At 41.1% G+C, this 144179-nt stretch overlaps 1 protein-coding gene across 1 annotated transcript; it reads left to right on the forward strand.

The window, feature by feature from the left end:
• The first annotated feature begins 1075 nt into the window (after positions 1 to 1075).
• LOC114667129 (astrocytic phosphoprotein PEA-15) lies at positions 1076 to 119415 on the forward strand. Its single transcript, XM_028822282.2, has 5 exons — positions 1076 to 1344; positions 61954 to 62019; positions 104639 to 104814; positions 108611 to 108766; positions 114013 to 119415. The coding sequence occupies exons 3-5, from the start codon at positions 104643 to 104645 to the stop codon at positions 114075 to 114077; spliced, it is 393 nt and encodes a 130-aa protein (XP_028678115.1). The 5' UTR covers positions 1076 to 1344; positions 61954 to 62019; positions 104639 to 104642; the 3' UTR covers positions 114078 to 119415.
• The last annotated feature ends 24764 nt before the right edge of the window (positions 119416 to 144179 follow it).

Here is a 144179-nt window from a genome sequence, read left to right on the forward strand (position 1 = left end):
ATCAGGGGAGACTGCCATAGGCGGGCTCGCGCACTGGAGGGAGCAACGCACACAGGCACTGCGCGGAGATTCACGCGAAGAGAGGCAGAGTCGAGGCGCGGCCGCGTGAAATACAACATAAACACACGCACTCTGAAATGTGTAGTGAAGCCAGCGCGCCACTAAAATACAAAACACCTGCCCACCTGAGTTTAAATACAATGCAATCTAATCGACGTATCTGCGAGTGCAGTGCAGCATACGTTAATCATTACAGCGTACACTCACAGCTCCAGCCCATGCATTTTACTGAGCTATCCATTTACTGAATCTGTTTAATCCAAAGAAGGGCACATCCCCATAGAAACCAGAGTTTGATGAGGAGACGGTTCTTCGCAATGCACAACCACATAATCAGTGCATTTATTACATTCTGCCAGCAAGTGGTGTATTCTGACTGTCGCGTACATATATTAATTTGCATATATTTAAATATGTACAGTTTAATGCCAACGGCCGGACACGCTTTTCTGCATTCTACAAATAAACTTGTATTCGTCGTGCTTATATTTCAGTTAAGGTTGTTCACGTCGTTATCGAGCGTCTACACGAGCGCTTGCCCGCGCAGGCTAAATGCCGATTTCTGTGATTATTTTTATTTATGTGTGGAGTTTGCACGTTTTCCCCGTGCTCGCATGCTTTCCTCCCAAGTCCTGTGTTTTTCTTCGTACATCCCAATGACCTTCGTGTACAGTGCATTGGTCAGATTTAAGTACAGTACGTGCGCCTAGTCCAGAGATAGTTGCACTGCAAATGCTGCCTCCCTATCAGTTTGAACTGGAATAACCTGGTATAAAAATGGATGGATGGATGGAGGAATAGGCGCATATTTTCGTTATAAGAATGTACCTCTCGCCGTGTATTACGTTTTGGGCTGATGGGTACTATTATTTTGTGTTTTTATTTTGTCGTGATGTGTGCGCATTGCTCTGAATGAAACTGAATGGAGACTCGGTGCGAATAGTAAAGACGATCATCAGACAGCGCGGGCACGCGGGATAGCGCCGAGAGTTGTACAGCTCCAACGTGAGCGCGTGCGCGCGACACAGTGAAAGCACGAGCGGAGAGAGCGAGAGACAGACGGAGACAAAAAGGCGTTTCCTCCGAAACTGAACACTCCAGTCCTGTCCTGCGGATTAAACACTTCCAAGAGACCCGAAAACGGTAGAAAAGAAAGCTGAAAACAGACCGGACAGCGCAATTCTCCGGTAGAGTAAGAATCGGCAGTCCCCCATCTTTTCATATTGACGATCAGGTGGAGGGAGATAGCATCTGGACAATTCGGGGACCCAAGAAGAAGCAGGGGTGAGTGCAGTGGTGAAATGCTTTTGGGTATACCGCGTTTTTATTCATTTGGTGAAATTATTCCTATCTCCCATAAGAAATGAGAAGCCCAAGTCGAAGTCGCCAGGCGGGTAAACCGGGGGCATCGGGGGTTTTTCAGTAAGTCTAGTGTTTAATACTTTGAGGTCGGGTCAAAAATCCTGTTAACCCGCACCACTACCCCGAAAGTGTCTACATTTGAAATCGTGCCCGTTAGGTTTAACCATGGAAGGAGAGTCGTGCCAAGGCGCTCTCAGCCGCTGCCCAGCCGACCGGCCTCATGCCTCTGAGTCACAGTTCCCGCAGAATGAGTGAATGAGAGAAGCATGTCCCCTTAAAGATCCATACGCCTGTACTGATCGCTGTGCCTGCTGCCTTGACTTTACTTATCTAGCAAATAACAACTACGCAAGACCTTCTGGTTAAGTGGAGTTGCAGATTCCAGCATATACTACTATGATGAAGGTGTGCCCAGAACCAGAGAACAACACAAGGCTGTAGGAAATTTAGATTTGGTAGATTTTCAAAGTATTTCTATGTTTTGCTATTTTGGAAAATAGTACATTTCTCATTTTTGCCAAACAGTTGATTTGTTCCACAATCAAAGTATTCATAATTGACGTTCAGTGCTTTGCTGTTCTTCTTAAGGGCGCTTCTGCATCACATGAACAAATACACATGTGTATGCATAGGTTTGCAATAACCCAGCCCACCTTTCCTCAGTCATTTAGGTATATGAGGAAGGTAAAATAGTTCATTTTTGCTCCACAGAGCGGGAAGTGCATTTGAACATTTTCTAGTTTATTTCTGAAAGCTACATGCCAACTTTCTTTCAGCACATGATGATAGATCAATCAGTTTACGCCTTGTACAATTTCAGAAAGTGCTATACTAACATGGAAGTGCTACACTAGTTTAACATGATATGGATATGGATGCAGTAAATAGTTTGTTCATTTAAAATTGTTAAAGTTTAAAAGTGAGAAACTGACAGTTATTTTTGAACAGTCTCTATGAAATTAACAAAAACATTCAGTAGTCTTGTAATTGCTGTCTGGTGTGTCAAAAATATTGCTCACATGGCTTAGTATACAATTTTTGATTGTTTATAAGATGTGCAAAAATGTATGCCCAGTTTAACACTCCCAGATGAATGTGATTCTTGAGCATCTGTACTCATATTGGAATCCTAATGAGCACAATTTTTTGAAGATCAAATAATAATTGAAGCTTTTGGTTTCATTTAACACATTTATTTCACATTTATTTCCAAACCAGGTGAATTAATTTCGGTGTATAATCAATTGCAAATATAATATTTGTATATGCTATTCTGAATCATAGCAAATGTACTCAAGCAATCATTAAAAATTTAAAAAAGGTGAAATGTATAGATGCGGAGTATATAGCAATTTAAAGTAAAATTTTCTTTTTCAGACTTGGCATTAGTGAATTACTGCAATCTGTTAAGTGTATTTGTGTGAACTTTATAACACAGTAAGCAAATGCTTGGGAATCTACGCTCCTCTTAGCACACAGCAGTAAATCAACATGTTTATTATTAAGCCACTATGCCTTTATTGGCATTAGTCCAGATTAAGTGTGCTGGGTCCAGGAAAACCGGATGCCAGTAAAATGTGTTGCAAATTTTTTTTACTGTACTGTTTAGGGCTGGGTTGTTGTGATATTTACAGCAGCTATGTACATTGTGCTACTTGAAAACCACTTTCCTTAATGGTAAGTTTGAATCTTAAACTCACGTTGCAGAGACAGCAGAGACAGCTTGCCATAGCTGCTTCCCATCTCCCTCAGATCCCACCCCAGTTAGCGTCTGTATGGCGTTTCAACTTTATACCCCTGTTTATGCAGTCATTTTCTGGGTTTTAAAGTTTTCCTATTAAAAATGTGTGTTAGGTTATTTAATGACTCCAAGTTAAAATAATATGACTAGGTGTGGGTGCATGCATATGTATGCCCTTCAGCAGCTTGGTGCCCCATGCAAGGCACTTGAGTCCCATCCTGCCTTGAGGCTGAAGCTACCTGGACAGATTTGTAGCCCTGAAATGCTCTATAGTTGAATTAAGTGGTTTTTAAAAACTGATGCATGGTATTCTGTTTAAGGTCAGCTTATAATCAGTTCAAATAAAATGAATTTAAAAGAAGCTAATTTTTTTATATTATTTCTTTTCTACATTAGCAGCTTTTGTACATACATCCCTACACCATCGAAAAGACAACACAAATAAAGCACCTGAGGCTTACACTAGCAATTTTAGTACTTACATATACAGTTAGGTCCATAAATATTTGGACAGAGACAACTTTTTTCTAATTTTGGTTCTGTACATTACCACAATGAATTTTAAATGAAACAACTCAGATGCAGTTGAAGTGCAGACTTTCAGCTTTAATTCAGTGGGGTGAACAAAACGATTGCATAAAAATGTGAGGCAACTAAAGCATTTTTTTAACACAATCCCTTCATTTCAGAGCTCAAAAGTAATTGGACAATTGACTCAAAGGCTATTTCATGGGCAGGTGTGGGCAAGTCCGTCGTTATGTCATTATCAATTAAGCAGATAAAAGGCCTGGAGTTGATTTGAGGTGTGGTGCTTGCATGTGGAAGATTTTGCTGTGAACAAACAACATGCGGTCAAAGGAGCTCTCCATGCAGGTGAAAGAAGCCATCCTTAAGCTGCGAAAACAGAAAAAACCCATCCGAGAAATTGCTACAATATTACGAGTGGCAAAATCTACCGTTTGGTACATCCTGAGAAAGAAAGCAAGCACTGGTGAACTCAGCAACGCAAAAAGACCTGGATGTCCACGGAGGACAACAGTGGTGGATGATCGCAGAATCATTTCCATGGTGAAGAGAAACCCATTCACAACAGCCAACCAAGTGAACAACACTCTCCAGGGGGTAGGCGTATCGATATCCAAGTGTACCATAAAGAGAAGACTGCATGAAAGTAAATACAGAGGGTGCACTGCAAGGTGCAAGCCACTCATAAGCCTCAAGAATAGAAAGGCTAGATTGGACTTTGCTAAAGAACATCTAAAAAAGCCAGCACAGTTCTGGAAAAACATTCTTTGGACAGATGAAACCAAGATCAACCTCTACCAGAATGATGGCAAGAAAAAAGTATGGAGAAGGCGTGGAACAGCTCATTATCCAAAGCATACCACATCATCTGTAAGACACGGTGGAGGCAGTGTGATGGCTTGGGCGTGCATGGCTGCCAGTGGCACTGGGACACTAGTGTTTATTGATGATGTGACACAGGACAGAAGCAGCCGAATGAATTCTGAGGTGTTCAGAGACATACTGTCTGCTCAAATCCAGCTAAATGCAGTCAAATTGATTGGGCGGCATTTCATGATACAGATGGACAATGACCCAAAACATACAGCCAAAGCAACCCAGGAGTTTATTAAAGCAAAGAAGTGGAAAATTCTTGAATGGTCAAGTCAGTCACCTGATCTTAACCCAATTGAGCATACATTTCACTTGTTGAAGACTAAACCTCGGACAGAAAGGCCCACAAACAAACAGCAACTGAAAGCCGCTGCAGTAAAGGTATTAAAAAGTAAAAAGAGCATTAAAAAGGAGGAAACCCAGCATCTGGTGATGTCCGTGAGTTCAAGACTTCAGGCTGTCATTGCCAGCAAAGGGTTTTCAAGCAAGTATTAGAAATGAACATTTTATTTCCAGTTATTTAATTTGTCCAATTACTTTTGAGCTCCTGAAATGAAGGGATTGTGTTTAAAAAAATGCTTTAGTTGCCTCACATTTTTATGCAATCGTTTTGTTCACTCCACTGAGTTAAAGCTGAAAGTCTGCACTTCAACTGCATTTGAGTTGTTTCATTTAAAGTTCATTGTGGTAATGTACAGAAGCAAAATTAGAAAAAAAAGTTGTCTCTGTCCAACTATTTATGGACCTAACTGTATATTATTTTTGAACACTTGAAGCAGGTTAAGAATGTTATGTTATTTTTTAGACGAATCCTACAACAAGCACCAGTAAGAAGATGTCTCAAAATGTTGTTCACTAACTGAACCTCAATAAGACCCACAGCAGAGTGGAATATGTCAGGACTAGACAGTTTATACAAGGCCCTTCACCTGCACTTGCTCCAGGGGCGCTGTACAATGGCTGACCCTGTGCTTGGACCCCCAGGGGTATGCGAAAAAAAAACAAATTCCTAAAGCAAGAAATTTTAGGAGGCAAAATAAAGAACAAAGATTGAAGGCAAAGATTAAAAGGACCAGGCTTGATGATTTGCAAAGTTTTGCATATACTCACAAACACATATGCTGTGAAAGAAATTTATAGGTGAATATAGCTGACACCTTGTTTGCCCAGTGTGCATGCTGGATGATGAAGAGAAAGAAATGAACACACAAACACACACAGCACAATGGATTTGTAAAGGGGGACGTGCGTAGAGGTGTTAAGACACACTTGTACCAATCTGTCTGTCTATGCAGCTTGTTTGCTTCAATGTGTTTAGTTTCAGATTAAACATTACTTAAGTTTTTCACTTTACATTTATGTACATAATGAATATTATAGAAATTAATGTACTTGATTATATATTATTGTACAGTACAATTGGTTTTATTGTATTGTAAAATCTTCCGTTGAGTGATATCTTGCAGTGTAACTAAAGTGCAGTTTACATGTGCAGTGGGTTCGCCGTGATCTGCTGTTTTGCAGTGTACCTGTGATGCAATGCTGATATGCTGCCCAGCATTAAAAAGAAGAATGGTTTCATTTTACTAAAAGTCAATTCAACTTTCAGCCAGCGTATTGCAGTGCCTACCGTACTTGCTCACACAGTGCCAGTTTATACTTGGTGTTTAACCTAAACAGCATGTCTTTGGGATGTTAATAACAAGTTTTTCTCTTTTTTAAAATGTTGCTGTTGTTGCTTAAAACACAGCTGAATTAAAAAATAAATATTATATAAAAAAACCCTGGGAAGAGACGAGACTTTTTTCAAGAGACTTTTCAAGTCCCGCGAGACGAGACTTTGGCCGTGAGATTTTTTCAAGTCACTCCCACCTCTCAACCATTTTTTATTCCATTTACACGGTCCTCTCACCTCTCATTCGTGTGAATGCTTTTGTCAGACACAGCTTCTGCTCTCTCAGCTCTTATAAATTTTAACGTTTTCCTCAGTTTAAGTTCCCAATTAAAGAAAGCGTATTATGTCCAAATCTTATGGAAGAATTTCATCATGAAGGGTTATCAACAGAAGAAATGAGTACACGGGCAATCCTACCACGAGAAACGATGAAGTCAAACGAATGAACGGTTACACGGCAAATTGGTTAAATGCGTATCAATAGATTGTGCTGAAATGGTTGGTGGTGATCGTACAGAAGTTGAAAACATCAACTTACAATATCTCGAAGAATATCTACAACCGTTAACACTGTCCGGTCTTCCACCGCACAAATTACTGTAGAAAGAAGGATGTATCCAAGAAAGTTAATGTAGTACATCTTCAGGGGATAACATTAGACAGACATTGATATAGCATTCGTATTAAAACGTTTACAGTTTCCCATTTGAATAGCTTTTGCAAAGACAATTAACAAATCTCAGAGCCAAACATTCGATAAAGTCGTTTTATTTAATTGAGAGAAAGAAATGAAATTCAATCATGGGCATTTATATGTTGCGTTTTCACGATGAAAAGTCCAAACACAGAATCAAAATTTAATGCAATATTGACAAAAATTTAATTCATAAAATTGTTTTTACAGTAAAAATGTAAGTTTAAAAAGTATTTGCATGTTAATTTCAAATCCAAACAGCAAAATTCTATTATGCAATGAATACCTCTAACGTAACATGAAACATAATTTACTTTCAATTTATTACATTTTACTATTTTTTAGTATGGTTAATTACTCACTGTAATGTAAAATAGTTAGTTCTATTAAGCATATGTAACAGTTCCCCTGAAAATAACACTCTGTTTTAATTGTACATTCGCATCCCCATAAGCGAGTGGCAGAACCGCAAAGAGGCTAGCACATAGCACCCGCACGGGGGTTGGCGAGTGGGTATCTGATGTGAGGCATCATAAACTTTTCAGTAATATCAGCTCGTTTTAAAGCAGAGTTTCTTAAACTAGGGGTCGGGTAACGGGTTGCCAGCATCTGTTGTTTTTAATGGTAATGAGTCATTATGTCCTCGCCTACCCCCCAGCTGACTATCATTCACTCTTCTCCGAGGGGAACCACAACCCCTCTCGTGCTCTGATGATTGGCCATGATTAACCAAGGGGATTCCAAACTCTGACCATTGGCCACGATTGTCCATGAACAATCGTCCAGGCATTCAACAAGGACTGCGTCTCGAAGACACTAAAAAAGGTCAGGATTAAGTTGCGATTAACAAAGTTTTGAGAAACCGTGTTTTAAAGAAGAGCAGGAATATCATTCATTCATCTGTCAATTTTTAGTTCAAGATCCCAGGGAGCCAGAACTATCAGAGGAAAGACAGTCCTGGAGTTTGCCTTCACAGGTACTCTCTCTCGCACACACCCACGCTAAACAAATCTGAGACCATTTTAATTTATTTTTTTGCATTTGAGTATGTGAAAACTCTCTTCAGGTTTTTGAGCATTCCTGTCAATGTGCTAATTCAAAAGCTGTATTCAGTTAATTGGTGGCATTTATGTTATGTGCTTTGCCACAAATGTTAAACAGGACAAGACAAAAATCCCATCAGGATGAAATCGTTGTTGTAAATAACCCTCAAAGCCGCAAAAAAAAAAAAATTGTGGCGTTAGACAACCAGTGTTCTCCTCCCTGAACCCGCACGTTGTATGTGGTGGACGTCACAGTTCAACCATCTTGAAAATGAAGGTCGAGAAGTGCCAAAGCCACAGCCACATACCAACCTTTTTAAATTATCTGCAATTTTGCTTAATAAAACACTGTAATACATTTAGAGTGGCATTATATTTGGAAAACCTGCCTCTTCTTGGTGACATTATGCTTAAGTAAAAACAATGTTAGTACTGGCACATGATACTGATCCACAATTGCTGTGTATTGGGAAGGCCATGGTATGGACGACCTGCATTTCTTAAAGAATGACTCCTCAGCGTAGAGCAATGGAAAAATGGTCATTTTCTTGCTTCTTGTTGGAGGTGGAGTGGTGACTCTGAGGCTAGGGATCTGCACTGGCAATCGGAAGGTTGCCAGTTCGAATCCTGTAAATGCCAATAGGGACTCTGCTCTGTTGGGCCCTTGAGCAAGGCCCTTAACCTGCAATTGCTGAGCGCTTTGAGTAGTGAGAAAAGCGCTATATAAATGCAAAGAATTATTATTATTACTTATATAAAGCCCATTGAACAAAATCTTGCAGATATGTCAAAACCTCAGACAGGAATTATTTTTTCTTGTTCCTCTTCATCTAAGCAGTGATTTATTATCCAAATTAAATCCTCATGCTGGCATTAAAGTACACTCATTGTTCCATTAAATAAAAATGTCTTAGCATAACTGTCCTGATTGTGCTCAAGTGGCCACTTCTCTAAGTAGCGAGCAATATTAAAAGGGGAGCCGCAGTGAAGCCAGCTTGTATTCATTTAAGTAACTTATGATTCTTTGTATCATTTTGTCAAGAATATTTCATCAATATTGATTATATCTCTTCAAATTAATTTAAAAGTAAGTCTGTAGTGCTACTTTTCAAGAATACCAGTCTTGTGGGCAGCAAGCAATCAGTGAAGTTGGACATTAAGTACGTTATAGTAATGCAAAACAAAAGATGAGAATGAGCTTACTGTATTTATGCAATTAGTTGTGGGTGAATGTTCTTCTGAGATTCACTTTTGCCATTTTTCTCTTGCTTGCGCTATAATTGACCTGAATGCGAGGCACTCAATTAATAATTCAGTACCGGTTCATGACTTGGTTTACAGATGTGGAGCAGTCAGGAAGGTTTTCTTATTTGCACACTATCCTTGAATTGTTTGTACATGTTGTGCATTTAACTTGTAATGGTGCTTACAAAAACCTTTTCAATAACTATTTTATTATTTTTTTTATTTTGCTCACAGTCTTCAGATAGAAACATTGCTGTTTTACTGAAAAGAGCTGCAATACAAGATCGCAAGGTACAGCTTCAGTTTCTTTGAAGACATTATCTATCACTAAATACAAAGTGCATAGGAGGGTGCAGTCCAACTCATTTTGTGACCCACAACTTGATAAACCAGCAGTCATCAAAACAATAATAAATAATAACTGCTTATGGGCAAATAAGAAAGAACAAGCCCAAAATTGGCAGCAGTGAACTTTTATCTTGCGTTCAAGAAAATAGGTCTGGGCTCTGTTTATAATGCTGCTTTTTAAAGACTGCAATTATGGGAATAAAAATAGGTGTAGCTGTAATGTATAAGGACAGCAGTCAGGCTATCCATTCATATTTATTTTTTGTACAATTAAAGATTTTGTGGGGTGGAGCACAGTCTGCTTGCACCTTGCTTATATTGGTAGTCTCCGATATTTATGAATAAATTAATATTGTACTTTTATGAAGTTACTGGAAACTGAAGCAGCTAAGTTTAGTAATGTGTGCACTCAACTTTCTTTCTTATTTTTGTAGCAACCACATAAAACTTGCTATGTAGTATGTAATCACATTACTATAAAATTATTAAGAGGATCCTCTGTGCTTAATTTTTCCCTTCATAGTGTAGATGTTCTTACACCTTAATTATATTGGTGTTTTTGTAGATCTTCTTGTATACTGCTCTCCTCAGCTCCTGCACATGCAGAACTATGTGTATTTAAAAAATATTTGCACTATTCTATTTATGGACAATCCTATAAGAGGTCATTAGAACAGAGAAGAAGATCCGAAAAATTCACATTTCTACAGAACAGGGCATTTAATGTCTATTTACCCATTAAACCTATCATGTTCTCAAATTTTAAAACTGTGGCCCACATTTACAGATTTACAGATGGATTCTAGAGCCTATTATATATTGCTCAAAAAAATTAAACAAACCCTTTTGAATCCGAGTATAGCATCAAGTCAATGAAACGTCTGAGTTATTGATCTGCTCAGTTAAGTAGCAGAGGGGGTTGTTAATCAGTTTCAACTGCTTTGGTGCACTAGAGGGGTAACAGTGAGACGACCCCCAAAACAGGAGTGAATGGTTTAACAGGTGGAGGCCACTGACATTTTTCCCACCTCATTTGTTTTGTCACTTGTTTTGCATTTGGGCTACAGTCAGTGTCACTACTGGTAGCATGAGGTGATACCTGGACCCTACAGAGGTTGCACAGGTAGTCCAACTTCTCCAGGATGGCAGGCACATCAATACGTGCCATTGCCAGAAGGTTTGCTGTGTCTCCCAGCACAGTCTTAAGGGCATGGAGGAGATTCCAGGAGATAGGCAGCTACTCTAGGAGAGGTGGACAGGGCCCGTCGTAGAAGGTCCTTAACCCATCAGCATTACCCACCGATATTTGCTCCTTTGGGCAAGAAGGAACAGGATGAACACTGTCAGAGCCCTGCAAAATGACCTCCAGCAGGCCACTGGTGTGAATGTCTCTGACCAAACAAATCAGAACCAGACTTCATGAGGGTGACCTGAGGGCCCAACGTCCTCTAGTGGTCCCTGTGCTCACTGACTGGCACCGTGGAGCTTGATTGGCATTTGCCACAGAATACCAGAAATGGCAGGTTCACCACTGGTGCCCTGTGTTTTTCACAGATGAGAGCAGGTACACTCTGAGCACGTGACAAACGTGAAAGGGTCTGGAGAAGCCGTGGAGAATGTTATGCTGCCTGTAACATCGTTCAGCATGACTGGTTTGGTACTGAGTCAGCGATGGTCTGGGTAGGCATATACTTGGACCTCTACAAGCTAGGCAACGGCACCTTGACTGCCATTCGGTATGCTGGTACAGGGGGTCCTGGGTTCCTCCTGGTGCACAACAATGCCCAGCCTCCTCATGTGGCGAGAGTATGCAGACAGTTCCTGGAGGATGAAGGAATTGATACCATTGACTGGCCTCCACACTCACTTGCCTGACCACAATCTAATAGAACACCTCTGGGTGTGACATTATGTTTCATTCCATCCGACACCTCAGACTGTCCAGGAGTTCAGTGATGCCCTGGTCTGGATCTAGGAGGAGATCCCGTAGGACAGGGGTCCCCAACCCCCGGTCCGCAGCTGTCTGACAGCCGGGCCGCGAGAGAACTGCCGGCAACGGCGACTCACTCAGACTTTTCAGAACGCTTGGCGGGCGGGGCTTTGCAGCGGTGCAGAGAGAGGAGAGAGACCGAGGTGAGAGACTATTACAACAAAGTATTTTTATGGTCCCGACAGTTTCCCCATATGACACGAGTCTATAGAAATCACGTTACTACGAAGTACATTCAACAGATGCTTTCATTACAACGAAGTGACCTTGAAATGCTTGAACGAATCATCCACAGAGCAGTTAGATCTGTGGTCGCAGCTCAGTTGTGACGTTTGCACAACGATCCCCAAACAGAAACATTGTAAAAAAATCTCTTTCTTCGAACTTTCCTTGTACTGTTTTTTTTTTTTTTTTTGCTGTTTTTGTTGTCTGTGGTTTTCAGTGATACCTTTTGCTTATTGCTTGTCAACATTTGAAAAACATCCATTGGAATTTAACTCATTGTCACCCTCCTATAGAAACGGCAGACACGAAAAAAAGATTGCAGCGTTAATGTTTGTGATGTGCAATCTGTTGGATTGGCAAATGTAAAGCATATGTCTTTGTTATATGCAAAAAAAGAAGAAAAATCTCAGATTGCAAACGTATGCGAACTGCTTAATAACTTAATAATAATAGAAATGTTATGTAAATTGTGTATAAAACTGCCCCACCCGACCGGTCCGTGGAAAAATTTGCATCTAATAAAGTGGTCCTTGCTGTCAAAAAGGTTGGGGGCCACTGCCCTAGGACACCATCCGTCGTCTCATTAGGATGTTGTCAGGCATGCATACAAGCACTTTGGGGTATACAAACTACTGAGTAGGATTTTGGAGTTGCTGCAATGACATTTCGTCAAAATGGACTAGCTTGCCTGCCGCATCATTTTTTCACTTAGATTTTCGTGGGTGTCTTTGAATTCAGCTCTCTGTAGGTTGACGATTTACATTTCCATCAAATGATGTGGCATCCTTTCGTTCCTAACACATTACCCAGTCCATATCAGTAGAGATAGAAAGCAGGATTTTTTTTCTATTGAGATCTGATGTGTTTTCAAAGTGTTCCTTTAATTATTTTGAGCAGTTTACATTTCAGTCAACAACATATTACAAGCCTGAAGTAAATGATGAAAAGTCTTCATTAGTATTATCTTCCCACATTTTGTGACACAAGCGCATCATTTCTAAGGCTGTTAATCCCTGGGACATACATTGTGACTTGGAAAGTAATCACAAGTAGATTTTCCTGTGAGTGAATCTGCCTGTGGGGGTTTGTGAACCCCCTTCATCAGTGCTATCTAATAAATGAGTGACTGTTGGCTAGAATGGCTGCCAGCTGGAAAGCAGACTTGGAAGTTGGTGGTTGTATCATTTGAGTGGTTTCCATTTAAATTAGACATTTTTTCCAACAAAAATGTTAATAATCAGTAACACTGTTTAATTGGTTACCTTTGCTGGTGTCATGTATGGTTATTGCTACATTATCAGTTACGATTGGTTTATTTTTTATTAATGGTGTTTCAAAGCAAAACTGGCAATTACATGAATTAAAAAAATACAAAAATAATTTTAGAATTTACTGACCATAATTATTTACATGTAGAATATTTTCCAAATTTGGAAGAGTAAAGATGAGGAATATTGCGATATTAACAAGCAGCTGAAATTCAGCAACAGGTTTTCTTTAGATTGTTCTTACTGTCGAAAAGGCACTCATTTTGGAAATCAAATCCCAAGTTGTGCTGTTGTCATTGAATACGTCTGTATTGAAAGATATGTGTCATGTGAGATTTACGTACTAAACTTGAATGTCACCTAGTCTTTGAATAAATACTCAATTATCTTGTCCAAGTAAATATCAGAGTTTGTCAATACCTTTCTGTTCTACAAAGAATTAGGAACAAATTTTCCTTATAAATGGAAATACTGAATAGTTCATTGTTTTAATATACCGGTAGTCCCCAGGTTACGGACAACCGACCTACGACATACGAACGGGGCCGCAGCTGAGACGCATGTGCCTCAGTAACTGCCGCTCCGTCATCTTCGGCCCGGGGACGCTGCAAGCGGTGGCTGGAGGGAGTCGATTTCGCTGCTCGCGCAGTGTAGTGTCCGTCGGGCGGCTCCCGGCGGCAAGCGGTTTCACTGCCCGCCCAACACACACGGCTGCCCCGTTCATTCTAGGTGGGCGGCTGGTAATGCTGCAAGTGGTGACCTTGTTGTGGCTGAACGGAGGCCATTGAGGGTGAATGGGAAGGTGGGGGGTAGCATTGTATTGTGCCTTGGATGGCTGCGTGTTGAATGGGGGCAGTGGTGCGGCGGACGCTGCAGGCAGCATACTGTAGTGGAGGTGACTGTGATGTGGGCTGGTGATGAACCGCCCCTTGCTGCCCCCATTCATTCTCAATAGCAAGCCTGCTTGTACTGTTACGCACATAGCAGGAAGTTGTCTCTTGTCAGTACAGGGTGGTCCAGATCTAATTCTGCAGATCCAGATTGTCTGGATAACTTTGATTTATGCTGGGACGATTCCAGTTCAGCGCGAACACGATTCTTCATGTCGTCAGTTCGCACACATCTCGATGGTCCGGGATTTTTTGGGTGATTTTCTATGTAATAAACTGAATAAGTTATAGCATGATGAAAATTGCATAATTAGATCTGGACCACCCTATACATCAGACGTGTTGACGACTGGTGCCTAATCTGCTGTGATAGTGTGTATAGTGCTATACAGAAGAGCTCACCTTAACCTTCTGTCTTCACCCTTCAAGAATGTCTCTGAAACACAAATCTGATGCAAGTGCTGGTGCTACAGTAAAGAAGAGAAAAACCATCACCATTGAAAATAAAGTAGAAATAATGAAAAGGTCAGAAAGAGGTGAAACTCCATCATTCATTGGCAGAGCACTTGGTTACAGTCGGTCAACAATAACATTTATTAAGGTAATGTACCTGTTCCGACTTACATACAAATTCAACTTAAGTACAAACCTACAGTCCCTATCTCGTACGTAACCCAGGGACTGCCTGTACTCTTTATAAAAGGATCAAGTCAATTAAAGGGTCAAGTTGTAGTTCCCGTTGAGTTCTTCTTTACCATGAATTAATGAATTTCCACTTAAATTTCTCTTTAATCTGTAATCAGTTTCCTATCTCATAGTTGTCAAATTGTTAGATGGGGCACTCACGTGTTTGCTATGTTAATGGGCTACAAGTAAAAAAATTTGGACGTAAACCTTAGTAGGCTTTGTTCTCTAGGAACCAAGTCACGCAAACTATTCTTAAACATTTCAGTAATTATTTACCTCTCTGATGCTGATCTTTCTGATCATAAAATAGGTCATTACGATAGCAATTGATGAGAAAAATTCATACAGTAATTGCAAAATTGTGGTATTTGAGAGTTCATCTAGAGTGCTTCTTTCTCTTGAATTATTTGGCTCATTAGCACTTCGACATCTCAAAACGGGCTTAAGCTTCGAGCTTGGCATTTTTCCGTCCAGCCATTTTAGCCCTAGACCATACTCAAGAAACTGTGTCACATAGACACGCACACAGACAGACACACACCCATCATCTAGATATCGGTATCCGGGGACCCTAAAATGTTGAGATCCATCAAAAACCAGAGATTGAAATTTTTGATGAATCTAAGGCTTTCGCTCCTCCCCCATAGATGATTGGTTATGGTGAGGGAGGGCACTAAGCAACCATATGTAAATTTTCTGCATTCAGATGTGAATTGGATTTTAGTAATACATACTGCTCAACTCATTCAGGAATATATTGATATCAGCCAAGTGCAGTGATACAAGTGTGTGTGTATACCTCCTTAGCCCACTCCTACTGGTTTCCACAGCGTGAGGAGACATCTGTTGACAGGCACAGTCACCCCGTAAAATTTCAGGCTCATGATCCTCACAGCCATACCTTGGCATACCGGGGTGCTGTAACCTCACCCTGTCTCCCATCCACCTTCACCTCCTAAAGATGGGAGCCCATTCGGAGCACTTGGTCGCTCCTGCTCCTTGGAGTGCTTAGCAGGAGTAACATCTGTCCCTCAAGATGCGACCATGTGCTGCTTTTGTGACCACACTCCCAACTGTCTGCCTCCACTCCACAACAAGGTGGCTGTCACAATCCTGCCCGCTGTTTCTTCATTACTGTCATTTTAATTTCCATCCATCTCTTTTGGCTCTCTGCTTGTGCTCCTTATCTACCTCATGGGCGCAGGTACTCCACCTAATGACTCAAAAAATATCAATAGGGAACAGCTGAGCTGATCACGCTCACACGTAACAAGCAATCAGCTTGCTTGCCCCCCTGAACACCATGCAGTGGAGCTCCATGCACCCACCCGCCCGAACCTAGCTGTACGTTTTTTATTTATAAATAACGTGCACTGACATGGACCTTTTGTTTCATCATGACAACATTAAATCACAGTAGATTTAATTTGGCCTTTTGAAACTGATCAACAGAAAAAGACTACCGTAGATACTTGCGTATTAGTCGATCTCACAGATAAGTCGAGTGAATTGTTTAAGCCGAAAATTACGAAATTTGTTATGACCCGCGTATAAGTCGAGGGTAAAACTTGACAGCTATCAGAGATAGAGGGCGACAATCAGCTGTTAATGGCGACAAAACTCACTGTCACGTCACAGGCATTCCCTCTGTGCTTGGAGAAATGCTAGACTCGTTGACTTGGCAAGTAATCCTTGCATGTGCGTGAGTTGCGAAATGTAAACAAATGTAAACAGGCAAGATGGCGTCGATATGTCACAAGGGAGCGAAGCGAGTGCAGAAAAGAAAACACTCGGCAGACGATGTTTTGTACATTATCACTGAGTCGGACTCTGATTTTTCAGAATCGGATTTTATTGACAGTGATCAGGAATCGAGCAAGAGAGTGAGAAGCCGGCATCAGCTGAGCGGACACCAGCCGATGCCGCTCCTGCTGATCGGCTGCCAGCTGAACGCATTCGTGCAGCCGATGCACCCACGGCAAGGTTCGCGTGGGAGGAATACCCAGACATTGATCCGTGGGAGCCGAACTGGCTACCGGACTTCACAAGACAGCATGGCTTGCTGTTGGACACGACAGATCACCCGCTGCTGGACTACTTCAGGCTGCTCCGACGAGACAAACAGATAGGCAAAGAAATTTTTTGAATCGCGGGCTGCGCTTGCATCGCATTGATAGCGTGCGTTGCCTTGGTTCTTTTCATTCCAAATCTGGTTGCACGTGGCAGCTAATGGTATGTTCAAATGCTCAAATTCAAGTATTTCACAGTTCAAAGAATTATTTAATGAAATTAGAAAAAAACTAGCTAATTAGCAATAGTATTGCTGGCTTATAATTATTTCAAAGACCATGGGAAACGGCAGATGACCGGTGACTTAACACCATGAAGCGTTGAGTGTACAATGTCATTACCCAAATTCTATGGACAATTGTGCTGCTCCGCGGATAAGTCGACCTTGTTTTTTTGAATGAATTTTAAGGCATAAATTTTTCGACTTATACGCGAGTATCTACAGTAATACGAAAGTGAAAACGGATCTCTGTAAAGTGACTTAAATTAATTACAAATATAAAACACAAAATAATTAATCACATAAGTATCCCCCCCTCCCCCCCAATAGGACACCCCTGAATCGTCACAGGTGCAGCCCATTAGTTTTAGAAGTTACAGAATTAACTCAATGGAGATCACCTGTTTGAGGTATTAGTTGAATGTATCTGGAGTGTCCAGCTTGGTGGCCTAACCTACGCAGTGAAGACAGAAGAACACGACAAGCAACTTTCTCATTGATCTAGACAGTCTAGTGCTTTATGTCAAAATATTTAGAAAATGTTTTTTTATTAACATATATAGACAGTAAAAAAAACTTAAATGTACTATTGATAAATCTGCTACCACAAGAAGTAACCCAGTTATTGATGTGCAGAAAACAAATGGATGAGCTGCTTTAAATAATATTTAGTGATTCATTCCCACTGTTTGTGTCATGACCTACAAAAGCTACAAAAGGATCACGAAAGAACAAACGGGTCAGCTCTCTGATTATAAAGAAGCACAAGCCTACAGATGCAAGGATAAAAACCCATTCCACTGCTTTGAGCATCTCTTTAAGCTCAGAACAGTCTGTTGTACACAACTGAAAGAATACTAACTGAAACTTTAGAAAGAACAACAGAGAAACTGTGATGTGACACGGCAGTTCAGCCCAAAAAGCTTGTCCATCCTATTCGCCTTGATTGTCCAAAATTGAATCCAGTACAGATTTGAAGGTCCCTAAAATCTTACTCTCCACCACGCTACTTGATCAAAATAAATCTCTCTATTATAAAAGGAAATTCTGGGACAAGACTTTCTTGGAGATAATTTCAACTCACGTGAGAGATAATTTCAGGTCCTGCGAGACGAGACTTTTTGCCAAGAGATTTTGACAAGTCCCGCCCACCACTCAAACGCTTACAACCATGGCCACGGACCAATCACTTCTCTGAATGCTATTGACAGACACAGCGCTTTCAGCTCCAAATGGGGTCGGAAATAAAAGCCAAAGAGTGGAAGGCAAAGTAGAATGTTGTAAAGAGGTTCAAAAACGTTGGCGCGATACACATGCAGAGCAGGTTAGAGATTATGAAAGTACTAAAATTTGAAAGTCTCAAAAAACTGATAGTAAAGATTACATTAGCGCTAACAAATGCAAATTATAACTAATAACGGAACAGCGAAAAGAGATCAAATATATGGACATAGGTGATATGACAGAAGTATGTAGATATTGTTTGGCTTTAAACCTTAAGTCATCATCTGATGAAGGGGCCTTATCTGCCTCGAAAGCTTGCATTTGTAATCTATTTAGTTCGCCAGTAAAAGGTGTCATTTCACCCTACTTTCTCCTGTATCAATCTGTGGCTAACACGGTACAACACTCTACTGCTATGGATATACCAGACACCACAATGTACCGGATTAACATGGAACTGAAAACCCGATGGAAGAAACTAGCCCACTTGGACAGCAATATGTTCTTCATGACCATAGTGTACAGTATTAATGGAGACTGAAATGAAAAGAATACTGAAAAAGGTTAATTAAAAATAGAGGAGATAATAGATACTGAAAAAATGACCACTTTTTAATTTAATTAATATTACTTTTTTGTTTTTATTGAAGATTGTCTGACTAACAGGTACAATTTGTTCATGTAGTGTATCAGGCTTCCAGGCTATGAGACTGTTTATTGTGAAAAAAGGAGCGAAAGTTAAATATTGTACAAAATTCTGACTGGGCCAATATCCTTAACATTAGGAAACGCATAACAGTGCCTGCACAACTCACCCGGGATTAAGCTGGTTTGAGAATATACAATCCATTCATACTGTTTGTACAGTAATGCTGCTTTCTTTTTTTCTTTATTTGCATTATAACATATAATGGTTCCCTTTTCCTTATATGCATTTCCTTCAGCTTTGATGTTTTAAAATACCTTACTTTCTTTTCTTTACATTACTTTCTTTTGTGTTCTTCCTAGAAAAGTGTGCTTCCATCGATAGGGTACACTGAGAAACCCCAAAGTAAGTTTTTACTATTCCCAGGTCCTGGTTCACTGGCTATTTCTAAGTGTGAAATGTGTACATTGGTGCTAGATTGTACTGTATATTTTAGACATGCTAAGACTCTGTTGAGTGTCATTTTACTACATATTACCTGTCAATTAAAACATTGAATGATTTTATAAGAGAAACAAGGGGAGTCAAAGACACGAGGAGACATCCTCAGTCGTTGCCAGGCAACAATGTGCAAGAGAGGCTGGCTGCACTGAGGGGATTCTGGGAGGTCTCTGGTATTTAAAACGGCATTACCGAAAAGAGGGATTGAACTGCTGCTCTACTCAACAACGCAGTGAAGGATTAATCTATAAAAGTGGCACAGCCCAAATGTTTTGCACAGTGGCTTGGCTTTTCGTTTCGCCCCTCCTCACCATTTCTCACATTTTGAATCATGAGAACTGTAATCCCCACTCCAAATTGTTGATGGTGCTATACTGATAGTCCCCCGTCTTCTAATCCTGCAATGATTGACATTTTGCTATCTTGTCCTAACATTATCAGTAATCAAAATGCAGCAGGGGGAGGGAGGTGAGTGGGCTTTTATCTTCTTTTCAGTCACCTGGCATTGATTGTGTTGACACAGTGCCAAACTCCGCCTCCCCAGATGGAATGCACTATTGTTTGTAGTTGAATTGCTACTTTTTTTTTTTTTCTTTAAGTCAGTTATCACAATGCTGTGCTCTGCTGCAAAACTTTATATTTATGAATCAGCAAAGATATAAATGGTAACTGAAAATCAAATACAAAAAAGCAAAAAGACTAGTCTTGAGCAAAGGATTATTGCTAGTGGTCCGCTGCAAATAATTTATATCAAATGACCTTTATTTTCTAAAATGATTCTCTGTGGCTAATAGCATTCAAAGGTTCTTTACAAGCACAACTATGAATATTTGACCACTATTTGAATGCATTTATTTTACAATTTGAGCACAGATAGACTAACCTGTTTGGTCAGGTTCACACAGTGGGGCGGAGGCAGGAATTGAACAATCAGTCGTCTGCTTTGGAGTCTAGTTTCTTAGCCACTGTATGTACAGTGGAATCTGTATTACAGTCTCTACCTCACTGAGGCTGTCAAGTGGACTGGGGAGATTAAAAATAATAATCATGTATATCCATCCATCCATTTTCCAACCTGCTGAATCCGAACACAGGGTCATGGGGGTCTGCTGGAGCCAATTCCAGCCAACACAGGGCACAAGGCAGGAACCAGTCCCAGGCAGGGTGCCAACCCACCGCAGAATCATGTACAGTGTTTTGAAAAAATTGTAAAATTTGACATACACAAAGATACTTACTCTTTAAATGTAGGGTTCCTCTTCAAATTAGCCTGGAGTAAGAAAGTGTACCTTCATGTCCAGGGTTTGTCTCCAGATTTAAACTTGATGCTGTCAGAATAGTAATTTCCATGATTGACAAATCAGGTCAAGAAAAAGATAAAGGGATAAACAGATGCAGTTTGTGTGCTATTTCATATTTGTCTGTTGATCTGTCACTAGTAAATCACTTACCATAAAGGAATACAATTCTTGCTTCTTGGCGGCAGACCTCAACAGGCTGACCTCTGTTGACTACTCTGTTTATTATTCCTTGCTCCAGTATTCTATATTTTGGATTATTTTTGTAAATTAAAGAGACAAATCTGTTTTGCTTCCATCCATCCATCCATTATCCAACCCGCTGAATCCGAACACAGCGTCACGGAGGTCTGCTGGAGCCAATCCCAGCCAACACAGGGCACAAGGCAGGAACCAATCCCGGGCAGGGTGCCAACCCACCGCAGTCTGTTTTGCTTGTAAAGAATAAATAAAATAATTCTTTTTCATAAGGGCTGTCAGAAATCATAAGGTGCTTAGAAGGCTGTTTCAGCATGATTGATTCTGTAATGGTACTTTAATGTTAATAAGGATAACATTATGCTTGGTCATTGAGGTCAGGGGACAAGCAGTAGTGATAGTTGTAGAGAAGTGAAATTCTTATCAGAAAGCAAAATTGTTTTGTTATTTTTTATAATTTTTTTTTTTTAATGTGAAATCCAGGATTAGCGTGTTGAAGGGTGGTTGTGACAGCGCACTTGTGTGATCTGTTCAGTAGTGTAATGATGGTAGTTCATAAAAGTACCAGGACTGGAAATTAGGGCATTTGGGCAATGCCTGGTGGGGCTTGGACTCTGGTCTGGTCATGGGTCGGCCGTTTCATGAAATAAATTTTATGTACTAGTTACTGTTCTGTTTGACATTAAAGTTAATTTTATAAACTACTAAACATCTGTCTGGTACTGCGATTTATATAGTCCTATATAATATACCGTTTTACGTCATCAAGTTGTTTTAGTTGTCAGTACACAACGTTGCAGCGAAAAATTTGGTCAAAACTGCCTTTTGCCAATTTCTGTTTCTATACCGCTACATTTCGGTTAGCATATACATTATTGCAATTTATTTTATCTCATATCTAGTATTCAATTCTTTGGTACTAATAATTAGTTTAGATTATGTATGATGCATTTTATTGTTCTCTAGTCGTCGGCATGAGCAATAATTAGTGGTTTTCAGCTGCAATTATAAGTATGATGAAATAAAGTTATAAAGCACAGGACAGGAATTTTTCATATTAGGACGGTACATTTATAGTTTATCGTTAAGTTAATTGAACTTTTCAATCATGTGAGGTTTTCATTATAACCTCAGTTATAATTTATTCCATTGTAAATGAGCAGCTACTAGCCTACTAGGGTACTGGGCACTTGGACATGACATTGACATTTGACATGTACTCTCATAACATGTAATTTTTATTTTTCATTTAAATTTTATTTGTAAGCATGTCGTCAAATTTTAAGTTGTGTCTAAACAACAGTGTACAGATTAAGTTTGGCAACAGTTTAGATAGAATTCATATCAAAGGCTTATAGCAAGTAGTGAGCTGCATACTCATCACAAATTTTAAGAAAATTACAAAGAATAATGGGCTGAGTGGGTCGACCTCGTCACCTCACTCGTTGAAGGATGCCCGGGCCGGTTTTGAGACCCAGTCAGCTCCTGCGCAGGAGCTATTTTCCTATAACTTAACTAGAATGAGGAACTGTACCATCTGCTATGTAATTCTTTTTTGTTTTTCCTTGTTAGATTCCAAATTCAGTTTCAAACAGGTGTAGAGTATAAAGTTGTACCTCCTAAAGAAATGTATGGACATCGTTAAGTTTTTTTCCTGAGGAATTAAAATGTGTGACAAACGAACAGGGAAGGACGCCCCTATGACTTAAGGTCTGGGGAAGAGGACTTATTGGGAACAATACCACCCCTGGAACACGAGAGAGCGACCCCCGCTGGAGAATGCCTGGATGCTTGTGGAGCCCTGGATGACAACACTTCCGCCACACTTGGAAATGCTGCCACAAGAAGGGGAGGAGGCACCTGGAGTATAAAAGAGGCCGCCTCACTCCATTCAGAGAACCGGAGTCGGGAGGTGGAGGATCGAGCTTGCAAGGAGAGAAGTGGAGGCGGCGTAAGAATAGAGAAAGAGAGAGGAAAGAAGAAAGGACTGAGCAGTGAATGCTGGGGATTGTGCACTGCGTGCTATAAAAACCTGTGTGCTTGCACTTGTGTGGTCTGCCTGTCTGTGTTGGGGTTAACTTCCACAAATGCTTATGACATTTGGTTAAAAAAATCAAATCCTTTCTTGAAAGTCTTTGCAGTGATTTACGGTATGATGCAAAAACAGCGAAGAGGGCCTGATTATAACCACAGTGATCAACAAATGGCACACTAACTTACTGTATTACAGGCTGGTATTGCAACTGCTGGGCACTGCAGAGGGTGTTAAAACGACTAGGCATTATTGTTACATGTTTATGGATGAGTGTAAAGAGCAGTAAATACTTTTCATCATTGTATAGTAAGGTATAATCACTAGGGATGCTACAATCAGGTTTTTTAGGGCAAATACTGATCACTGATTTCCACTAGGATTTTCAGATTTATTTTCTTTATCTGTTTTACATTTTTTATTTTTTTACCTGCGTTCGCTTCCCGGGTCCTCCCTGCGTGGAGTTTGCATGTTCTCCCTGTGTCTGCGTGGGTTTCCTCCGGGTGCTCCGGTTTCCTCCCACAGTCCAAAGATTGTCCCTAATGTGTGCTTGGTGTGTGAGTGTGTTTGTGTGTGTCCTGCAGTGGGTTGGCACCCTGCCCGGGATTGGTTCCTGCCTTGTGCCCTTTGTTGGCCGGGATTGGCTCCAGCGGACCCCCGTGACCCTGTGTTCGGATTCAGCGGGTTGGAAAATGGATGAATGGATGGATGGATGGATGGATTTTTTTACTAAGTTCCTGCATAACCAGCCATTTAGAAACCTTATGTTCTAAACTAAATTGGTATTTTTATAATTAAACTGAAGACCACAGATTTTACTTTTTTATTTTTATTACCAAAGGACATTCTGTAGGCGTATTGTTCAGTAGCCATAAAATAAAGAAAATCCCCGCAAAACATACTTTTTTAAACTTATAAAACATGTACAAAAGTATTTATGCATAAAACATGTCTCTTGAAAGAAAATGCAATTCTTGTCATAATTATAAGCCATGATTCTAATTTACTGACCTCTGTAGTGACATTCATGTCTCTGGTGACTTTCCCTATGAAGTCAGTAGACGGATTAGGAGAGTATGGGGGGGGTCATGAAGTGTGTGGGTGTGTGGCACTCCCAATATCTCTGCAAAAGGATGAAGGTCCAAGTCTTTAGAGTCCTGGTGCTTCCTGTCTTGCTATATGTTTGCAAGACATGAACGTTATCCAGTGACCTGAGATGAAGATTGGACTACTTTGGCACTGTCTCTCTTTGGAGAATCCTTGGGTACCGTTGGTTTGACTTTGTGTTGCTCATGGAGTCCCGAATGTGGCACATTACCTGCATTGTGGGAGAGTGTCAATTACGGCACTACGGCCATGTGGCGCGATTCCCCGAGGGTGATCTGGCTCACAGGATCATCCTTGTTGAGGACCCGAGTGGCTGGACCAGGCCAAGGTGACGCCCACATAACACCTGGCTGTGGCAGATAGAGGGTCATTTCTGGAGGGTGGGACTTGACTGTGTGTCTTCCTGGGGGTGCTGCCAACCAGGATCCTGAGCGGTTTCTTCATGTGGTGAGTGCGGTAACACACTGTAGCTTGACCTTACCTGAACTGATTCTAATAAAATGTTTGTTTATCAAAAAGATACAAAGGTAACATGATTTACACGTCTACATGTAAAACACAGACATTTGGAATTTGAGCTGAAAGCCTATTGTTTACAAATCAGCGAGGTCAAATTCTTCTTTATCTTTTTCTAATTTAAAAATGTAAGCCGATGCACTAAACACAAGATTGCTCATTGTCCACACCTGGACAAGAAATAAAAAATAAAAAAGATTAGCTGCTGTTTGATTAAAACTTTTAATTGCAAATTATAACACAATTAAAAATTGTCTTTGAAATTAACTGCGTATCTTTTGCAATTTATTATATTTTCTTCAAGCATATTAAAATTTTCTATAAAGCAGAAAAAACTCGGTGATTATTTTCTAATACAAAAGTTTTAATAATCACTTCTCTGTTTATATTATTCCAGTTAGTTTATTAAACAGTTTTGTGTAACAGAAATAACACCCAAAGACCACTAAAATCCCCCAACCCCATGGAAGTTGTTATAAGATTTCAGAAAACTGATATGTATAGTGTGAACTGCCATACCAAAAGCACTTTGATGATCAAATAATAAAAAAACAGAAACATCAGATCCTGGTTCAGCTTTTGTTCACAATCAGCACTGTTAGAGCTCAGGTTGTGCTTGAAAGTGTGATACACGAGTCGACTCCGCAGCTGTTACAAGGAGAGTAGAAATCATTAATTAGATTGCAAAGCAAAGGACATACTGACAGAAACATCTAACTATGTGTCTGATCGCGTTATTTATTTAGATGTTTTAAATTGCACATTGGCATAGAATATATAATTTACTAGCCATGTGCACCCAACTACGTTGCGCGTGTTAAAGTTGTCTGTGAAGGGCTCCCTGTTTAAACATGGCTGCCAGTCGTGAACTGGGCCCTTCGTCGCACAGCATTATGATTTTTTATAAGGGAAACAAAATTACAAAACAAAACCCTTGGACATTGATTCGATAGGAACGGCCTACTCGGAATCACTGTCCGTATAGTAATTATGTGGTGGTGGAGGAGCATTTCTGCTTCTCTCCGTTCACAGTCAGATGGAAAATCACAGAAGTGTGCCCGACTTATATACTCTGACTGCCGACTCCAAGAAGTGGGTGAACATTCGATTTGAACGAAGTGCTGCCAACGACGGTCGATAGAAACACAAAAAACCACAGTATCGACAATGAAGCAGGTGTCAACGCCAGATCTAAACACAAAGCACGGTGTCGACGCCAGATCTAAACACAAAGAGTGCTATCGACAGTGTTTGTAAACAGAAGTAACAACCAAGGTGTTGTGTATTCAGCCAGTACAAACAGCACGTAGTCTCCTTTAGTTCAATCCTCTTTAATCACCACACTCCAACCTCATCCAATGATCCTCCCCCTCATTTCCTGTCCTCCTCCATCACTACTTCCCTCTACTGAACACAGCAGGAACACCACACAAGGCAGTGAATTCGCGGACAAACAAAGATCAAGATCCAAATGAAGATTATATATAAAGATAGATTATAAAATAAGTCTACCTAACTTAACTTTCAGCCCAAATGGATGGAAGTGTTAGCATGATGAATTTGCACTGATTATTGCCTAGTTTTATTGGCTACAGTATAATATTGGCTAATGTAGGCCAAGAGCAATGTTAAGGGGTGGCAAGTGGAGCGACCGCCCCGTGACTAAGGGGGCGCCGCTTTCGAGGTCTGTGTGTCCCTTTCGAGCGGATTTATCAAGTTATATTCTCCAGTATATATATTTGAGATGCTTCTAAGAGGAACTGTTTTAAAATCCCTCTTCAAGGTCAAATTCCATACATGTACAGTACGTCTTTGAAAACATTCCATAGTCCACCTTTGTCGCCCGAAAAGGGTCACCAATATAATCCCTTCCTAAAATAGGTACAGCCCATTAGTCGCTGGGTTGGCTTCTGTTTTGACTTGGGAACAACTGATGGCTTGTTGCTTATGACTCATTCGTGTCTGGAGAGCCCACCATCGTTTCGTAGTCGAGTCTTTGGTTCAGTTTGCTACAATAGGCCTAGTTGAAACAGTGCAGGAAGTGTTTGGTAGTGGAACGCGCAGCAACGTTTTATTACTGGTTAGCTGTATCGCCGTCAACGCCATGAGTGGAAGAGATCATGGCTCACTTTTTTAATAGATTATATCGTTATATTTTGGTAAAGTCTGCATGTTATCTTGCAAAAATTTAGCTGAATACTGTAATGAGAAAATCCGATGTATGTTAACATTATTTTTATTAAATTCGTTTGCAAGTTTATACAGTCCACACATACTGGTAACAGCATTTGACGTAACCGGCCATGTGTGGGGTTGGTCAGCCCTAGGCCCCACACACCCCTAAGGCTTCCTCTGATGTAGGCTATAATGTCTGGTACAGCAGGTAACATATAATTAATTAATCAATAACAATATACTATCTATATATTCCACTGAGGGTCATCTGCTCTTTAGCTGCTCTGGCATGCGTAACACCTGCAATGTGCTGTTTCAGGTCAGATATCCCTCCATGGGTGACCAAAAAAGCTCAGAGGCAAGCATGTTCGTTGACAAGGACATTCTGTCTCCCACTCAGACTATATCTTGACATCGTCTTTTACAGGTGGACTTGGATTACTAGACTTCACCATAGTAATGTTTGCTGTGCATGTGCCATCTTGTTCTGGACAATCTGCTATACTATATGCTCTGACTGTTTTTATTCTTTGTTATCTGTCAATGTATGAAGGATGATGTTGATGAGCAGTATCACTTAGAATGCAATTTTTGTCCATCTTTAATATTAGTGTGACATGAAAATGAAACTCATTCATTCTACTAGTAGAATCTGTTTGATTTTAATAGTTCTCATATTATTCTCTGCATTTTGAAGAGCTAGTATATATGAAATGGTGTTTACGATAATAGAGGACAAATCGCATGTCTTTATTGATCCAATATGGAATGCAGCATTTTATGTTCCAATGTGGGACAATCCTGTATTATAAAGTATGGGTGGCAAGACAACTTGTGTGCGTGGGTGAAGATCATTATCAAGAAACAGCACGGGAAACGATCAAGTGCCTTTGACCCACTACTACTTTCAATAGGCTTGGATTCATTTGGTGCTACTTCATGATAAACTTGTGAAGCATGGTCAAATTAACAGATTAATTAAAGGCATTTAGGGGTTGCCTTAAATTTAATCACAGTAATTTTTAACATGCTAATTACACGTGTTAATGGTGATTAATCAGCAGCTCAAGAAACGATCTGAACTCATCCTTCTTTAATTTTTGCCCAACATGTGCCTCTTGTTTCTTAACATTTCTTTTTCCTCTCAGTGCACAGCATGACTCCTCCTTACTCTCTTCTCTCTGTTTAGTACTCCACTTTCTTTAATGTAAATGCCAATATTTACATTTACAATATTTACTAGCTGTCAATCATACCTGCAAATAGCATAATTACTGCATTTGACCATCAGTCTCTCCAAAAGTGTGACTTTTGGCTCTCTGTTTACAAGAAGTTTGGCAACAGAATGGCATGTGCAATTCCTTAACTACCATAATACCTTGCTTAAAGGAGCACTACAAGTAAATCACTGTAAAGTTTAGAAAGCAAGTTCTGAAAATAAATAATTTTTTTTTAGATTTGCAATCGAGTCATTTGAGGTAAAAAAATCAGTTGATCTCGATTATCACTATCACTAATATCAATCATTTGAACTACAAATTGAAAACCAAATGTCATCTACCAGTGCCTAAACATCTGAAGCAATTTTCAGTAGGTTAACATCCATCCATCCATCCATTTTCCAACCCGCTGAATCCGAACACGGTCACGGGGATCTGCTGGAGCCAATCCCAGCCAACACAGGAACTAATCCCGGGCAGGGTGCCAACTCACCGCAGGACGCACACAAACACACCAAGCACACACTAGGGCCAATTTAGAATTGCCAATCCACCTAACCTGCATGTCTTTGGACTGTGGGAGGAAACCAGAGCGCCCGGAGGAAACCCACGCAGACAACATGCAAACTCCATGCAGGGAGGACCCGGGAAGTGAACCCGGGTCTCCTAACTGCGAGGCAGAAGCGCTACCATTGCGCCACCGTGCCACCCATAGGTTAACATTCCCAGTGAAATTTTAGCAGACCAAAGATACTGAAGCTGACAGTGAGCTGAGATATAATTGTTTTTTTTTTTTTTCCCAGAGCACAATTTTGAAACATGATGCGAAGAAAGACATAAAAGATTTGATTGTCTTTGTCTGATTTGATATTAATCTATGTAACCTCTTCCCAATACTGAAAACAATAGTTAATGTTTACAGTTTTTGATGTAATAATTTATATAATGTGCATATTAAACAAACATTTTCATGAAGATTGCAGATCTAATGCTACCAAATCACAAAATCTACCTGTGCACCATAATATGATCTACACACACAATGTTCGGTGAAACAGAGTCAACCTGAGCTCTCATTTTGTAATGGCCGTATTTTGAATCACTTTCACTTAAAAGTACACTATTAATCATTCCTGCCCAGTACCCTATCCCTTACGGGATTACTTCATGTTAAAAAGTTTGTCATGAATTTGGGTGATGCTTAAACCCAAATAATAAATTTTTAACTGTTTTGAGACCCTCCCCCAACGGGATGACACACCGAAACACGATTGATGCATCTGTTGAGGGCTGCTTGTTTGTCACCGATCAACCACAGGAACGAAACGCAATGCATTTGTCTCCCAATGGGTAATGCGGGGAACAGTTTAACTTGGCCAGTGATTGGGTCCTGGCCCTACCCGTTTGCCATGCCTGTGTATGGTAGAGTGGCAATAAATAACCTTGCTGTTCCTGTTTCAACTGGAATAAAGCTGATTTTTCTGAAATCCTTAGACTCAGCCTTGTCTTTTGGGTGCAAGGCAGTGACTCACGCGTCACAAAAGAAATAGTTTAAATAGACAAAACAAAAATGATAAGGTTACAGAAGTCACAATGTTCTTGGGACCCAAAAATCCCAAGAGCAATGTCAGACACATTCTACTTGGGCTAGTTATGCTGTTACATTGACCATGTCTAATTTAAGGCAAGCTTGCTGTATTGCCTGCTGTCTGGATCAGATGCATACTAGTACTGCTTTGTTCCTGTTAGGTGTTGTCACAAGAATAACAAGAAGACATCAAAAAGGTTTGGGGCAGCCACTCGTATATTGTGCCCTGGCTGCAAAATGGGTTTGGTTGATGAGTTGTGTTCAGGTTCAAGTCCAAAACAGAACTGATTTTAAGGCTGTAAAGGTGGTGGCTTTAAAGGTTGAGACAGGAAGTGATGTAATCGGAACCGAAAGTTATGTCATCTAGACCGGAAGTGATGTCATCAATGGCACCCCCAGGGAAAAACCGAATGTCGTCAGTACTGGAACTGACGTAATCAATGGGGGGCGGAAGCGGGAGTGATGTCATCAATGGCGGCGGAACCATGCAGGATTTCCATGGATGGTCTGCAGAGGACTGAGAGATAAAGTCAGTGCACCTCGCCACCCCTGGTCCGGAGTGGAACTACTATTATTCAGGCCCTTTAGCTGCCTCCCAGTCGCACGTGTGTTACAGTGTTAAATCCTTAACAAGGTCTCTACAATTATTTGAACAGCTAGCAGTCAAATCATACCTGCATATGACACAATTTGCTTAATCAAGATTATTGGATTCACCTGCTTTGTTCATTTTTAATGAATAAAGTACAGTAATTGTAAGTTCATTTTATGCTTTTTTGATTAATAGAGAGGCAAATGGTTTACCATATCTTATGGATTTTTTTTAACTGTAGTGGTCTCTTCATCAACTACTGTATGTGACTTGTTAGTTTGTTTCAGATTAACATGACCCTTTGTATGTAGAACTACTTCCTGCTTTTAATCTTGAGTATGCGCCCTTCCATTTACAGACATTTAAAGCACATGAAGCTGAATGAAAGCGACTCTCTCACCAAAGTGACATGGCAGACGAAAGACAAACTCGCTTAGCTGCTAATACACAAGCAAAGCGAGCACATTGGTAAAACGAAACCTCCGAGGAGAGAGAAACTTGCTTAGCCACTGGTAGACAAGGGGGCTGAGCACGTCTACAAAACGAAACTGCCTACTATGCATTTCAATTTTTTTTCTGACGATTTCAAGTTTTTAGGAGCCTGGGCTTTTAACAGCACTGGCTTACACAGCTAGTTATAATATAATAAGCTTAACAACAGACAGAGGTTGCCAGCATGAGCAAATTCAATTAATTTAATGAAAATACTAATGCAGTATTTTTCTCTTATATCATCAGTAGTGAAACACATACCTTGAGAATACACCTCTTCAACAAGGCATTTTTATACTGATTTATTTATCTTATTACTCTCTGCCTGGATTTATATTTGTGCTGATTAGGGGGCAGAATTTTTTAAGTCCCTTTAAAACAGTGTTTCTTAAATTATTGGGTTGCAGACATATTTGGGATGGGTCGCCACATGACTGTGTAGTAATATTAGCTAAGTTTTGTCCTAGTGTAAATTTTGTGGTGAGTAATGTACCACCCTATATTGGGCATGCTTTTTATTGTGGTTGTATACAATTTGAGCCTTGGCCTATAATCAACTTTTGTTTGTAGAGTACAAAAATATAACAAATATCCCCCAACAACACCCGTAGCCCTCTCACAACCTCTGTGTTATGAACTAGAGAGTCCAAAAGCATAAAGTCCTGAACAATGACTTTAAAATGCCCACTAGAGGGGGAAACCATCACCCACGCATCGCTATTTACACAAAAAAGGGCAACAAAGAATCTTTATAAACTAAAGATTTACTTTCAAAAAAAGTGACCATTAAACAGTGCAGCTCCAAAGAGCACAAAAAGGCACACCGGGGAATGTCTGAAAATGGAAAAGGCAATCCAAGGCAAACAATTCCCAGGCACAAATCCAGAATAGAAAGTCAAAAATAGAGCATAAGGTCAAAAATGCAGTAATTCTCAAATAATCAAAATCAATAAACACAGAGGTACTCACTACCACTATGAGCACATTCAGTGAACCGCAAGAGACTGTGGGCTTTCCTCGGCCTTTATAGAGCTGAATTCATTCACTTGATGTTGATGGACAGGTGGCCCTTCCTGTTGGGGAATCACCCACAGAATACATGATACATAGCAAAACATCCTTTGACATATGAAAATTAAATAATTTACTGTAACATAAAAAGTGAACAAAATTGACAAAAATGAGATATTTGAACCCCAGTTGTTTGGTCCCTCTGGCTGAAACATATTCTGGAAAATACAAGCTGATATGACTGACAGCAAAGATATGTATATGAAAGAGGAAGAGGGGAGGGAATGGAAAAACAGCACTAGACTGAAATGTTGAAATTAATAACAGGTGCAGCACAAGGATATCACAATATTCTGGGTGTTGTTGGGGGGTAAAGGAATCGAGTGGGGATTTATATAGAGCTGCAGCAGAGTTGTATGCTAAATGCAGTCTTAGTGGCTATTGAAAACTATTGCATACAGTATACAATAAAGTAACAGAAACTGCCAATTAATTGAACCTCAGAATACAGCCCAAATGAACGATTTACGGAGTTTTAAGTTTAAGCAAACATACAGTATGTCAAAATCAGCCATTAACAGGAGGCTGTATAAGTTAAACCTTCATGGTAGAGTTGTTTCAAAGAAATTACCACTTTAGCTGATCAAAAAAAAGAAGAGACATACTTGGGCCACAAAACACAGACAGTGGGTATTACATTGGTAGAAATGTATTATTTGGTCTGATGACTACAAATTTAAAATTTCTGGTTCCAACTGTTGTGTCTGAGAAAATCCAAACAAACAATATGTCTGTGTGTAGTTACCCCCATGAAGCTTGTGTGAGGAAGTGTAATGATATGGGGTGCTTTGTTGATGACACAATCTCTTTATTTAGAACTGAAGGTACACTTAAGCAACATGGCTACCACAGTATTCTGTAGTGGAATGCCATCACATCTGCTTTACGCTTTGTTTATTAAAAGGCTAAAGACTGAAAACACACCTGCAGGCTGTATAAGAACCATTTGGCAGAGAAAGAGAATGGATAGACTGTGATCACCACACTCTTCCAACCTAACATAATTCAGATGCTTTTAGAAAAGTTGGAGCGGAGAGTGAAAAGAAAAGCAATGCCACGTGCTGAGCATATGTGGAAACTTCTTTAACATTGTTAACACAGCATCTCAGAAGGCTACTTCATTAAGTCAGTTGAGAGAATGCCAAAAGTGTGCAAAGCTGTCATTAAGGGAAAGGGTGGCTATTTTAAGTAATCTTTTTTGGTCACTACATAAATCCATATGTGATATTTCATAATTTTGATGTTTTCACATGTAAAAACTTGTAAGATTGTGAAAATATAGGAAAAGTCTTTTATGAGTAGATGTGTCTAACCTTTTGAAGGCACTGTGTAATACATATACTGGATATATTTACTATATACAGTATACAATATACACACATATATTTATAAACTGCTCAAAAAAATGAAAGAAACACTTTGAAAACACATCAGATCTCAATGGGAAAAAAATCCTGCTGGCTATGCCTACTGGTATGGACTGGGTAATTTGTTAGGAACGAAAGGATGCCACATCGTTTGATGGAAATGAAAACTGTCAACCTACAGAGGGCTGAATTCAGACACCCCGAAAATCAAAGGGAAAAAATGATGCGGCAGGCAGGGTAGTCTATTTTGCTGACATTTCATTGCAGCAACTCCAAAATCGTACTCCGTGGTTTGTATGCCAACCCCACGTGCTTGTATGCTTGCCTGACAATGTTCTAATGAGACAATGGATGGTGTCCTGGGTGGTCTCCTCCCAGATCTGGACCAGTGCATCACTGAGCTCCTGGACAGTCTGAGGTGCAACCTGGCGGAGTCGAATGGAGAGAAACATAATGTTACATCCAGAGGTGTTCTATTGGATTTAGGTCAGGTGAGCGTTGAGGCCAGTCAGTGGTATCAATTAATTCATCCTCTCGCCACATTAGGCCTGGCATTGTCGTGCACCAGGAGGAGCCCAGGACCCACCCAGGATACCTAATGGCATTCAAGGTGCTGTTGCCTAGCCTGTAGAGGTCTATGTGTCCCTCCATGGATATGCCTCTCCAGACCGTCACTGACCCACCACCAAACTGGTCATGCTGAACGATGCTACAGGCAGCATAATGTTCTCCACGGCTTCTCCAGACCCTTTCACGTCTGTCACATGTGCTCAGGGTGAACCTGCTCTCATCTGTGAACAGCTCAGGGTGCCAGTGGTGGACCTGGCAATGGTGGTATTCTATGGCAAATGCCAATCGAGCTCAACAGTGCCCACTTGAGGATGTCAGGCCCTCAGGCCATCCTCATGAAGTCTGTTTCTGATTGTTTTGGTCAGAGACATTCACACCAGTGGCCTGCCTGCTGGAGGTCATTTTGAAGGGTTCTGGCAGTGCTCATCCTGTTCCTCCTTGCCCAAAGAAGCAGATACCGGTCCTGCTGCTGGGTTAAGGACCTTCTACGAGGGGCCCTGTCCAGCTCTCCTAGAGTAACTGCCTGATTCCTAGAATCTCCTCCATGCCCTTGAGACTGTGCTGGGAGACACAGCTAACCTTCTGGCAATGACACTTATTGATGTGCCTGCCATCTTGGAGAAGTTGGACTACCTGTGCAATCAATCTTGTAGTGTCCAGGTATCGCCTGATGCTACCAGTAGTGACACTGAGCGTAGCCAAATGCAAAATGAGTGACAATACAGTTGAGAGAAAAATGTCAGTGGCTTCCACCTGTTAAACCATTCCTGTTTTGCGGGTCGTCTCATTGTTGCCCCTGTAGTACAACTGTTTTTAATTTCATTAACACCAAAGTAGCTGAATCTGATTAACAACCCCATCTGCTACTTAACTGACCAGATCAATAACCCAGAAATTTCACTTATGTCATGCTATACTCTGATTAATATATATATATATATATATATATATATATATATATATATATATATATATATATATATGGTTGAAATAGTTTACTGTCAAATAAATGCAAAGAGTACGCGACACGTGTTTCGCCCTCATTCTGGGCTCATCAGGCGTACAAACTCCACTGCACTCCCTCTCGGGAATCGAACCTCGGACATCAGCGCCAGAGGTGATGCCCCTAACGTTGCGCCACGGCATGTGGTTCGTTTATTTGACAGCATGTAGATCGGGGTAATTACATTCACGGCATTCGAAGTCTGTGTCACAATCTGATTGTATGGGTGGTTACCTACCAGGTAACGCTTGTATATATATTTAGTCTATATGTATATAGACTATATATATATAGTCCTGCGGTGGGTTGGCTCTCTGCCCAGGATTGGTTCCTGCCTTGTGCCCTGTGTTGGCTGGGATTGGCTCCAGCAGACCCCCGTGACCCTGTGTTCGGATTCAGCGGGTTGGAAAATGGATGGATGGATACATATATAATGAATTGTGTGTGTGTGTATATATATATATATATATATATATATATATATACTACACACACACTAGCTGTGTAAGCCCATGCTGTATAAAGCCTGGGCTCCTAGAAATTATTGAAATCGTCAGAAAAAAAATTTTGTTTTGCCGATGTGCTTACCTTGCTTGTGTATTAGCGGCTAAGTGAGTTTGTCTTTCCTCGGCAGTTTCGCTTTCTTTCAGCTTTATGCTGTAGCTTCATATTCATTCTTCTTCCGACTCGTTAACTTGGGGTGGCCTTGCCGGCTCTTTGAGCTTCATGCTGTAGCTTCTCACTTCCAGGCCGGATAGACAGATACCCACACTTCGACATTTATATATAAGATGATAGAGTACCTGCCAAATAATACACAGAGTACACAACACATGTTTAACCCTAATTGGGGCTCGTCGGGTGTATACAACTTTGTTTCCCCTTATTGGGATTGAACCCCAGACATCAGCGCCTGAGGCAAAGCCTCTGACATTGTGCTGTGGCTGCTGGTATGGTTACTTGACAGGGTATATATAGTGGAAACCATGGGAGCTCAAGCCGCCCCAACCCCTAACACTGACAGTCAGAGACACAAGTTCCAGCAGAGCACATGTTTGTTTACAAGTGGAGAAGCGCTTTTCCCTCACTCCCCACAGCAGCACAGTACAATGCACCAATACACAGTTGCTTTTCTTCTCCTTTCCTCCTCCATGGTCAAGCTTCATCCCTCTTCCTCCTGACTCTGGCTCCCTGAATGGAATGAGGCGGCTCCTGTTATGTTACACTTGGGAGTGCTCCAGATGGCTCATCAGGGTTAACTGGAATCACTCCCAGGTGTAATGGAAACCCAAAGTAGTGTTTTACAGCCTCCCCGAAGTGGCCCCCACAGAACCCTGCAGGGCTGTCTCAAACTCCAACTCCCAGCATACCCTGTGGGAATCCATGGTGCCACAGCCGCCCAGGAGGGCTGCCATCTATCTTCCTGGGGAAGTTAATGCCTAGTGGATGCTCTCTCCTCCGGTCCTTCCATCCAACATCCATATATATATTGTGGGGTTTCTGAATTGTTTTGGGACCCCCGCAACAGGACAACACACTGAAGCGTGATTGCTGCATCTGTGGAGGGCTGCTTGTCTGTCGCTGAGGCAACCGCAGGTTCGCATCGCAGCAGCATAGCACCACAGAAACAAATACTAGTTGATCACAGTTGTACTATAAGTGTATGTCGCCAATGGGTGATGCAAGGAACATAATAAATGCAGGGAACAGTATAACTTGGCCACTAACCTGGCCACGACCTTAACCGTTTTCTGTGTCTGTGTATAAGAGAGTGGTAGACCCCGCTACAATAAATAACCATGCTGTTCCTGTTCCAAACAGAACAAAGCTGTTTTTGCTAAAATACTGAGACTCAGCCTTGTGTTTTAGGGTGCAAGACAGTGTATGTATATATGTATATATATATATATATATATATATATATATATATATATATATATATATATATATGTATATATATATATATATATATATGTATATATATATATATATATATATATATATATATATATATATATATATGTGTATATATATATATATATATATATGTATATATATATATATATATATATGTATATATATATATATATATATATATATGTATATATATATATATATATATATATATGTATATATATATATATATATATATATGTATATATATATGTATATATATATATATATATATATATATATATATATAATATGTGTATGTATGTATGTAATGCTGGTACATCAAAAAATTTTTTCAGATGTTACAAATTAATATGTAAAATTATCTGATCATGAAGCTAATAAGGATCCATACATGTAGCACACAAATATTTAACCTATATTTCAGTATACTACAACTGTTGCATATTTGTACTATGAACATTCAAATCTGAATTATTAGGTACTTTAACATCCATGGCCCTACAAAACCTGTGAGACTGAGAGAATACTAAGACATTCTGTGAAATTGTTCTCTTCAGCCATTATGGGAAATAAAATCAAAAGTTAAAGTATTTAATTAATGTCTGTAAAATTTAGCAAGCACTGATACTTGTACTCCTATAAGCCTTTCTGTTGGATGCTAGCAGCCTAACTTCAGGTGTTGCAACATGAAGTACTCTGCTTGCACTGTAAGTCTTGTAAAACTATATGATAATGTAAATAAAAAGGATCCTCAATTCAATTTGTAATATTTAAAATGTACACATTCATTCTTGTGAGTCAGGTTTCACATTTGTAATATTCTCTTTTGTTTACATGGCAAAAAAAAATGAAGAATATGCTGTAGGTGGTGTGTTTATCAGCAATTGTACATCATGTCAGGGGAAAAAAAAATCAAAGAGAGATTTCGATTGGCAGGGCAGTGAGGCATATAGGGAAAAGGCCAAAAGATTAATGGCATCCCAGAGGGAAGGCACACTAGTGACAGCATGGAACAGTATGCTGCTGTTTCCATATTTTCTGATCAACAGATACACGTTTCATATTAGAAAAAAATTTCACTGTTACATGTAACAATGTTTTTCAGACTGCGCAAACCTAACATTTTATAACCCATGACACAAATCTGTAGTGCCTATTGTAAATTAGACCAAATTACAGAGTGAAAATATTGTAGTTACTGGTGCAACGCCACAGATGAATTCCTATTAATAAGTTTGGGAAACAAGGAAGAGGAAGAAATGTTTGAAAATATTGAGTTGGGCAACACTGATGTGCCTTCCTCAGTGGTCATCCGTGACTGACTGTCAGTTCAGGAAGCTACAGAGAATGTAAAGAGCCGGGAGGCAAAGAGTTGGGGTCGGAGACAGAGAATTCTGTGTTTCCTTCCAAGGTCTTTTGGTCTTGGGGCAGAAGAGGGTAAGTGGTGGTGTTAACACTCAAATCCTCCCATGGTGCCCCCTTTAACTCAGTTCCTATAAGGTGTGCACTGTAAGGGTTGGTGCGTATGACAACCACCTTAAAGCATTTTTGATTAAAAATATAAAAAAAAATGGCAAAGTTTGATCTGAGTCTTCTATATCTGTAAAACATCTTATTTACTGTACATATGCATGCATTTTTAATCCTGTCCGATTTTTGTACCACACATTTGCAGAAATTCATTTTAAGCCCGTCAGACAGAGAAACAGGGTCAGATGCATGGAAATTGATGCCCAGGGCACTGCTTTTTTCGCCAATTAATACAGTTTATAGTGCCGTTGTTGGTGATCACTATTTCAGATATGGTTTTGCAGCTAAGATTAAAAATCCAATACAAAACTATAAATGGCTATAAAATGATATAGAAACAATGTGTTTAGTTAATATTGTTGTTTATACATCACCAAACAGAGTAGAGACTTGATTCTTCTTAACACTGTTTTTGCTCCATGTAACCAATAAATCAGGTACATTTTTGTTAATTCTTGAAGGCGGTCCCGTCACGTATTGAGGTAACACAAGCAGATGCATATACAGTAAGTAGCATTTAGTTTTGATTTTCTGGGGGTTGCATGTAAAGTAAAGCTGACCACATACTGTAGCTGTCAGTACACAGAGTAGCAGGAAGCAAAAATGCATCTAATTAAAAATGGATTTATTATATATGCATAGTACTTAAAGGATCAGTTTGGTATTTCTCAAGTCAAAATTATATCTTCACAATTATGGTATATATTAGTTTGCCAAATGAAATTGTGTTTAAAAGTGAAGCATCTTTTATAAATTTTTGAAAATAACTAGCTTGCTCTTGCATTTTATATTGGAGCTTATGGATAAAGGGGTCTCATTATAAAAGAAAAAGCCTTAAAACTTACTGAATACAATTTTTCAAGTTAAAAATGGTATTAAGTATTGATCTGCCTCTTGAGATTATACACATATTGCAAAACCGTGTATCAGTGTTGTTTTAAGAAGGGCAAAGGGCAAAAAGCGAACAGTTGTTCTAAGATTCAGCCATTTTAAAAGGAGTCTGGCTGTGCGCCTCACTTTGCTAAGTTCATCTTCCTCCGTGGCACCTTTCAGATCCAAGGATGTGGATTCACCTCGGAAAGTCATCACCAAACATCATCATTGACCGACCAGATGTGAATTGCCGTCTCAGTTCCGAAGACAACTAGACAATAATAACTAAAAGGAGTCACGGGATTGCTTATATACTTTCAGTTTACAGAAGCTACTGCCTGCTGTCACCGGACTGTTACAGCATGTGTGTACTTCACTGAAAGAGGATTTTGAGCAGGCATTTAACATCAGTAAATAGGTTATTCATTTCTGTGCATTGTGGCATTTGATATGCTGGTAAAATAACTAATGAATATGGAGGATTCATGGGCCATTTATTGAAATATGCAATAATAAGAGATATATGTCTCACTAAAGGACACCTCTGACCATTTCATAGTGACATTATTTTAGTAGGCCGCATTGCACAGATGAATAAGCCCTTTATTGATGCTTTGTAAGTGTCATTAAAACCAAAAGAGGCCTTTGTTAAGGTCTTGTTACATAACAGTAAATGAGTAATTGATGCTTTTTTGCAGTACATAAACTAAAGTTTTACCAATAATTATATTCTTATTATTATTATCATTATTGTTGTCCTTAATATCTTAACATCCATTAATCTTGTCGTATATTTTTCTCTGAATTAGGCAAAATGATAGTAATAGTAATGATCCATCCATCTTCCTAACCTGCTTTTCCAGGGCAGGGTCGTGGGATAGCGGACACCTATGCCAGCAAGCATCGCATACAAAGCAGGAATAACACCCAGATAGGGCTCCAGTTCATTTCTGGATGAACAAACACGCACACACAGGCCAGTTTAACAATGTCAGCTCAACTCAGTTTAATCAGGTTGAAGTTGAGTTAGCTCAATGCAGATGTTTTAACATAAGTAGAGTGGTAGCACAGAGCTGTCATTCCTGTCTCATATTGGCAGGTTCTACGTGGAGTTCTTCCTGTGGATTTACAAATTTACTGGTATCAGTGTCAGTGAATTTACTCACTCAAAAGCATGGTGCTCAGTTCTTTTATTACCATGTCATCAGCAAGAACTCCTCGTGCATAATTGGTCTTTGAAGCTTCACTTTTTTATGTCACACACTCTGCTTTTTTCATTTTTTGAGTTTTTTTTTTTTTTTGATTGTGCCAGAGCAAAAGACACGCCACAGAATAGGTGGCCTGGATCTTTAAAAAATGTTAAGGATTTTATTAAAAATAAAATGCAGTGTAATCAGTTTAGTTCAAAACTTATTGCAATGGTGTGCAGAGTACAATGAACCTCATATGTGCTCTTTTCACTACCCTCTCATTTGGTGTACATCTTGCTTGGTAGGCTATGAAAAATAACAGCACGGTAGAAGGACAGGACAAGACTACCTCCTGGGGCCATGTTCCCTCAAAACAGCATCCCTCTGGATAACTCCTGTTTGGAGACCCGCAGAGCTCCATGGGAGCTATAGTTCTGGAGGGCAGTTATGTTAGGGTCCATGGGAGCTGCTTGAGGCAGGTGGTGGTTCTGTCTGACCCAGAAAAGTGCTTTCTGACTGCATCACTGACATGTCAGAAGTTCTCCCAGGTCCAAATTTAAAGAAGCTCCTACTGCTCAGCCAGGTGAGTCAGAGTGGGAGTCAAGTTGGACGAAGCTTATCTGGAGTGAAGAGAAAGAAAGAGAGGAAAAAGAAGAAAAGGCCAAAATATTAATTATATAATTGAATGTATAAATTGAACTCAGCTCTCTGTAATGTCTGTTTGTTGGTGTTGTATCATTGTTAGTATTCTGAGGCAACATGCAAATAAGAATTTCATTGTACAATGGACGAATACTTTGGAATCTGAACTGTTTTGGCTAGATGGTGAATGGTTTGCATATTTCCCTTTAGGCTATTGTCTTCTCTGTTGCTTCTTTGATTGAGTGTTGTCGGTGCATTTTTTCCACTGAAGCGACAAACAGGCCTGTGCAACATATCACAGAGGTATGAGGGCTGTTAGTGTGTTGTGCGTGAAGTAATTGCATCATGTTCAAAACACTTTTAATGTAATGTTCTCTGGCAGAAACTACAAACATAAATTTCAACAAAATGACCAAATTCTATCAATGAAGGGAAACATATAAATATTAAGAACAAAGGCAGTTTTTTTTAAGAAAATCAAGAAAAAGTCATTTATTCCCTTAAATGTACCTCATTCTGTTAATTAAAAAGCTGTATTGTCGCAGTACAGTCTTCTACCTGGCCAGTATGCCCCAGATACCCACTGCCCTTTGTCAGGAAGTCCTTTTCGTGTTAACAGTAAGTACTGAAGCCATTTACACTCATAATTTTTAGCTTCAACTAAAATGCCTACTTAATTTGAAAATCAGCTAAATAATAAAACTGAAGTTACTATTGAACTTGTGTTACAAAGTACTGGCATTTGGTGGGATTAGTTGTGTCTCAGGAACTAAGATGTATGATCTTAATTGGTAAGCTCAGCTATGTCTAAATATAGCACAATTCTAATTGTAAAGTGGAAATTGTTGCCATTGCACTAATAGAGAATTGTCAGATCACTTTGGCATGAGTTCAGCCTGGCAAAATAATAAAGGGTGGCACAGGGAAATGGGAAATTTTCAATTGATGTTCAATGCACAAATAAACACATTACAGAATACATTTAATGATGAAATGTATTGTACAGGATATGCAATTAATGATGGTAATCAATATTCATTCAATATTCATTTTATGTTTTGAAGAAAACATCATGAAGGTGTTGTCCATTTCTCCATACACATTCTAACAGCCTGTTGTGGAAATTCTGCATTGCTTGACGTAAAATGTCAAGAGGAATGCCAGCAGTTTCCTCTTCAATCCTACATTTTAGTTCAGCAATGGTTGCACGACGTGTGCGGTACACTTGGTTTTTAAGATGTCCCCATAGAAAAAAAAATCACAAACCGTGAGATGTGGGGATCTCGGAGGCCATGGAATGTCACCATTGCGTGAAATGATGTGCCTCCCAAACAATCATCGAATAGCTGCCATCGATTGTTGGGCAGTACACAAAGTGGCTCCACCTGGGGACTTTTTTTTAAGACTGAACCCGTTCGTTCGAAATTATGCACAATGTTGTAGTTGCATGAGCAGACATGATCATGACATCCTAACTGGTAATGACACCGAAATATCCTTTGCGCAGCAGTCACACGGTCACCATTCTTATCAAAGGTTTTCACAGCGCACCACTCCACTGCTCCAGTATAACTAATGGCAAGGGGCACTAAATGAGGTTGTGTTGGTCCTAAACAACTGCCGACGCAACTTTCTAGCAGTTGTGCTGTTTTACCAGCAAATGAGCTTTCAAGGGGGTACAATTCTAACTTTAACCTAACTAACAACTTTAAACCTGTTTAATCCAATTCGGAGTCATGGGGAAAACTATTCTAAGGCTAAATGTCAACTTTTTTATAGACTATATTAAGTCAAATAACTTTTAATTACTTTTATTATATGAGGTTTTACACTGGAACTAGATATTTTAACATCCAACAGACCTTAGGATATAAAGTCTGACATTACATTTACATTTTATGTACCTTTTACAGTGAGTACCTTTCCAAGAGTATTTTTTTTGTTTTGCAAAGCAAATGTGAACCTTCTCCTTCACTGTTCAGATATCAGTCAAAAATAAAAATCTGTGTCTGACCCCACATTGAGGTAAGGAGACACTTCAAATTAGTTTTACCGCTTTGTGTAAACCTTATATAGTTATTATGCACCTAGTACTCCCTTGAAAGAGAGCCTTTTCTTTCAAATAGACATCACTTAGAAAAAATCAAGTGAACATAAATGAACGTGGCCTTGTGACATTTAGCACAGCACATGCACAGTGATAATACTGTCATACGCATCTCAGAATATTATGACAAACAAAGTGAAGGTGCAGTGTAGCACATCTGGCACTGTCTTTATGTTTTTACATAGCATTTGTCCAATACAAAATGATTTGCTAGTCCTCAAAAGAAAAATCTGAAAACACATTGGTATTGTACGTCTGTCATTAGTTGACAACAGATTTTCAAATATAAGCTTCCATTTTCTGGGTATACGTCACAATTAACTTGAACTTGATCAAGAAAGAAATCATTTTCAAGGACCGGGAATGAAAGTGTGTTCAGCTTTGTGGTATTCACTGTTCTATTTGTTTCATGCTGTTCACAAAACAAATCTGTAAATTAATGTCAAAAATCAATACAGGCTTTAAAACCTAATGCGTAATGAAATTGGCTATGTACACGACAGGAGAGACTTGAGAGGTTCACAGTGGTATAGTAAACGGTTTGCAATAAACAGTGTGAAAGTCTATAGAAATGTTATTTCAGACAAATTAGCAGATACACTTTTTCTTCCTATTTTGTATATTTGTCCATTTGGTATATTAAGCTGTTTGATTCGCACACAGCGGCACGGTGGCGCAGTGGTAGCGCTGCTGCCTCGCAGTTAAGAGACCTGGGTTCGCTTCCCGGGTCCTCCCTGCATGGAGCTTGCATGTTCTCCCCGTGTCTGTGTGGGTTTCCTCTGGGCGCTCCGGTTTCCTCCCACAGTTTAAAGACATGCAGGTTAGGTGGATTGGCGATTCTAAATTGGTCCTAATGTGTGCTTGGTGTTTGTGTGTGTCCTTCAGTGGGTTGGCACCCTGCCTGGGATTGGTTCCTGCGTGTTGGCGGGGTTTGGCTACAGCAGACCCCCGTGACCCTGTGTTTGGATTCAGCGGGTTGGAAAATGGATGGATGGATGGATTCGCACATATTATTAACAGTACAGAACGAAAAGCTACATGGGCTGCTACCCCATCTGGTTCTGGTTCCTGTCTTGCACCTGATACTGGAATACGCTCCAGCAACAAAATGGATGAATAGGTAGTATATAATATATAATAATATATTAATATATATAATAATATAATACAAATATTCAGCCAAATGTTTACAGATCTGCCTATGATATGGTACTGATAGAAACTGACATTTTGGTCCCATTACTCTGCCTTTTAAAGGTGCTGCGATGAATTGCTTTATACCCAGTATTTAATTTATTTCCCAAACTCACTTATTTCAGCTTTGCAAGCCTCATTTAGTTTGCGTTAGCTTGATGCTTTCTTGTTATGCAGGTTTCTCACAAATGTATTCGTCTTCATCCTTCATTTCCGCTGGAGGTGTAAGTCCCTCCGACCTAAAATAATCATTAATTTTTCTGTGCTGTTAAGCTGACAGATTGTGAAGCATCAGTGCCAGCTGGGAATGCGGGTGACTCAGCAATGTTACTGCTCAATGCCTTTGTCAGCATGTGATGTGCAGAGTGATCGAACTGCTGATGGCAGACATATCAGCAGCTCTTTATAATAAAAGACAGAGTGGAATTGTTTTAGGCCCTCTCAAAATGAAATACAGAGCAAATCCAAAGACATGCAAGTTAGGTGAATTGGCAATGCAAAATTAACCCTAGTGAACGTGTTTGTGTGTGTGGTCACTCTGCAGTGGACTGGCACCCAGCCCAGGAATTGTTCCTGCCTTGTGTCTCTCCAGCTGCCCATTCAACCCTGCCCTCCATCATAATTGTGTGTTTGGAGCATGCGCTGATACTGCATTGACGCATTCATCACACAATGAACCTCCTGGATTGGGACCCGAGTGCAGTGGGGGACACCTCAGAACCACACTGGAACAATGGGAGGTTTTTTACAGTGGCTGGAGTGCCACTCCTGCTCTGGATAAGCAGGTTAGAAAAATAGATGGCTGGATGATGCTGTCGTTTTTAATTGCACCGCCACTCTTAAGCTTTCTAAGGTTAAAAGAAGAGACTTCTGTAGTACTTTGCTGAACTGAAAAAGGCCCAATGTTATGAACAGCAAATTATTTTATACCTGAATCAATCAGCTGCCAAATTAATGTAACTGTTTTGTTTATTGTTGAGCCAGTTCAATGGGAATCCTATATATAGACGTCTGTGTGTGGAAGTGTGTGTATCTGTCTGTCTGTCCGGCCTGGAAGTGCGAGGCTGCTGCATGACACTCAAAGAAATCGATTCTGTCGCCAAAGTGAAACCACTGAGAAAAGAGAAACTCGCTTAGCCACTCATAGACAACAGAGGCAAGCACATCGGCAAAATGAAACCTCAGAGGAGAGAGAAACTCGCTTAGCCGCTAATGCACAACTGATGCGATTGATTGATTGATTGAAGTGTCAGAATCCATGGTTTCTAGGAGCCTGGGCTTTTTACAGCACTGGCTTACACAGCTATATATTATAATTGTGAAAAAATTGGTCAAGAATAATTTCAGCTGTAATTTAAATATGATTGGGGTATCAGTACTGTCCATCCATCCATCCATCCATTATCCAACCCGCTGAATCCGAACACAGGGTCACGGGGGTCTGCTGGAGCCAATCCCAGCCAACACAGGGCACAAGGCAGAAACCAATCCCGGGCAGGGTGCCAACCCACCGCAGACTGTCCAATATGGAATCATAAATTCATTAATATCGTGGCATATATACATATAACATCACACAGGGCAATGCTTTGGTGATTTAGGATTCCACTTTTCCTGAGAGACATTATCATAAAGTACTGCTCAAAAAAAAAAAGTACAAGTTTGACTGCAAGAAATCAAGTCCAAACTCAGCGCAGCCATCTACCAGGAAACTTTAGAGCACTTCAAGCTTCCCTCTGCTGACGAGCTTTATGGAGATGCTGATTTCATTTTCCAGCAGGACTTGGCACCTGCTCACACTGCCAAAGGTACCAATACCTGGTTTAAAGACCATGGTATCACTGTGCTTGATTGGCCTGCAAACTTCCCTGACCTAAACCCAATAGAGAATCTATTAAGAGGAAGATGAGACACCAGAGCCACAACACAGATGAGCTGAACAACAACAATATTTATTTATATAGCACATTTTCATACAAAAAGTAGTTCAAAGTGCTTTACATAATGAAGAAAAGAAAAATAAAAGACAAAATAAGAAATTAAAATAAGACAACATTAGTTAACAGAAGAAAAGGAGTAAGGTCTGATGGCCAGGGTGGACAGAAAAAACAAAAAAAAAACTCTAGAAAGCTGGAGAAAAAAATAAAATCTGTAGGGGTTCCAGGCCACGAGACCTCCCAGTCCCCTCTGGGCATTCTACCTAACATAAATGAAATAGTCCTCTTTGTAGTTAGGGTTCTCACAGAGTCACTTGATGCTGATGGTCATACAGACTTCTGGCTTTTAATCCACCCATCATTGTTGGAACATCACAGTGCTTTGAGTAGATGGTGGTGGCGCAAGCCACCACCAAAAGGACACCGGGAAAGGAAACCGAAGAGAGAGTAGGGGTTAGTACAGATTTTAGAGCCACCATGAATCGTTATTATAATGAATTGGATATACAGAGTATCAGGATTTAAATTACAGTGAAGTTATGAGAAGGCCATGTTAAAGTAATGTGTTTTCAGCAGTTTTTAAAAGTGCTCCACTGTATTAACCTGGCGAATTCCTACTGGCAGGCTATTCCAGATTTTAGATCCATAACAGCAGAAGGCCACCTCACCACTTCTTTTAAGTTTTGCTCTTGGAATTCTAAGGAGACACTCAGTTGAAGATCTGAGGTTACGATTTGGAATATAAGACGTCAGACATTCCGATGTATAAGATGGGGCGAGATTATTTAAGGCATTATAAACCATAAGCAGAATTTTAAAGTCAATCCTGAGCTGAAGGCCATGATCAAAGCATCCTGGGCTTCCATAACACCTCAGCAGTGCCACAGGCTGATCGCCTCCATGCCAGGCCGCATTGATGCAGTAATTCATGCAAAAGGAGCCCTGACCAAATATTAAGTGTGTACATTGACATACTCTTCAGTAGGCCAACATTTCTGCATTAAAAATATTTTTTTTATTGGTCTAATGTCATATTCTAATTATCTGAGACACTAAATTTTGAGTTTATTACCTGTAGGCCATACTGTAATCAGCAAAATGAAAAGAAATAAACACTTGAAATATATCACTCTGTGTGTAATACATTTATATAATATACGAGTTTCACTTTTTGAATTACTGAAATAAATGAACTTTTCAATCATATTCTAATTTATTAAGATGCACCTGTATGTGGGGTGCTGCAAAGATTAATAGTCACATACAGTAACTAGATGAGCATCCCTTGGAGTACAAGTGTCTGTTCAGATTGGACATCCTCCATTAAACAACCAAAGCAGTGCAAGCGTTTAGTTAACCATTCTACCCATTATGCTCTCTGGCCAGTGAGTATTTTGTATATTTGATGTTTTCATTTGTTGTACTACTGCATTTTCTTCTTATAGTCATTTAAAATGCTTATTTTAGCATGATTATAAATTATAGTACACACAATGATATAACAGTTTTTTAACAATTTTTATGTATAAGAATCTCGGAAAAAGCAGTCAAAGTAACATCTGCCCTGTTTACCTGAAAGAATTTGTGAGTTGCAAATGAAACAGAGGAGAACCAAACAAAAGTTGGGGTGCCAACTGGGCCACCACATTTACTGCCAAAGTTCAAAAAACAGAACCAAAAGGAGCATGTGGTTGCGCAACAGAAATAAAGAGTCACAGTTACCTCCCTAGTCTCTGAATATATGGGAATGCATTCCTCAAACTTACATGCCATCTTCCAGGAGCCCCACGAATTTATGTCATCCGACTGGGAGAGGCATGGTTTAGCTGATCAGGGGCGTAGCTTAGGTGCCCACACTGTGCGGGTTTTCTGAGGGAAAGAGCCAGCATTGCTAGCATTGACTTCCCCTCTTGCTTGGTGGGGTATTGTATACCTGGTCTGAGCCTAGAAAGTGATCAACAGGCGCCTGTCCATGACAAGTTATTTAAAAGTCAAGCAGTATAAAACCTCTGAAAATTTGCTTTTGTATACTAAAAGAGGACTGGTTTATGGAGTTATTATTATCATGTATACATAATAGAGTGAAATCCATATTTGCATGGTGTTGCAGCGATGGACCTAGTGGCTCACTGCCTGGTAAGTTCCATTGCTTGTGTTTTATGAACATTTTTTTAGAAAAACTTTGGAACTAAGATTCTGGATTCTGGAGCAACTTTGTCCCTCATAATCCTCTACAGTAATTCCAAAAGGAAAACAAACCTCAATTTGATTCCAATCCCAGAAAAAAATAAAACCCTGATGATTCAAAACCTTTGGGAAAAGTCCAAGTCTGGCAGTGGTTGGACAAACAGCCATATAGGCCATCACATATGAATGTGTCTGTGAAATTCATCTTTACTTTTAGAATGTTTTTGTAACATTATTCCTTTTTAAGGGATTGCTGAAGCTTATTATTTTAAAATACTAGTCATTTAGCCCGTTACAATAATGGACGCTAGAACAGTAGTGCATAAACATTAGTAGGAACAGTCTATATTAAATGGCAAGGGACTTTGACCTCATTCTTTTTGTTGGTCGTATTTTTCTTTCTTTCAGCCTTTCTTTTGTTGATGTTTACTTGCTGAGCTGACCGTTCTTCGTGGGCTGTCGCTGTGTATTGTGTGTCTAATTTTCTGTGACAGTAATACTGTCTTGTACGGCTCTATTCAATAAGGGCGAGCTTTTGAGGGTCGCCTTTTTGTGCGCCCTTATTGAAGGATACCGTCTTGTACGTCCGCTGGCTTGTACGTCCGTAATATACCTTTAATTTTCTCTGGTGGTAATACAGGCGTGCGCGTCGGTAATATGCCTTTAATCTCCTCTGACAGTAATACTGGCTCGTATGTGGCTGTAATATGCGTCACTGTATTGTGTACCTTTAATTTCCTCTCGCAGTAATACTGGTTTGTATTTCTGTAAAACGCCTCTAACTTTCTCTGACAGTAATATCGCGCATCACACCGTGCCCCGTGCATGCGCACTTCACCAGAAGACACCCACACACAGACACCTGGACGCACAAAGGGATTTTATATATATAGATACCAATGTACCCTCTTTGACCCAACAAGAAGAATGGCTGTCACAACCAAAAGGAGACATCTTGAAACATTTTAACACAAGATTAGGTGTGTCTGTAACTAACTGTAATATTTTGAAATAATTCCCATTCTATTATGATGCTGGCAATTTTTGATAAAATATGTATTGATGCATTTCGGTATATCTGATAATCACTTCTTGATCAAGAGGACTACTGGAGGGAAATTGTTTCCAATATTACAAGTGAGTAATGTCAAGTGTTATTTACTGTTTTATCACCCAGTGTCCCCAGGATAGGTTCTGGCCCCACATGACTAGAAACATTTAAGATGCTTCAAAATGTGTTACATGATACCACTTGTTCATTTAACTTGTCATACTCTCTATATATATTAAAGTCAATGTGTGTGTGTGTGTGTATGAATGTATGTTCCAGCATCACTTCCAAACGGCTGGAGGTGATTTTCATGAAACTTGGTACACACATTTCTCATTGGTTGAATAAAAATACTGTAGGGTGAAATCAACCCTAACCCACCTCCTTCTGGGTAGGGTTGGGGGTGATCTTACGGTCTTGTGTGCATGTTATCATCCAGTTGACACTCGGAACAACCACCAGAGGGCGAACTGTAGGTGCCTGCCAGCATTCTTTATGCCTGTGTGCCGCCGCGCCCCTGTTGCTTTTGGAAATTAAATAGAGTTGGCTGGTTCTGAGTGTCAACTGGATTGATAACATACATACGAGACCGCAAGACAAGCACATTAGTGAGTCTTCATTGTTTGTTAATTTATTTTTATTTTTAAAGTTGTGTTTTTTTTTTATTATATTTTTCTCAAACAATTAAAAAAAAACGAAACACTTAATTTTCCCCCCGGGCAACGCTGGGTATTTCAGCTAGTAGCACATAATCAGAAGCTTTCTTTAAATGTCTTTGCTACATAACAAGAGGCATTAGAAAGAGTTGTAGAGTGACGGCTTCTGACTTACAAATCAGTAGAAAATAATAGGCTTTGACTTCTAAATCTTTACTTCAAACAGTTAGTGAGAAAAGCTACTTAAAATCAGAACTATTTTTTACAGATTATCGTTTATTTCTTTAGAATTATTCTATCAGAGCAATGCATTTATTAATCTACCTCATGCTAAGCCTGGTTTCACATACTGTACTTCTGTTTGAGCATGGCCCATTCTGTCCACACTCCTTTATACACAATAAATAACTAATCTGTGATTTCAAGGACAATTTGTATTTTGTTTTTTGGTTTGCCGATTCATTTATTTCCAGTTCACCCTCACTGTGTCTGCTTAAATCGCTTGTGAATGGAAGGCTACACATGGTATTAAATTAGCTTTGCTCCCTGGGGGCCTTCATTTAGCCATTGATGTTTCTTGCCTAAAGCAAGGTATTGTTTGCAGTTTAAGAGTCTATCTTCTGTTAAAAATGAGAAAAAAAGAAGACCTAAGAGACTAGAGTTGATTAATGATTTTCAATGAAAAGAGTGAATAGTGTGTATGCAGAAAATTATGAAATTCGGTAGGAATGTTTATTTTTAAAGAAATGAACTGAATTCGGGGCGGCATGGTGGCGCAGTGGTAGCGCAGGTGCCTCGCAGTAAGGAGACCTGGGTTCACTTCCGTGGAGTTTGCATGTTCTCCCCATGTCAGCGTGGGTTTCCTCCGGGTGCTCCGGTTTCCTCCCACAGCCCAAAGACATGCAGGTTAGGTGCATTGGCGATTCTAAATTGTCCCTAGTGTGTGCTTGGTGTGTGGGTGCCCTGCGGTGGGCTGGTGCCCTGCCTGGGGTTTGTTCCTGCCTTGTGCCCTGTGCTGGCTGGGATTGGCTCCAGCAGATCCCCGTGATATAGCGGGTAGGATAATGGATGGATGGATGGATGGATGGATGGATGGATGAACTGAATTCTATTGCTTGTGAAATTTCTCCATTTCGGAGATCCAAGTGCGAAAGTGAATCAAAAGCGGAGCAAATACAGTGTGTTGATTAACCAAGAAAACACAGCATATTTTCAGAAATGTTGGCCAAAGGCATATATTAAAGTGTGTTCTTATTAAAAGTATTTCAACTCTTTCTTAATCTGCATATTTTATAACACATAAGGCAAAGTGTCCAGCAATTGTTACTTGTTCTTTATTTAGCCTCATACAATTTCTTGTATTAGGAATTTGTTAGTTTTCGGTTACCCCTTGGGGTCAGAGCTCAGGGGCAGCCATTGTACAGCGCCCCTGGAGCAATTACAGGTTAAGGGTCTTGCTCAAGGGCACAGCAGAGTAGGATCTCCTTTTGGCAGTGATGGGGATTTGAACCGGCAACCTTCTGGATACCAGCACAGATCCTTAGCCTCAGAGCCACCACTCCGCCCCAGTTATGTTATATTTCACACCCATCTGCATCTCAAGGAATATTACCAACAGGTTTACAACACAGATAAAACTGCAAGGAAATCAAAGTCCATTAAGCTAAACTACATTAAATTTAATATCTCTACCTCTTCAGAGTATGAAACTGGTGAGGAGCTGCAATGACAGTCAGGGCTCAAGCTATAAGTGGTGAAGTAGAATATTATGGCAAGAGAAATGGGTTTGATTGAGGATACACTGCAGTGGCCAAGATGAATGCCAGAAAGTTTAGATTTCCTGGTATATAAAGAGTAATATAGATTATCTGCAGAATTTTTAATAAACTGTCTTTTAGTCCTGGAGAGTCAGCTGGTGAGGGCAAAAAACAGTACTGCCACTTTGATGAAGGTGTGCATTGTAGACAGAGTAATCTCCATTGTGAACAACAGCGTCCCTGAAAGTAAAAGATGCCAAATGTATCCAGAATTGTCTGCGTTGTGGATTTTTGAAAGAAGAAATTGAATATATCTGGAGTTTCTTAGCAATTCTTTGGTTAGCATTGGTATGATATCCATTGCTTTTAGTGAAACAAGGAAGGGTAACTATTATCTTCTGTTTTAGATAATGTTTAGCAGATTTAGCACTATAAGGATTCTTTTGTAAAAACCTTCATTTCCTTGAAATTTTCTGCAGAACTGAAAACCGTATTGTCTGGGTGACAGAGTAATCAGTAATGCATTTCACTGAAGTATAACCTGTAGATGTAGAATTACTATATATTGTGACAGTAAAGGGTACCCATTACACATAAAGAATAAAAAGTCAAGCAGTCAAATCACGTCAAACAGGAGTGTAAAAGGCTCTTTGCTGAAATAAGACAAATAGGAAGTGCACAAAGTAAAAAGGAAAGGAGACAAAGAAGCGAAATGTTGGTGCTGCTCTGCGCCTTCCTAATACAGGATGTCCCTGCATTGCAGGTGCGTTGGGTCACACACTTGTCGGCATCCAAAGTATCATACAAAAGCTTTCTTTCTCTCTTTCTTTCTTTCTTTCTTTCTTTCTTTCTTTCTTTCTTTCTTTCTCTCTTTCTTTCTTTCTTTCTTTCTTTCTTTCTTCACATCCTGGCCTCTTCTTCATCAGTGAGCCCTTGCAGCAAATCCTCCTCCTCCCTGCAGATTTGATTATCCTATCCTTAGTTATCTTTAAGAGTGGTCCTACTTTAGCTACAGGGTCACCAGCCTAGCCTTTCTGCCACCAGTGTTCCTATACCTTTTAGTACTTAGTGGTAGTCTCATCAAATTAAAATGCTTTTACATTAATGCAATCATTTAACAGTGATGATTGAACACACATGAGTGTGCACTTCCTCAATTCCCAGGGCAAACCATAAGTCAAGCAGAAATAAAGTGCAGCTGTTTACTGCATTGTGTTTGTATATAATCAACATTTAAATAAATATCAAGGGTTTCAAAATGTTGATTCATGTAAGGCAGTGAGAGTTACCTTTAAAGCCTGCAAAGTCACACCATTGGTATGTTAACAATCCCAACTGATGGGATCAGAAATGTATTCATGTTATCAGAGGTAAATTTTGTTAATTCTGCGGTAAGGTTAAAGAAAAAAAAATATTTGCAAAGGAGTTTGGCAGTGCCAGAACTTCAGCTGAAGAATGGCAAAAACAAATGCAAGGCAGAAAGATTCACAAGGTTCAAGGTCTCTCTGTTATGGCTAATATGTGTCAAAGAGCCATGCCAAGGGTGAGCAGTAAGTGAAGAGTCCCAAACTAGCCCTAGCACTTGCTTAAAAAAAAGAAAAGGAGGTAACTGCAAAGAGCCTGCAAGGACTAACTTCACTCACCTGTCATACGCCTGTGTCAGGCCTGCAGGCCATTATCAGACAGAACTGGCAGACCCCAGGTCCTTGACAGAGGACAGTGGGACAGTAAGAGAGGCAGTCACAGATTTACAATTTGACAAAAAGGTGCAAGTTATTATGCAATAAATGGCTAAAATAGTCCCAAAAAGTGCAAGTAGTAAAAAGGTGAAAAAAAAAATCTATTGTAGCTTTTAAAGTGTACTAAAAATCCACAGTAAATATCTCAAGCAAAAAAATAAAAAACTATTGTGAAAATTGCATCCACCCAATTAGTGTTCCATCTGGGTACTTCACTTCCAGCGCATTGTTTTTAACAGGCCCGTGGCCCCAAACATCCCTGGACGTCCCACCCTTCACCCAGATTGTCCTTTCTTGTCCCCCATTCTACTTTCATCCATCCATCCATTTTCCAACCCGCTGAATCCGAACACAGGGTCACGGGGGTCTGCTGGAGCCAATCCCAGCCAACACAGGGCACAAGGCAGGAACCAACCCCGGGCAGGGTGCCAACCCACCGCAGGACACACACAAACACACCCACACACCAAGCACACACTAGGGCCAATTAAGAATCGCCAATCCACCTAACCTGCATGTCTTTGGACTGTGGGAGGAAACCGGAGCGCCCGGAGAAAACCCACGCAGACACGGGGAGAACATGCAAACTCCACGCAGGGAGGACCCGGGAAGCGAACCCGGGTCCCCAGGTCACCCAACTGCGAGGCAGCAGCGCTACCCACTGCGCCACCGTGCCGCCCATTCTACTTTCCCAAGAGGAAATCAGCTGATGAGGGACCTGGACACCCATTCCCCTGTCACATGTCCCATGCCCCTTTAAACCAGGGAGTTAACTGCATGTGTATGCTCATTTGTTCACCAGAGGGTACTAGTTAACATTCACAGTCACCTCCCGACTTCTGCACATGGCTTCCTATGTCTGATCAACTCCTCAGCCAGCAAGAAAATCTGCAAAAAATAAAAAAATGCAGTTTTTGAAACTTTTATTGCACTTCCCTTTTATTGTGCCTCCGGAAGAAACTGTCAAGCGGTGGCTGATACAGAGGGCCCTTCGAGGGGAGACGCCAACAACACTACTAAAATCTTCCCAAGATGCGTCACCCGGTGGCCGCTGACATCATCCTACACCGCTTCATTTGCACCTGAAAGGATGCAGGCACGTGCCATTTCTCAAAAGTTTATTTACCGTATATACTTGCGGATAACTTCTCCTGCGGATAAGTCGGGACTTGATTTTACAGTATAATTTCTGGTATTTTATAATGTTGGTCGTATAAGTCGAATGCTTAGAGGGCGCCTGGATGGTTCCCGAGCCCTGGAGGACAGCACTTCCGCCACACCAGGAATTGCTGCCGGAAGACCATCTCAGAGTACCTGGAGCACATCCGGGGCAGGATAAAAGGGGCCGCCTCACTCCATTCAAGGAGCCGGAGTCAGGAGGAGGAAGACGGAGCTTGCGAGAGAGGAGTGGAGGCGGCCGAAGAGAGGAAAAGGACTGAGTAGTCGTGTGTGAGTCGGTGGAACCAGTTTGTATACTTTGTAAATAAGCACGTGTGTTGTGGACATCGGGTGTCGTGTCGGTCTGTGGCCAGGCTATCTGTTACACTAGAATGGAGCATTCAATCAGAAGAAAATATGAAGCTGGCTTTAAATTAAATGTCGTTGAAGTAGCGAAAGAAATTGGTAACTGCGCTGCTGCAACAAAATTCGATGCGTCTGAGAAACTAATGCGAGGTTGGTGGAGGCAAGAAGATGTAAAAAAGAAAAATGTAAGTGTCACATTTTTGAACGGCGTATGATTTTATGATCGATTTTTCGGGTTTCAAGACCCGACTTTTATGTGAGTATATACGGTATATTACTGAGGACAGACCGGACCCAGTTAATTATAATCATCAGGACGCCTCTGTGAGGAACTGGAAACTGCCCTGCAAGAAGCTAGTGATGACAAATATACCCCTACATTGTTGTGGAGAGAGTTCACAGCCTGCCAAAAAAAAAACCCTGCAAATGAGACTGAATAATGCTAATAAAAATGATTGAAACCAAAAGCAAATTTATGTGCACACTAAATAAAAACGGGGACTAAAGCACTTAAATTAAAGCAAACAAATAAATAGAGTGAACAATGTTAAAAATACATAAAGATGATGAAGGTTATATAGAAAAAGATCAAAAGAACCGAAAACATTCCTGTTTTCTTGCCTCTTTTTTTATGGGAAAAGGAATGGCAGCTGTTATATCACATATCTTTGCACACACTCCAGACACCCACCACATAGATGCACAAATGGAGCATTTGTGAGCCTCTGAAGACATGGGAATACAAGCAACAAGATAAGACCTGGTGTGAATATGCTCCTAAATTAGGCATTGAATGCAACCAAACACCCACGATGCCTAAATAACCTCTACAAAGCTGAGTCTCCACATTGATACACAAACTGCCTGTTCTTTTAAGAGTCAACAGTTCCTCCTGCCAGACATCCATGTCTCCTGTACTCTTGGAAGAAGCAGGATGGTCCCACCGTTTGCAAGAAAGGAAATGTAGTGGCCCCTTAAAAGCCCCCAGTAGTCTGCCTTTTGCTCTCTTTCTCTCTCAATGTGAGATGTCTGATGATTATGCCATCTACTTGGTTGCCTTCCCTGCATTGTGGTGGAACTTTCTTAGATTATTACCAGTGCATCATTCTCTGTGTGTTACTCCCGGAGTGCAATGAGGATAGTGTACATGCTAACAGTAGGGTGTTCTCCCCTTAGTGTCCTTCCTTCTGTTCTGCATTGGCCTACAGATTTGGCAATGATACTAGGGTTTGACTTGTAAAAATGCATAGATACATTATACAGGATACTTCATTTCGACTTTATATATAGTGTTAAATTACTAAATGTGTGAAAGGAACATGGAGAAAAGGGGTTGAGGCCTCCATAAATAACCATAAAGAAGGCATTGACCTTTACAGGCCAGCCAAGAGGAGGCTTACCCACAGCTTGCCTCAGAAAATGTCCTGCCAGCTTCAGCCTAGCTAGGTTTAATGTGGGGAAAAAAACTGGTGTAATAGTATACAATATACAGAAATGTTATAAAATATGTCAAAAAAATGACCCGCCAGATAAAGCATAACTATAAACCCCTGACTTGTAAAGAGCAAGGTAGCAGTTAATCTTTATTAAAGGAAGATTAGAAAAAAATTGGACAAAATATTCTAAAAACCAGAAAAAAGGCACAAAGGATTTGAGTAAAAGGCATTCCACAGAAGCCAAGTTCCAATAAATAAAACCAGAAATTGAAAACCAAAGACAGAAGCAAAATTCAGAAATCCAAAAGAGCAATAGAAAGGCAATAATCACTAAACCAAATGATCAAAACTCCTCCAAGGACATATGGGGAATCAAAAGGAACTTTCTTTCCAAGCCTGCCTTTAATAGTTAAGAGCAGTTCTTTAGTGGTGAGGTAAGGGTGGCCCTGCCTTTTCAGGCTCCTCCCACATATTACATGGAACCTAGTAGAACATAATTATATATTGTGGCAAGTGGCTAGGGGTGGTACCCAGCCGGGACGCCCAGAAGGACCGGAGGAGGGATCACGCCTCCTCCAGACCACGAGGGGGTGACAGCCCTGGTGGCTTTGGGGACCACGGGAACAGAGCTTAGAAGTTTAACCCTATACGGGCCCGTGGTCACCGCCAGGGGGCGCCCTGATGCCTGAGGAGCCCTGGCCCTCAGCACTTCCGCCACACCCAGAAGTGCTGGGGGGAAGAAGACCAGGGACACCCGGAGTGCTTCTGGGTGCACAGCCGGCACTTCTGCCACACCAGGGAGTGCCGGCCGGCACTCATTGGGAGGCACCTGGAGCACATCCGGGTAATTATAAAAGGGGTCGCCTCCCTCCATTTGATGGCTGGAGTCGGGATGAAGAAAGACGGAGCTCGGGAGGAGAGGAGTGGAGGCGGACCAGAGAGGAAGGCATAGGTTGAGAGGCCTGGACTTTGGGGTGAAAGAGGGTTGTGTGCTGTCACTTTGTAAATAGTATGTACAATAAACGTGTGTTGGGTGTTAAGTCTATGGTGCCCACCTATCTGTGTCCGGGCTGCTTACCACTATATATATATATATATATATACTGTATATAACAAATAAATAACTAGAATGAAATTAACAAAAAGTGCATAATTAGACAATAAACGGAGAGAACAATATTAACAGACATGACTTAAACCTTCAAGCCAAGCATCAAGTGCTCTAAATTTATTTTCACACTTACGCGCATTTTCCTATATTTTCTTCCACTATTTTTTCTAGCATAGCTTTAAAGGTTGCCTCAAAGCGATTACTTAAACGTTTCTCCAAGTCTTTAATAATTTGAAACAGCTTCTCATTTGTCATGTTTGTCTTTCATCATCCTTTCATTGTCTCATCTTCTATCCTTTATATTCTTTTTCATATTGCTCTTGATCTCATTTATGTGGTAGTTATTGTGGTAGTTATGGCAGTGATTATTGAGGCGATTGTTACCTTCGGCTTGGACTGCTTGTTTTGATCTCCTCCAAGCTCCACAGATGGAATAGCAAGTTCACAGTGGGTAGTTGACAACTCAGAAAATAATGCAATTTTCAGTTTCAATGAACCTTCTGGAATCGATGAGGTCTCCTGGCCCGACTCACTTGCACTTTTGCTCTCGGCTGAAGGTGATGCTGCGGTCTCAGGTGTCCTGCGAGATCCATTCTTTCACCTGTCTGTTCCAGGTCAGTCTCTGCCAGGCCATATCTTGAACTTGAAGTTGAGGCCTGTTTAGACTTGGCTGAAGCCTTAGCTGTCTTTTCCGTTTCTTTCTGAGCCTTTCTCCTGCCAGTCATGCTTATATATACTTGCCTACACTGTAACAAAGCCCCTCGGGTTGAGTAAATACAAGATAGCTTGTTTTTTTATTTAAAAAAACAAGGACAAATAACACTGCTGCTAACAGAGTTCTGTCTCAGACGTCCATCTCTCGAACCGGATGAGACCAAATGACTAAATGAAATGACTAAAACCTAATGAACAAAGAAAACAGAAAAAAGAAATTTAAACTTAAGCAGCGGGAGGAACAGAACTGTTGTCAGTCAGCATTCACCATGTTTTCAGACTGAAAGAGCAAAACTTCTTCTTTATTTCAAACAAACAGGGTCACAAGAAGCTACAGTGTATTTGAGTAGTAGGTGGGACAGGGTAGGAATCAACCTGCAGTGGGATTTGCTACCTTAGGGCACACTTTAGTATTGACTCTATTCTGGTTAATTATACTCCCAATTTTACCAGAGATGTCTGTCTTTTAGGATATGGGAGTTTGAAAGAAGGTCTAGTAAAGACCCACACAGATGAGGAAAGATCATGCAAACTATACAAAGACAGTGCCTGGATTTGAACTGAATCCTGGAGCTGAGAAGAAGCTATACTCCCGAAACACTGCTCTTCCACCCAAGTAGAATTATGAAATAAATAGTAAGAATGATAATAGTGAACTTTCTTGAAACATTTTGTAAGTGTATTGTAACTCTTCAAATCTTATACAGTACATGCTGGGTGTTGTGTGTAGAAGTACAAATAAGAATTTGTAGTATTAGTATTAACATTGTAACATGTTCCAAGTACAGTTAAACTTCTTACTGAACACCAAACAACACATCACCTCTTCATTTTAGTTAACTGAAAACACAAACTAGCTTACCTGATGTGCTGCTTACGTGTGACTCTGTTTACATCTGGAATTTGAAACACCATTTGTCATTTACAGTTTTACATTTTGCATCTCTGCATACATCCTCGTCATAAATTTTACATACTGTTTCAGCATGATGAAACATGATGAGCAATGTTAAATGTAACAACACAAATGAAAGAGGTCTTGAGAATTTCATAGTTTTACACATTTTAGGCAATATCTTGTGAAAAATGGCACCTTAATCTAATTGCATTTTTCTGTTGTCAGTTTTGCGTACAAATAAAAACTACTAGAAATTAATTCACACTAATAAAAGCAGTATTGGATATAATCCATATTTTGGATCTTATCATGCTTTCTACGTTGAATATTTAAAAAAATATTACTTATTAATTTTAAATAACAAATCTAAATACTAATTACAATAAAAGACTACAGTATACAGTGTGTTTGGTGTTTGTAAACTGAGCTATTCTTTCTTTAAGGAGTTTCAGAGTGGTTTTGTGATTGTCTAGGCGTTCACAAAACAGACAGCGAGTAAGACAAAACTTTATGAATATTTTATTGAAGTGGCAACCTTAGACTGTTAAGGACCTGTTTTATTGTCTTTTTATACACTTACCACTGGAAGAATTTAAGTTAATTAGTGTTATTTAAGATAAAGCTTGAATGAAGATAGATAGATATCCCAGTGTTAGAACTTCAAGATGCATTGCAGGGCTTTAAAGAGAGAGAAGTGGAATGCAAAACAGAACCTTGGCCTTATTTTATTATCTTTAGAATAGAAGATATGGTCTTGTCACCTCCTGTTTATAGACAAATAGAACTTTATTTGTCCCCAGGCTATTGCCTGCATTTAAAGTGTTGTGCTGCATTGAGAGTGCTTAACAACCCGGTTATTCATAGAAACCCGATTTCTAAAATGCCATGAAAACTTCCATTTCAATTAGAGAAATTGGGTTATTTCACTGCAGATAATCAGATTATGTGGCCATGTAAACCCTTCGCTGGGTTATTGTTAAGGATTTTGTGGTCTACATGCGTCTGTTGCACTTTGTTCACGTTAGCTTTGCATATTGTAGCAGATAAGGCCTTAATCCACCTCTTGGACCCTCAGGTACCACTCCAAACACCAGATGAAAGTACAATAACTATTTATTTTACAGTTATCACGTGCACAAAGCACCATCCACTCCACACTATTCATAAATCAACTGTCTCACAATAATACTCTTTCCTCCTCGCCCAGACACTTCGCCACCCTACCTCCCAGCTCAGCTCAACGTCTGGGCTTTCCCCGGAGTCCTTTATACCCCCTGACCCGGAAGTGGTTCCTGTTCAAACCCCACAAGTCCTTATTCCTTCCGGGTCAGGGTAATCAGTCCTTTTCTTCACCCCGGGAGCACGTCGTTTCTTCCCGTCATGTGACCATGACGTACTCCCGGGTTATAGGGCACATACGAGCCTCCGAGTCCCCCTACAGTGACTCCTGGTGGCCCCCAAGGTATCCAGCAGGGCTGCGTATACAAACTACATAGTCCATGAGGCCCTGCTGGAACCCGGGACACGTCCACGCTGTTGGGAGAGCTCCTCCTGGCAGCCTGGGGGTGAAGGCCGGAATATGTAGCCGGCCATTCATCACAATATGCATCTGCAAGATAAATTTCCAGAGGAAATGCAATATTGCTTCTCCTGGTTTTTCTCACAATTTGTCTCAATATTTCATAAATTGCTAAATTTCTGTTGATCGGCCAATAATGTTCATATCATCTTACTGGATTGTCTGATTCAGATTTTTTTTTTCTTTATTTCTTTAAAAAAAAAAACCTTTACACTAAGGTCCTGCATAACTATACACAGAGTAGCATTACGTTGTATATTAAATTAACTTTGGTATTTTTAGAATAAAACTATAAACCACAGGTGTTACCTATTTATTTTATAACAAATGAAATCTAGTAGTCTTATTGTTCAATGACCAAAAATAAAAAAAGAAATAAAATAAGTTAAATTCCCTTAAATTGCATGCTTATTTTAACTAACAAATATGTATTTATTCATAATACATATAACACTAAAGAAAGTAAAATGCCCCTCATAATTCCAAGCTGTTATATGTAATTTCTTCTGTAATTACTTATATGTCAGGTCAGGTTGGATGAGCATGCAGTGGGTACAGCGCATCGCCGCACTCACCACATGACAAAGCAGCTCTTGGCTGTAGTGCCGTTACTGACGCCCCCTCAACAATACAGGTAATGTGCCATTTGGGAATCTGTGAGCAACCGCTTCTCCGACACAAAGTCAAACCAGCAGTACCCAAGGATTTTCCGAAGAGACAGAGTACCAAGGGAGTCCAGACTTCCTCTAGCCGTTCTCATCCCTACCACCTTCACCATCACTTCCTCTACCTCTTCATATCTTAAATCATTCTTGAGGCAGATTGAAGACTTAAGTGCCAGCTTAAGTGAAAAATTAAAGAAAACGTACTAAGTAATTGCAACACAAACACTGACTTAATCAGTTTTAACGTGAAAAGATGCTGACGAAAGAAGAGAAGAAGCAGGCCTCTAGGGTGAAGAATAGCTGCTCAGGAAGCAGCAAGCGCATCAACCTCTGAGCAAACGAATGATAAACATAAAGAAAAAGACTATGAGAACTATGAATGCTCAAGTCAAGTGTATTTGTGCATGCGCCATTACTGGTGTTTTATATTTGAAATTTAATTCAGACCATTTTGCAGAGATCTGTTTTCACATAGACATTAAAGAATCTTTTCTGTTGATCAGAAACTAAAACAGAAAAAAAAAAGGTGAAAACTACTAAGGGGAAGGAAACATTTTATAGTCGCTTTGCCTATTATTTACCACCAGGTGATTGTTGTCATTTAATCTGAAAATGATGAATAAATAAATATATATACAGTAAATAGATTAATTATTGAATGCCTACCTAAACCTGCTTTAGTGGGATTCATGTCTTTTTGGAACTAATTAAAGTGTGACTTGTTTTTCAGAAAATTGCCTGGTGTCATCAAGTTCTGAATCGGCCTTTTCAAGTGAGAGTGGCACTGAAGAAGAAGGTGAGTGTTTTGCTTTCTTGAATTTCATTGCATGTTTTGGTCAAATGATCTGGCTTTCTCCTTTCCAGTTGACATCCTGCCTTGTTGTATTATTTATAGTTCATGCATTTCTTTTATTGCAGTGGATTCAATTGCTCTGATCTTATTTTACAGCCTTCATTTTTAACAGTGGTATGAGATTGTTAAGATTTATAACCATCTATTTTTTTAACGTTTAGGAATGCCTTTCTAGAGGGGCACTCCTCTACCTTATAGTGAATGTAACTGGCATTATTTCTTTATATGCTTCTTCATAGCAGGACAATTAGCTGCATGTACATGTAATATCCTAGCTGTGTGATTATTTTATTTTTTAATATTTTTTTATGCTTTATATAAGATTTTATATGTTTTTAAACCCACATAACTAATTGGTTGCACACTGTAGTACAATTGATCTGACAATTTATTTCAGGAACACTTTGCCTTAGATTATTTCTGAATTGGTTTTTGAGACAATTGTCCAGTAATGTTGGGAGCTTACAGTGACCTTGCTACCGTTTCTTTCCCCTCCATTCTTTGGAATGCCAGGAATACTGTCAAGGGGTATGGACAAAGAGAGTCGGCTGCAGACATAACTAGAATTAAGAGTGGTTCTCTTGACCACTGAGTTTTACTAAAGATTCATTAAAGTGTTTTTAAAAAAGTAAAGACAAAAGAAGATAAAAGGGACACATGAAACCAACCATCCAAATTTAGTTTTCAAGGTTAGCCTGTCAAATGCCGTGCCTGCCTTTCTGCGAGTGTACATTGAGTTTACAGAAGAATGACAAGGCAATACAGAGCATGTCATGTACAACAAACAAATACCTGCAAATGGATACATAGACTTGTTATCAAGTGCTGGAATAACTAACTAGGTAATAAAAAGCTAGGACAAACTGATTACAATAGTGATGATCTACATCAAGACAGTATTTTTGGTGTTTGCACTCATGCCTTTTGTTGGGCACTCATTTTTTTTCTGTACATTATATTTTCTTAATATAAAACCTGTGTATTTGTATTGTGTAAGCCTCACCCCATAGTGTAATGTCAGATTCTATTTGTATGGTAGTGGTTTTCAAGCTACAGGACTATTTGCAGGGTGCATTTGTGTAGTCCGCTTATAATACAAAAGTGCTTCCTCTCCTTCTGATAGGAATTTATAATCTTTTTCTGTGTAGTTGTAAGGCCAGTGGTTTAACTGTAAAAATATATATCCTTTTTGTGTTTGTCTTATATAAATTATGACAAAACATATACCCATTATATTAAAAGGCAAAACAATGTTGACTTTAGAAGATCACGTGATGATTACTACTTACCATTTTGCTCTTTCAGATCTTGGTTCTGTGCCATGCTGTGTTGACTGGCACTCCACTGTGAGGTGCAAAAAATGGTCACTCTAGCTAGTTATTGGGTCTAATGGCTATCTCCTTTGAGCACAGGAGCCTTCTGTCCACATGGCTGGGGCTTTAGCACTGCCCTCTGGCAACAACAATACTGGCTAATGGGAAGCACATAGGAGAAGGATGTTGTATTGAAACAAAAAACTGCAAAACAAGTGCATGAAGTTAGATGGTGAGACTGTGCTTCACTAACATACTAGATTTCTATGAGGATGTAACAATCAGAGTGGTGTATATGATATTATTTATTATAATTGTCAGAAAACTTTTAATAGCATACTGCATGAGATGCCTGTGATCTAACTAAATGAAGTTCAGAATCAAGGTGCAGTGTGTAGATGGGTACAAAATTAGCTTAAAATTGAGGAAGCAAATGGTTGCTAGGAGGCAGATAAACATTACAGAGAGATCTGGGCATCAAACAGGTAAATTTGTGGCAAATGAAATTCAGTGTAAGTAAAGGTAAAGATCTAAACTGAAAATGTTGGATCTGAAGACAGTGGGGATGGTTGTTGACTGGCGGGTCGAAGGTCAAAAAGATGAAATCATTAACCAAAAACTAGCAAGGGTGGAAGCCAGAAAAAAACAAGTCAATCATGCACTAGTACCAAACACATAATTTAAAATCTCAGTCTTAAATAAGCAATAAAACTGTAGAGCCAAATAGATATCACCAGCCAGAGTATCTGTTAAAATATTCTCAAGGCTCAGCCGTAACTTCAGCTTAAATCTTGTTGCACTGATGACGTCATGGCAACAGTAACTCAGATAGGCGATGTTTTCGTTTGGTATACTTTTCATCTGAATTTTTTTTTCTTAAGCCCAAATGTAGTTTTCAGATGGCTTCTGATCTCAGAGAAATAAAATTAATTGTAATTTTGTTCTGATTGTGTTTCTGAAAAATTGCTAATTTTGGTAATGTTATGTTTTCTATTTAGGGCTGCACGGTGGCGCAGTGGTAACGCTGCTGCCTCGCAGTAAGGAGACCCAGGTTCACTTCCCGGGTCCTCCCTGCGTAGAGTTTGCATGTTCTCCCCGTGTCTGTATGGGTTTCCTCCCACAGTCCAAAGACATGCAGGTTAGGTGCATTGGTGATTCTAAATTGTCCCTAGTGTGTGTGTGTCCTGCAGTGGGTTGGCACCCTGCCCGGGATTGGTTCCTGCCTTGCTCCCTGTGTTGGCTGGGATTGGCTCCAGCCGACCCCCGTGACCCTGTGTTCGGATTCAGCAGGTTGGAAAATGGATGGATGTTTTCTGTTTGCCATGTCACTAATTTGTCTTTCATGTGCACCAACCTTTTGTGGCTCCGTTGTCATGATGCAACTATCTGTCTTTGTGGGTGGCATCACAGACGTTGCGTACCATTAAACACTCACTTCACATACATGATGCTTCTTCATAAGCCAATTCCAAAAGTAAGGTAACATCTACGTTTGTGGAAACATTATAAAAGGGCGTGACCTGCAGTTTTCTGATTTTTCTTACAGTTTCTTAACTTCTGGCTAAGTTTATTTTGACTTTGATATTTGAATTTTGGTATATTCGTCCTCCTTGTTTTGACCTTTGCATGTAACTTTAGTAAATGTTCATCTCCTGGTCTGTTTTCTGTACCCTAGTGGTCTGCCATTCATTCATAAGAGAACAATTGGCACTTGCTAAAATACCAGGATGGCATTGTGGTAAATCTACAATATAATCCGCCTTAATAAAAGGATACAGTATGTGTCAGTGCGTCTGTCTGGCTTCTAGATCTCTGTCTTTCGAACAGATGGCACATCACAAACATTAACACTACTTTTACGAATCTCAAACTTAGACTTTTAGCACAGCTAGTGATAAAGTAAAATAATAACTCCATCCATCCATTTTCTAACCCACTGAATCCGAACACAGGGTCACGGGGGTCTGCTGGAGCCAATCCCAGCCAACACAGGGCACAAGGCAGGAAGCAATCCCGGGCAGGGTGCCAACCCACCACAGATAATAACTCTCAGTAGAAAAGAAAATTGCAAAATGAAAGTGAAACAGAATTCTGCATAGTTCATAATGGAAATAAAAATTCCAAAGGAAAGCGTATTGAACCCTTGAAAAATGGATAAAGTTGCTGGCTTTTATAATGGGAATGTGGAAACTGAAAGCGCCCCATATGAGAAGGACCACAGGGTTTCCGAGGAGTGTTCAGTGTCCACATCCAGACGTTGTGTTAAGTTTTGGTCTTCATAATACAAAAAAAAAATGACATTGTAGCACTAGAGAAGGTCCAGAGGAAACTCAAGGAGTTTTTCAGTTTAAGTAAATGGAGATAGAGATGTGATATTATTGGAGTGTGTGAAATTATGCAGGCAATATGTGTGGTGGATCTTGAGTGGCAAAGATGTAAACTTGTTGAGGTAAATTTCATGTAAATTTTAGGCAGTTCTTCATGTGGAGAACTATAGAAAAGTGTGGTAGATATTAGTGCTTTGTAGATCCTTAAAAAAAGATCTGATTTTATTGTAGAGAAATTAGATGAATAGGATTGTCCAACTTAGTAGGGCTTAATGCACCTTTTCATCAAAGTTGTTCTGTTGTTGCATTTAAGTATTTTAGATTTATTTGCATGAAGATGTAATTTGGCTCCTAAAAATGAAGCCACAGTGGATTAGATTTGCATCATCAAGATTTTCCAAATTAAACTCACGTAGAGGTGCATAAAATTCATTCTGAGATGTAAAACAAGCTGTTAAGACCTTCAGAAGATGAGGCTTGTACTGATTGTCATAGCCACATTTATAATCATCATTCAGCTATTTGTAGCTTAACTACTTCTGGATTGCTTAGCTGTTTAACACTTTGAAGATTAAATTAGCCTTCTAGAAACTGCTGAAAGCAGATCTTAGTGTACCAGAGTGCAGGTCTATAGTTGAAGCTGTAAGGACACAAGGCTTCTATGTTGAAAAGGAAAGCTCACATGGAAGACACAAATAGTTAAACCACAATATCTAATCCTGCGCTTACATCCCCAGCTACTGTGTATTTGTCTCAGCATGCTTTTAGTCATGTCATTGGCTCTAGCTGTTCACCAATCAGAAGGCCTAGTGCTCCCTATCATTGTGCTGCTATTCATTAATCAGTGTGCTGGCTACTTCCCAGCACCGTTTTACAGCAAGGATGTGCACAGCAGGCTTTGCTGAGCCGGCCTGTGTGTCCTTTTTTTGGGGGCTGGGATATTTCCTGGATGACATTCCCGGTTTCATTTAAGCACTGCTTTAAGCCACATTTCAGATAAGCGCAATAAACCTACTGCCAACAGTTATGGAATTGCTTTGAGACCTAGGTGTGATAATATACAAAGGAAATTGTAGATCCCACGTGTGTGTGGTACGGATAACCTTTTGAAAATTGTTTTTGGCTAAGCTGTTTTAACTGTGCTTCTTATAGATACTGTTGAGTGAGTTTAAAGTGACTCCTAATTAATTTCATGGTTTTATACTCACACTTTTTGGTGGTTAGACCTGTCTCTGCCATGTGTTCCCATGAAATGCCCTAACACGCTGATAGAGACAGCAGAACTACTTCTTCTCTGCTGGATTTTATACTGACATTTACTATTATTTAGTCACAGAGCATTTTTCTTTTTATACAATTGTATGGAAATATGGTAATGTTTTTTTTTCCCTGTTTGTGAATGATGTGTAATGACAGACTCTGGCATCTTGTCAGTGGGGGAGGTATATTTTAGTAATGAAAATATGTTCTTTTAATAATTGAAATTAAGTAGAGTAATTTAGTAACATATTATTATAGCTACATAGGATAATAAAGAGTTGATTTAAGCATCAGGACATATCGTGTTAAAGAGAATGTTTGTTAAACAAACTGATTTTTTCAACCATAACATTTATTCAAATTTCCAGAAGTTTTCTCTCTCATTTTATTCAGTAAATACCAAGAAAATTAAACATGTTCTTGTAAATATGGGAGGAAAGTGTACGGTAGGCAGAATTGGAAAAGAATATAAGTAATTATGGCAAGATATGTTTTCTAACAGAATTTCAAATAACATTTGTTTTTCTACAAACTTTGCCCCCTGCTCGCTTCACTTGCCAACCTCCCGGCCTGCACTACATGGCAGCTGCTTTGCGTCTCTGCTGCTCACGTATGTGGATTTCACTTTAACCAAAATTAAAATTAAAAATTTAGAGAATTAAAAATCTTTTAATTCTCGCAGACATGCCTCTTCATTAGGAAGAAACACTACTTTTCTCTGATGGCAACACAAATTAGACGATCTACAAGTCTGCGACTTAAACTTTAAAGCCAAACAATATCTCCATACTTCTGTCATATCACCATGTCCATATATTTGATCTCTTTTCACTGTTCCGTTATTTCACCGAGTAATAATTTCCATTTGTTAGCGCTAATGCGATCTTTACTATCAGTTTTTTGAGACTTTCGAATGTTAGTACTTTCATAATCTCTAACCTGCTCTGCATGTGTATCGCACCAATGTTTTTGAACTATTTATGACGTTCTACTTTGTCTTCTACTCTTTGGCTTTTATTTCCGACTCCATTTGGTGCTGATAGCGCAGGAACTGTGTCTGACAATAGCATTCACATGAATGAGAAGTGATTGGACTTTGGGCCTGGATGTAAATGTTTGAGAGGAGGGCGGGACTTGGCAAAATCTCTTGGCAAAAAGTCTTGTCTCACAGGACATGAAATTGTCTCTTGCAGGAGTTGAAATTATCTCTGAGAAAGTCGCGTCCCAGGATTTACTTTTATAATAGAGAGATACTGTTGTGAAAACTGGACCTGGTCATTCAAGTCTAGAATCCTTCATATGATATTATTTAGGATTTAGAGTGGATAAGACAATACATCTTATAACTGGGTGGACTGAGCACAGATGATTTGAGATGGAATAAGTTACTAGTATGGTGTGTTTAGCATTACTTCAGAGAGGTCTCAAGCTTTAAATTGAACTTTCCTTCAGTACTCATGAGGCAATATGAAATGAGATGTTTAGGAATTTGTTTTATGTTACAGTTTCTAATGCACTCCAGATTTGGATAATTCTCATATTTAGACACATGTCAAGTTCAAAAATATTATAAGCTGGAGCGAATCATCATTTTCATGTTTACTTTTCACAGTTCAAGACACTTGCGAAGAAAGGTTAGCTATGTAAGGCTGTGTTTAAAAATAAGCGTTTATTTCATTACTGGCTTTCAGATCATCACAGCTCATACTGTCATGTGTATTATGTTTCTTTTTTTCCATCTGTTTATAGTGAATGCTTCAATTTGCACTTAAATACTGTGACACTGTCCAGCAGAGTCTAAGAATGTGGTTTCCCTAAATTTATAATTCACAGCTCAATAAACCCTTAGATACATTACAAGCTGTACACAAAACATGCATTTGAACAGACAGTTTAGGAGAAGAATGGGCTTCCCGGCCAGATCAGAGGCTGTTCCATTACCCAGATGGGAGGCCCGCGTGACAACTCAAACAGATTTGCCGGTGGGGCAAAGAAATGAATTTGTACATGGACGACATGTTGTAGTAAATGGACAAGCAGAAGCTGAGACTAGTGAGTTGGTCCATAGCCCGTATGCCAAGTGGCAGTGGTCCTCATACAGCAATCCAGCTTGGACAACCTCAGGGGTACCTTGGAGGTGGAGTTTAGAAACACAGCCCTGTGTGATAGAAAGTGCTGTTGGCGCTTTCCAAAAGATACAACATGACACTGGAAGTATTCCCATGGTAAATTGCAGCATTATAACCTTGGGCTTTTCAGTTTGGGGGCTAAATGCAATACTGTATGTCTGATAATAGTAAGTGCAGGGTCCCAGTGAGGTTTCCACAAGCCAGGGCCGAGATTCAGCAAGATTCTTAAAGAATTCTCTATGGTTTATTGGCTAAGTGAACTTTGTAAAGAAAAAGATGGAAGCCGTCAATGGGGGATTAGTTGCATCAGTTGTTATCACAATTAGGTTTAGGTTTAGGTTTAGGTTTAGGTTTATTTGTCATATATAGGTTAACACAGGGTCAACATACAATGAAATGTGTATGACGAGAAAAACAAGTCACTCAGTCTAGATCCAATAAAGCTTAAAAAAAAGATTACAAGTTAAAAATAGACAAGTCATATAAAATAAAATGTGTATGTTTTAAAAGAAGTTATAGAGCAATATGAGTTGAATGAGCAGCAAGTACAAATGACAGTTATTGCACAGATAATGTTTTATATAATGTTTTACGATCGGTGCCAGAGCTTGGTCCGCATTGCCGGCAGTAAGTCGAACCCGTTTCCAGTGAGAGTTGGACTCCGCCAGGGCTGCCCTTTGTCACCGATTCTGTTCATAACTTTTATGGACAGAATTTCTAGGCGCAGCCAGAGCGTTGAGGGGGTCCGGTTTGGTGGGCTCAGGATTGGGTCACTGCTTTTTGCAGATGATGTTGGCCTGTTTGCTTCATCAGGCCGTGATCTTCAGCTCTCTCTGGATCGGTTCGCAGCTGAGTGTGAAGCAGCTGGGATGAGAATCAGCACCTCCAAATCCGAGACCATGGTCCTCAGCCGGAAAAGGGTGGAGTGCCCTCTCAGGGTTGGTAGCGAGATCCTGCCTCAAGTGGAGGAGTTCAAGTATCTCGGGATCTTGTTCACGAGTGAGGGAAGAATGGAGCGTGAGATCGACAGGCGGATCGGTGCGGCATCCGCAGTAATGCGGACGCTGCATCGGTCTGTCGTGGTGAAAAAGGAGCTGAGCCGCAAGGCGAAGCTCTCAATTTACCAGTCGATCTATGTTCCTACCCTCACCTATGGTCATGAACTATGGGTAGTGACCGAAAGAACGAGATCGCGAATACAAGCGGCTGAAATGAGTTTCCTCCGCAGGGTGTCTGGGCTTTCCCTTAAAGATAGGGTGAGAAGCTCAGTCATCCGGGAGAGGCTCAGAGTAGAGCCGCTGCTCCTCCGCATCGAGAGGAGTCAGATGAGGTGGCTTGGGCATCTGATCAGGATGCCTCCTGGACGCCTCCCTGGTGAGGTGTTCCGGGCACGTCCAACCGGGAGGAGGCCCCAGGGAAGACCCAGGACACGTTGGAGGGACTATGTCTCTCGACTGGCCTGGGAACGCCTTGGGATTCTCCCGGAAGAGCTAGAAGAAGTGGCCGGGGAGAGGGAAGTCTGGGCATCTCTGCTCAAGCTGCTGCCCCCGCGACCCGACCTCGGATAAGCGGGAGACAATGGATGGATGGATGGATGTTTTATAAGTGCAGATGCATATTCCATAAAGTGCAGATGCATGTTCCAGTCAGTATTCAGAGTGTGTGCAGGTAGTTTGTGTGTGAGTAGTGCAATGTAGATGTAATGTAAGTGTGTGTAAGTGTTCAGGTGTTGCTGTTGAGGAGTCGAATGGCCTGGTGGTAAAAGCTGTTCTTAAGTCTTGTAGTCCGAGCAGCCAGACTCCTGTATCGTCTGCCGGACGGTAACAAGGAGAACAGCTGGCGTGCTGGATGGCTGTGGTCCTTTATGATGCTGCTTGTCTTACGCAAGCACCGATGGAGGTAAATGTCTTCAATGGCAGGAAGACTCTTGCCCGTGATGTGCTCTGCTGCCTTCACCACTCTCTGTAGTGATTTCCGGCTGCTGGCAGAGCAGCTCCCATACCAGACGGTAATGCAGCCCGTTAGCAGACTCTCGACCACACTCCTGTAAAAGTTTGAGGTGATGTTGGCATTCATGCCAAACTTCCTCAGCCTCCTCAGGAAGTAGAGCCGCTGGCGAGCTTTCTTGACCACAGTGTCTATGTGAAGGGTCCACGAGAGATCCTTGGTGATGTTTACTCCGAGGAACTTGAAGCTGTTGACCCTTTCAACTTCTATGCCACTGATGTAGATGGCCTGGTGTTCTCTGCCTTGTTGTTTTCGATAGTCCACAATCATCTCCTTGGTTTTGCTGACGTTAAGAGACAAGTTGTTATCTAGGCACCAATTACTCAATGCCAGCACCTCCCCTCTGTAGGCCGTCTCATCATTGTCAGTGATAAGGCCTATGATGGTTGTGTCGTCTGCAAACTTGATGATGGTGTTTGTGCCGTGTTTTGCAACACAGTCATGGGTGAACAAGGAATACAAGAGGGGGCTAAGCACACAGCCCTGCGGTGCTCCTGTGTTTAAAATGAGTGATGAGGATGTGTGTTTGCCGACTCTCACCACCTGGGACCTGTTTGTGAGGAAAGAGAAAATCCATCTGCAGATGGTCGTCCCCAACCCAAGGTCGTCAAGCTTCAAGACGAGTTTTGAGGGGATGATGGTGTTGAATGCCGAGCTGTAATCTATGAACAGCATTCTTACATATGTATTTCCTCTTTCCAGGTGGGTGAGGGCAATGTTTATTGTTAGCGCAACGGCATCCTCTGTCGATCTGTTTGCTCTGTAAGCAAATTGGAGAGGATCCAGCGTGTCAGGGAGGGAGGAGCAGATGTAACCTTTGACTAGTTGCTCGAAGCACTTCATAATGACCGATGTCAGTGCAACCGGGCGATAGTCATTCAGACAGGAGACCACCGGTTTCTTTGGGACAGGAATGATGGTGGATGCCTTGAAGGAAGTAGGGACCACTGACTGCCTCAGGGAGAGATTGAAAATTTTGGTGAACACACCTGCTAGCTGGTCAGCACACGCCCTGAGGGCACGGCCTGGGATGCCATCTGGTCCCGGAGCTTTGCGAGGATTGACCTTTTTGAAGGACCTTCTCACATCAGACGTTTCAAGGATCAGAGTGACAGACTCACTGCCCCCTTGAGGATATAGCACCTGTTCTTTGTTGGCTGCATCAAAACGAGCATAGAAAGTGTTGAGCTCGTCTGCAAGACATGCAGTGGGCTGAACACTGAATGTGTTTTCCTTTTTATAGTCAGTGATGCAGCACAGTCCATTCCACAGGCGCTTGGTGTCAGAGCTGTGGCAGCTTGACTCCACTTTGTCCCTGTAGTCCCGTTTGGCCTTCTTGATGGACCTCTGGAGGTCGTATCTGGCTGCTTTGTATGCATCAGAGTCCCCTGAGCCAAAGGCAGAGGTCCGCGCCTTGAGCTTAGCCCGGATCTCCCTATTTACCCAGGGTTTCTGGTTAGGATATATGCAAACGGTGGTTTTAGTGACAACATCGTCAATGCACTTGCTGATATATCCTGTGACAGAGTCTGTGAATTCATTGATGTTGCCATCAGCTGCATCCTCAAACATCTCCCAATCAGTTGTTTCAAAGCAGTCCTGTAAGACCCCCTCAGCTTCACTGTCCCATTTGTAGATGTTCCTGTAAACCGGTTTTTCCTGTTTAAGTCTTTGTTTATATGCAGGCAGCAGCAATATAGAGCAATGGTCTGATTTTCCAAAAGCTGGTCGAGGGAGAGATTTGTAGGAGTCCTTGAATAAGGTGTAACAATGATCCAGTGTTTGATCACCTCTTGTGGGGGGAGAGATGTGCTGATAGTATCTAGGGAGAACTTTCTTCATGTTTGCTCTGTTAAAGTCTCCCAACACAATAAATGCTGCTTCTGAGTTAGCGTTCTCTAGTCCACTGATAACATCATACAGTTCATCCATAGCTGAAGCTTTATCAGCTTGTGGGGGGATGTAAACAACTGAAAGGAGAACTGAACTGAACTCCCTCGGGAGGTAAAAGGGTCTAACTTTAATGGTCAGCAGCTCAAGAACCGGTGAGCAGTGTGTTTTTAAGACACACACATCCGTAGCCCACGAAGAGTTAACCATAAAGCACACACCCCCTCCCCTTGACTTGCCTGAGTCCTTCGTTCTGTCTCCCCGATAAACTGTGAACTCGTCTGGTGTGACTGCGCAGTCAGGTACGCTGGGCTCCAACCACGTCTCTGTGAACGCCAAAACGCAGCAGTTCGTAATGTCTTTCTGGTGCTTTATCCGTGCGCGCAGCTCATCTAATTTGTTGTCCAGAGACTGAACATTAGCGAGCAGGATGCTAGGCAGAGGAGGCTTGTTGTTCCTCTGTCGGGTTCGGCACAGAACTCCGGCGCGTTTCCCCCTCTTTGTTTTCCTTCGGCGTCGCGCGAGTAAGCAAAAGGCTCCAGGCAGTACAGTGTCCGCGATATCAAAAACTGTTGTAAAATCCAAACTGGCTGATGAACGTAATTCCAATAGTGTTTGCCGGTCATACTGAAAGTGTGATAAAGTAGAACGCACAAAAAGAGTGAGTAGTAAGAAAATAAATAATAACTTTTTGCTGAGATGACTCGGAGCTCTCGTCGGTGCAGCCATCTTACGGCGCAGCCCAACTCCTATGTAAATAAATGCGAGATACATGTCACTGCATTGCATGTGCAGTGCAACAGCAGTTTTGAGAGAGAAAGAGATCAGAATATTGCATGGAGAAGTCAGAATTCACGCAGGTGTAATAGCGAGGAAGACAATTACTGTATATACTCACGGATAAGTTCTCCCACAGATAAGTCAGGACTTGATTTTACCGTATAATTTCTGGTATTTTATAATGTTGGTCGTATAAGTCGAGTGCGGAAAACTGACGCTATTGGTCCAAGAGATTATGATATGCTAACGCCCACCCGAGAGAGTAACCACGGAGCTCACTGCCTTTATTTTTCTATGTATTGTGCCTATGTGACCACACAGTAATACCCGAACTATTCTGAAGTGACGTTTGCACAGTTTTGTGTTTTTTGTATCTCACACCCTCATACACCTCTATCGTAAGAGCATCCCTTATCTACGATGGAGTGTTCGATTAGAAGAAAATATGAAGTTAGTTTTAATTAAACATTGTTGAAATAGCGAACGAAATTGGTCCCTGCACTGCTGCAACAAAATTTGATGCTTCTGAATAACTGAAGCAAGATTGGAGGAAGCAAGAACATGTAAAAAAAAAATTAAGTGTCGCATTTTTGAATGGACATATAAGTCGCGGTCTGATTTTATGATTGATTTTTCGGTTTTCAAGCCTGACTTATACGTGAGTATATACGGTAAATAAGCAAAACTCAGAAAGTGTGTCTAGAATCGGACTGGAAGAACCAAGCAGTACTCGTTTACGTAAGCTGTAAACCATAAAGGGTCCATGTAGAGATGGGAAAATGATACCGAAACGTTGAAGCTTGTGTCAATCTGAAGCATAGTGAGTCGAATCACTGTGTCGGAGCTTGTGTCAAAACACTGCTGTCACGTGCAAACGTCATCAGTGCTTTGCAGCGAGCTTTATTGGTTTGACAGCATTTTGTCGGTTTGACAGCTTTTCTGCTGAATGAACAGGTAGCCTATATAAAACGCATCATTCTCATTCAACATAATGTTGGGTTGTGAGAGATTTGGAGAGCTTTGGTGACAGATGGCGACTAACAGTGGAAAACAGTGTTCAAAAGTTAAATAGTATAAATGGACAAGGACCTTGGCAGAACACAGACTTTTCTGACCTTTTTACTGGTGACATGAGTCTGAAACAGTGAGTGCTGCTTCATTTGCGCTCTTGAGAGCTCGCCTTGACCTCAGTTAACCACCAGATGTCGCTGTTGATACTGGGGCTGAGGCTTCAAAGCTTCAAACCTTTTTCGGCACAAATAGAAAGAAAGCCTCAAAGCTTCATAAGGCTTCATTTTCCCATCACTAGGTCCATGTAACCAGAGCTAAGAAGAACATACCTCAGAAGTAGAGGGCAGAAATAACTGTCATGACCAGAGAATTCAAAACTAACAATGTCAAATGATGCAGAAGGGTTTTTTTTTGCTTTTATTTTTTTTATGAATCAAATATTAGATTACCAGGAACATGCTTTTTAAACATTGTGCTAGTGACAACAAGATGCACAATCTTTGGAAACCCACATCCCAGCAGTGGGGTGTCATGTCCTAACAACCAATCCCAAGCAAGACGGCGTCCATAAGAAAAACAAGACGGTGCTAACAGAAACATAAATAATTTTTAACAATGTTAAAAATGCAAGGAAACAAACAATGAGTATAAGCACTACTAAAGTCCGTGGCCTCAGGAACCATGAAAGCCATACTTAAATAATTTTAGAGGCCAAAGAACAGTGGGAAAATAATCACATTATAAGTTAGGTCAGAAAGGTATATACTTTGGAGGTACCTGAATATTTTACACTCTGTCTCTAACAAAGAGAAAGAGCTTTGCAGCATTAAAACCGGGCATTATCATTTATCAAAATTTAGTTTGTAAAATGCAGTATTTGTACTTTCTCATATACGAAGTATAGGGAAAGTAGTGTAATTGCCCAAAAATTCGATATTGGGATTTTGATGCATCTCAGCGTTTTAGACCTCCCTGTCTTTCTTGTTTATGAAGTATAGGTGAAGTATTGGAATCCTCCAAAAATTCCATTTCGAGATTTTAATGAATCTCGACATTTTAGACCCCCATGAGTCCTAAAATACCATTTTTGGAATTATGTCTGCTTGTCTGTGTGTGTATGTAAACACGATAACTTGAGTACGCTTTCAGCTTAAGTCAACTCTAGGTAGCTTTTATTCATGCAGCTGCAGAGTCCAATTTATTCAACTTTACTTTTATAATTGTTCAATATATTATTAATTTGATTTGATTTGTTGTTGATGGTTCTTCAATGTACATAATATAAAAATATAACCATTGTCTTATGCTTTACTCCTCAAATATCCATCCCTGTATCTGAGTATATGAGAAAGTCTTGGGGAGACCACTCATGATTTTTCATTTAGTAGTGCAAGATGTTCACAGTTTTAAAACTATGAGCAAGGCATGGTGACCGTTCAAGTATATGTAAAATGTGTATAATGCATGCAGGAGGTACAATGCCTGCCTGACATACTCCATCTGTTCAACCAGTTTTTACACCCTGTGCAGGCAAAAACGCCTACTTATACCATCAGTGTGCGCACAGTTCAGAGCCAGTAGAAATGAGCACATTTTTATGTTTAGAATCAGAAGGATGAGTTTCCACTTCTGATCCAGTAAACTGATATAGTAATCTGGGCTGGTTGCATATCTGAATAATGAAAGGTTCCTGTTAATTGTGTTCATTGTCAAATCTTGGCTTTTATATAGTAGGAGCACCATGAAGAAACGCTTGCCAGAGCAAACCATTTTGGCAGAGTGAATTAACACCTGATTGCTTGACAGCTTTGATCGTGGTTTAGAGTGACGGTACAAGAAATCAGTTGTGTTTCAGTTCACCAGAACCTCATAAAGCTTACTATGTTTTCCCCAGGGGAGATGGCTTCATAGCATAACATTCTTAAAACCATTTAATCCAATTCAGGGTTATAGGGGAATAGAGCTTATGCTAGCAGTGTTGGGCATACAGTAGGAACCAACCCTAAAGAAAGTGCACCAGTCAGTCACAGGACCCACTGCAAGCACGCATCCAATTTGAAATTGCTATAAATCTTTGGGGATGTGGGAAGAAAACCAACAGGGATAAGAGGGAGAATGTGCAGACAACACAAAAACAGCAACCAGGCGCAAGACTTGAAACCAAGATGCTGGATCCATGAGGCAAGAAAGGGGACCACTGTGGAAAATAACTATGCAAAAAAGCTGACTTTTATTTGATTAAAACATATCTACAACCAATAGATTGTATGTTGCAACTGTGAAATGAGTCCATAACCAATAAAACACGAGCTAATGCATCAACCAGAGAGTGGAGCTTTCAGAAGTATTCGTTGGATTAATGTTCAGCGATTCTAGTTTAAATTTAATGTATGTGGACAGTTTTCTGACATATACATTTATTTTTTAACACTTTTTTTGGTAATTTCTCATAAACACGAACAGGTAAATGTTCAATTCATAGTAAAACAAATTCTTTTAAGAGTTGTAGTGATATGAGCTTTTACCTTGACTAGAATGTGATCCTTTCAGATTTGTTCCCCGTTGAGATGTACGTGATTTTGAAAGCTCCACTTTCACAATGGCCTTTTCATTTCATTAAGTTGACTTTTTTTTAATAAAGGCAAGAATCATTTAAACCATGTATTACTTATTGGATGTGAAATGTGAAAAGTGTGTCCCTACTGCATTCAAATTGAGTACTACTGTCTTGAAATTCACATTGATAAAAAGAAGCTACTGATACACTAGGGAATGAAAAGGCCATTAGTAAAAAAAAAAACAATTAAAAAGATAGAAATAGATCATTGCTTTAAAAGTGCACATTTATATTATTACTAGTCATTACCCCGTGTGACAGATTGAGGTCTCCGTGACCCCTTGAACCCTCAGACTAGACGTCAGACACCAGGTAAAAGTCCAAATAATGATTTATTATATAATAATAATTGTGCACAAAGCACCCTCCTCTCCACAATACTCAATAATAATAATAATAATAATAATAAACACAATAATCCTCCACACTCCCAGACACTTTGCCACCCTTCCTCCCAGCTCAGCTCAAATGTCTGGGCTTACCCAGAGTCCTTTTATAGCCCCTGACCTGGAAGTGGCTCCTGGCCAAACCCCCAAGTCCTTATCCCTTCTGGGTCAGGGTAAACAGTCCTTTTCATCCCGGGAGCACGCTGCTTCCTCCAGTCATGTGACTGTGACGCACTCCCGGGTTATAGGGCATGCAAGAGCCCACTAGCCCCCCTACAGCGACTCCTGGCGGCCCCCAAGGTATCCAGCAGGGCTGTGTCACAACACTACAAAGTCCATGAGGCCCTGCTGGAACTTGGGGCACGAATATGCTGTCCGGAGGACTCCTCCTAGCGGCCTGGGGGTGGCGACCGGAGTCCATAGCCGGTCGTCCATCACACCCGTTATAATAATGGGCGCTAGAACAGTAGTGCATAAACATTAGTAGGAACAGTCTATATTAAATGGCAATGGACTTTGACCTCATTCTTTTTGTTGGTCGTATTTTTCTTTCTTTCAGCCTTTCTTTTGTTGATGTTTACTTGCTGAGCTGACCGTTCTTCGTGGGCTGCCGCCGTGTATTGTGTGAAAGTAATACTGTCTTGTACAGCTCTATTCAATAAGGGCGCGTAGATAATTTAGTTCAAATGGCTCTGGAATATGTGAAGAGCAACAGGTGCAGATCTTTATTTACGCGCGCCTTTATTCGCTGCGCTCAATTGAGGTCGTCTTTTTGAGGCTCGCCTTTTTGTGCGCGCCCTTATTGAAGGATACCGTTTTGTACGTCCACTGGCTTGTACGTCCGTAATATACGTCCGTAATATACCTTTAATTTTCTCTGGCGGTAATACAGGCGTGCGCGTCGGTAATATGCCTTTAATCTCCTCTGACAGTAATACTGGCTTGTATGTGGCTGTAATATGCGTCACTGTATTGTGTACCTTTAATTTCCTCTCGCAGTAATACTGGTTTGTATTTCCATAAAACGCCTCTAACTTTCTCTGACAGTAATATCGCGCATAGCACTGTGCCCCTATATATAGATAACTAGGGGGCTCTGGCCCCTGATCACTTCACTCACCAACCCATGTGCGGGCCCTATGCGCTAGTCATTTCTCAGATCTGCTGTTTGCAATGAATCGTGCTGTGCTTTTGGATAAACACGAATATCAACTCTGTCTTTGATATCTCCATCTTTCGAAACTATCGAAACTATTGCTGACAATTCATCACATGTTGGTTTATTATATATGCAAGCGTAATCTTTCGGAGTCATATAGAAATCCAAGAAAACTTCTTTTGTTCGTGTTTTTCAGATAACGTTCGTGTAAAGTGCAATGCTTTTGGATGTACAGATTTGTATTTATTATTGGCTGTAGAATTTGTAATACGTCCGATCATTTTAACTCTTTCGATTCTATGTTGCATCGCTTCTTTGGGATTGTAAATATAAACCTGACCGAATTGTGGTTTCTTTGAAATTAAACTTGTAGTAGCTTTAAATTGTTGCGGGCCCATAGATTTTCATAGCATATGGTCCATTATTGTGTAAATCTACGTTCAGAGCATTGAATGATGCAAACGCGAACAGATTATTGTAGATTCTGATATTTTGCCTGTAGTGTTTGTAGATTTCACTTTCACCAAATAACAAATCTTTTTTATTTCTCGCGGATACGCCTCTTCATTGGGAAGAAACACTACTTTTCCCTGATGTCAACCTGAATTAGACGATCTACAAGTCTCCGCCTTAAACTTTAAAGCTGAATAATATCTACATACTTCTGTCATATCACCTATGTCCATATATTCGATCTCTTTTTGCTGTTCCGTTATTTAACTGAGTAATAATTTCCGTTTGTTAGCACTAATGAGATCTTTACTATCAGTTTTTTGAGACTTTCGAATTTTATTACTTTCATAATCTCTAACCTGCTCTGCATGGGTATCACATCAACGTTTGCCAATGTTTTTGAACCTCTTTACAACATTCTACTTTGTCTTCCACTCTCTGTCTTTTATTTCCGCCCCTGCCAAAATTTATAAGAGCTGAGAGCACAGGAACTGTGTCTGACAATAGCATTCACACGAATGAGAAGTGAGTGGTCTGTGGGCCTGGTTAAATCTCTTGGCACAAAGTCTCAGCTCATGGGACTTGATATATGTTTCTGAAAAAGTCTTGTCTCGTCCCAGGATTTTTTTATATAATAGAGAGATATAATATATATTTGAATGTTTAATCTCCTGAGCTACTGTAAAATTGAATTTGTAAAATGCTAAAAAAAAAAGCGATCAATTCTTCGATAGCTTTTTGTAAAAGATATTTGATGCATTTTGTGTTGTGCACAGAGCACATTTGGAATTCCTTTGAAGGAAAGAAAATCTTACTATATGACAGGTATGTAACCCAGGGAAGTTTAAGATCCCTGCTATCAAACGGTTTTCATTCTATAAACATTGAAATAGATGAAATCATTCAGCAAGTACTTAATGTCTAGGAAGAAATGGGAATGCTTCACCTAAATAATTCTGACTATAGCAGCAGAATTAAAGCACAGTTCTACAAATGGTTCTTCACACATGAATATATTTGAACCAGTGTTAGATTGAGTCCACTTTTATACTATGCAAAAAGTTTCTGTATCGAAGCAAAGCAGCACTATTTGCTTTAGTAAATGCTCTAAGGTCAGCCTTCTGTTCCCTTAAAGCCTGTGCTGTCTCGTGATGTATCCAGTCAAGAACAAAAGAGTGTTTTTTTAACTTATGTAACAAAGAAACACTTAAAAATCAATCTATTAATTTAAGATATATACAGTATATTAGTAGTGATTGTTGACCCTGCAGCCAAACAAATTCAACAAAGAAAGACCAACTAGGGGACAGATGACATTTATTTTTCACTGTGTGTTTGTGTGGCTTACACAGAGCAGAAACCAAACAATATGAGGAAAATAAAGAAAGGCCTGGCCAGCTAAGCTATTTCCACAATCATGAAGTGGATCCCTTCCTTCTAGCTTGCATTTTGCCTGTTTTTCCCATCTGATGAGCCTTCATCCACTGCAAACTAAAATCGGTCCAGCAATTTAATGATCCTGCCTCGTCCAGTTCTTCAGGTCTGGAGCGCAGGGCTGATACCAGCACAATCAGGTTATAGAGACAGAGCGCACACCCTCTCGAAATAGGCCTGATATAGCAGTTCTTCTGAGTAAAGTGTTGCTTCACAGATCCTAAAGGTGGTCACATCATTGAAGCTCATCTTTAGCAGTTGATGGTTCAAAGCCAAGGCTAAAGCAGAATGACTCACTGTAATGTAACATATAACGTAACGTATTCAGACAAAATGAACTCTTATCTAACTTGACGGCTCTGGCATATTCCATGCTATACAGTTGTAGTCAATGAAACTAATGATGGTCGTTGTTAGAGTGAATACCAAAAGATACTTCTTAAAAACAAGTAATACTTAATACAAAAAAGTCAAAAAAGTGCCACATACAGTATGCTACACATAATCTTCTTCTTCTTACCACAGTGGATCATCCATCCATCCATCCATCCATCCATCCATCCATCCATCCATTGTCTCACGCTTATCCGAGGTCGGGTCGCAGGGGCAGCAGCTTGAGCAGAGATGCCCAGACTTCCCTCTCCCCGGCCACTTCTTCTAGCTCTTCTGGGAGAATCCCAAGGTGTTCCCAGGCCAGTCGAGAGACATAGTCCCTCCAGCGTGTCCTGGGTCTTCCCCGGGGCCTCCTCCCGGTTAGACGTGCCCGGAACACCTCACCAGGGAGGCGTCCAGGAGGCATCCTGATCAGATGCCCGAGCCACCTCATCTGACTCCTCTCGATGCGGAGGAGCAGTGGCTCTACTCTGAGCCCCTCCCGGATGACTGAGCTTCTCACCCTATCTTTAAGGGAAAGCCCAGACACCCTGCGGAGGAAACTCATTTCAGCCGCTTGTATTCGCGATCTCGTTCTTTCGGTCACTACCCATAGCTCATGACCATAGGTGAGGGTAGGAACATAGATCGACTGGTAAATTGAGAGCTTCGCCTTGTGGCTCAGCTCCTTTTTCACCATGACAGACCGATGCAGAGCCCTCATTACTGCGGATGCCGCACCGATCCGCCTGTCGATCTCACGCTCCATTCTTCCCTCACTCGTGAACAAGACCCCGAGATACTTGAACTCCTCCACTTGGGGCAGGATCTCGCTACCAACCCTGAGAGGGCACTCCACCCTTTTCCGGCTGAGGACCATGGTCTCGGATTTGGAGGTGCTGATTCTCATCCCAGCCGCTTCACACTCGGCTGCGAACCGATCCAGAGAGAGCTGGAGATCACGGCCTGATGAAGCAAACAGGACAACATCATCTGCAAAAGGCAGTGACCCAATCCTGAGCCCACCAAACCGGACCCCCTCAACGCTCTGGCTGCGCCTAGAAATTCTGTCCATAAAAGTTATGAACAGAATCGGTGACAAAGGGCAGCCCTGGCGGAGTCCAACTCTCACTGGAAACAGGTTCGACTTACTGCCGGCAATGCGGACCAAGCTCTGGCACTGATCGTACAGGGACCGAATAGCCCTTATCAGGGGGGCCGGTACCCCATACTCTCGGAGTACCCCCCACAGGATTCCCCGAGGGACACAGTCGAATGCCTTTTCCAAGTCCACAAAACACATGTAGACTGGTTGGGCAAACTCCCATTCACCCTCCAGGACCCTGCTAAGGGTATAGAGCTGGTCCACTGTTCCGCGACCAGGACGAAAACCACACTGTTCCTCCTGAATCCGAGGCTCGACTATCCGAAGGACCCTCCTCTCCAGGACCCCTGAATAGACTTTTCCAGGGAGGCTGAGGAGTGTGATCCCTCTGTAGTTGGAACACACCCTCTGATCCCCCTTCTTAAAGAGGGGGACCACCACCCCCGGTCTGCCAATCCAGAGGCACTGTCCCTGATGTCCATGCGATGTTGCAGAGGCGTGTCAACCAAGACAGTCCTACAACATCCAGAGCCTTGAGGAACTCCGGGCATAACTCATCCACCCCCGGGCCCTGCCACCAAGGAGTTTTTTGACCACCTCGGTGACCTCAGTCCCAGAGATGGGGGAGCCCACCTCTGAGTCCCCCAGGCTCTGCTTCCTCATTGGAAGGCATGTTAATGGGAATTGAGGAGGTCTTCGAAGTACTCCCCCCACCGACCCACAACGTCCCGAGTCGAGGTCAGCAGCGCACCATCCCCACCATATACAGTGTTGACACTGCACTGCTTCCCCCTCCTGAGACGCCGGATGGTGGACCAGAATCTCCTCGAAGCCGTCCGAAAGTCGTTCTCCATGGCCTCCCCAAACTCCTCCCATGCCCGAGTTTTTGCCTCAGCAACCACCAAAGCCGCATTCTGCTTGGCCTGCCGGTACCTATCAGCTGCCTCCAGGGTCCCACAGGACAAAAGGGTCCTGTAGGACTCCTTCTTCAGCTTGACGGCATCCTTCACCGCCGGTGTCCACCAACAGGTTCAGGGATTGCCGCCACGACAGGCACCCGACCACCTTACGGCCACAGCTCCGGTCAGCTGCCTCAACAATAGAGGCACGGAACATGGCCCATTCGGACTCAATGTCCCCCACCTCCCTCGGGATGTGGTCGAAGTTCTGCCGGAGGTGGGAGTTGAAGCTACTTCTGACAAGGGGCTCTGCCAGACGTTCCCAGCAGACCCTCACAACACGTTTGGGCCTACCACGCCTGACCGGCATCCTCCCCCACCATCGAAGCCAACTCACCACCAGGTGGTGATCAGTTGACAGCTCCGCCCCTCTCTTAACCCGAGTGTCCAAGACATGTGGCCGCAAGTCCGATGACACGACCACAAAGTCGATCATCGAACTGAGGCCTAGGGTGTCCTGGTGCCAAGTGCACATATGAACACCCCTATGCTTGAACATGGTGTTCGTTATGGACAATCCGTGACGAGCACAGAAGTCCAATAACAAAACACCGCTCGGGTTCAGATCGGGGGGGCCATTCCTCCCAATCATGCCCTTCCAGGTCTCACTGTCATTGCCCACGTGAGCATTGAAGTCTCCCAGCAGAACGAGGGAGTCCCCAGAAGGTATGCCCTCTAGCACACCCTCCAGGGACTCCAAAAAGGGTGGGTACTCCGAACTGCTGTTCGGTGCATAAGCACAAACAACAGTTAGGACCCGTCCCCCCACCCGAAGGCGAAGGGAGGCTACCCTCTCGTCCACCGGGGTAAACCCCAATGTACAGGCTCCAAGTTGGGGGGCAATAAGTATACCCACACCTGCTCGGCGCCTCTCACCGGGGGCAACTCCAGAGTGGTATCATCTTCTTCCATATCTTTCTGTCCTCTGCATCTTGTTCTGTTACACCCATCACCTGCATGTCCTCTCTCACCACGTCCATAAACCCCCCCTTAGGCCTTCCTCTTTTCCTCTTACCTGGCAGCTTTATCCTTAACATCCTTTTCCCAATATACTCAACATCTCTCCTCTGCACATGACCAAACCAAAGCAATCTCACCTCTCTGACTTTGTCAAAAGCTGACCCTCTAATGTACTCATTTCTGATTCTATCCATCCTCATCACACCCAGTGCAAATCTTACCATCTTTAACTCTGCCACCTCCAGCTCTGTCTCCTGCTTTCTGCTCAGTGCCATCGTCTCCAACCCATATAATATAGCTGGTCTCACTACCGTCCTTTAGACCTTCCCTTTCAATCTTGCTGATAACCGTCTGTCACAAATCACTCCTGGCACTCTTCTCCACCCATTCCATCTTGCCTGCACTCTCTTTTTCACCACTCTTCCACAGTCCCCATTACTCTGTACTGTTGATCCCAAGTATTTAAACTCATCCACGTTCGCCAACTCTACTCCCTGCATCCTCACCATTCCACTGACCTTCCTCTCATTTACACACTTGCATTCTGTCCTGTTCCTACTGACCTTCATTCCTCTCCTCTCTAGAGCGTATCTCCACTTCTCCAGGGTCTCCTTAACCTGCTCCCTACTATCGCTTCAGATCACAATGTCATCAGCAAACATCATAGTCCACGGGGACTCCTGTCTAATCTTGTCTGTCAACCTGTCCATCACCATTGCAAATAAGAAAGGGCTCAGAGCTGATCCCTGATGTAATCCCACCTCCACCTTGAATCCATCCGTCACTCCTACCACAGACCTCACCACTGTCACACTTCCCTCGTACATATCCTGTACAACTCTTACGTACTTCTCTGCCACTCTTCATCATACAATACCACAGCTCCTCTCGAGGCAGCCTGTCATATGTTTTCTCCAGGTCCACAAAAATGCAATGTAACTCCTTCTGGCCTTCTATATACTTCTCCATCAACATCCTCAGAGCAAACATTGCATCTGTGGTGCTCTTTCTTGGCATGAAACCATACTGCTGCTCACTAATCATCATCTCACTTCTTAACCTAGCTTCCACTACTCTTTCCCATAACTTCATGCTGTGGCTCATCACTTTTAATCCCCCTGTAGTTATTACAGTCTTGCACATCCCCCTTATTCTTAAATATCTGCACCAGTACACTTCTTCTCCACTCCTCAGGCATCCTCTCACTTTCCAAGATTCCATTAAACAATCTTGTTAAAAACTCCACTGCCATCTCCCCTAAACACCTCCATGCTTCCACAGGTATGTCATCTGGACCAACAGCCTTTCCATTTTTCATCCTCTTCATAGCTGTCCTTACTTCCTCCTTGCTAATCCATTGCACTTCCTGATTCACTATCTCCACATCATCCAACCTTCTCCCTCTTTTGTTCTCTTCATTCATCAACCTCTCAAAGTACTCTTTCCATCTGCACAACACACTCTCCTCGCTTGTGAGTATGTTTCCATCTTTATCCTTTATCACCCTAACCTGCTGCAGATCTTTCCCAGCTCGGTCCCTCTGTCTAGCCAATCAGTACAGGTTATTTTCTTCCTCCTTAGTGTCCAGCCTCTCATACAACTCATCATATGCCTTTTCTTTAGCCTTCGCCACCTTTCTCTTCACCTTGTGCCTTATCTCCTTGTACTCTTGTCTACTTTCTGCATCTCTCTGACTATCCCACTTCTTCTTAACCATCCTCTTCCTCTGTAAACTCTCCTGTACTTCCCTATTCCACCACCAGGTTTCCTTTTTCTCCTTCCTCTGTCCAGATGTCACACCAAGCACCCTTCTTGCTGTCACCCTTACTACATCTGCTGTAGTTGCTCAACTGTCTGGTAACTCTTGACTGCCACCCAGTGCCTGTCTCACCTCCTCCCTAAACTCAACCTTGCAGTCTTCCTTTTTTAACTTCCACCATTTGATCCTTGCCTCTGCCCTCACTCTCTTCCTCTTCTTGATCTCCAACATCATCCTACAGACCACCATCCTATGCTGCTTAACTACACTTTCCCCTGCCACCACTTTGCAGTCTTCTATCTCCTTCAGATTGACTCTTCTGCATAGGATGTAATCCACCTGTGTGCATCTTCCTCCACTCTTGTACGTAACCCTATGTTCCTCCCTCTTCTTAAATTACGTATTCACCACAGCCATGTCCATCCTTTTGGCAATATCCTATATCATCTGACCTTCTTCATTCCTTTCCTTGACACCATACCTACCCATCACCTCCTCGTCTCCTCTGTTCCCTTTACCAACATGTCCATTGAAATCAGCTCCAATCACCTCTTTCTGTCCCTTGTGTACACTGTTCATCAATTCATCCAACTCACTCCAAAAATCTTCTTTCTCACCCATTGCACACCCAACTTGCAGGGCATATGCACTAACAACATTCATCATCACACCTCAAATTTTCAACTTCATAACCATTACTCTGCCTGACACTCTTTTCACCTCCAAAACACTCATGACATACTGTTCCTTCAGAATAACTCCTACCCCATTTCTCCTCCCATCCACACCTTGATAGAACAATTTGAATCCACCTTCGATCCACCTGGCCTTACTCCCCTTCCATTTAGTCTCTTGCACGCACAATATATCAACCTTCCTTCTCTCCATCAAATCTACTAACTCTCTCCCCTTACCAGTCAGACTGCCAACATTCAAAGTTCCTACCCTCAGTTCCACTCTCTTTACTTTCCTCCTCTCCTCCTGCCTCCAGACACTTCTCCCCCTCTTCTTTTCCTTCTTTGGCCAACAGTAGCCCAATTTCCACCAGCACTCTGTTGGCTAATAGTACTGGTAGCGGTCGTTGTTAACCCGGGGCTCGACTGATCCAGTATGGAAATTTGTATTGTTCTCTGCATATTTATTTGGCAAAATTTTATACCGGATGCCCTTCCTTACGTAACCCTCCCCATTTATCTGGGCTTGGGATCGGCACAAAGAAACATACTGGCTTGTGCATCCTCTGTGGCTGGATTAGTATACTACACATAATAAAGATGCAAAAAAGACACAGAAACAAACTGAACCTACTGTACTTGTCAGTCAGTAAATCAGCCTGTTTTGTATAGCAGAGAGAGCTATGAGAATTAGCTGAAATGGAGATACATTATCAAAAGTGACAGAAGATTACAAGAAAAGTAAAATATAAGATGATTGGAAATCCATATTTAAACTCAGAAAACCCTGTAAGCATTCACCTATTAAAGCAGATTTAAAAGATGTATATAAAATAATTTAAAAAGAACCACACACACACATACACAAGAGTGATTTCACCAAAGACGCTTAAGTACTTTCCTCTCATTCTTTAGATTAGATTAGTTTAGATTGGATAAACTTCATTAATCCCATGGGGAAATTCAGGTTCAGTAGCACAAATATAAAAACAAGGATACAGAATCACAGGACAAATAATACAGCCAATCAATCAATCAATAAAAATTTAAAAAATAGATGTGCACATACTTCAAAATAAATGTAGCAGTGAGATGTAAAGACTCTTAGCACACTGTGGTGGAATGAGCCTGTGAGAGCGCCTCCTGGAGGGGATGGATGGGATTTTTCATGATGGCATCCAATTTTGCCACCATTCTCTGCTCCACAACAGCGTTCAGTGTGTCCAGGGTCCACCCTGTGATGGAGCAGGCTTTCCTGATAAGTTTGTTCAGACATTATGTTTCTTTTAGCTGATGTAGCTTCCCAAGGAGATTACCGCTTAGAGCACCACAGTGGCTACTATGGACTGGGAGAACATTTAATAATAATAATAATTCATTACATTTATATAGCGCTTTTCTCAGTACTCAAAGCACTATCCACACAGGGAGGAACCGGGAAGCGAACCCACAACCTTCCACAGTCTCCTTACTGCAAAGCAGCAGCACTACCACTGCGCCACCTGAACACATCCAAAGCCCTGAGTGTCCTTAGCAAGTCCAGTCTGTTCCAGACCTTTTTGTACAGTGTCACTGTGTTGTTAGACCACTTATAGTTTTCTGTTGTCATAAAAAAATCAGCACAGCATTATAAGAACAACAGAATTACAAATTCAGACATAAGATGGGGCTTCATGTGTATTGAAGTTCTTTATGATGGAGTTTAGTAAAATTCAGGAAAAGGCTATATAAGTAGCCATTAGTAATCATTGTATCATTGCTCATAACTGGAAATAATACTTATAACATTCTTAAATCGATGGAATCCTGGATTCTGTCTTGAAAGCAATGGACTTAAGGCCCACAGAACATACATACATACTTCACATGGACATCATCTGGGTGTGTGATGCAAACCCGGAATTTTGGATCTGTAAAGCAGTAGCACTAGCTATCACTCCACTATGCCACCCAAGTAATCATTTTTACAAATCATAACATTTTGAAACTCTAAAAAGTTTAATTTGAAAGGGGAGGGTGATGTCTTAGTCTATTTTTGCATTGCTGGTTCCAATGCAAGATCTAACTTGAGACAAGGCACCAGTCCATCAAAGGGCCTTAACCTCACACACTGGTCAAACGTTTAACCGCAGTTAAACTTAAACATATGTTTTTGGGGATGTGGGAGGAAACACAAAAGAGCTTTGTGAAAAACTCACACAGAAAACGCTCATAATTCAAAACCATTACAATGGGGTCCATGAGGCAGCAGTACTAACCCCTGCATCACTATGCTACCCAAACATTTATGATTCACCATAATAAAACACATTTGATGGAGCTAAATAGGGTTGTAGTGAAATGACTTTTCAGAGCCTGCCATACAATACAATCTATATATATAATTCACTAAGCCAGAAGACAAGTAGCCGACCATGGAAAGCACGCCGGAAGGGGTGTGGATTCACTAAACCGCCGACAAGTAAGACGCCAATGGCGCACGCAGGAAGGAGCCACGCCCACCAACTCTTAGACAATTGGATACGACGAAAGAATCACAGAGCCACGCCCACCAACTCGGACGCGAAGCCAAGGGAAACATGGCGTCATTTCTGTTTGTCTGTGCCACAGTACAGTTCCAGCTCTGAGCCACGTTGACTTTTCATTAGTCAACCTCAGTGGAACCTTGGTTCACACAGAGGCAGCGCCAGAGAGATACAGAGGCACACACAGGCAGCGCGATAGAGAGAGCCGCGCACACACAGTCAGCGCCAGAGAGACAGAGGGGCGCGCACGCACACAAACAGTGAGGCAACGCCAGAGAGAGACAGAGGCACACACAGGCAGCGCAAGTGAGAGCCGCGCAATCCTTTAAAACTGAAGTTAAAACACAATGAAGGAAGCAGTCTTTAAAACCCAATAAGCCCTGTGCCTCATTTTCATTAGCTCTCACCTGCTTCAGGCCCTGCAACAGTCGAGACGCTCTCTCTGCAGCTGACCTTCTCTGTGCCTGACTCCACTACTGTAAGTCGCCTGATTAAAAATGGCCTTTTGAAGGGGAGTTATGGACCCGCTATACCACAGGAACACATTGCCTTCAAGCCTGCTCTCGCTCACTCTAACATACCGGCTTTCTCTCTCTCCTCACTCGCTCACACACTGCACAGGGGAGAAATGCCCGAAGCAGAGAGACAGAGGGGGTGGGGGCTCGTGTGCTGCTGAGAGAGAGGGGGGCTGGGGAGGTTCCGTGCTGCTGAGAGAGAGGGGGGGGGGGCTCACGTGCTGCTGAGAGAGAGAGGGGGGGCTGGGGAGGCTCACAGTGCTGCTGATAGAGGGGGAGGGGGCTCGCGTGCTGCTGAGAGAGAGAGGGGGGCTGGGGGGCTGCTGAGAGAGAGAGAGGGGGGGGGCTGGGGAGGCTCAGGTGCTGCTGAGAGAGAGAGAGGGGGGGGGCTGGGGAGGCTCGTGTGCTCCTGAGAGAGGGGGAGGGGGCTCCCGTGCTGCTGAGAGAGAGAGAGGGGGGCTGGGGAGGCTCGTGTGCTCCTGAGAGAGGGATGGGCTGGGGAGGCTCATGTGCTGCTGAGAGAGAGAGAGGGAGAGGGTGGGGGCTGGGAAGTAACTTTCACCAGCGTGGCCTCCATCGTCAACAGACGATCCTGCTTTCAGTCACAGACAATTGTATGTTGCTCTCTCCAAAGGTCCATCTTTTCATTCACTCACACTGGTATCCACAAACCCACCCCATTTGGACAACTGTATTGTTCAGCAAGTGTTCACCCATCAATACATAATTATGCAGCGTATGTTACGCCGCGGGTTGGCTAGTACAGTATATTCTTCTAATCACACAAGCCCCCAAGCATTGACTCTCTAAGAAGACAAGGAAATACTACCAAAAAACCCTTTTAGGGAAAAAATGGAAGAAATCTCTTGGGAAAGGCAATTCAAAGAGAGAGACCCCTTTCCAGGTAGGTTCAGCATGCAGTGGGTGTCAAAAAAATGGGTAAATACAATACAATACACAGAACAGAACACAAGTCATCCTCAATATAATAGCACAATAGAAATATTACAAGTACAGAGCAGAATTCATCAGTAGATAATATTACATAATACGATTTGTATGCCATCTGTTTGACATTTTAATATATAATTTTCAATAATATTGACTCGCGAGATCCTACGATTAAGGTCAGGTCTCAGTACGTAGGTCATATTGTTTCATTTTCACAGTTAGTATGGTCAAGTTAAATTTTGTCTCTTCTAACCAGGACTACCACACTCGGAGTATAATATAGCTTTTGAATGTGAATATGAATTATGGAGATTTTCACATTATTAACAACCAACCCCTAGGATGTGTATTTAACAGACTCCTTTTTTATCATTTTGTTTTGGTGTTTATGGTGGCCTCCATTTTGGTTTTCTAATGAACGCCACCAATTTGTAGCGCCATTGTCAGGATGTGACAATTAATTCCTAGGGGCATTATAAAATAGGCCATTGTAAAAGACGTAGTGACATCCAAGATTGTACATAACCTCTTAACTTCTTTAAGAATTCTCGACTTTCTGAATTTCTGCTTAGTTTTTTTACTTGAAATTTAGCTTAATGTTTTGCTTTTTGTTACCAAAGCATTTTATATCCTGGTATGGAGTCTCACTAGCCTTTTTCTCCGTGTTTATCTCTCAGTTCTTCATCATTCCCAAGTGCTCCTGTGGCCTGTCACTATCTCCAGCCATGGCAACACAGCAGCTATTGGTAGTTAGAAAGGTGACCTAAACATGTAATTGTGAAATTGATTGTTATCAGTTGGTATTTCATCAGCAGGACTGCATTGTTATGTGTTTGACTCATGGGTCCTGAACAAGGACTGCTTCTTAAGGCCTAATTCCAGTTTTTGCAATCTGCAAAAACACCTGCAAAGCACATTTTTTCCTAATCAGGGTTACATTCCTCTCTTTAGGCCATTGGTGCATTCAAGACAGAGAACACTTTGAGGCTAGCTGGAATGTGGAACAGGGCCCTCTGAAATTTTGTTTCTGTGTTTTAACAAATTCCCTGAGGTAATTAGTCAAATGGGGTATAGGCAGGTGAAATAAGCTGGATGGACTAAATGTCTCTTCTTGTTTATAAAGTTTTTGTGGCTCAAGAAGAGGAACTTTTCTGTTCTCATATGTACCCTCATTAATTCTATGATTGTTCTCTAATCGAGTGTTGACCCTGCCACTATTAATAATACTTGTCATTTTGGTAATGTAGGAAAAAGGCAAACAAACACCATTTCTATCTTCCTCTCTGCTTACTTGATAAAAGTCACTATTGCAAATTCAAACTGATTAAGGAAGAAAGGAAATGTAGCCTCTCTGTGCCAGGGTCATAGTGACACTGAGTACAGAATGTGTGAATAAGCTTTGTGAATGACATCTACAGTATCTGAATAAAAGCATTCTTTTTGTTTAGAATAAAGGATGAAAGGCTAATAACATGACACTGCTTGTGACTCTGATTCTCCTTCTCAGGCATTAATCACCACTAGAATGACAGGTATAATAAGTGACATTAACATGGAGCCTGAGAAGCCTGGCACAAATGTAAATATTATACATTAGGCAAATGGGGAGTAATAGAGCAGAAATGTTACAGGTGGTGATGGGTAGAAGCAGAGAACAACACCTTCAGTGAGGATGCCGATTGATTTTAGCAGTCTATGCCGGACTGTCTCATCAAAAGTGACTTTTGATATTTTGAAATGTGATGTGTGTTTTTTTGTGATCAATTGTTATTGAAAACAAATGCCAACACTTCAAAGGAAAATATACTCCATTTTAGAAAGAATTAAATCTTGAAATACCAGTAATATTCTGGGCACATCACACCCCTGCAGCTTGGTCTTCTGTAAGAGAACAAATATCAAAGAACATTCAAAACAGCGGCCCATTTCACATTTAGACCTAGACCCTGCACATTCCAAGAAGCAATTGTGAAATCCGCCATTATACAGGATACGATATAGACAAGAATGAGATAAAATACAGTAAAAGTAAGAAGGGAGAAAGTGGGGTAGTGCCAAGTAGTCACCCCCCAACTCACTGGACATCCAGGGCTTATACAAAAAAATACAATTTATTTTTGTATAGCCCAAAATCACACAAGGAGTGCCTCAATGGGCTTTAACAGGCCCTGCCTTTTGACAGCCCCCCAGCCTTGACTGTCTAAGAAGACAAGGAAAAAACACAAAAAAACCCTTGTGGGGGAAAAAATGGAAGAAACCTTGGGAAAGGCAATTCAAAGAGAGACCCCTTTCCGGGTAGGTTGGGGGTGCAGTGGTTGTCAAAAAAAGGGGGTAAATACAATACACAGAACAGAACCTAAGTAATTGTCAATACAACAGTACAATAGTAATAGCACAAGTACAGAGCAGAATTCAACAGTAGATGATATCACATAATCCGATTTGTATGCCATCTGTTTGACATTTTAATATATCATTTTCAATAATATTGACTTGCGAGATCCTATGATTAAGGTCAGGTCTCAGTACGTAGGTCATATTGTTTCATTTTCACAGTTAGTATGGTCAAGTTAAATTTTGTCTCTTCTAACCAGGACTACAACACTCGGAGCATAATATAGCTTTTGAATGTGGATATGAATTATGGAGATTTTCACATTATTAACAACCAACCCCTAGGATGTGTATTTAACAGACTCCTTTTTTATCATTTTGTTTTGGTGTTTATGGTGGCCTCCATTTTGGTTTTCTAATGAACGCCACCAATTTGTAGCGCCATTGTCAGGATGTGACAATTAATTCATAGGGGCATTATAAAATAGGCCATTATAACAGACGTAGTGACATCCAAGATTGTACATAACCTCTTAACTTCCTTTAAGAATTGTCGACTTTCTGAATTTCTGCTTAGTTTTTTTACTTGAAATTTAGCTTAATGTTTTGCTTTTTGTTGCCAAAGCATTTTATATCCTGGTATGGAGTCTCACTGGCCTTTTTCTCCATGTTTATCTCTCAGTCCTTCATCATTCCCAAGTGCTCCTGTGGCCTGTCACTATCTCCAGCCATGGCATCACAGCAACTATTGGTAGTTAGAAAGGTGACCTAAACATGGTCATGAGTCTTGGAGACCTCGGCCATCAAGCTGCCTCCTCCCGAAAGGCTATTCCAAGCTGAGTCAGCGCTGGGCGAGCCAATCCGATGATTCCCGCAATCCTCCGTCGGAGATTATTTTACCTTTAGCAGGCAAAACAACTTGGCAGTAGGGCAGTGGTACCAAGTGCCACATTTGAGTACCGAGAAGAGAAACAGAATAGGTGAGGGTTAGTAACAAATTAGAACTATAATATTACTTATGTTTTAGTGCTAATGACTAACAACAGAGATGCAGTATGCACAGTTAATCAGCAGCTCTAGTCAGGATGTGCTAAACTGAAGTTGTGAATCTTCAGCCAGGATTTTAAAGCTGAGACCTAAGGGGCATCTTTATAGTAGCAGGCAGACCATTCCACAGTTCAGGGGCCCTGTAACTAAAAGCACGACATCCCACTGTTATTTTATTAATCCTTGGAATCATAAGCAGACTGGCATCTTGAGATCTTAATATAATTTCTGGTTTGTAAGTCATGATAAGTTCAGGCTTATCTGTATTTAACAGAAATAGCTGGGCTCAATTTCTCATAAGTATAATAGTGAGTTTGAGGGGGGGGGGGGGGATACTAAAATAAGGGAAAAAGTGAGTGCACCTTCGCAGGAAACTCAGTGGGCTTTCATCTGCCTCCAAGGGTCATGTTGACCTCATGTGATTTTACCTGATAAAAGAGAATTTTTCCATTATAACATCTGTGAAAGCTACAAAGTACTTTTTATAGGGGATCCTCTGTGATATAAAACACTGAGATGTTGAGAAGGTAACTAAATAAAACCATTGGCTGATCCATTAGGATCATTAGAGTGTCAGCAGCACAATAGCATTGACAGAGAGGAAGAGTAGAGGTGATGGTTTGGATACACACTGACACACACCTGGAATTTGCCAGTCAGGCTAAGAGAATTGGGGATTGCTTTCCATGTGTGTATGGCAGGTAGGTTGAGTGCCTCTCATTTCAGATGAGGTGAAGACTGTTATTTTCTCGTGGGCTTAAAAGTGGAATGCCCTGGTAACAGATTGTGTTTGCTTAGCTGCATTATGTGTTGATTGCGAAGATGGGTGAGCTGAATGCTTACTGGGAGACCGATGGTTGAAAGTTTTTAATTCAATTAGCAAATAGCAAATGTAAAATAATAGAATAAAAATGTAAACAGATTAACTCTGATGCAGCCATGTTGGGATTGTATTCAGTTCTAGCATAAAGAAAGGTACTGACAGGAGCCTTTAGTGGCCAAGCACAAATTGCACATTTTGTCCCCCAATGGCTCCGATTCCCCTTTGTAACCACTAAGGAGTCACTGAATCTGCTACTGCATACACTGCAATTGTGGAAAGAATGTATTACACTTTTAATACCCTTTGGGAAATGCTTACTTTAGTAAGATCAGGTCAGGTGAGGTTGGGGAGCATGCACTGCTACAGCATGTTGCCGCACCCACCACACAATGGAACAGCTCGGGATCCTAGTTGACAACCCCCCAAGGCTGACACTTAGTCCAGTCCCACCTTCCGGAAATGACCCTCTATCTGCCACAGCCAAGTGTTACAAGGGTGTCCCTTTGGCCTGGCCTAGCTGCTCAGGTCCTTGTGGTGTTATGGGTCCACAGCTCTTCCAGCAAAGGCCGTTTTATTTTAAATAAATATTCGCCGTGCTCGCGGTTTAGCGAGGGGGCGTGGTGGCTGTAGCAAGCCGCAGGGCGATCTGCGGTGTGGGTGGTTTTCACCTAAGTGCACAGGTGGGAAACTGCCCACATCCATGATTGTTCCTGTGGCTAATGGGCTGCAGCTGCTATGTCCTCTCCGCATATATAGAGAAGTGCGAGCGGGTTAAGGAAAAGAGAGAAAAAAAGTAGAAGAGGAAAAGAAACGGAGGTTGCAGGAGGAGGCAGGAAGCAGCAGGAGGAGAAAGTCGGTGCGGGAGAACGAGTGAGTGCAGGTTCACGGGCAGCTGTACTGGTAGCTTGGGTGTATGGCCAACACCCGAAGTGTAGCAGCAGTGGTCGCTCCCGCAGAGTTGTTTCTGCAGGGCGGGAGTGACCAGAAGATGGATGACTCTCCACGGAAGGCAGCGGGAGTTGGACTTGGGGCGAGTATTCCACAGCATGAGCGCCCTGGTTGCTGTGGAACCCAAGTCGCTGGCTGGAAGAGCCTACTGGAGCCAGAGGTCGGTGAGGCAATCCAAATAGCGGAAGCAGGCAGAGAGAAAGTCAGCTGCAAGGAGGGCGATTCTCCTGTAGAGCGCCCATACGGGTATAGCAGGGGAGTTGCCAGAGAACAGAAGACACCGGGCTTTTTGATTTTAACATTGTTACTTCCTGTACTGTTTTACCTCGTGGTTTTTAGAAGAGTTTATTGATTTTAACCTCCACTTTTCATTTAATGGATTATTTATTTATTTATTGAAGGAACTGCACAGCACTTTGTTTGCACTTTGGATTTGTTTTAATAAAAGCACTATTGCACTTTTTATACACCATTCCTTTGCTCAATTGTTTATTGCCCCACTGTCTAGCTCATCGGTGACATTACCGACGGTGTTGGGTTCAAGGGCTCCCAAACAACTGATGGGAGCATGGAGCTGAACCCACATCGTCACAGTCCTCAGCAGTGAACCGGATCACCCTTGGGGAATCGCGCCACATGGCTGTGGTGCCATAACTGACGCTTCCTCAAAATGCAGGTAATGTGCCTCATTCAGGACTCCGTGAGCAATGCAAAGTCAAACCAGCGGCACTCAAGGATTCTCTGACGAGACACAGTACTGAAGGAGTCCAGTCACTGGATAGCGTCCATGTCTTGCAACCATATATCAAGACAGGAAGCACCAGGACTCTAAAGACTTGGACCTTTGTCCTTTTACAGAGATATCGGGAGCACCACACACCCCTTCCAGCGACCTCATGACCCCCCCCCCCCATGCTCTCCCAATCCGTCCACTGACTTCATAGGAAGAGTCAGCAGAGACATGAATGTTGCTGCCGATAAGTAAGGAATTTCATAAAATAAATAAGGGTGTCTGCCTAGCTGTGACTTCTTGATGGACCATATAATGTAACTGAACCTGACGGTGTGGAAATATGGGTCCTGTACCAGTTCACTAAGTATCTGCAGAGCGACTCTGTTCCTCCTGATTCTCTTGTTTTTAGAACTATGCAAACAAATTGTCTTTCATTTCAGAGTATATAAAATAATATATTGTAACGGTGCTCCACAGTTTGCTAAGATCAGCAAGTAGGTGAACACTGCTCTAGACTGTAAACTTGTCAGGTTATACACCAAGGGCAATGACACTGCTGTGTGCTCATCAAGACACACATTCAAAACTACTGTATATCACCAAAGTGAGTTGGCTGTTTAGCCCCAGACTGGACACTGCTGCTGTTGTTTCTTCAACTGCCTCAGGAGCCAGCAGTTGCATCCCTGCGACATAAGCTTGGCTAAGGATATTTAAAAACATTCTGGACAGATTTTATTAATCAGACTTGATGTGATATTGCAAAAGCAAGTATAATTGTCTAGCCAAAGCAGTAGTGGGGGAGCCATGCTGAAGAGCTTTGATGTCCAAATGGGGTTGTAGGCAATTAACTAAGGATAGGTTCAGAATAATTAATATTAGAGCATTCATGTGGTTCCAATTCAAACGTTTCAGTGACCTCATAATCCAGCAGCTTGGCTTTAGAGATCACATCTTGAAAAGGAGTTCTCAGTTTGGTGTAAAGCTGGCTATGAATTCTTGTCAGACTTTTATAATAGGCTGCCAAGGCAGCGTCCTGAGAAGAAATCCGAAAAGGAAGTGACCAAGGCCAGCATTCTGCCACTTGGAATGCCAGCTGGCCAGGCCCCAGGTAGGATGTTTAGTTGGAGAGGTGCCATATGCAGGGCACTGTGCACAGCAGGCTGGATCAGAAAGAAAGGCAAAAAGCAGGCAAAGACAGATAAGAAGCAGATCTGGCGGCATCAGCAGACTCCAAGGCAGAAGAGCAGAAGAGGAGCATGTTTGAGCAGAGTGTAGTGAAGCAGATAAAAATTGTGAAGTGGCTTGAAAAGAACACAGCAGGCACAAGGGCTGGGTTGGTGAAGGTAGGAATTTAGATTGGGCAAATTTCAGAGGCTGTTGGTACAGGAGCGGAGGGTTTTGCCACCAAGTGTATTGTTAAGTGACAGCCATGAGGTGAGATCAGCTGAGGGAAAATGCCAAGTTCTGTTGACAGAAGAAAAAATTGCTCCAGAATGGGAACAACATTGCCACCTACAGGCTGCATTGGGGAACGTGGGAAACAATGAGAGCAGGAACGTTTGTAATTGTGGCTAAGGGCTTGTCCTTTTTGCCAAAATCCTGTTTTCCTAATGGAACATGAAACCTACAGTCCTTTTTTTATTTTTTTATTCAGTTAGAAAACGGAAGGGACTTCTTTCTGGCATGACAAATGTGATTTTTTTTGTGTTTTTTTCCCCAAAATGAGATGTTTACCTTTTTGGGGGTAGCTTATTGATTTAATTATGTAGGAGCTTGGACAAGTAAAAATGAGTATTCTGATAAAAAAAAAGAATACTTTTTACAATCCTTGAACATTAAGCAACATCTAAAAGCCTGGAGCAGATTAATGACACTCTTAATTTCAAGACAAATAAATATTTTTCCCCTTTTTTGTTCCATGGATTTATTATACCACATAATTTTCTTTTTTTTTTTTAGTAATTGGTTGAAAACAATAATCTGATGGGGAGAAAAATAAGAGACAGATGTTTTTTGTTTAATCAGAGGTTCTTTTGCCTTAATCACCCAGCTGAGTTGCCATGGATACTCATGAGGGATGTTTTTTTTTTCTCCTCTTAGACTGATATTCACTCTTCATTTGCTAAGACATTAAATCCACAGCTACTGCCTTTACTCCTGACTAACAGAAAGTTTGTAATAAGTAAGAACTTATTGAAATGGCATCTAAAAGACTCTGAACATTGATCAAAATGAGTGAACCATTGATGCCACCTAAGGTACATTGCTGCATCTAAATCCACCTGCTTTGATCATGAAATGGCAGATTTCAGAGCAATAGGGACGGTTGGGAGACAAAGTCAGAGATGCGAGATTGCGTTGGTTTGGACATGTGCAGAGAAGAGATGCTGGGTATATTGGGTAAAGGATGTTAAGGATAGAGCTGCCGGGCAAGAGGAAAAGAGGAAGGCCTAAGCGAAGGTTTATGGATGTGGTAATAGAAGACATGCAGGTGATGGGTGTAACAGAACAAGATGCAGAGGACAGGAAGATATGGAAGAAAATGATCTGCTGTGGCAACCCCTAACGGGAGCAGCCGAAAGAAGAAGACTGAACTAGGAGGTAGCGTCCTATCCCCAGCCGTAACAGGAGGCCTGTTGAATGAGTGCCCTTGCAGAAAACCTGTTCACTTTTAGTGTCTTCTCTATGTGTTTCATTATTAATGTTTTGCTGGAGAGTCTTTTCAAGTTCTTCTCACGAGTCACCAGTTCAGTGCATTTCTGAAATGTTCCACCTAATTAAGACCTTTGTTCTAAAACGGCATGATGTATACAAGAAGTCTATGTAATCATCTCACAAAAACGAGCACCACTAAGGCGTACAATACTTTGTGGTTCTCTGCCTAGTAACACACAGAAGCTGTTGGTCGCGTGACTCCATTAAATGTCCCGTATACTCTTAAGTCAGAGGTAGGTACTCTACTCCTGGCTAGGTGCATCTGTCAGTCAGAATTTAAAAGTCATCTGATAGTGGACTGACTGGACTTCTCCTTTCCATTGGCCTTGTCTTCACTTTCCTGAATGAGCATAAAGAAATTAATTATACCAAACTGACTGCTAGAATGCCTCACAGTTACTTATAGCTAAATAGGCCTGACAGCACGTTCAGTGAACTAACCAGGCTGAAGTGTTGCCCTTCTCTGCTGCCAAAGCGAATGTAACGACAATTTAAAACATAAATGCTAGGACATATGCAAGAACTTTTCAAAGTCGATTTTCTTGCAATTTTTGTTGTTTTTATGTTTATTTCTGTTTAGTTCCAATAGCCAAAAAAATCCAGTTATCTTTTGTTGCTATTCTTGTCTACTTTGTAAATCACTTGGTGATGGTCCTTATTGGAAAAGCACATGTCATGGAGGACAATTATTGACTGGTATTTTGTCTTGGTAGAGTAATATATTACCCTACTTTCCCCTTTTGTATTATTAATATGTAGCCTTTGTCAGAATGCCTCAAATCTCCCAGACTTACCACTGTTTATAAGGTACTGTACCATATAACTTCTCCCCAACTTCCCGTATAACCTCAGACAATTAGGTGTAGTAAAAGACAAGTAGGAGTTAAGTTGCAATTTAAACAATGTATTATTGATAATATTCATAAATAATAACAATATGCAAAGTACATTTGAATATTGGCAACCATACAACCTGATAAATGGTGATGTGTAGTTTCACAGACTTGTCAGTTACTTAAAATGTCTCTGGTTAAGACATCGTTTGTGGTCAGCTTTCTTCAGAACAGGCCGCTTGCCTGTCTCAATATGGCTGCCGAGCTGTGCTCTTCGTTGTGTTGTCCTTTTCAGTTCATGGTGTGTGATGGTCTTTCATCAGTTTGGTAAGAGAGAGAGAGAGAGCTGGGTAAAGCCAGCAAATTTAAAGGTTTTTCTGTCCAACTCCTAGAACCAATAGGACGTCATGGTACTTAAAGGTTTTTGATACAAGCCAATTACAAACAGCCATACTTCAGACCAATGGAGGGATAGAATATCTTCACACCTGCCACCCCCACCCCCCCAAAACCATATGTTAAAGTAAAGTTTGGCAGTTAGGCAGCCTGGCTTTCCTGTGGGGGTTGACTGGGAGTTCTGCAGAGAAATATTAGCCAAACTTGTTTGAGGCACTTCCCCCAACCCTGTCATAAAATTGCAAAGAGACTCATTCCTAAAAGGGGGAAGGGGCTCTTAAATCATCAAACCATTACTGTTATTATCAATAATGTAACACTAATATTACATTGCTTTGCCTAAGTTACAAATAAAGACATACAAAATATTTATCAACTTGTATGCAAAAATTCACATCACAACAACTGGCATCCCAGCTGGGGGGTGAATGGTTCTTTTCCCAGTCAGGAGGACCTCATAATGGATGGTTCTCAGGGAAGGATAGACATCCCAGCTGAGATGGTGAATGTCAACTTTCCTATTCAAAACATTATAATGGGAGGACGCTCCTGACACTATGTGATACCCCATCATGATGAGTGGCAGCATCCCGTTGGTGGATTTCTCATGTGTACACACAGGGCTGCATCAGAGTTGTACTCTGTATGAGTAGTCCTGCTTGTTCTCATGGGAGCCGCCGGGGACAGCTACTGGGAGCAGGGTTTCTTGTTTTAAGAAGGTCCCACCTGGCCTGCAATTGCTTCCTAGGCTCATACAAGACTGTGGCACCGAACATACTCCTGGATCTGGCATAAAGGAAGCTGCTCCACCCCAGCCAGGAGAGGAGGAGGAGGGCAAAGCTTGCCTGGGAAGTACTGGAGAAGGATCATGTTTAAGGTGATTTCAATAAGAGGAAACGTGTTTGATGGTGTTTTGTTCAATATAAACAGGGTTTTGAACCCTGAACAGTTGTATGTGTGGTTGTGTAGGGGGTTTGGGTGGTCTAAGAAGTCCCCTAGTGGTCACAGAGTATATAAAATGAAGATCTTTTGATTGATGGTTGTAATGCATTTTTTGCTCACCTGATTGCTAATCAAAATGAAAACCAAGAAACCCATCTTCACACCGCCTTTAGTGGGTCTACAGCAAACCTCCCAGTCTCGTAGCTGAAGTGGCAGCATTTAAAAAACAGCTAGCGGAGAAGTTAACTAATTCCAAAGCAAGCAGGTCTGATGGGTTAACTAGTCTTTCCTAATTTATTCAAATGCCCATGTTGTTTTGCTTGGAAATCAATGGTTATGTGTATATGTGTGTGTTAGATGAGGTGATTATTGGATATGTACTCTATGGTAACAAAGAAACAGTGTTTGTGAGACACTTTCCCTATACTTCATATACGAGAAAGTAAAAAGTTCTAAAATTTTGTCCAAATATGGATAATGGCCAGTAGACACTGTGCCCCCTCAAACTATAATATGTTAATCTTAATCTTAACAGCTGAGGTTTTAGGTGTAACCTTGGGTAATGTGTAACCAGCATTTAAAATTAGAGGTTATGTGGATGAAATATGGAAGCCATTGTACCAAGGTATAAAGTACCTGTGGACTGGGTTCATTATGGAAAAGTAGCATACAAATCAAAAGGCACAAGTTCTTAACAGAGCCTCAAACAACTCCTTCATCTACCAATGCTCAAATTGCAGAAACATGGAGACCAATGTACTGTAATATACCTGCAAATGGCTATGGAGTGGTGCACACTGGGGTCTACAATAACTGTAGCAGTCATATGTTCATTACTGGCTTTGATGAGAAAGGATTCTGCCGTTTTGGCAAAGCTCAGCTTTGAACACCTGTGGGTAAATAAATTTGATTTTTAAAGGACTAAATAAACTGTTTTCCATTTGTCAAATTTTTTGTGTGTGTGCCAAGTATTTTTTTGTTGAATTAACTGAATTTTTATATTTGATGGCATAGTGGGCAGTGCAGCCGCTTGATACATCCATTCCTCCTGGAAGTGAATCCAGTGTTTGTGCATTGGTCATAGATCATGTGGACCAGGTGTTTTTTCCTTATGTCTTTGTGGGTTTTATCTGTATATGGTGGGCTCTGCATTGGACAACGCCCAGTCAAATCTACATTCCCTCCACATGCTTGAAAATTTACTATTCGGATTCAGCGGGTTGGAAAATGGATGGATGGATGGTTTCACTATTTTAATAAAGTGACATAAAAGAAGCTTATACTAAAGGACTGGCAGTGGAGAAAAGGCGACTAACACGAAGAAAACAAAAATAAAGGTGATAAAAAAATTGGGTTGTAACATAATACAACTGTTAGCCTTTGTCCTTTCCCTGAACATCCCAACAATACACAGCATTGGGCAATGTGTGATGTGAAAAATGAAATGTTTTAACGGTGTGGCTTCAAATAAGGACAGTCAGTAAAAGGTCAATATAAAAAGTGAACTAGAGCAAAGAGACAGCCACTTGATAATTGGAAGAAAAATGACACTGCCTGCTAAAGTGGGGAAAATAATAAATAATATACAAGTACACTAGTATGATGAACAAAGACAAGGACTTGGATCAGCTATAGCAGAAATAATTTAAAACAAGCATCAACTCTACTAGAAAAACAGATAAACTAGGAGTACTGTATAGAAAAAAAGACTATCTCCCTCTGTCCTTCTCTTTCAGTTGGTTTAATGGCTGTTTTCATGGTTCACTCAGTCTTGCCAGTTGCCCCTTCTCAAAAGAAGTATTGCAGCTGACCAGATCCCTTTCATCATGCCAACCTCTTTTAGTTGATTTGATTTGAGATGATGACCCGACTGTAATTATAACATCTCTGAATTAAGTGCCAAGTCCCAATGCAAACCCATATGTGACATAACAGTCCAGTGCCTTTATGCAGTGACTACAGCTAACTGTAATTTGGAAATGTTTGGTACGTAGTATTAATCCCTGAGGGGAAATTGTCTTTTCACATGACCTTTGAGGTCAAAACGCAGGGTCAGCCATTGTTCAGTTCCTGTGGAGCAACTTTCAGGCTAAGGGCCCAACAGAGTAGGACCCCATCTGGCAGTAATGGGATTTGAACCAGCAGCCTTCCAGATACCAGCACAGATCCTTCACCTGAGAGCCACTACACCGCAAATAGAGATTATGAATGGTTGGTGTATCTTAGTTAGGTTGATATGAGAAATACAGTATATTGTAGTAATGTACACCTAATGTAGCTTTCGAGGAATGTGAAAGAGATGACAGGTAGACGTCCTCTGTGCGGCCCCAGCTTTCTTTTTTTTTTGCTTGTGGTATCTTCCAGATAGCCAGTAAAGTCTTGTTTTGCCTAACACTGGTATTCACGCCACATTAATTTGAATATTTATTTCCAAATTAAGCATGCCCTATAAACTTTCAGATGCACAGTCACACTGTTCCTAATCAAGACTTTAATTTTGTTTATTAAAATGCCACTTTTTATTCATTTTTGACTAAATCATCGCCATTGACTGCTCCTTGCCTGTTTTTTACTTTGACACAATACATTGCACCAGGTAGTCATTGTTGTCTACAGATTCAGAAATGTTCTTTGACATCCTTGTAATACTTGAAACATAACAGATGATGACAGTAAAGTGTGGGTTTTTTTGTAAAGAAGAACATTTTCAAAATGTGGTGTACCGAATGTCCTTTAGAGCCATTTCCATGCACAAACTGGAAGAGATTGCTAACTCCAGTGCTTTTGTATTTTGGGCAAAAACTGGTTGCACTAGACTCGAGGCTAACTGGAGGAACAGCCGTCAGTAGGTTTCATAAAGGAGACTGAAGGAGTCACTTTGTTACGGCAAAACCTGACTTTGCAACACTGCAATTATCTTTCTATTGAGAAAAAAAAAGCTTAATTCTGCTCCAGAGATTAATGAGATAACCATTTTCTTTGTCAAGCTGTTAATCACTTCTTATGAAAGTAGATTTGTTAATTAAGCCTATTTTGACACCATTACTTGGTTATTTAAAGTTCAAAGCTTTATGTTCTATTTCTAATGTGATCACACCATTAACACTGTGAATTACTATTAACCTGTCAGGCTTTCTTGTAGACACCTTGAAACCAGATAGTAATCCTTTTGGATTTCTGCTATTCTCTTGCTTTGTCTTTCTAGCATCATGTCAGAGTATAGCTCTTTGCTCACAGATCTTTCTGGAAACATTACAAATGAAGATCTTGAGCAGCTTAAATCTGCTTGCAAAGAGGACATTCCTGAGGACCAAGGGGAGAGCATCACTTCGTCGGCAGAGTGGTTCAGTTACCTGGAGAAGAACAACAAGCTGTCACAGGGTAGGAAAGCTCTTATTTAGATTCAGAAAGTATTTATGAACTGCTCTTCAATGTCATTGGACTCTGTACAGAAGTCATAATAAGAGAGTTGGAAGGAGATATCTCAGCAACCACAACTCGAGTAATAGAAATAGTTTTAGTTTATCCAAATCCTTGCTCCTTTTGAGGCATGCAGTGGCATTCTTGTTTTTGACTGCTGCACAGTTTGTCTTACCAGGTGAAGCAAGAGAAACGCATTAATTACAAAAATCTTTTTTTTTAAGGCTAAATATGAAGCAGGATATATTTATAGATAAGATTTAGAACCCATCAGTAGATGGGTCTCCTTCAGAGGAGGATCAGTTATGATTGATGTTATTTCTTAGCTGACTGACAGTTAATTTGAAAATAAAAATAAAAAGGGGTAGCAACTGTAATAGCTGTGCCCATTTTTATTCCAAAAAAAAATTAACAGTACCAAAAAAAAAAGTGTTTTCTTTAGAATTAACAGTTTGGTTTACAAAGTTTTGTAGCTTCTCCTCATAGTGAACTGTTTGACATGTGTACGCTTCATCCTAATGTCTGAATGGAAGGGGACTGTGAGTAAACATTGTTTTCTGTGAACATGTTAATTCACCCTGCTGAATCCTATAATTAGTTTGTGCCAACCTTGTGATTGCTTGTAAAGAAATTAAAGAAATCTTACTGGGAAAGGTTAGTAAACACAAAGCTTGCCATTTCCATGACATCAAATAAAAACAAAAAACAAGCAGCTGTTGGTATCAGGATCTGCCCACAGAATCTTTCAGTAGTCATATCACTGTGTGCAAAAGTAAATTTAATTTTTGGGACCCCCTGATGCCCAAGCATGTTGCTCAGTCAACGTACAGTTCTGTTCCAATGTACAGCATGTTCTTTTACTTCACCGTAAGCATATTAGGGCCAGAGAAAAGAAAAAAATATGGACACAGTGAAGAAAAAAAAAAGTATTCTCAAACCCCATCATAACTAATGTAGCAAATTAAATGCTTCGTATTAAGTGTTCCCCGGCCCAGTTGTTAATCGCTATGTGCTTCTTAAACTGACATCCTCTGGCACTGAAAGGAGGCGCAGGCAACGATCGCCACACAGAATACATTCACTAAATGATATTCCTGTTCTCTCAACATTTAGAATGTCAAGATAAATACTTCATACTATTGTCATGATGAAATGCATTAAAGCATGTATTAAACATGGGCAAGGGGGGCACAGTGGCGTGGCAGTAGTGCTGCTCCCTTGCAGTAAGGGGTCCCCAGGTGTACGTTCAGTGTAGAGAACCTTTATGGCAGGTGTGATGAGGCTCCAAAAAGCTGGGTGTATGAATGGATATTCTCTTTTTTTATTCTCAACATTTCCACTTTATTCTCACCATTTATGTCGGAATTAAAGTTGACATTTCCACTTTAATCTTGACTCTTACGTCGAGATTAAAGTCAACATGGTGACTTTATTCTCGTAGTTTATTTTGTCATTAAAGTAGTACGTCATAAAACTCATCTTAAGATCAATGTTTAATTTACTAGATATTCTCAAATCCCGTCATAACTAAGGTAGCATATTAAATACTTCATATTAAGTGTTCCTCAAGCCATGTTAATCTCTACATGCTTCTTAAACGGACTTCTGGCACTGAAAGGAGGCGCAGGCAGCGATCACCACACAGAATACATTAATTTCATGATATTCCTGCTTTCTGAACATTTAGAATGCCAAGATAAATACTTGATATCATTTTCATGATGAAATGCATTAAAGCATGTATTAAACACATAGGGGCACGGTGGTGTGGAGGTTGTGCTTGCAGCAAGGGGGTCCCTACCTTGAATTTGCATGTTTTTCTGGTGGGTTTACTCAGCGTGCTTCAGTTTCCTTTCAAAGTCATGTAGAATGTGGGGTTTTGTTCTGCTAAATTGACCCTTGTGTAATTGACCCGAGTGTATGTGTTGCTCGTAATCACCCTGCGATGAGTTGGCGCTCCATTCAGGAATTGTACCTGCCTCGTGCATAATACTTGCTGGAATGGGCGCAACCTTGACTTGATGTCATAATTAAACATGTATGACGAAAATTTTTCAAAGTTCCAAACACTCCGTGTCCTACGTTTTATAGCTAGTTTTACTTTCACAAAGATGTTTATCATGTGGTGGTTGTTTATGTGGAGAAAGAAAAAGGTAGGATAGGAATTGGGGGTTTGGTATGTCAGATAGAGACAGCACGCATGCAATAAAGATAGCCCACTCAGAAGAACATCCATTGAATTCTGTGTTCGTGTCTCCGACCACCAGATCACAAATCCAACATTTACACAATATTTCAGATAAACCAGTGAGATACCCATTCATATATCCAGCTTTCTGGAGCCTCATCACACCTGCCATAAAGGTTCTCTACACTGAACGTACACCTGGGGACCCTTTACAGCAAAGGAGCAGCACTACTGCCACGCCACCGTGCTCCCCTTGCCCATGTTTAATACATGCTTTAATGCATTTCATCATGAAAATAATATCAAATATTTATCTTGCCGTTCTAAATGTTCCAAGAGCAGGAATATCACAAAGTGAATGTATTCTGTGTGGCGATTGCTGCCTGCTCCTCCTCTCAGTGCAAGAGAAAGTCAGTTTAAGAAGCACATAGCGATTAACAACTGGGTCGGGGAACACTTAATACGAAGCATGTAATGTGCTACATTAGTTATGACGGGGTTTGAGAAAATCTAGTAAATTAAACATTGATTTTAAGATGAAGTTTACACTGTTCTGCTTTAATGACAAAATAAACTACAAGAGTAAAGTGGAAATGTCGACTTTACTCTCGACATAAATGGTGAGAATAAAGTGGAAATGTTGAGAATAAAGGCAACATGTCGACTTTATTCTCGACATATGCTTTTTTTTTCTTCACTGTGTCCTTATTTTTTTTTTCTTCTCCGTGACCCTAATATGCTTCCGTAGGATTGGTCGTCAGCATTGTACAGCTCTAGTAGCTTAGCCCAACCTGAAGTGTCATTGGGGTCCTTACCTTGCTACCTAAAAGCCCACAGTTCTTGGTTCAAATCTTGACAGGTGTACTTTGTATATGGAGTTAGCATGTGAGTGTGACCATTCTCTAGATACATTTTTTTTTAATATCATATACTTTTGGGTTGATAAGCCACTCATATTTACCACACATTAAAATGAGTAAGTGTGCCTGTAAAACAAACTGGCAACTCATTCAGGATTTCTTTCTGGCATGAAAGAATGAAACTTTTTAATCAAAACCTAATCTTTATGGCACACAGCCCAGTCACTGTCTGTGTGGATTTCACATGTCCTGCCTGTGTCCATACATTGTTTTGTCCAGGTGCTTCCTTCAGTTTCCATGACGGGTGCATTTCATTAACTGGCAACTCTGTGATGGCTTGGTGCGAGAGAGTGAGTATCCGTGTACAGTATATGGGAGTGTGCACTGACATGGGTTGATGTCTCATTCAGAGTTGGTTCCCTTCCTGTGCCTGATGCTGTTGATCTTGAGCAAGATTTTGAAGCTTGTGTTCTTTTCACGGCATGCTTCTAATGTCCTTTTCGTGGACTTTCTGTTTATTATAATAACATTTAAGACAATTACAATTGAGAAATGTACCCCATTTGATTTAACTCTGTTTTGCCTGGTGCCATATTGATTGTGATAACAAACTCATCTTCACATGTACAGTATTTGCACAGTTCTTCTCGAAGCACATGTTCTTTTTAATAGAAGCTTTGAAAATCTGCCTATTTTCATGCTTTTGCAGATAACCTGTCATACATTGAGCACATTTTTGAAATCTCCCGGCGCCCTGACTTGCTCACTCGTGTAGTAGAATATAGGACAACTGTGCTAAAAATATCAGAAGATGATGAAATCGACACAAAACTGACACGCATTCCATCTGCAAAAAAATATAAAGGTATGTATAAAGGTGAGTTGTGTTCATTTTTATTGAAAGTTTTCACTGAGAAATTTGTATTTTCTTCACTTGCACAATAAAGGCAGTGAGCACTACACTAAATTGTTATAGATAACTATTGTCTTTCAAATTGAAGATTGTGGAATAGCAGCTTTCATTCCATTTGTTCTGAATACAGGCATAACATTTTACATTTTCATATTCAAGTTCGTTATTAAAGTTATTCAAGTCTGGCATGTAACCTGTGCCAAATCAAACATATGGATGAGAAACAGAATGTCCATACAGAATCAGTCGAGGCTGGGGATATCAATGGCCGTCACGGTTGCTGCTGTCCAGCAGGGTACCAGTGGAAACTATGCTACTGCTGGGCAAAGAAGGCAAAGGAGAACAAAAGGAGGGTACTGGGAGAGAAGGAAGGAAAAGAGTGTGGATTTCATAGTCGGAACTTTGAATATTGGCACCATGACTGGTAAAGGGAGAGAGCCGGATGATAATGCAGAGAAAGGTAGATATACTGTGTGTACAAGAAACCAAGTGGAAAGGGAGTAAGGCCAGAAGAACTGGAGGTGGGTACTAACTGTCCTATCTTGGTCTGGACAGAAAGAGAAATGGGGTAGGGGTAATTGTGAAGGAAGAGTGTGTTAGGATGTTTTGGAGGTGAAGGGAATGTCTGACACAGAGATGAGCATAAAGTTAGAAATTGATCGGGTAATGTCATCCGTGCATGTGCCCCACAAGTGGGGTGTGAGATGGAGGAAGAAGATTTCAGTTAGACATAATGGTGGGAAGTACAGTATATCCAAAGTAGAAAGAGTGGTGAACTGAACAGACCTTAATGGTCATTTTGGCGAAGGGAACAGTGGTGATGAGGAGGTGATTAGGCAGGTATGATATTAAGGGGAGAAATGTTGAAGGGCAGATGATAGTTGAGTGATGAATACATACTGTAAGAAGAAAGACAGGTTGACGTATAAGAGCGGAGGAAGATACACACGGGTATACTACATCCAATGTAGGAGATGCAATGTGAATGACATTAGAGACTGTAAGGTAGCGGCAAGGGATAGTGTAACTAGACGACATTGATTGGTGGTATGCAGGACGAATTTTGAAGTGAACAAGAGGAAGAGAGCAAGAGTGGAACCAAGGATCAAGAGGCAGAGCTAGAAGTGGCAGAGTTGAAGAAGGTGCAATTTTCGCTCAGAATAACAAGGGTAGACAGGAATGGGAATGAGTATATTAGAGGGTCAACACACGTACAACAGCTTGGTGACCAAGTGTGAGAGGCTAGATTGAGATGGTTTGGACACATGCAGAGGAGAGATGAGGCGTACATCAGGGAAAGAATGTTGAGGATGGAATCTCCAGGGAAGAGAAAAAGTGGAAGGCCAAAGAGGAGGTTTATGGATGTGGTGAGAGTGGACATGAAGGTAATTGGGGGGCAGAAAATGATGGAGACGGATGATCTGCTGTGCTCACCCCTAAATGGGAGCAGCAGAAGGAAAAAGAAGATATTTAAGTCCCTTATTAAAATTTTCTTTTGAAAAAAGTGAATAATAAGCAGGTTATTTAGTTTCTAACACCACTCCTGTGACAGAAATCTTGTGCTTCAACACAGTGAAGACGCAACCCTTGCATCTGTAAACTGTGAACTTTATTTCTCGCTTAATTTTCATGTACACCACACTGAATTAAATACCAGTGTGTGTGTGCTTCTGTAGCAGCTGTATCACATTTATCTTTAATCAGTTTCTCCTTTTCATTCCTCTCTTGAAGTGCTAAGGTGGTAGATTCTGTTTTCACCTATCTGACTACCCAGGCTTTGAATAAACTTAAGTGAGATGCCTAAACTGCACATCCCACACTCATTTACTTATAGATCTTTTAAGGTGGACTGTAGTACACTGTAAACCTCTTTCCCAATTCCAATATTCTTTGCTTATTATGCTTTTACAGACATTGAATGTGTGTTTCAGTGGAAAAGGGCAACTATGATAAACAAATAATTGTTTCATTGATGAATTGCTTTAATTAAATGGCCATTGTATGAATAGAGCTGCATGTCGGTGCAGTGGGCAGTATTGCTGCCTCACAGATCCAGGGTCCTCAGTTCAAACGCCATGCCTTATTGGTGTGTATGTGTAGGTTTTCCTTTGGCTCATCTGGTTTTCCTTCTGCATCCCCAAAGATGTGTGGATTACGTTAATTGGTAATTCTAAACTGGGCCTACATGAGTAGGAGTGTGCATGTTTGTGTGTGTAAGGGGGCAGCCTGCCATCCTGGGATGTGCTGGTGCCCCGTCTCCAACCCTGCAATCCTGGATTGTTTGGAGACTATTACTATATTTTATTCTGTGATTAATTGCTCATTTTCGTCCTGAGAAAGCTGGCATTGTTTTGCATGCAGTCTGCACTGGTGGTTTCTACCAGCTTAAAACATAGCTTGGGTTTTATTCGATTAGCTGTAACTTGTCTTTCAGTCTTCATTCTACTTCTGTTCAGTAGGGAAGAGAGGCAATAAACAAAAAGTGACACCATTATTTTCACCATGCGCAGTATGTAGCTTTCTCCTGATTTTTTTTTTCTTCCCAATGTTAAAACATGTAGATAGATAGATAGATAGATAGATAGATAGATAGATAGATAGATAGATAGATAGATAGATAGATAGATAGATAGATAGATAGATAGATAGATAGATAGATAGATAGATACTTTATTAATCCCAGGGGGAAATTCACATACTCTAGCAGCAAAAAATATTAAATTAAAGAGTAATAAAAAATGCAGGTAAAAAACAGACAATAACTTGAATAATAATAATGTAGTAGCAGGTGGTACAGTTATTAGTGCAGCTCCAGTCTCCAGGGTTCAGATTCCAGACATGGACACTGCCTGTGTGAAGCTCACATTTACTGGCGACTCTAAAATATAAATGCATTCATCAATACAGTAGTGCTAGAGTCGGTTGGAAGAGTTGGAGCAATGGACAGTTGATCCTGTATTCCATTTATTTTTTGCATATAAAATCCTAAATATATGCAAATATCTTGTTTGTGTGCTTCTTGATTATTTTTTAATTTGCTTGTTATTGCACATGTGAGTAAAATGGTAGATATTTTTGATAATTTCGGGGCAGATAGTGAAATACTTTGCTGTAGCCTCTGATTCATATTCAATTAGTGACCTTGCAGTTATATTAACTGTTTTGTTGCAGCACCATTTTGTTTTCCTACTTGTCTTGTACGCCACTCTTGAAATTTGGCATATTGCCCCCTACTGTGCACAGCTTGCAGAAATTTTTGTTTCAGTGTTCTTGTTCTGTTACTCATACAGTGCATTGCCATCAGTTGCTGCTTCACTTCGCCTACTCAGTCTTTGAACAAGCTAACAAGTTGGCACTTTTTTTTATTTTATACATCATCTGAGCACGCTCGTGCCAACATGCATATTTTCCATCTAAAGATACTCTGTGCATTCCAGATAAACCTAATGCACGCCAACAGTGTCCTTCCTGTCACATCATGGCTGAAACAATGATCACATTACAGCACAGCTGGTTTCTTGGCCTATAGCTAGTTTTGTTGCAAATTCAGCCTCTGATGTCCACTTTTACATTTTATGGCACTTAAAAAGCAGTTTCTAAAGCCCTGGGATTCCAGCAAACCACCAAATGGTGTAAACTTGGAACAATGGTAAAATTGCTCTTAAGAGCATATGGAAAACTCATCTGAGAAGTCACAGAAGAACCCAGACAAACATCTGAGGAACTGCAGACCTCTCTCAGCTCAGTTAATTCCACCATGTAAGAAATTAGGCAAAAATGGTACATTTCCAAAATCTTGTCAAATACTTTGTCTTGTTGCTTTGGATTGTGGGCTTTTGGATTTTTAATGTTATAGTGTACTTTGTGAAAAAGTTTGAATGGATGGAGAAGACAGTCAGGAGTAATTTGTGACAGATGGGCATCAGCAAGAGTGAAAGAGAAGGTCTACAGGACGGTGGTGAGACTAGCTATGTTATATGGGATGGAGGCGGTGGCACTGAGCAGAAAGCAGGAGACAGAGCTGGAGGTAGCAGAGTTAAAGATGCTAAGATTTGCATTGGGTGTGATGAGGTCAGCTCAGGTTGGATGGTTTGGAGACAAAATCACATTGGTTTGGACATGTGCAGAGGAGAGATGCTGGGTATATTGGGCAAAGGATGTTACAGACAGAGCTGCCAGGCAAGAGGAAAAGCGGAAGGCCTAAGCGAAGGTTTATGGATGTGGTGAGAGAGGACATGCAGGTGATGGGTGTGACAGAGCAAGATGTAGAGGACAGGAAGATATGGAAGAAGATGATCCTCTGTGGCAACCCCTAACGGGAGCAGCTAAAAGAAGAAGACGAGTGTACTTTTTGAAAGGTCCTACAGTACACCAGTGTTGAGTTTTACTTTAATTTTTGTGTGATGTACTTCACCAAGGGCAAACTCTGCTCCGAAGAATACAGCAAAGAGCATAAACCGCAATTAGCATGGTATATTTGTCAGCATTTACTGTAGACATCTGGTCCTCCAGAGCGGTAATGGCCATAATAACCAAAGATGGGACAGAGCTTGGATTAATTGATCTTCACCATGGTCTTGATAAGATGGGAAAGGGAGTATTTCCCTTACAGAATTTATACCCAAAAAAGAGCTGCTACTTTTCTGAAAGAATAGTGTTACTATAGGGGCGGCACGGTGGCGCTGCTGCCTCGCAGTTGGAAGACCTGGGGACCTGGGTTCACTTCCCGGGTCCTCCCTATGTGGAGTTTGCATGTTCTCCCCGTGTCTGCGTGGGTTTTCTCCGGGCGCTCTGGTTTCCTCCCACAGTCCAAAGACATGCAGGTTAAGTGGATTGGTGATTCTAAAATGGCCCTAGTGTGTGCTTGGTGTGTGGGTGTGTTTGTGTGTGTCCTGCGGTGGGTTGGCACCCTGCCCGGGATTGGTTCCTGCCTTGTGCCCTGTGTTGGCTGTGATTGGCTCCAGCAGACCCCCGTGACCCTGTGTTCGGATTCAACGGGTTGGAAAATGGATGGATGGATAGTGTTACTATCTTACATCACTCACATATGGTAGTGGCCTGGTGAATGTGAAGGGTACCATTTACTAGCTGCTGTTTATGTAGGAGATGTGTTTAGCTTGGGAGCACTGCATACAGGAGTTTGAACACTGTGATGTTTTAGATTTCATGAATATAATTAATGTTTCTTCCTTCCACAGATATAATACGCCAGCCATCAGAAGAAGAAATCATTAAACTAGCTCCACCACCAAAGAAGGTGTGAGGACATCGTTCTGCGTCAGCTGTCTACTCTCCTTGTTCCTTTCTCCTTTTTACAGTGGCATACACAATACACGTACATGCACACACACACACACACACACACACACCCTCACACACCCACATGCATGTGTCAGACCAAATCCCTGGACCATTCAGCCTAACGTAGTTGGACACAGCTAATGTAGGAAATAGGAAAGTCTTTCCTTCATGTCGCTCAAATGTGCATCAAAAAACAATATTTTTAATCGGTATTCTTGTCTTAGGTTTCAGAAAACAAGAAACCCCTGTCATTTGTTCCTATTGATCAATTTCATTACAACAGGACCAAAAACTTGATAAGTAAGGCATTGGAGGCACAGACTTAAGTGTGCGTTACCTGTTTGCTTTCTAGTGGTCAGCTGCACCATGAGTAAAGAAAGTAAATGTCCAGAAGCTGCAGTTTAGGGCAGATGCCACTAAATCACAATGGTGTTAATTTGGCAGGAGGGTTAAAGCTAATCTGAAAGAGAACCACTTGGCATAAAAATTATATCAAAATCCAAAAAGATATATTTTTAGTATCAGGTTTTTGTGCAAGTGAATGCAAAGGTGAATAGACTTGAGACACTTAGTTAGTCTGTTTATTCAAATGAATAAAAAGCCATAGAGTTCATTTGAGGAATAGAATTTGAAATCTGAAAGGGTACAGTTCAATCGCTGTCTAAGAGTACTTGTCCTTTCAGTTGTCTTCAGAAATACATATGCAGTATTGCAAGCCTTTATCTTTGGGGAAGTTTTGTTGGCCATCGCTGTACCAACTACAATTATTCTGGGAACAGAAGGAAGGAAGCTGGGAGTGGTCATGTGATATGGTGGATGTGTGCGTGTGTTTGCATGAATTTGCAAACAAGAAAATGCAACATTTTGGATGCCAGAGTTCAGCTTTTGTTTCCCTCAGTTGCCGTTTTACCACTGTGTACAACAACCCGCTGCGCCCAGCCTAGTTAATATCGGATGCTGGCAGGTTGATGAATTACTTATTCTGTGATAATTTCATCCGTTTGTTAGCTAGCTAATGTAATTTTTTATGTAACCTTTAACTTTTCAGCGAGAACCCATGTGCCAAGGAAAACTTTTATATTGTGTTGTGGTAAAAAAAAAAAAAAAAGAAAAAAAAGTCTATGCAAAATATTGAAAACAAATTGTCTTTTCAACATTTCTCAGATGCTACCTTAGTCCTCATAGACAATGCTGTCTCACTTTTCACTACCAATGTGAAGTTAATCTTGCTGGATAAAGTGGTGTTATTAAAAGCAGAATTGTTTTTAATGTTATTAACTAAAAAGTAAAACATTGTTAACATCCAGAAAAAAGGTGAGAGTAGTGTTGAAAAGAAGTGGAGTTTCTAGATTCTCGGTTGTGTTTCGGTGTGCATTTGAATTGGGAGGTTCACTGAGACAGTTGCTTTTGTCTGTAATTGAGTCTGAATATCAGCAGCAATAGTGGACCCCTGTGAGGCAAGCTGGCAAACACCATGTGTACCAGTCTCAGGAAGGGCACGGTGCCTTCCCTGAATAACATCGCTCAACCGACTTACACACACGCCTGCCGAAAAAAGACTTTATCTCACTCTACGCCTGTATATGTATCCCCTTTTTTGTATTAACTAAAACCTGGTATTTAAATCGATTTAAAACAATGGATTCCTTCCTTTATTTTTGTTTGATAATTCTAGAATAAAACTTATATTGCAATTATATGATAAAATCTATATTTTTATTGTATAATTTATACATATTTATATCAATGGGGGGAGGGGGGGAGTGACAAATGGATGATTCTCTAAGTTTATTATTATGAAAACCCAAAATGCAGGGTGGTCATCAAGTCCCCGTCTATTTATGTGGCGACATTAATGTTACAGCAGAGAAGTATAATACTCATGTCATACTAGTGTCTTCTTCCTATCATAGTAACCAGCAAATATAAGCAAATCATAACTTAAATGGTAGAGAGCAGATTAGTACTGGGTAGACAGCAGTGTAGCGCTAATAGAGTGGAAGAAGTGAGGGGATGAGAAAGGAAAGAGTGAGACAGGGAGAGAAAGAAGGGCAGATGTGATTTTCAGAAGGGACAAGAAGAATGGGTTGTGTTCTGGTTATAGCCTAAATTCTGACCCTTAGCCTAGATCAGTGTGTTCATAAAGCATTATAGAATGGCACTATACAGTAATATTCTAGCCATGCGTCTAAAACCCATTTAGTTTTGTGGTGCAGTCGGTGCTTGTGATGAATTGTCTTTGGTTTTAGGACCACAAACAGAATGGCATTCATTTCTTGATAGAAGGCTTCTTGTAATGTGAACTCAGACTGTCCAGTTACTCACGGCAGACTGGATGTTTGGCTTGTTTCTTTTTTACTCTCTGTACGTTTTCCAGCAGCTAATCTGTGCTTGCTTTATATATATTTTTTTCCGTATAGATGCAAAATGAGACCTTTGTGGGTAAAGTTTATTTCATTGAACCAGTCAAAGCAGTGTTATGTACATCAAACGCTTCAATGTTTATTCTTGCCTTAATGGCTGTCTTTCTTTTGGGAAGTATCTTTTTGGTCATCACATAGAAGAGGAAATTGTCATTTTATTTTTCCTTTCTGAAACGTACTTGTGTGGCATTACTGTAGGTAACTAATAATACATGGGACGGGATCAACAAATGTACCATGCATACATACTTTCGTACTGCTAGAATAGAAAGCTCAAAGATGTGCGTAAATGATCTCAGATGTACTAAATTTGCAAGTTAGTATCGCTGCATGTTCATCATGCTACAGTTAGGGTGCCTTTTGAGCTGAATTTAGAGCTGCTTAGTGCTCACTAAACTTGTCAGGACAGTACCGTGTTTCAGAAGCAGAGCACTTAATGCCCCATCAGATGGAGCGACACGTAGCAGTGAAACTAACAACAGTAGAAACAGTAGATTTCAGTTTTCTTGTTATTGTGGTGTGGTGTGTGTGTAAGCACACAAAGCATTTTCCTGGAGTCAAATCAAGCTTAGCGCAGCGGCCCGATCTGAAAAGCATTTTCTGACCATACTGGAATGAAATTCCAGCCTGCTCGAAAAATAGATTTGAAAAGGAAGGAGCTGGGGCTGTCGTTTGCTGTCTCGACTTTGATTAATTGAACTTAGGCCGTGAGTTTTATTTCTGAGGCTGCACAGCCTTCGTAAACGACATGCCTTTAAGATTTTTTATGATTTCTGGAGTATAACAATTTCATTTAAGCAACGTGCCATAAGGAGTATACTCGAAAGAAGTCATTTTTTTTAATAACACAACCACTTCAGACATGTTACTTACAGCTAAACAGACAAATATACAGAAATGTATTAAGTAAACTGCAAATGCACAATGCATATACACCGATACTCCAGTAGTATATACTCCTGCAAAGAGTTCATATTGTACACCAGTGCATGTGTGTGTATATATGTATGTTTGTGTCGGTGTACACACACTCCAGTCTAAGATTATGGGAAGTGGGCTCCATATTTGCACATTATTTGTACCTTCACACCCATCTGTCTTTATTTTTTTGGAGACTGTTGGGTATGTATAATGTCTATCTGAAGAAGAGTCTTTATATTTATAGCTGCACACCTTCATTGTTAGCAGGAGGGAGCCATGCCTGCCCTATTCCTTTAATTCCTGTGTAGGATACAAGCAGGCGACAACACCGGCTGCGCAACGCTTTGCTCTCTTTGACCTACTGACAAGCCTCGTTTTCTTTTTTTCCGCACTTTCGAAGATGTCGTTCTCAAACACTCTTGACACATAGCACTGCAAAGGGAGCCAAAAAGTGCTTCTCATTGAAAGAATTAAAAAAAAAATACCAAACTTACACGGTGTGGACATTGCCTTTATTATTATTATTATCAAAACGGCTTACCTGTCCTCCATAGTCTATTTTCTGACAAAACCTACTTGTATGAATAAGTGTGTGCTCCTGCCATAAAACACTGAAATAATCAGTTTGGGAGAATGAGAAATCTTACTGATTGACGATTTAAAAATCCCCCAAGAGACCGCGAATATCACAGGAGGACAAGTGGTGCCAGCGCGAGTAGCCAATGAATATGCAGAGGACACTTTGTGACAGTTTGCATGTGTGTGACTACACAGAAATCACATTTGTATTATCAGAAAGTTTTTTTTTTTTGTAAACAGAAGCCACGTGTAAAGAGCAGGGGACAGATGGAAGCTCTAATGACTGGAGCCCGTCATGGCACCAACAGGTCAGTCTCCTCACAAAGACACACACACATGCGTATGCGCTGCTTGTAGTATTACGTCATAACTGATTTAAAGCTTAACTGTAAGACACACACATTTTGACTTTAAGGAAAATGCTGCATTAATAAAATAGATAAATAAATAAAACAAAAACGAGCTACCAGTATTTTTGACGCGTGTCATCTTTGTTGGTTGTATCCTGGACAGGATTCAGAAAAGTGGGGAATTGGCGATATTTTTCATTCATTTGGATCTGTTTGAAGCTGTCATTTGGGTGTCGTTGCTGTCTGTTGTATTTCTCTGGTAATGTAGGTTTTGTGCATCACAGTCACAAGCTGCGGCCAAGTTTGACTGCACAGGGTCATTCATTTATAACCAGCAGTTGCAAACGTAAAATATAAATGGCTTTTGAACAAGTTTTCTTCTTCTTCTTCTTTCCTTTTAAAGTCTTTGGCTTTTGGATAGGATCTTCCCATTGGTGGGCTGTTGTGCTTCTTGTGGATGAAAGACTATAAACATGTTTTTTTTTTCCAAATGCTGTGTATTTTGTGTTGCTTGCTTGTGGCTAGTTTTGTTGTTTATAGGAGAAACAGTGCTCTCTAATCTACGTAACACATGCTGACCAGAGGACATGGGGTGGAGGCCATACTGGCTCATTGTTCATGTTGGCAGAGTGCCCAGGAGAGCTGGAAGACATGCAGATTTGGGGTCGACCTGCACAGAACTCACACACACTAATTCTAGTATTAGGAAATGGGACGCTGTAGAGTGTAAAATCAGAGGCCTTGGGTAATTCGGAAGCTTCAGGGTAAAGCCATGATCATGTCGTGACTAGTTACATTGGGGCCGTCATGAATTTTGAGTTTTCTTGCAAACGCTTTCCACTATGCAGTGCTTTCTGTGACGATTCTGAGAGCTGTACGTGAAGGCAGGCCCGCAAGATGCTGAGGCTCTGTGGGACATGAAGCAAGCACAGAGCACTGTTTTCAGAAACATTATGTCAAAAGTATGAATGTTTCTCCATTTATTGTGCGTTTTCTGTACTAAAGTTGTTTACGAGAAAAACAAAAACAAAGTGTGGCTTTTCCATGGATTAAATTAAACTAAAAATATGCATTTTGTCAATGTTGTGGTAAAAAAATGAATATTATATATATATATACATATATATATATTAAAATATATTTGCTAACCTACTGTACTGTTTTATCTCTTTCTTTGTGAGCATCAGTTTCTGGTCTTATTCTGTGAATGTGGACACCATGCCACCTACTGACTCTTTCTCATTATTACTGCTAACACACCCTTCATCCTATCAGCGCAACACTAAGTGTCAACGTTCATCTAGATGAACTTTCCATGTTTGGATCCGGAATAGAGAACCACATTGTGGTGGCAGGCACAAGTCCAACAATGGATGACATCTCATTTCTTTGGGCTGTGACAAGAAAGAGACTGTAGTGACGGCACAGGACAGCAGCAGTTTTAAGTAATATGGAATCAGGAGACATAACGTGATAGTAAAAGGCAGCCAAGGTCAAAGCCAGGAGGACAAGAAACAATTAAACATTGGCCAGGACGTGAGACAAAGTCATAAATCAAGAGAGTCGAAAACCAGAAAATGTCTCGTAGCCCAAGCCGAAATGCAAAAGGTAAATCAAAGTCAAAGAACAGACAACAATTCATAGCCAGAGAAATCTCTTACAATGATAACATTACAGTTTTAAGTTTTAAATTAGTCACAGACTTGTAATGGAAGCGTACAACACTGACCTCTTTACGTCTTGCCCTAGAAACCTGGCCACCCAGCATTACAAATAAGCAATGGCGCCACAATCAGAAATCGGGAAATGTATTTCAAAATGAATATCTTGCACCAAAAAAAAAAACAGATCAGACGTTTAAATTACTTAATCTCCAATACCCCAAAACGATACCTCCATTATTTTAAGATGCCAAAAATAGGCTGTTAAAAAAAACACTAAAAATTAAAACAAAGTCTAAATCATGACACAAGAGTGCAAACTCTTCAGTGATTGCACCATATACAGGAACCGCTGTGAGGCGACAGCATGAAGTTACTAGCAGTGCACGTGGATGTCCTCAGTCACTCGAGTTTAGATGAGAATATGTCAGTTTAGTTGTGCCATTTGTCAAGTATGAGATATGAGATGTGTAACATCAATAATAATTCATTACATTTATATAGAAGCAAACCCACAATCTTCCATAGTTTCCTTACTGAAAAGCAGCAGCACTACCACTGCGCCACTTGTAAGGATATATTCTCCTACCTGCAGCATCAAGTGCAAAGCAGATGAGGTGCCAGTCCACCACAGGGCCCAGGCTGTCATACAAGTTTATTATTGTGTCAAGTCTTTAGATAGATAGATAGATAGATAGATAGATAGATAGATAGATAGATAGATAGATAGATAGATAGATAGATAGATAGATAGATAGATAGATAGATAGATAGATAGATAGATAGATAGATAGATAGATAGATAGATAGATAGATAGATAGATAGATAGATAGGAAAGGCACAATAAGAAAGAAAAGGCATTATGTAACAGATAGATAGATAGTGTGGTGGATGGCTGGAACCCTTGCCCGGCCAGGGCACCTCGAAGATGGTAGGACATATCCACAACAATACCTCCCCCGGGATGCAAGAGGGCAGCCTCCCTGGATGGCATCAGGGCCATGGGCTTGGAGCTTGGAGGCTCAACCATGTTGGGGCCCATAGTCACCGCCAGGGGGCACCTGGACAGTCCCTGAGCCATGGACTGCAGCGCTTCCTCCACACCAGAAAATGCTGCTGGAAGAGGATCTGGGAACATGTGGAGTACTTCCGGGGACCCTTATGGCACTTCCGTCACACTTGGGAGTGCTGTTTAAGGACGATCTGAGTGCACCTGGTGCAAATCTGGGTACACTATAAAAGAGGCCACCTCACTCCATTCCAGGAGACAGAGTCGGGAGGTGGAGGACAGAGCTTGTGGGGAGGAGTGTAGGCAGTAAAGAGAAGAAGAAAAAGAGAAAGAATTAAAAGGGTGTATTTTGCACTTGTGACTTTGTGACTGTGTGTGTCTGGGGCTAATACTCCACAATAGATAGGAAAGGCACTATATAATAGATAGATAGATAGATGAAAGGGCACGATATACTAGATACATAGGAAAGGCACTATATAACAGATACATTTTACAAAGCTTGAATTCTTTCAACATAGAATTAAAAAATGTTTAACTTCTTTAATTTATCAAATGTACATGCACACCATTTATTCAGCTTTTTGATGCTTATTTTCCTGCATGTTGGTTATGGTGGGCAGGAGGCTGTTACAGCAACACTAATGGTGGGTGTCATGTCAGCCTGTGCCATACACACACAGAGCCACCTACACATGCACACTGGGCCCTCTCTTTAACTAGACTGGCATGTCTGAGATTTTGTTAGGACTACCTGCTAAAATACAGACTGAAAGGCAAACTTAACCTGGACCAAGGCCTGGTACCGGCTAACTGAACCAGTGAGGCACGGCTGTGCCATCCGTTCTATGTCCGCTCCATCCGTAGATCTACAAGCATTAAGCTCTCTCTTGTTATCACAAGGAGTGATTGTTAGTACAGTTGTCCTGATCACTCCCTATTGGATGGTCCAAGTTGTGGATTTCTTAAGAGCAGACAATCCATCTGACATTCATGTGCTGAGTTCAGCGTTTTATTACAGTTACGGTGTTTAAATACACAGATTGCCATATCAGTCCCCACTTCTTCCTCACTGTGTGAGCTAGCCAAGTTACCAGCTATAAAACAATTCAACGAGCAAGTGGGCTGCCTTCTATGCTAGTATAGTGCCTTGCCTGCTGTTTGCTAACGAAGTGCAATATAAAAAGTAATGTTTGTGTTGGACTTCATCCCAGCAGCACACTCACGTCACCTCATTTAGACGTCATTGAGATAGTGTATGAGAACTGCAGCTAACCCAAAGGAAATCTGCAGACAAGGTATGAACTCATCTAGGAAAATGACTGCCCCTGGGTTCAAACCTATGTACCTGAAGTGGTGAGGAAGCAGCACTACTCTCTGCACCACCTCACTATGCACTTTAGATAATATCAGAAATCCAGCTTCAAAGTTTTGAATCCCGTGCCCAGGAATTGTCTGTGCATGTTCTCCATTTGACGAGTACTGTAGGTGTGCCTTTGTGAATTCTGGTTTTCTAATCACAGTTAAGTTCGATTAACGGGTAATTCCAGCATGGTCTTGCATGAGTGATTAATGTTGAATACTTTTCCTGGCTTACCCCAAGTGATGCCAGGATTGGGTTCAGCTTCTGTGATCTTAAATTGAATTCACTGGGTTTGAGAAGGTTATGTTTTTTTTACATACCATACATGAAAAGGGACAGTAAGAGTAGATCAGGTCCACTTCCAGTCCGCAGCAAACTGAATAGTGACGTGACCAGTGGACTGCGCCATCTTTTTGGATAAACAACAGTGGTTTGGTTTCCTTGTCTCAGTGTTCGAGATGGCAGGCTGAGTTTTCCAAAGTTCCAAATGGCAATAAGGGGGTCTTTTGTTTTTAAACAAACATGATGGTTACACAGCCTCTTCAGATGTTCACAGATATTCTGCTAGGCCAAGCTTTCAAAGGTGGACACTTCTGCACAAAGGACAATGCTGGCAACACTGACACTGACCAGGCAAGGTAAGCATAAACAGAACTGAAAAGAAACTTTTTGTTACATGTCTCAAATTCCCATTACAATAAACACTTTGATTTCAGAGCGCTGCTTGGATGACAGCACTTGCTTTGCTTTGCTTCTTTTCTATTTTCTGTCGATCACAGTGCTGACAGGACTCGGTAACAAGCTAATGCTTAAAGCCGTTCAGCCCAAGTAAAAGCACAGCCGTGGGGGTCCACCAGTGGCTGCAGGTTTTCGTCAGAAGCCAGGCCTAACAGATAATGAAACTTAATATTTAATTCTATGGCTTGTTAGTGCATTCAGTCTTCCAAGACAAAAAGGATATATGAGGGGGCACAAGTATATTAAGAATGGTGGAGACTCCATTCAGAAATGACATTCAGTTTTTTTGAGGTTCGTTCCATTTTCTCATAAATCCCATTTTCTAACTTTAGCTTGACTCCCCCTTGTATTTTTTGTTTTGTGAGAACTTGATTTATGTTTTGTTGTCCTTCTCTTTTCTCTCTCATTCATTTAAAAACATGGTATTGACACAGATACTTCACGATGCCTCTACACAGGTTAAAATGTAAGCATGTTAGCTGGAGAGCTGGTGGATCCTTTGTCATTTGCACCTCAGTATTAACTGATGGGTGGTTAACAAAGTGGGAAACAATTCAAACACACAGCCGTTGATAACTAAAATAGGCAATCATTAGTTCTGAAGTAACAAGCAAGTTGTCTAAAACTAAGTCCAAAGAACATCATGTGGTGTTTCATCCCAGTTGGATTTGCCCTGCTGGCCTGGCACCCTTGGCCGACTCCTGCCTAATGTGTGCTGTCCTGCACTGCTCCACTCATTTTAATGGCTGGATTTCATTTATACAGCTGAAAGAGCACAGAAGAATGTGGCAATCAGTGTTTGGATTCTTCAGTTAACAAGCTGAAAATTCTGAGTGCATACAGTAGGTGCCAAAGAGGAGGCGAGTGAAGGACAGAGGAGCGCATGTGAAGAGTGTCAACAGTCACATCAGACACGGCAGTGGACAGTGAGTTTCATTGCAAGCTTTGACGTGCGTCCATTTTTGGGAGACTTGTACATTTTGTCTTGGAATTAAATCAGCCTTACAATACGCTGAGAGCCCAGTGTGACTGCCCTGTTATCAAGGCCGTGGTTCCATTTTGGATTATTACACAGGTCTGCAAACTTAAACTCATACCAGACTGCTTTACATGCCAACCGCTATATTTTTTTGCATCCATGAACACAATAAAAAATACAATTAGATTTTTCCAACACATCACATTTAAGTACAAAACTGAAAAGAAACTGAATTAAAATGTAACAAATTACACAATGTATTCCTGTTTACAATATTGTTCTAAATCAATTTAAAATGAAAATATTTAGTCAATCTAATATTTTTTTAAAAATATATGACTTTCATGGAGCGTCTCCAGTTGTTGTCACTTCTTAAGTTTTTTTTGTTTGGTGGCCCCTCACTTGTCTACTTTTCCTGTTGAATCACCCAGCAGTCGTCTGCCAGCCCTCACCCTGGCATCTCAATATCCCTCCCACATTTCTTCCATGTCCCCGATCTCCTGATGGAATCTTTCACCGGTCGTTTCACTCGCCACTCCCAAGATTTTAAATTCCAAAAGCGATTCCAAAAAGTGAACTTTGAGACTCATGTCGCAAGCCCCTAAACGTAACTCATAATTGTTCACAATTTATCACTTTGGATCATTTGTTACCTAAAACCTTAGAAATGACTTCTTTGAATGATGCCCGTGCCCTCTCATTCCACGTCATTCATTGCATTACCAAATTCTACATCAGAAATACAGTTTCTAATATCGGGCCCATCATGCAATTTAGCCTAGGACAAATCAGGAGACTTTTGGCATGAATCCATAAAATGAGCTCACCTTTTGATAAGGCTTAGACAAACTGCTTCATTAAACCAACCTTAGTATTGAAGTGCTATAAGCATAAGTTTAATATGTCACTGTGCTCTGTGTAAATATATCTTATAAAATCTGATTTTTACTTACATGTGGTACAGCGGACACATAGCCAGATGTGACAGTTTAAGGTCTCCGTGACCCCTTGAACCCTCAGACTACACGTCAGACACCAGGTAAAAGTCCAAATATGAATATTTATTATAATAATAAAGTGCACAAAGCACCCTCCTCTCCACAATACTCAATAATAACAATAATAATAATTCTCCACACTCCCAGACGCGTTGCCACCCTTCCACCCAGCGCAGCTCAACGTCTGGGATTTCCCATCGTCCTTTTATATTCCCTGACCCGGAAGTGTTTCCCTTCTTACAGTCCATGTGATTACTTATCACTTCTGGGTCAGATAAAAAGTCCTTCTTTTCAACCCGGAAACACATCGTTCCCTCTGGTCATATGATTATGACGTGCTTCCGGGTTATAGGGCACGTATAAGTCCTTGAGCCTCCCTGCAGCGACTCCTGGCGGCCCCGATGTTATCCAGCAGGGCTGTGTATTAAAACTTCATAGTCCTTGAGGCCCTGCTGCAATTCGGGGCATCTCCACGTTGCAAGGAGAGCTCCATCTACTGGCCTGGGGGTATTGGCCGGGATGAATGGCCGGCCATCCCTCACACAGAATAAGCTCAGAAGCTGACACAGAGAACTGCCATGCAAGCAACATGACAAAAAGATGGACTAGGACAAATGGAAACCGTGTGCACTCAGACTGTGAGATGCTGTAACCGTGTTCAATTTCTATGTGTTACGTCAGCACAGAATTGTGTTTCCGTTTGGAATTTCTTGTTCATCTGAAGGGGGCCCTGGACATGAAAAAGCACTATAAAGCCTTGCAACATTGTGTGGCACACCTTTGAAGCCAACGAATGGATGGAAGACATCGCCACCTCTTCCTGAGAATGCCTTCCACATCTGCATTGATGACACTGACAGGCTCCACTCCTCGGGCCCCTACTCCAGGACAGGGTCTTGTCAATAGCTTCATTCTTCTTTGTACTCTCTGCAGTGTAAGCCGACTTTAAACAAAGTTATTTCTTCTACATAATTTCTTATCGCTGTATCTCTAGGGAGGGGTATCATCTTTTATGTCATATCTATATAGATTTGCGTTAAGTAACACGCAGCAATCACAAACAACCCTTAGTCACAGGGAACGAGCTCCCCCAGCAGGACACAACTGCCGTCACGAACAGGATTGTGGCTAATTTAGTAACCGCATCCAGCACTGAAGCCGGATAGACCAAGCCAGGTCTGATGATGGCATCAAGTGGTAGCTTTTTTTAAGCTGGCCATTCCTCCTAACCCAAAGTCCATTCTATGAACTGATTGCTAACTGAATAAGATACTCAGAACTTTGTGCTATATTTGGACCTTATTATTGAACAAAAGAACCGTTTTGCTTTAAACATCGATTTTTATATTAGAAAATATTACATTCAAACAAGATATCATTAAAATAAAAATGTTATTGACAGCTTAAATTGTGTTTTGTGAAATGATGTGTGATGGAGAACTGTTCTTTTGGTGCAGAAGAAATTGTCTGTAGCTTAACATCAGCACCACCAAGTAACTGGTGATTGACTTTTGCAACACCAAAGATCCTCTATTGCTGAAAAGTATTCAGGGAGCGGATGTGTACTACAAGTAAGAGGGGGGTCCATATCAGTGACAGGTCTCACAACATTTTCTTAGGAGACTGCATTCCTTTAATGCAGGTAGTGACATCCTTTACATCTTCTACAACTCTGTGAATGGCCAATGTGGTCTGTTGGCTGGTATCTACACTCCAAGAGAGGGCCACTGGATCAAAAAGCTGATTAGGAAAGCATTCTCAATTATGATGTGCACTTTGAACCCTCTGGAAGAAGCAGTTGGTCTCCTTCATACCAATGGCAATACGCCTGAATGGTGCCTCACAGGAACTGGGACTTCAAGGCAGAAGTGTTTCTTTCATTTTAACTTTCTTCCTTTTTAGTCATTCTGATGTGTGCTTGGACCAGAGTGTGTGTGTGTGTTACACATACTGGCCACTTTATTAACAACATCTTGCTAGAACCAGGTTGGACCCATTTTTGCCTTCAGAACTTCCGTAATAATCTTTGTGGCATCAATTCAACAAGGTGCTGGAAACATTCCTCAGGGATTTTGGTCCGTATTGACATGATAGCATCACACAGTTGTAGATTTGCCAGCTGTACATCCATGATGCAAATCTCCCATTCCACCACATCACGAAGGTGCTCTATAAGATTGAGATCTGGGGACTGTGGAGGCCATTTGAATACAGTGAACCCATTGTCATGTCCAAGAAACCAGTTTGAGATGATTTGAGCTTTGTCACATGGTACATTATCCTTGTTTATAAATAAATTATAGTTCATTGGTACCCACATTTAAACGTTTTTATGGAGACAGTTAACAGTCAGAATATAATTAAAATTAATTTGAAAAAACTGAGCATGTTATCTGGTTATTAATAAAATATATTCATTTCCAACCAAGATAATTAATTTTTGAATTACAAAATAGAGCTATAGTTTAGTTTGCCAAAATAAATCTATTATAGAGCCAATTTGGATTTTCTTACGTTGTATTACAGTATATTGGTATTAAACCTCATAATTATATAAACATATTAAGAAATAGTAATTAATTTTTTAATCAATAAAAACATAGCACATGTTTAGCTTTAATCACCTTTTGAAGCTCCCGCCAATATAAAATAATCATAATGATAAGATGCAATAATTACACAATTGCCTAATTTAAATTTAATGTTTCGCCAATTAATAACAAAAAGCATAATAAGCAAAAGCAATATTTTAAATTTCTATAAACATCTTTGATTTTAGTTCTCAGAAGTGCCCAAAAATGTCATTTTCAATTAAAAGTGTTGGACTCACTTAATTAAAATAGCAAAAGAAAAACTGTTTATTCTTCAAACATAACAGAATGTCAGATTGCAGTATGAAAAGAGCAACACTTAAATATATCATATCTAATTTATAAAATAATAACAAATACTATATACAGTACATACATACCTATATTTACACAAATAATAAAGAACCTCGAACATTTATTTAAAAACAGATGCATGTCTTAAACATTGGAAAACTGAAATCAAAAGGGACAGACAATGCCATCTGTCTCTTCTTCACTGTAAACTCAGTGCTTTTCAGTTTTTCCAGTGGATAAAAGGACATCACCCTCCTCCTCCTCCATTGTAAGAATTCTGCGGAGGACCACGACAGACTGAAACAGATTACAGTGGTCTTGGTACCATGCGCTGGCTTCTTTCAAGTGTGCCATTACTTTTGTGTTCCTATAGTGGATTACACAAAGTACAATGTGTGTAATGGCTTAAAACATGCAATACGACAAATATTCATAAATAAGTTCTAATAATAGATAGATAGATAGATAGATAGATAGATAGATAGATAGATAGATAGATAGATAGATAGATAGATAGATAGATAGATAGATAGATACTTTATTAATCCCGATGGGAAATTCACATTCTTCAGCAGCAGCATACTGATACAATAAATAATATTAAATTAAAGAATGATAATAATACAGGTGAAAAAAACAGACAATAACTATGTATAATGTTAAATATTAACGTTTACCCCCCCTGGTGGAATTAAAGAGTCGCATAGTTTGGGGGAGGAACGATCTCCTCAATCTGTCTGTGGAGCAGGACAGTGACAGCAGTCTGTCGCTGAAGCTGCTCTTCTGTCTGGAGATGACATTATTTAGTGGATGCAGTGGATTATAATTAATAAACTAGAGATATTGTGTTTTGATAGTCTCCTCTGGTGCTGTCATGAGCTCCTCTTCAGACTAACTTGCATGTCATGGCAGTAAGCAGAAATGGATACGTAAACCCATCCAAGTTCATAAAGTCAAGTGTTATATACCCTGGGAGGACTCGGAGGGTCCATCAATCTTGGCAATCTAAACATCGACTCTGTCTCTCCTGAGCCTCTGCTGTCCAGTGAGAAAATCTTTTTCCATGCCTTACAGTGACAATCTTCAGTTAACTTTGTGCACTAATTGAGTACAATAGCCTGAAAATATAATAAAAAAGAGGTGCTATGCAGGTTTATTTTTTGAGCAAGGATAACTATATCTGTTCAGTGTTAAATTCTCCAGTAGAAGAATACACCACCGTTTTTGAATCTGAGGCATATCATCCTAAATATTAAAAAAATGAATAATATATTATTATATATAATATAATCAAATTAAATAAATCTTAAATCATGGAAAGGAACTTAAAACTGTATAGTCAAAAGGGACATCAATAGTAATGCATAGACAAGCCTGGGACAAAATGGAGGACGACAAAATGTAATCAACTTTTCAAGCCTTTAAACTCTGTGTGACACAAAGTCATCAATGTCCTACCATCAGCATGAAAATCCCACAGTCATTCCCACTGTTTGTACTGGAAATGCCTGCAACAAAAAACAGCACATTGAAATACTTGTTTTTTTAGGAGTAGGTTAAAATATTTAACCAGGCCAGGTTGCTGATTTGGTCCTCTTCTCCTACCTCCATATCAAAGCCCGTTTTCTCTACCTAGAGGCCAGGCTGGACACTCCCAGCTACATTTCTGTCAAGTAGAATTACACATAAAGTCATACAGATGCATCAAAAATTGAAGTTTTTTAGACCAATATGAGGAAATGCGAGTAAGTGCAAGTGTCAAATATAAACCAGCCAAGCAACTGAAAGGTCAAAGAACGTGACCTGTTTTTGGAACTCACATTCAGATCGTGGTCACATCAGTGGTTACTGAACTAGACCACGGAACTTGAACTCCATTTCACTCAAGCTTTTCAAAGACTGGACCTCAACAATTCCATGTATTGGATAGCAGAAAATCTGAATCTTTTTTTGGGTATTTAGAGTTGAGAAAGAAGATCTCTTCCCTGTGTTGGCTTCAAAACTTACAAGACATTCAGGTGGAACTTAAACTGAAGAAATGAATTAATGCTGAAAGATCTAGCCAATATGAAAATCCTTTTAAGTCTTGGAAAGAATATTTGATGTTAATATTAAAAGCATACTGTTTAGGCTACAGGTATTTTACTTACACAAAACACAAAATGCCCAGGTATCCAGATGGGAATGAAAAGTGCATCCTTGGTAACAGCGTCCCTCTAATAAAGGTTAAGCAATGGTTTAACCAAGGTAGAAAAGATAAATATTGTTCAATTTTCATTTACCAGTGTTAGACTGGAAAGTATCTTGTTTTAATCTCGTCATTTTCAGACGATCAGACTGATAGGATCCTACAACATTTACACAGAAAAACATAATCGCAGGTAAGGAGGCCATGGGGTCAGAGCTTGTCGGAGGCAGCCGTGTTGGAACAACATATAAATCGACAATGAAAATATCCTTTTCCCTAGATAAAGACACATAAATTAAAGATGTAATCCTAAAAGATACACTGTGGAAAAAACACAGAGAACAAGAACCGTATATACTCATGGATAAGTTCTCCCACGGATAAGTTGGGACTTGATTTTACAGTATAATTTAAAAACTATTGGTACAAGGGATAATGATATGCTAATACAGCCTTTTTTTTCTATGTGGGTGCGGCAATGTGCTGCTCCTACCCTCTCTCCCTCTGTGCCTACATGATCACACGGTAATACGCAAACTATACCGAAGCAACTTTTGCACTGATTTGTGTTTTTTGTATCTCACACCCTCATACACCTTTATCGTAAGAGCATCCCTTATCTACGATGGAGCGTTCAAACAGGAGAAAATATGAAGCTGGTTTTAAATTAAACGTCATTGAAGTAGCGAAAGAAATTGGTAACTGCACTGCTGCAACAAAATTTGATGCGTCTGAGAAGCTGATGAGGGATTGGAGGAGACAAGAAGATGTAAAAAAAAAAAAAAATTAAGTCACATTTTTGAAGGGGCATATAAGTTGGGGTTTGATTTTATGATTGATTTTTCGGGTTTCAAGACCCGACTTATACATGAGTATATACGGTATAAAGGTTTGGGGAGCTCACCTCATATACTGTGGTAATTGGAAAAAAACAAGTGATCATTCAAGACTCAGTCACCAATAGACTAAACAAGAGGATTAACGGGTCTGGTTATATACTGTACAGAGGAGACAGGAAGGACTGGGATCATGGCCTGAAGTGAGGTCTTGTAGGAGGCTTGTTCACAAAGGAAATAGGCCTTGGAGGAAGGAGAAAAGGTACTAGCACCATTCTACAAACCCAGTCTGTGTCTTACTCCCAGTTAAGCCCTTAGACTGCCTCCCTAGGGTGCATGTGTTACTTTTTTAAGGAAGCAATTAATGTTGCAACACAGAGTACTGTGGCTCGTACTATTCCTTCAATCAGGTCGAAGCCTCCATTTCCAATCTAGAAATAAACCCTTATGATAACAGACAACACGTGATAGTTTTGAGTACAGTAAACAGTTACTTACGGTGGATTCCATTTCTCTCTCTAGGCCTAAAGTTAAAAAGTCGGCCCTGGTCAGACACGGCCTTTCTGTTCTAACAATCAACTCTTGTTGAGGTCTTTCAATGTCCAGGACATGATCAAGCTGGTGCAGTGTTTGAATAGTAAGTAAACATAATCATAGTACAAAAGAACATATAAATTTATGTTATGTTATGATTTAATATTCCCAGCAATTGTTGGCCTAGGTGATACTGCTTAGCCCACGATGCATGAGATGTTGACACATTTTCCAGTTTTGTGAGGTCTTCACACCGCGGTCCACACATGCCAAAGTCTAAATAAAAGTTGTACAGTGACAGTTATAATTGTCAAGTCATGTCAAAGCATTTACATGAGAAGTATATAAAAAAAAGCATAGCGAAATCACTAAATGTGAGAAGCCCCTGCTCTTTAACGTGTGTCAGACTGGTCGAATTTGGGCTTAGTGTCTTGGTAGTGCTGGAGATTCAGAGCCTGTAAATGCTTCAAGAGCATTGGATACAATTAACTCTCCACTGCACAGTGTCGCACTCAGGCAACAGAAAGTTTTCTCAAGCTTCGTATCCAGCACATACTTCTTTAAATGATGACAACCAACCAGAACAGTCAAAAACGTATCCGTCTAATAAAATGTGGAAGTCACACTAAAGTATTATTTGAAGGCAGGACACATGGTTTTGGGAGAAGGTAAGGTTATTTGCTTTGGTAATCTTCTTTCCAAAGAGCACAAAGCATATTTAACTTTACATTCATCAAGTAAGTTACCACTTACAATGTTTACGGACTACGATGTTAGAGTTATCTTGTGGTCTTTCACCATGATGTAACAGCAGTTCCAAGAGTTTTGTATTGGTTGATGTGTTCCGGTGATGGATAATATTCCTCATTCCAAACACGTGTGTGGATGGAGCCGTGTTTTTCAGGAAGTAGTTGCTTTTCCGCATAACACACAACAACTGTTCTGCAGTCTGACCGTTGAATGTCCATCGAAGTTCTGGAACCAGGCCAATTCTAAGCAGGGCATCTTTTGAGTCTTTAGTGTTTTTTTCATAAAACTTGTCATAGAGTACCTAGTGGTCTGAGGACCTCAGTAACTGGGTGGCCATCAGGCTCAGGGTACTCAAGACTCTCTATGGGCCATGGAAGCGACACATTAAGTTTTTTCATCTCAGATGATTGAATATTTTCAGGACTAGACTCTGCCAGTCTTCCTTCAAATGGATGAAATGGCAAGATGGTTGGTGCCCTCAAGTTAGTGTGCGTAGCTAACCCACGGGCAAAATCATACACACACATATTTGGAAGGTGCGTCCAGGACAAGAGCAAGTCTAAAAAGTCCCTTGGACTCTTTGCCCTAATGTTGAATTTTAAGCTGTACACAATTCCATGTGGTCACATGATGACTGACCATCCACCTTAAAACACACAATGAAAGCACAATATTTATGCAAAGAAACTGTCTATTCAAAAGGATTCCATTTCATAAACTGTACTCTGCTTACCAGAGGCACCCCAGATCTTCTGAAATACTTTATTATATATCTGTCTCATTTTTCATTTCCTCCCTCAGTTTGATAACAAGGTCAGCATGAGATCCTTTGGAACAGATGTTACAGGCCTTGCACGATTTTTGGGCAGTGTTCACCCCAAAAAATAACCATTATTTCAATATTATTACAACATTTAATAATAATGATAATAAGAACAAGAAATAATTAAATTTAATATACCAATAACAGAAATAGTGCAAGATTATAATAGAAATGTAACTTTTTCAATCTGTTATTGATGACCAATAATTATTTACTTTTTGTTCCATCAATTCGTCAACAAACCGATCTTCCGACACAAGAGTGACTGCCACTTCAGCCGATGACTGGACACCTGACATTTTCTCATGCTCTCTGTTGAGCACTTTGTCATAACGTGGATTAACAACACAGGGGTTCTGTGTCTGACCTTTTACAAAGAGAGATACAACATCATCCATCACAGAAAGCAAATTCAATCTTTCAATCACAGATCTTACCGTAAAACAGAGTTGTGTTGACTTACTGAGAACAAAGCCACAAGAAATCATCTCTAGATTAATAGAATCAAAAACATCCACAATGCTCTGCTCACCAATATGGTTTTTAGGTAGATCTTTGAGATCCCTGACTGGTAAAAGACAGACATAAAGGTAAGTGTTTTTAGAGTAATTTCATAAATATGTTGACTAAATCATTAAATGTAACTCAATAAATTACCAGCCAAATGAAAAACAGCCTTTTCATGCAGGTCCATCACCACGTCAGAGGGGTAGCAGCCACACAACCCGCACCTATGTGTAATCTGGGCTTGTCAGTGCCTCAGAGTGGCAGTAGGCATGCACAATCCTGTCTATCGCTGGAAACTGTATTTTCTGCACATTTTCCAGAGTGTTCACGACCCTTGAAACAGTTTCCCCCCCCCCCCTTAGCGAAGCCAACTGGGGCAGAGCGTCCAGCCCCGCGAGGGACGTCCTCCTCCAGGAGGACTCGTCAGTCGGGCCTTGGCTGTGTTGTCTAGACCCCCCAGAGAAAGGGGGATCAGTGTATCTGCTGTTCCTCCGCCCCCCTGTCCTCCGAGGACAACTTCGCCAAACGTGGCCCAGCCCATGACAGTCGTAACAGAGCCATCGTCCTCCCGGTTGTCTTTCTCCACGAGACCGGAAACACCTCGGAATTCTGTCAGTTCTGTCTCCGCCCCCCTCTCCACCAAGGAAGGTTTTATGGCCGCCTCGCTGCTCTCAGCCCATTTCTCCATCTTGTCAGGAGACCCGCGTTTTATTTTGGGGATCTCCTGCTTACTCTGGGGCTTGTACACAGCTTGGGTCTCTCTATTGGAAAAAGAGAACCCCTTTGCTGTCTGCACGCCCGTTGACCTATGTTTACTCTGAGGCGGTGTCATCAGCACTGCATCGCTCCGGGTGACAGCACTTTTCAGCTGCACTGGTTCGATCGGCGCTTCCCCCGCCCCTTCTATTACCACCGGTAACTCCCTTATAGCGCGGGTCGGGGTCTTGAGGTCCGCTTCGCTCCAGGGAGCCATCTCATACAGCAGCCCCGGCTCGATCGGTCCTTCCCCCAACCACTCGGTTATCGTTCCGCTCTCTCTTGTTGGGCACGCAGTGCTTTGGCACCTGCTACTTATTAACCGCGGGGCCTGATCACACTGTGTCCCTTTATTTTGTACGGTACGGATTAGACCTACCTGTACCGCCTCATTAATCAGGACCGGGGCTTCTCGGCCTAATCGCCGCAGGTACTCCTCCATTCTCCTCAGCGGCGCCTCGGCTGTTGCTCCCAGCTCCTCTACTTGTTTTTTCAGTCCCAGCAGCATCTGTAATAAACTGCGTACGGGCTCGATTACCTCCTCGAGTGTCCGCATGTCCACAAAGTTATTTACTTCGGCCAGAGGTAAGTTTGCTTCCGCCTTCTCCTTACCTGCCGGCCTGGAGCCAATAAGCACGTCCGCTCCTGACACGTGCTCGGTTGGGTCACGCAAAGGCTCTTGGGACTTGGAGTCCGTAGAGGATCGGGTGGCCGCTACCGGCCAACTGCAATCCTCCTTTTCTAATTTATCGGAGGGCCGCTCAGTCACCTCCCGCTCCTCTTTACCTTTAGTCCTTGTTGGCGCTGCTTCGCTCGCCTCGCCCCTCCCTTTCAGGCAGCTCGGATCCATTGGGGAATATCCGACCTCACCGAAGGACTGAAAGTGACATTCTCCTTCCCGACATCCTTCGCGTGAGATCACGTGGCTTTTCTCAGCGAATATGCTCTCCTGCAGACTCTTAGAGTGGTTTGCCTTCTCCGACTCACAGCCATCTTGCCTAGGTATGAGGTAGGTGTCTGATTCACAGTCCGCTTTGCGCCGGCAGGCCTCTGCAACATTACTAAAAAAAGGTCCCGGCGCAACGGGCGTTTTCTCGGCCCATACCTCTGGCTTTTGATGGTTTGTTCCAAGGTCCTTTAGGCAGTCCAGGGTGTCCGATTTTTGACAGTATTCCTGCTGTCGTGCCGCTCGGGCTTGCTCGGCTTTAATCAGCGCCCTGTCGTCTTCACTGCCCATCAGGTAGGCCCACATTCGCTCGCCGTCCGTTGGGGTCTGCTCCTTTAGGCGACTCCCATTCTTTTTGCCAGATTTCTTACCCATCGTGGTCCGAAGTCTAGCAAGGCTCACAGTCGCAGCGCTCTCCGTAGAGGGTAGTGTTTCCACCTCCGTGCATTCAAGCGGGACCTTCTTAGGGTTTTCTGCATACACAATATTTGTTTTAAATTCAGGTCCTCTGCCAACCGACAGCCAGAGAATCCTGCCGACTACGCCAGTGTAGCAGTAGAGGCTTTTATCGACCTCTTGCACCCTCCGGTACCACGCCAAATACCAGGTAAAAGTCCAAGACTCTTTATTTTTATAATAATACAGTGCACAAAGCACCCTCCACTCCACACTGTACATACAATAATCAATAATCCAAATACTATAATCACTCCTCCTCTCCCAGACACTTCACCACCCTACCTCCCAGCTCAGCTCAGTGTCTGGGCTTTCCCAGCGTCCTTTTATACCCCCTGACCCGGAATTGTTTCCTGTCCAATCATCCACAAGTCCTCATTACTTCCGGGTCAGAGTGAAAGCCCTTCTCTTCAATCTGGAAGCATGTCGTTTCTCCTGTTCATGTGACCAGGACGTACTTCCAGGTTATAGGGCACATAACAGTCTGTCAGCCTCCTTACAACGACTCCCGGTGGCCCCCATGGTATCCAGCAGGGCTGTGCATACAAAGGCCCATGAGGCCCTGCTGGAATTCGGGGAACCTCCATGCTGTCGGGAGAGCTCCACCTGGCGGCCTGAGGGTGAGGGCCGGAATATTTAGCCGGCCATCCATCACAATGGTCATCAAAGTTTCAAAGTCCGTCTTGCCACTCTTGATAACAATGAGTCATCCGACATTCAAGACACCTCTGGAAGTAGGTTGCAGGTCAGGTTGAGGAGCATGCACTGGTACAGCACATTGCCACACCCACCACATGACAAAACAGCTTGGGGTCCTGGTCAAAATCCCCCCCAGGTAGACACGCGGTTCAATCCCAGCCTCCAGAAATGACCATCTATCTGCCACAGCCAGGTGTTACGTGGGCATCCCCTTGGCCTGGTCCAGCCACTCGGGTCCTCAACAACTACCCTCAAGTAATTGTGCCACATAGCCATAGTCCCGTAACTAACTCTCCCTCACAATGCAGCTAATGTGCCTCATTCGGGACTCCATGAGCAACCATTTATTCGACACAAAGTCAAACCGGCAGTACCCAATGATTCTCCGTAGAGATACAGTACAGAAGGAGTTCAGTCTTCATCTCAAGTCACTGGATAGCATCCATGTCTTGCAGCCATACAGCAAGGCAGGAAGCACCAGAACTCTTAAGACTTGGACCTTTGAACTTTTGCATAGATATTGGGAGCACGACACCCCCCTTTCCAGCGACCCCCCATGCTCTCCTAATCCATCAACTGAAGAGTCACCAGAGATTTGAATGCCACTGCCAAGGTAAGTAAACCTCTCAATGAGGTCGACACTCTCTCCGCAAACAGACACACTGCTGATGGCTGTGCCCAAGAGGTCATTAAAGGCCTGGCTCTTTGGTTTTTATCAGGACCCTCGCAAGCCCAGACACTCAGATTCCTCACTCAGTCTCTCGAGAGCCCCGATCATAGCCTCCATTGACTCCGCGAAGACCACAACATCATCGGCAAAGTCAAGGTCAGAGAATCTTCCTTTGCCAACAGATGCCCCACAGCCGCTGGACCTCACGAACTTCCCCAACACTCAGTCCGTGTAAGCATTGAACAGAGTAGGAGCAGAGCACACCTCTGACGAGCCCGAAAATCAACTGGGAAAAACACAGAGGTTCTGCCTCCACTCTGCAAAGCACTTCCAGTACCAGTGTACAGGCCGGCCATGATATCCAGCAACCTCGAGGGGATCCTGCGAACCCTCAGGATGTCCCACAGGGCAGTAGGTTGCAACATCTAAAAAACAAAAACAATATAGTTGTAAGAACCACAATGTAAAAGAATATTTAAGAAGAATAACATTTTTATTATAGACTTACTTTCAGCAAGCATAGTTGCTATTTTGGCCTTTCTCGTGATGTTCACTGGCATGCCAAACTGTGGACTGCTTGAACAGAAGACACAAGAAGTCTCCGCTGGATTTAAATGGGATGCATAATCTGATAGTCCTTTTGCAGCTGTAGTGTGCTCTGGAAGACTTGTTGAAATTTTACTTTTTTCTGTCATAAATGTATTTCACTGCCCTCTTCAAATCCTTCATTGCAAGTTCATGCTCAAATTGTGACTCTGTGTCAGGCTGGGAAACCAGCTGTGTCCTGAACAAGTTTCTCTTCATTTGAAAGATGTGCCATTTGGCTGTGTTTCTTTGAGGGCAATGCCATGTGTTCTTCGGCATGTTAAACATAAACCATCACTCTTCCAAGAGGACTGAAATGATGCTTCATGAGTGGATATGCACATACAGTATGTGTTTTTAAGCCACCAAGATCTTTGAGAACAGAAAAAGGAGCATGAGATTTCAGTGCTATCCTTTGTCTTATTCAAGCACACCACTTTTTTTGCTGCTCCAAAGTACTTGTAACCATTTCATCCCAAACACTTGCATGTAGAATCTCTTCTGTGCAACATTCCAGTGAAAGAATACAGTGGCACTCGCTGAACACAAGTCGATTCCAGCATGCCAGTCACTGATATTGCCAACATTCCTCCAATTCACACTTAACCCAACATTCTCTGGCCTTAATTTTTTTTTTTGGAACATGGGTAGGTGTTGAAAATCCATGTCCTGACTTTTGAACTGCAGCAATACCACTTCTTGCATCTACACTAACACTGGCAAGATGTGATTGGATATTCACACTCTTTGCAGTGTATACGAGCCTCTTAGCAGTGTGAGGGTGGAGACTCTTTTTATGTAACAGCAGTAAACAGTGTGGACATTTCACCTTTATTACTGACGGACTGTCTTTTTGAGGGCTGCCAGATGTGAAGGTTCTACTTCTTGCCGAAGCTGAGAGGAACATTCTTCCTCTTGAGGTTGTGGAGGAGAAGACTTCACTTTCATAAGCAATGGAATGGGAGATGATGTTGTCTGAAGTAAGGGTGAGGACTCGTTTGTCTTGCCTGAGAAATCAAAAGATTTTCTGCTCCCACCATTGCACTTTTCCAGGTGCTCCACAAATGAACACAAATCTCCACAAAAAACTTCCAGCACAATACCAGCACTTGCCTTCATCTGAAAACTTCTGTAGACGTGTCCATTATAACAACAACAATTTATTTCTTGTATAATCTAAAAATCAGCAACCTCATTGCAGAAGCAGCAAGGCCATTTCTGTTTATTATTTCTGAAGAGCCCATAACTAAGCCTGCCCTTTTAATTAGCTTGTTGATTCGGTGGGCCTCTCTTGAGGTGATGTTACCAGCCCAGCACCTCGCAGTGTAGAACATCTCACTGGCCATCACAGAGTTGCAGAAGATGTGAAGCATGTCACTTCCCACATTAAAGGAACGCATTCTCCTATGGAAGAAGAACCTGTGCTGCCCATTCTTAAGCAATCAATTTCCTGTCTAGCTTGAGTACAGAAAGATTAAGTAAATAAATACAAGTGTTTCTTTGTTACTCAAGTATTCACTATTACATCTGTTTGTAAATTGTCATGCATTTCACTTTATGGATTAATGGATATTTGACTTTGACCCTGTGATGGACTTGTTGTCTTTTCCAGATGTTGTTCCTGCCCAGTGATTGCTGGGATAGGCTCTGGCTGCCCTACCATCCTACCCTGGATATGTCAATTATGATAAAGGGTGGATCTTTGGCTTTTGAGGGTTATTCCATCAGCTGTGAGACACACACGACACATGCATGTGTACAATATCTGGTATTATTGCAGTTTCTGATCTGTTTTTGCTCATTTCATTGATTAGCATTTCATTCTATTTCAATATAATCTGTGTCACATTCTTTGTGCTATTCAGATGTGTCAGTGGCCCCATTTACTGTTTAGAATAATGAGGTGCAGATTACCAATTTTTATTTAAAATAGAAAAATGAATATGAGACTAGGGTAGGGGGTATCACAGTTTATTTGTGGGTATTTATGCAATTATGTGCTTGGACAGTTTACAGTAATCCTACTTGTGATTCCTCTATAAACAATTTAAGGAAATTTAAAAATTTTAAAAGCTATGTGAATAAATCTATTGGATTAATAAGAGGTTTAGGCCTGGAGAGCCAGCTACTGCACTCATTGTCATTAAATTGCTTGTTACGATTCCCAGCCCTTGTTTGCTTCCTTTAGCCTCACACATCTGCAGTCAGTGTTTTGAACTGGTTAATAATTCTCTTTTTGATTAATTAATAGCGAGATTCAAAGAACAAATGCAACTCACAGAGGTCCCCAGCTTTAGACAGTTCACTGTTCTTGTCTTATTCTTTCTTTGCACTCTTTCAGTAACTTTTATTGGGTTATCTTTGTCTCAGTTGTTAGTAGCACTGTGTTCCAAAAACGTTCTGGTTCTTTAATCTGCTACTTCTTTGATCTGGTACTGATGAACATTTCTGACCTTAACAATCAAGTCTTCTTGGAACTTGAGATGGTGATGTACACATGTGAAACTTTGACGGCACTGGTGATTTGTCACAGTTCTGATACATTTCCCCTCCTCACCTGAATCCCTCCAGTTCCAGCAGTGGTTTCTCTCTTTTTCAGGACATTTCAGATGACTGATCTTCCTTTGCCCGGTTTCAGTGTAACCAGTGTTTCGATTTATGGCTGAATTCTTGCACAGTTCATTAGCTGACATGCAGGATTGGTCTGTTCCCTGAAGAGGAAGGGATTAAACCAACACTTCACACTCACAGCTGCATGTACAGAGAACACCCGACTCGCACATTCTCTTAACACTTGTGAGAGCCTGGCTAACAGTACATTAGGATAATTGCAAAGACTGAGCACAAAGACATTTAAAACAACTTTCTGCACTATTCCGTCATTTTTTGTCAAATCTAGGCTGCTTGTATATGAAGCAAAAGGAGCAATTCTGTCTTTCGTTAGCACTCATGGAACCCATCGTCTCTCAACATCAGTCTACAAGCAATCAGAGATCATTTTGAGATGACAGCCAGCAGACTGTTCAGAGACAGACTATGCTGACTGATTTGCTGTGGCGTAGCAATGTCTGCACTATGAATGCTTACATGGTTTTCTAAAGCTGCAATTCCGCTTGATGCTCTGCACATTCATCTGACAAGCAGAGATAAAACTGATTGCTTTTCAATAACTAATTTGCAATATTTGGGTCACTTACTGCATAGATATTATACCTGACCATGGAGATTTTTTGCTTTCCAAAATGTACCCTAGAATTTTGGTCTGTTGATCACAGAAATCACCTTCTGTCACAGAACATTTTATTGCAATCACCTGTTTTTATGATTTCCACACATTTTGTAGCTGTACATTTATAGTACAAATATAATGTTTGTGGTGCTCTGAAAGTAGTGGGACAGCAGCTTGGAGATTACCAGACCTGTTACATTTACAAATGTGACAGCCATGCTAAATAGCCTCATTACATTAAAAAGTGCTGGCTGCTCATGACCAGAAAAGTGTGGCACATAAATCCATTTGTCGACCCAACAACCAAACTTGGACTGATGAAATATTTCAGGAAAGCGAACAATGTAGGCAGTGTTTTTAGTGTAGACAATGTTTGAGGCTGATGTTTCCATGACTGCCAAGCATAAGAAAGGCATTTGTGTTGGTCCAATGCATCATCAGTGACAATCATGTTGAAGACTTACTAGTGGGGCCAGAGGAAAATCGATGGAAGGCATTTCGGGATGTTGTTGAGAATTTTTGTGGCAACTTCAGAGCACCAAAGTACATCCAAGCTTACAAAACCAAGATGTGCAACGTGTCACTAAACATGGACTTCATTGATGAACATGGTGACACTGCAACATTGGAAAAGCGGCAAGTGGAGTCCATCAATACTGTCCGACTGTGGTTAGACTCTGAAATAAGAAGCAGTAGCCGCAGGGTACAAACAAAAACTGGCAGGAAAGCATTTTCAGCTCAGCTGAACTAATGCAATACGTCTGCATCATTGATTAATTAAACATGATATATTCAAAAATAGTGAATTTCATGTTTCTTCATATTATTACGTGATAGGTGAAGTAAACATTGAAGATGGTTTGCTATAAGTAGAAATTGCACTAGCTACTCGAAATCGCGAACCACACGTTTATCTTTTTCATAGTCTTCCCTGGTGGCAAATGAGAGCATACACTTTGTTAGAAACTCTGATGCATCTTCTCAGGTAATTCACGGTCACCCCTTAACTTGTACGCTTCACCAGAATGGGGCAACGGCAGCTAAGTTAGCCTTCACTTGCAAACAGGTTCCAATGCTCAGCTCTCGTCAAACACAACCATCTTGAGCTGGTCTCAGCTGCCATGGCCATCTCCCCCGTGTCTTTCTTTACGGCTTCAGGTTCCAAACCAATCTTTGGTAAGAAATAGCGCACTGATATTGCTGGGAAGCCACAGCAGCCGATGTCGACTGGGAATAAGTTGGCATTCCATCCTTTGACAAGTGCTTCATCAATCAAATCCTGGCCTTCTTGAATTGGTGGAGGTGGCTAGCCTGCCCTCCCAGGGTACAATGAATCTGAAATTATGTTTGTGTGCAAATCATAATCACCAAAAATATTTCTGGAAGCAAAAATGTTGAAAAATTAATTGTCCAGTATTACACAAAGGCTAAAATTATAACTTTTCTTTCAAGCTGCAAAAAACAAGCTGCAAAAGGATCCAAATTGACAATGCAAAAGTGAAATGTATCTACAGAATGAATGCATGTATCTGTATGGTCTTCTCCACCTTGGTGCACTGAAAGATCAAAATCATGAAAACTGAATATGCGGTCTTAAGTCATTGATCTGTAGATCTGGATGTCTCTTCAGAAAACAGCGATATGTAAGGTTTGATGTTCATTTTCCCAGAGTTCCCAATGATTAATTGCATTTCATGTCTGATGATATTTCCATGTGCAGTTGTACATAGAAATAAAAACTCTTCTAATGTACCATTAATGATAACAATCATGGAAGCAGAATCACTGAAAGGAGTGATGCACACCAACAGCCTTCTCTGTGCTTCTCTGCTTGCCTGTTCCGCATTGCTAAACTAAAAGATTAGTCATAGTTACACCATACGTGTTTCACACAACTTTCCTGTGATCATTTTGTGTGCATCAACACACAACTGCTCATTTGTTAATATGTACTTGAGGGACAACATCTGTGGCTGTCACATAAATCCTACTACATCATATTCTGAAAGTAGCACAACTTGCAAAATTAAGACATTTAGACCTCGGATACCATACCTCTTGAACATTTATTGTTAAACCGTTAAGTTACAGAAATTTAGACTAGCATATATCTAAATGGATACAAAAGTACTGAGGCAAAGAAAATTAAAGGTTGTCTTTACGACAGCAGAAGTGAACTTCCACAGGCTTCAGATTTGTATGCCTCTGGTTGTGTACATCAAATAATAGCTACGTTGATTTAGTCTGTCTCCTCACAAGGAGGTGGAGTGGTGGCCCTGAGACTAGGGATCTGTGCCGATAATCAGAAGGTTGGCGCTTCGAATCCCGTAAACGCCAGAAGTGACTCTCCCCTATTGGGGCCTTGAGTAAGGCCTTACCCAACAAGTGCTCCGTACTGAGTATGACGTTAACCTGCATCCAGCCCTGCAAGCAGGTCCTCCAACTTACAGGGAAAACATGGGGGTTGGTAGCCGGATTGGCACTCCAACCACCATAAAAAACCTCCCACTGTTCCAGTGTGGTGCTGAGGTGTCACCCGCTGCACTCAGGCCCCAATCCAGGTGGTTTGTCGTATGGAGGGTGCAGCAACCTCTCTCTTTCCTCACGTAACAGTGAGATTCTCTGTGTGATCACAATTTTTATTCCACATTTCTTAAAAAAAGATAACCTGCTTTTCCAGTTGTTATGGTAAGTTATGAACAATTGTAAGAGCCATTTGCTAGTTATTTAAGTTATATAAATGTTTGCCTAAATATTAGTGCATAGTCGATGGGAGGTTCCTACAACCCCCATAAGTTGAACTGAATTGGTATATTCTATTTCTAGCTTCTCTGACTATACATTATATTCAATTAGTGACCTGCCTCGCCATGTGTAAGGCGTTGAGGGCACATGGTTTTACACTGTGCCTTACGTGGCAAGTAACATGAAAGACAACAAGTTCTATTGAATGTGCAGTGCTGTACATTTAAAGCGTACCGAAGAAGAAGTAAAGCATTTTTAAGTATAGAAACAACTCAATTTTCACAAGTAAAGCTAAGTTTAGAGAAGATACATTTTTTCTAATTTTTTTGCCCTTTTTTCTACATGTGTAACAACATTTTTTCTTTATTCTTGTGTGGATTATTTGCTTTGAGTTTTCATTAAATATTTTAAAACCAAACTTTTGGACTGAGAT

The sequence above is a fragment of the Erpetoichthys calabaricus genome, chromosome 16, assembly GCF_900747795.2.
Source record: "Erpetoichthys calabaricus chromosome 16, fErpCal1.3, whole genome shotgun sequence".
NCBI classification, from domain to species: Eukaryota; Metazoa; Chordata; class Cladistia; order Polypteriformes; family Polypteridae; genus Erpetoichthys; species Erpetoichthys calabaricus.

Bases quoted from the DNA above. Each gene is read 5' to 3' on its own strand.
- LOC114667129 (XM_028822282.2), top strand. From the start codon at position 104,643: ATGTCAGAGTATAGCTCTTTGCTCACAGATCTTTCTGGAAACATTACA. The intron at 104,815-108,610 runs GTAGGAAAGCTC...ATGCTTTTGCAG, and splicing joins GAACAACAAGCTGTCACAGG to ATAACCTGTCATACATTGAG. The intron at 108,767-114,012 runs GTATGTATAAAG...TTCCTTCCACAG, and splicing joins ATCTGCAAAAAAATATAAAG to ATATAATACGCCAGCCATCA.